Source organism: Platalea leucorodia (assembly GCF_965183815.1).
Source record: "Platalea leucorodia genome assembly, chromosome: 22".
NCBI classification, from domain to species: domain Eukaryota; kingdom Metazoa; phylum Chordata; class Aves; order Pelecaniformes; family Threskiornithidae; genus Platalea; species Platalea leucorodia.
The window spans coordinates 5,464,706-5,586,601 of record NC_138844.1 but is presented as its reverse complement, the minus strand read 5'-3'; the positions used below and the strand labels follow the sequence as shown (position 1 = coordinate 5,586,601).

General features: G+C 54.6%; 6 protein-coding genes across 31 annotated transcripts; 3 read left to right on the top strand and 3 right to left on the bottom strand.

Moving 5' to 3' along the window:
* Positions 1-2,661: 2,661 nt before the first annotated feature.
* CWC25 (CWC25 spliceosome associated protein homolog) lies at positions 2,662-18,906 on the top strand. 11 transcript variants are annotated; one of them, XM_082332004.1, is made up of 13 exons: positions 2,663-2,758; positions 3,120-3,253; positions 4,077-4,832; positions 5,660-12,010; positions 12,372-12,544; positions 12,772-13,008; positions 13,723-13,792; positions 14,325-14,452; positions 14,701-14,770; positions 15,249-15,439; positions 16,014-16,100; positions 16,695-16,856; positions 18,100-18,906. In XM_082332004.1, the coding sequence occupies exons 4-13, from the start codon at positions 11,993-11,995 to the stop codon at positions 18,212-18,214; spliced, it is 1,251 nt and encodes a 416-aa protein (XP_082188130.1). In that variant the 5' UTR covers positions 2,663-2,758; positions 3,120-3,253; positions 4,077-4,832; positions 5,660-11,992; the 3' UTR covers positions 18,215-18,906. The 11 variants fall into 11 exon arrangements, with proteins under 11 accessions (XP_082188123.1, XP_082188130.1, XP_082188131.1 ...); XM_082332005.1 differs by having other exon boundaries at positions 3,120-3,287; XM_082331999.1 differs by having other exon boundaries at positions 3,120-3,496.
* A 767-nt stretch (positions 18,907-19,673) lies between these two features.
* On the top strand, positions 19,674-46,580 carry PIP4K2B (phosphatidylinositol-5-phosphate 4-kinase type 2 beta). 13 transcript variants are annotated; one of them, XR_014230385.1, is made up of 13 exons: positions 19,674-19,993; positions 29,400-29,497; positions 31,700-31,796; positions 35,814-35,966; positions 36,740-36,886; positions 37,243-37,281; positions 38,657-38,770; positions 39,024-39,282; positions 39,683-39,786; positions 40,493-42,204; positions 42,739-42,775; positions 43,632-45,417; positions 46,496-46,580. XR_014230385.1 is itself a non-coding variant. In XM_082331855.1 (10 exons), exons 1-10 carry the CDS (start codon positions 19,817-19,819, stop codon positions 40,571-40,573), a joined length of 1,269 nt encoding a protein of 422 aa, XP_082187981.1. In that variant the 5' UTR covers positions 19,674-19,816; the 3' UTR covers positions 40,574-45,634. The 13 variants fall into 13 exon arrangements, 1 of the variants encoding a protein (XP_082187981.1); XR_014230387.1 differs by having other exon boundaries at positions 40,493-42,553; XR_014230382.1 differs by having other exon boundaries at positions 40,493-40,673; positions 41,064-45,417.
* On the bottom strand, positions 45,759-48,574 carry PSMB3 (proteasome 20S subunit beta 3). The gene is made up of 6 exons (XM_082331860.1): positions 48,502-48,574; positions 47,904-48,088; positions 47,419-47,526; positions 46,859-47,036; positions 46,516-46,610; positions 45,759-45,884 (listed from the first exon to the last, which is right to left on the bottom strand). Exons 1-6 carry the CDS (start codon positions 48,502-48,504, stop codon positions 45,836-45,838), a joined length of 618 nt encoding a protein of 205 aa, XP_082187986.1. The 5' UTR covers positions 48,505-48,574; the 3' UTR covers positions 45,759-45,835.
* Positions 48,025-61,971, top strand: PCGF2 (polycomb group ring finger 2). Of its 3 annotated transcripts, none has more exons than XM_082331859.1 (10): positions 48,025-48,110; positions 56,012-56,151; positions 56,417-56,513; positions 58,788-58,843; positions 59,434-59,484; positions 59,569-59,677; positions 60,273-60,321; positions 60,508-60,603; positions 60,984-61,064; positions 61,510-61,971. In XM_082331859.1, exons 2-10 carry the CDS (start codon positions 56,040-56,042, stop codon positions 61,846-61,848), a joined length of 990 nt encoding a protein of 329 aa, XP_082187985.1. In that variant the 5' UTR covers positions 48,025-48,110; positions 56,012-56,039; the 3' UTR covers positions 61,849-61,971. The 3 variants fall into 3 exon arrangements, with proteins under 3 accessions (XP_082187985.1, XP_082187983.1, XP_082187984.1); XM_082331857.1 differs by having other exon boundaries at positions 60,505-60,603; XM_082331858.1 differs by lacking the exon at positions 48,025-48,110 and adding an exon at positions 52,557-52,673 and having other exon boundaries at positions 60,505-60,603.
* Positions 61,972-63,749: 1,778 nt separating this feature from the next.
* On the bottom strand, positions 63,750-65,315 carry CISD3 (CDGSH iron sulfur domain 3; the record flags this gene model as incomplete). Its single annotated transcript, XM_082332229.1, is given in 3 exon segments — positions 63,750-64,703; positions 65,066-65,266; positions 65,268-65,315. Coding segments are annotated over 3 exon segments (429 nt in total). The 3' UTR covers positions 63,750-64,523.
* Positions 65,316-70,933: 5,618 nt separating this feature from the next.
* MLLT6 (MLLT6, PHD finger containing) lies at positions 70,934-118,393 on the bottom strand. Of its 2 annotated transcripts, none has more exons than XM_082331766.1 (20): positions 118,279-118,393; positions 114,707-114,786; positions 109,814-109,868; positions 108,147-108,256; positions 107,584-107,687; positions 106,777-106,870; positions 105,425-105,532; positions 95,280-95,378; positions 87,353-87,527; positions 85,952-86,542; positions 84,337-84,518; positions 83,461-83,578; positions 79,546-79,612; positions 79,026-79,168; positions 78,557-78,745; positions 78,268-78,356; positions 77,496-77,851; positions 77,251-77,359; positions 75,366-75,743; positions 70,934-74,528 (listed from the first exon to the last, which is right to left on the bottom strand). In XM_082331766.1, the coding sequence occupies exons 1-20, from the start codon at positions 118,385-118,387 to the stop codon at positions 74,484-74,486; spliced, it is 3,201 nt and encodes a 1,066-aa protein (XP_082187892.1). In that variant the 5' UTR covers positions 118,388-118,393; the 3' UTR covers positions 70,934-74,483. The 2 variants fall into 2 exon arrangements, with proteins under 2 accessions (XP_082187892.1, XP_082187893.1); XM_082331767.1 differs by having other exon boundaries at positions 105,425-105,529.
* Positions 118,394-121,896: the final 3,503 nt, after the last annotated feature.

The following is a 121,896-nucleotide window of genomic DNA, read 5'->3' as shown; positions in this document are numbered from 1 at the left end:
AGAAGGCAGATGGAGAGATCCCCTTGGGTCTCGTGAGCTTGTGCTGTGCAGTGAAGGCTGCTTTTGGAGCTCTGTTATTCCAGGTACCGAGGCTCTGAGTCTTGGGAACCTGCAGGGGTTGTGCACTGTGTGAGTAACTTGTCACTGCCTGTGTGTGTGTGTGCTTGAGTCTGTTCTTTAATTCTCTGTAGTAATCATATTTATGGTAATTTATCATATTAAACTCCATCTACCCCCTTTGGTGGGCACATGAGGTTGCACAGAGGGCTCTCAACTAAAGAAATCTAATCAGCTGACATAAAAAATTGTGTCTCTCTAGAAATGTTTTTAAAATGTCCTTGGGAAAGGTGCCCCACCGGGGGGTATAGCTCAGTGGGAGAGCATTTGACTGCAGATCAAGAGGTCCCTGGTTCAACTCCAGGTGCCCCCTCCCTTTTTTTCTTCCCCTTCAAGCTTCCTTTTGCCAAAGTTCATCCCAGAAGGAAGATGGAGAGATCCCCTTGGGTCTCGTGAGCTTGTGCTGTGCAGTTAACGTTGGTTTCTGAGCTCCATTATTCCAGGTGCTGAGGCCCCGAGTCTTGGGAACCTGCAGGGGTTGTGCACTGTGTGAGTAACTTGTCACCGCCTGTGTGTGCTTGACTCTGTTCTTGATTCTCTGTGGTAATTGTCTGTCTGTTCGTCAGCAGGCACGTTAAGGTGCAGAGGGGGCTGTCAAGTCAAAGAGTCTAACCAGTGGACGTAAGAACTTGTCTCTCTTCTGGAAATGTTTTTAAAATGTCCTTGGGAAAGGTGGCCCACTGGGGGGTATAGCTCAGTGGGAGAGCATTTGACTGCAGATCAAGAGGTCCCTGGTTCAACTCCAGGTGCCCCCTTTGAGCTGAGCTTTTTCCAAGAAAAAGAACGAGGAGCGTCCATCAGTTTTAGCTCTGCTGTGCCTCTGCTGCGCACAGCAGGCAGGTCTCTGAAGGCCAATAGTCCCGATCCTGAGCACTCAACTAAACGCTTCCTGTGACAACTGAGCTCCGTGTCAGTGACACACAAAGACGTCACGTTCGTTGCTTGGCCCCAGGAGTCGTCGTTTTGATCAACGAGGAAACTGCTGGGGATCTGGGTTCTGTGTGTAATTAGGCCCTGTCTGCGTGTATTTGTCACCAGATCGTCTGCAGTAACTTTCCGTGCACCATTTTGCTTGTACTCTAGCATGCAAGGGCAGGTGTTCTCACATAGCATGATCTACCCAGCGGACATAAAACCTGAGCTATATATGGAGTTTTTTATTGCTCCTTATAGGAGTGCAAAGCCAGGGGGTATAGCTCAGTGGTAGAGCATTTGACTGCAGATCAAGAGGTCCCTGGTTCAACTCCAGGTGCCCCCTCCCTTTTTTCTTCCCCTTCAACCTTCCTTTTGCCAAAGTTCATCCCAGAAGGAAGATGGAGAGATCCCCTTGGGTCTCGTGAGCTTGTGCTGTGCAGTTAACGTTGGTTTCTGAGCTCCATTATTCCAGGTGCTGAGGCCCTGAGTCTTGGGAACCTGCAAGGGGTTGTGCACTGTGTGAGTAACTCCTCACTGTGTGTCTGTGTGCTTGTCTCTGTTCTTGATTCTCTGTAGTAATCATATTTATGATAAGTTATGATATTTAACTCTGTGTACCCCCTTTGGCGAGCAGATTAAGGTGCACAGAGGGCTCTCGAATAAAGAAATATAATGAGTGGACATAAAAAATTGTCTCTAAATGTTTTTAAAATGTCCTTGGGAAAGGTGCCACGCCGGGGGTATAGCTCAGTGGGAGAGCATTTGACTGCAGATCAAGAGGTCCCTGGTTCAACTCCAGGTGCCCCCTCCTCCTCAGCTGCTTTGTCAGCCTTTCTTCTTCCAGAATCTGGTCCCACACAGCGTAATGCAGAGCCTTTCTCACCCCTCTGGGGTCTTGGAAATGACTTGGAGATGTTTTGGGAAGCCATTTATCCCCTCGGGATGCTGCACATACACACCACAGAGAAGCTGGCTCACCAACAGAAGCGCTGCTGGTCTGGTTTATCCCGTCTGCATCATTGGCGTGAATTGGAGCAGCAAAGGCTGTTTGTGATGGAAGGGGGATCTCTGCCGCAGGGTTTCCCCTGAAGGCAGGTGGGGCTGTGACTCCTCAGCCCGCGGCCTCGTTGCCCGGGCCCGCCGGGCCCGAACCGGGAGGCTCTGTGGCCGCGGGCGGCCGCTCTGCCCCTGAGCTGCGGCCCCGGCGCTGGGCGGGCAGCGCTGGCTCGGGGGCACGGCGCGGGCGCCGGGAGGGCGCCGGTTCCGAGCCCCGCCCCGGGGGCAGCGGAACCCCATCGCGCTCTTCACAAACGCGACCGTGTCACTGCGGGGCCCCCCGAGCCGGAGCTGCGCCCTCGGGGTATCGGGGCCGGGGGGGGAAGGAAGGAACCCGGCCCGCTCACCGCGACACCGGGCCGTGTCCCGACGGGACCGGCGGCGCCCGGGGGCAGGGGAGCCCCGGGAGCCCCGCGCCGCTCAGCCCGCGCCCTTGCCGGGGAGCTCACGCTGGTGCTTTCGGCCGTCGCCTTTTTCGGCACCGGGAGGCGGCGCGGGGCGCCGGGGCCGGGCCCGGCTCCGCTCGGCCGCCTTCGGCCGCCATCTTGGCGGCTGCCGTCAGCGCCGCGGCGGAAGTGACGCCTGCGAGGCGCGCCGTGCTGACGCACGCGCAGGCCCGGGAGCCGCGGGGAAGCGCTCGGCCGACGCCGCCATGGGGGGAGGCGACCTGGTGAGGAGGGGCCCGGGCCCGGGGGGAGCCGGGCCGGGCCGAGCGGGGCTGGGAGCGTGTCCCGGGGCTGCGGGTACCGGCCTGGGCTGGGGCTCGCTGGCGGGCGGGCAGCGGACCCGGAGGCCGCGGGGTCGGCGGGGCCTGCGGGGCCTGCGGCCGTTCCCCGCCGCTGTCAGCGGGGCCGTGGGTGCGGGCGGGTCGGGGTGTTGTGGGGAGCAGCGCGTCCCGTTGTCCGGGCCTCGCCGCCGTGGTGGGAGGGCCGTGAGCGATCGCGGCTGAGAGCGGGCCCTGCCCCGTGGCCCCCGGCGAGGGCAGGCGGCCCTTTGTTAACGGTCCCGGTCCGGTGTGCGCCCTCCTGCAGAACCTGAAGAAGAGCTGGCACCCCCAGACCCTGCGCGACGCGGAGAAGGTGTGGAAAGCCGAGCAGAAGCACGAAGCCAAGCGGGGGAAGATGGAGGAGCTGCAGCGACGCGGCGGGGACCCGGGTGCCGTCCGGTGAGGAGCTGCGGGCACTCCCGGTGCCCCCGAGGTTGGCCGCTGTCTGCACAAGGCCGTTGCTTTGCTGTGTCCGGAGGCGGCTGGGCGTGGGGAAGCCTTCTTTCAACTGGCCCGGGGCTTTGTGTGTAACTGCGGTGGCTCCGCTGCTAACGGAGCGCAGACTGTCATTAGCCAGTCAGGCCCGCGGCAGCCTTTGTGAAGAGGAGGCTTGTAATTTAGTTCTTCCTCTGCTTCATGAAGGTAAATATTAGCTGTGTTTTTCTGCAGCTGTGACACATAACTTCACCTTAAAAAAAAAAAATTCTCTTACCCGGGGCGAAGAGTTGAATGTCTCTGATGGTAAAACGCTTGCATTTGTATGGAAATGTGCGTTTGATGTTTCTCACCTTCGCAGGCCAGTGCTTTCAGCTCCATAACGCTTTGCAAGTCTGTGATAGAAAATCAAATGCCCTTGTTTGCAATAGGAGAAGAGAAGTTGGGGTGAGTGTGCCAGGGATTATAAAGCGTAGTTGTCCTGCAAGGTTGAATGATTCCTGTCTCCACATCCTTACTTCCTCCTTTGCTGCTGCTGAAGATGCTTGTCGGGAAGCAGGATCTGCACTGCTGGGCACGCCAGAAATCAAGAATCAGCTTTCAGGCTTATTTCTCCGTGCACCCCTGTTCCAAACGGCTTTAGAACACAAGAGTTTGCAGTGGGCACAAAGCTCTGCCTCTCCTCAAAACTACGCCCTGTTCCTCCTGCTCCTGCGTGATTTCTCCGATCCCCGTTACTGAAGCCTGTTTCAGTCCTCCATTTTTGTTGTTCCTGTCTTTCTCGCAGCGCTGTGGTCGCCCACGCAGGAGGGCTGGACAGCGGATCCATTCGGTAGCGGTGAGGCGGAGCAGAGGGGCCTGAGCAGGGCTTTGGGAGGTGCAGGTACGTGTCCTCCCCGCAGCTCGTCAGATGGGGGTGTCTGGAGTCACGAGCTTTGAAGTGAGTGTTTTGAAGCGTTCTGTTTTCTTGTGCGTGCTGGGCCGCTGTAGAGGAAAAGAAGTGTGGGTGGACGATGTTGGGCCGCAGGAGTCTGTCTGGAAGAGCGTGGAGAGGCGTGGGGTGGAGGTGGTGAAAGGAGGGGTGAGGCGAGGTCCGTGTGTGGGAGAGGCGTTGGTGCAGGTGCGGTGAGCGCAGGCAGTGGAATGCAGCGGAGCCGCCCCGGCAGTGGCCAGAGGGAGCCGTAGGTGGCCAGTGCAGGCAGGTGGGGGTATAGCTCAGGGGCAGAGCATTTGACTGCAGATCAAGAGGTCCCCGGTTCAAATCCGGGTGCCCCCTCCCTTTTCCTTCTTTTCCTGGGGGAAAAAGTTGGCTTGGAGCTCTTCATTCCAACGCTTTTGCCCTAAACTGTCTGCAGGCCCCATGCCGCGCTTGATGGGCGCTGGGGAGAGGGAAAGAAGCGGATTCCCACAAGAGAGGAGGCCCACGAGTGGGCTGTTTGTGAGGCGAGAGATGATTATTTCCCGAGCGGCTGCTTTTCCTCCTGGGAGCGATTTCCAGAGCTTTGCTGTGCCGGTGATGAACGGGGCGATTTCTGGGGCTCAGGTGTGTGGCAGGTGGGGGTATAGCTCAGTGGGAGAGCATTTGACTGCAGATCAAGAGGTCCCTGGTTCAACTCCAGGTGCCCCCTCAGAATCCATTTTTTCTTGGGGTTTTGGGGGTTTGTTCACTGGAAGGGGAACTGATGCGATCGCTCAGCTTCCCCTCCTGATAATTCAGGCCGTGAGTGGGCCAAGGTCGCCTGGTAAATGAAGTAGAGAGGCAGGGTGCGTCTCCTGCGTGGGAGTGCAGGGAGTCGATGTCTGTGCTGCTGTCGCATTTCAGTCTTGCATTTTCTGCAGCAGGATCCAATTCTTATGGAACAGAGCGGTCAAAGATTGGGGAAGCACATCCTTTAACTGTGTTTTTTTTGGTGCACTGACAGGTGCACAGGTGGGGGGTATAGCTCAGTGGGAGAGCATTTGACTGCAGATCAAGAGGTCCCTGGTTCAACTCCAGGTGCCCCCTCCCTTTTTTTCTTCCCCTTCAAGCTTCCTTTTGCCAAAGTTCATCCCAGAAGGAAGATGGAGAGATCCCCTTGGGTCTCGTGAGCTTGTGCTGTGCAGTTAACGTTGGTTTCTGAGCTCCATTATTCCAGGTTGTTGTGGTTTAACCCCAGCCAGCAACTAAGCACCACGCAGCCGCTCGCTCACTCCCCACCAGTGGGATGGGGGAGAGAATCAGAAGGGTAAAAGGGAGGAAACTCGTGGGTTGAGATAAGAACAGTTTAATAATTGAAGTAAAATAAATTAGAACAGTTAAATAGGCAAAGCAAAAACCGTGCACGCAAACAAAACAGAACAAGGAATTCATTCACTACTTCCCATCGGCAGGCAGGTGTTCAGCCATCCCCAGGAAAGCACGGCTCCATCACGCGTAATGGTTACTTGGGAAGACAAACACCATCATACCCAATGTTCCCCCTTCCTTCTTCTTCCCCCAGCTTATATACTGAGCATGACGTCATATGGTATGGAATAGCCCTTGGGCCAGTCTGGGTCAGCACTCCCCCCGGCTGTGCCCCCTCCCAGCTTCTTGTGCCCCCGGCAGAGCAGGGGAAGCTGAAAAGTCCTTGACCAGTGTGAGCGCCACTTAGCACCTATTCAGAGACAGCTTAGCACTACTTAGCAAGAACCAAAGCATCAGTGTATCATCGACATTGTTCTCATCCTAAACCCAAAACACAGCCCCATACCGGCTACCAAGAAGAAAATTAACTCTATCCCAGCTGAAACCAGGACACAGGTGCTGAGGCCCGGAGTCTTGGGAACCTGCAGGGGTTGTGCACTGTGTGAGTAACTCGTCACTGCCTGTGTGTGCTTGTCTCTGTTCTTGATGCTCTGTGGTAATTGTCTGTCTGTTCGTCAGCAGGCACGTTAAGGTGCAGAGGGGGCTGTTGAGTAAAGGAATCTCATCAGTGGATGTAAAAACTTGTCTCTCTTCTGGAAATGTTTTTAAAATGTCCTTGGGAAAGGTGCCCCACCGGGGGGTATAGCTCAGTGGGAGAGCATTTGACTGCAGATCAAGAGGTCCCTGGTTCAACTCCAGGTGCCCCCTCCCTTTTTTCTTCCCCTTCAAGCTTCCTTTTGCCAAAGTTCATCCCAGAAGGCAGATGGAGAGATCCCCTTGGGTCTCGTGAGCTTGTGCTGTGCAGTTAACGTTGGTTTCTGAGCTCCATTATTCCAGGTGCTGAGGCCCGGAGTCTTGGGAACCTGCAAGGGGTTGTGCACTGTGTGAGTAAGTCCTCACTGTGTGTGTGTGCGCTTGTCTCTGTTCTGGATTCTCTGTGGTAATTGTCTGTCTGTTCGTCAGCAGGCACATTAAGGTGCAGAGGGGGCTGTTGAGTAAAGGAATCTCATCAGTGGACGTAAAAACTTGTCTCTCTTCTGGAAATGTTTTTAAAACGTCCTTGGGAAAGGTGTTGCTGCAGGGGGTATAGCTCAGTGGGAGAGCATTTGACTGCAGATCAAGAGGTCCCTGGTTCAACTCCAGGTGCCCCCTCCCTTTTTTTCTTCCCCTTCAAGCTTCCTTTTGCCAAAGTTCATCCCAGAAGGAAGATGGAGAGATCCCCTTGGGTCTCGTGAGCTTGTGCTGTGCAGTGAAGGCTGCTTTCGGAGCTCTGTTATTCAAAGTACCGAGGCTCTGAGTCTTGGGAACCTGCAGGGGTTGTGCACTGTGTGAGTAACTTGTCACCGCCTGTGTGAGCTTGTCTCTGTTCTTGATGCTCTGTGGTAATTGTCTGTCTGTTCGTCAGCAGGCACGTTAAGGTGCAGAGGGGGCTGTTGAGTAAAGGAATCTCATCAGTGGACGTAAAAACTTGTCTCTCTTCTGGAAATGTTTTTAAAATGTCCTTGGGAAAGGTGCCATGCCAGGGGGTATAGCTCAGTGGGAGAGCATTTGACTGCAGATCAAGAGGTCCCTGGTTCAACTCCAGGTGCCCCCTCCCTCTTTTCTCCTCCTTCAAGCTTCCTTTTGCCAAAATTAATCCCAGAAGGAAGATGGAGAGATCCCCTTGGGTCCTGTGAGCTTGTGCTGTGCAGTGAAGGCTGCTTTCGGAGCTCTGTTATTCCAGGTACCAAGGCTCTGAGTCTTGGGAACTGCAGGGGTTATGCACTGTGTGAGTAACTCCTCACTGTGTGTGTGTGTGCTTGAGTCTGTTCTTAATTTTCTGTAGTAATCATATTTATGGTAATTTATCATATTGAACTCCGTGTACCCCCTTTGGTGGGCACATTAAGTTGCACAGAGGGCTCTCAACTAAAGAAATCTAATCCGCAGACATAAGAAATTGTGTCTCTCTAGAAATATTTTCAAAGTGTCCTTGGGAAATGTGCCCCACTGGGGGGTATAGCTCAGTGGGAGAGCATTTGACTGCAGATCAAGAGGTCCCCGGTTCAAATCCGGGTGCCCCCTCCCTTTTCCTTCTTTTCCTGGGGAAAAAGTTGGCTTGGAGCTCTTCATTCCAACGCTTTTGCCCTAAACTGTCTGCAGGCCCCATGCCGCGCTTGATGGGCGCTGGGGAGAGGGAAAGAAGCGGATTCCCACAAGAGAGGAGGCCCACGAGTGGGCTGTTTGTGAGGCGAGAGATGATTATTTCCCGAGCGGCTGCTTTTCCTCCTGGGAGCGATTTCCAGAGCTTTGCTGTGCCGGTGATGAACGGGGCGATTTCTGGGGCTCAGGTGCGTGGCAGGTGGGGGTATAGCTCAGTGGGAGAGCATTTGACTGCAGATCAAGAGGTCCCTGGTTCAACTCCAGGTGCCCCCTCAGAATCCATTTTTTCTTGGGATTTTGGGGGTTTGTTCACTGGAAGGGGAACTGATGCGATCGCTCAGCTTCCCCTCCTGATAATTCAGGCCGTGAGTGGGCCAAGGTCGCCTGGGAAATGAAGTAGAGAGGCAGGGTGCGTCTCCTGCGTGGGAGTGCAGGGAGTCGATGTCTGTGCTGCTGTCGCATTTCAGTCTTGCATTTTCTGCAGCAGGATCCGATTCTCATGGAACAGAGCAGTCAAAGATTGGGGAAGCACATCCTTTAACTGTGGTTTTTTTGGTGCATTGACAGGTGCACAGGTGGGGGGTATAGCTCAGTGGGAGAGCATTTGACTGCAGATCAAGAGGTCCCTGGTTCAACTCCAGGTGCCCCCTCCCTTTTTTCTTCCCCTTCAAGCTTCCTTTTGCCAAAATTCATCCCAGAAGGAAGATGCAGAGATCCCCTTGGGTCTCGTGAGCTTGTGCTGTGCAGTTAACGTTGGTTTCTGAGCTCCATTATTCCAGGTGCTGAGGCCCTGAGTCTTGGGAAACTGCAGGGGTTGTGCACTGTGTGAGTAACTCCTCACTGTGTGTGTGTGTGCTTGTCTCTGTTCTGGATTCTCTGTGGTAATTGTCTGTCTGTTCGTCAGCACGTTAAGGTGCAGAGGGGGCTGTTGAGTAAAGGAATCTCATCAGTGGACATAAAAACTTGTCTCTCTTCTGGAAATGTTTTTAAAACATCCTTGTGAAAGGTGTTGCTGCAGGGGGTATAGCTCAGTGGGAGAGCATTTGACTGCAGATCAAGAGGTCCCTGGTTCAACTCCAGGTGCCCCCTCCCTTTTTTCTTCCCCTTCAAGCTTCCTTTTGCTAAAGTTCATCCCAGAAGGCAGATGGAGAGATCCCCTTGGGTCTCGTGAGCTTGTGCTGTGCAGTGAAGGCTGCTTTCGGAGCTCTGTTATTCAAAGTACCGAGGCTCTGAGTCTTGGGAACCTGCAAGGGGTTGTGCACTGTGTGAGTAACTTGTCACCGCCTGTGTGAGCTTGACTCTGTTCTTGATTCTCTGTGGTAATTGTCTGTCTGTTCGTCAGCACGTTAAGGTGCAGAGGGGGCTGTTGAGTAAAGGAATCTCATCAGTGGACGTAAAAACTTGTCTCTCTTCTGGAAATGTTTTTAAAACGTCCTTGTGAAATGTGGTGTTGCTGCAGGGGGTATAGCTCAGTGGGAGAGCATTTGACTGCAGATCAAGAGGTCCCCGGTTCAAATCCGGGTGCCCCCTCAGAATCCATTTTTTCTTGGGATTTTGGGGGTTTGTTCACTGGAAGGGGAACTGCTGCGATCGCTCAGCTTCCCCTCCTGATAAATCAGGCCGTGAGTGGGCCAAGGTCGCCTGGTAAATGAAGTAGAGAGGCAGGGTGCGTCTCCTGCGTGGGAGTGCAGGGAGTCGATGTCTGTGCTGCTGTCGCATTTCAGTCTTGCATTTTCTGCAGCAGGATCCGATTCTTATGGAACAGAGCGGTCAAAGATTGGGGAAGCACATCCTTTAACTGTGTTTTTTTTGGTGCATTGACAGGTGCGCAGGTGGGGGGTATAGCTCAGTGGGAGAGCATTTGACTGCAGATCAAGAGGTCCCTGGTTCAACTCCAGGTGCCCCCTCCCTTTTTTTCTTCCCCTTCAAGCTTCCTTTTGCCAAAATTCATCCCAGAAGGCAGATGGAGAGATCCCCTTGGGTCTCGTGAGCTTGTGCTGTGCAGTGAAGGCTGCTTTCGGAGCTCTGTTATTCCAGGTACCGAGCCTCTGAGTCTTGGGAAACTGCAGGGGTTGTGCACTGTGTGAGTAACTCGTCACTGCCTGTGTGTGCTTGTCTCTGTTCTTGATGCTCTGTGGTAATTGTCTGTCTGTTCGTCAGCAGGCACGTTAAGGTGCAGAGGGGGCTGTTGAGTAAAGGAATCTCATCAGTGGACGTAAAAACTTGTCTCTCTTCTGGAAATGTTTTTAAAATGTCCTTGGGAAAGGTGCCATGCCAGGGGGTATAGCTCAGTGGGAGAGCATTTGACTGCAGATCAAGAGGTCCCTGGTTCAACTCCAGGTGCCCCCTCCCTTTTTTCTTCCCCTTCAAGCTTCCTTTTGCCAAAGTTCATCCCAGAAGGAAGATGGAGAGATCCCCTTGGGTCTCGTGAGCTTGTGCTGTGCAGTTAACGTTGGTTTCTGAGCTCCATTATTCCAGGTGCTGAGGCCCTGAGTCTTGGGAACCTGCAAGGGGTTGTGCACTGTGTGAGTAACTCGTCACTGCCTGTGTGTGCTTGTCTCTGTTCTTGATTCTCTGTAGTAATCATATTTATGATAAGTTATGATATTTAACTCTGTGTACCCCCTTTGGCGAGCAGATTAAGGTGCACAGAGGGCTCTCGAATAAAGAAATATAATGAGTGGACATAAAAAATTGTCTCTAAATGTTTTTAAAATGTCCTTGGGAAAGGTGCCACGCCGGGGGTATAGCTCAGTGGGAGAGCATTTGACTGCAGATCAAGAGGTCCCTGGTTCAACTCCAGGTGCCCCCTCCCTTTTTTCTTCCCCTTCAAGCTTCCTTTTGCCAAAGTTCATCCCAGAAGGAAGATGCAGAGATCCCCTTGGGTCTCGTGAGCTTGTGCTGTGCAGTTAACGTTGGTTTCTGAGCTCCATTATTCCAGGTGCTGAGGCCCTGAGTCTTGGGAACCTGCAAGGGGTTGTGCACTGTGTGAGTAACTCGTCACTGCCTGTGTGTGCTTGTCTCTGTTCTTGATTCTCTGTAGTAATCATATTTATGATAATTTATGATATTTAACTCTGTGTACCCCCTTTGGCGAGCAGATTAAGGTGCACAGAGGGCTCTCGAATAAAGAAATATAATGAGTGGACATAAAAAATTGTCTCTAAATGTTTTTAAAATGTCCTTGGGAAAGGTGCCATGCCGGGGGTATAGCTCAGTGGGAGAGCATTTGACTGCAGATCAAGAGGTCCCTGGTTCAACTCCAGGTGCCCCCTCCTCCTCAGCTGCTTTGTCAGCCTTTCTTCTTCCAGAATCTGGTCCCACACAGCGTAATGCAGAGACTTTCTCACCCCTCTGGGGTCTTGGAAATGACTTGGAGATGTTTTGGGAAGCCATTTATCCCCTCGGGATGCTGCACATACACACCACAGAGAAGCTGGCTCACCAACAGAAGCGCTGCTGGTCTGGTTTATCCCGTCTGCATCATTGGCGTGAATTGGAGCAGCAAAGGCTGTTTGTGATGGAAGGGGGATCTCTGCCGCAGGGTTTCCCCTGAAGGCAGGTGGGGCTGTGACTCCTCAGCCCGCGGCCTCGTTGCCCGGGCCCGCCGGGCCCGAACCGGGAGGCTCTGTGGCCGCGGGCGGCCGCTCTGCCCCTGAGCTGCGGCCCCGGCGCTGGGCGGGCAGCGCTGGCTCGGGGGCACGGCGCGGGCGCCGGGAGGGCGCCGGTTCCGAGCCCCGCCCCGGGGGCAGCGGAACCCCATCGCGCTCTTCACAAACGCGACCGTGTCACTGCGGGGCCCCCCGAGCCGGAGCTGCGCCCTCGGGGTATCGGGGCCGGGGGGGGAAGGAAGGAACCCGGCCCGCTCACCGCGACACCGGGCCGTGTCCCGACGGGACCGGCGGCGCCCGGGGGCAGGGGAGCCCCGGGAGCCCCGCGCCGCTCAGCCCGCGCCCTTGCCGGGGAGCTCACGCTGGTGCTTTCGGCCGTCGCCTTTTTCGGCACCGGGAGGCGGCGCGGGGCGCCGGGGCCGGGCCCGGCTCCGCTCGGCCGCCTTCGGCCGCCATCTTGGCGGCTGCCGTCAGCGCCGCGGCGGAAGTGACGCCTGCGAGGCGCGCCGTGCTGACGCACGCGCAGGCCCGGGAGCCGCGGGGAAGCGCTCGGCCGACGCCGCCATGGGGGGAGGCGACCTGGTGAGGAGGGGCCCGGGCCCGGGGGGAGCCGGGCCGGGCCGAGCGGGGCTGGGAGCGTGTCCCGGGGCTGCGGGTACCGGCCTGGGCTGGGGCTCGCTGGCGGGCGGGCAGCGGACCCGGAGGCCGCGGGGTCGGCGGGGCCTGCGGGGCCTGCGGCCGTTCCCCGCCGCTGTCAGCGGGGCCGTGGGTGCGGGCGGGTCGGGGTGTTGTGGGGAGCAGCGCGTCCCGTTGTCCGGGCCTCGCCGCCGTGGTGGGAGGGCCGTGAGCGATCGCGGCTGAGAGCGGGCCCTGCCCCGTGGCCCCCGGCGAGGGCAGGCGGCCCTTTGTTAACGGTCCCGGTCCGGTGTGCGCCCTCCTGCAGAACCTGAAGAAGAGCTGGCACCCCCAGACCCTGCGCAATGTGGAGAAGGTGTGGAAAGCCGAGCAGAAGCATGAAGCGGAACGGAAGAAGATTGAGGAGCTGCAGCGGGAGCTGCAGGAGGAGCGAGCGCGTGAGGAGATGCAGCGCTACGCTGAGGACATGGGCACCGTCAGGTGAGGTGGGACCGGTGCTTTCCAGACCGGTGGTTACCAGCCCTTGCAGTCCTCTGGGGGCGAGCATTGTCTGGTGAGGTGGTATTGGTGCTCTCAGTGCCCCTGAGAGAACCGGGGGTTTAAAGTTTTGGATAACAAAATGTTTACAGTCACATTCATAAGCCAATGCCTTAAAATGTAACTTTAGAACTGTGAGAAGGCTAAGTAAGAGGTCTTGTTTGCAACAGGAAAAGAGAAGAGAAGTTGGAGTGGATGTACCAGGGTCCTGGAGGCATGGTGAACAGAGAGGAATATCTTATGGGTCGCCCTGTGGACAAATACGTCTTTGAGAAGACAGAAGACAAGGATGCAGGCTGTTCCAATGAGACAGGACTTCTCCCAGGCTCCATTTTTGCCAAGACGGGTGCCAATTCTGTCCTAGATATGGCAAACAAAATCCGGGAGGATCCACTTTTCATGATAAGGTACTAAATGGGGAGCTAAAAGCAGTAGTAGATGAGGCAAAGCATCAGTCTTAGCAATTCGCTAAGAGCTGTCTTATTTATCTTTGCAAAGACTGCCATTGTGTCTGTTCCTTAAAGCTGTGTCTGCCTGTTTGTGAGCTCTAGGCTGTAGGTGGCAGTCCTGGCCGCAGACCGGTCACCAGCCGCTTATGTGACTAGTAGGATTTTGGTTGTGTGTTCTAGACACAGTAACATAAGGTCAGATAACATATTTGAGTCAGTTTGCTGCTTTTGGGTAATTTTGCTGACTTGATTTCAAATCTCAGATTTCGTGATCTGAACGAGCTGATGATCATCATCTAGATCATCTAGCTGCAAGCTGGTAGATACATATAAATGCAAAGATTGTTATTCCACACTGATTCGTCTCTACCAGCTTAGCTCACCCTGTTACGTGTATGTGAATATATCCGGTCTGCTCCGAGAGTTCAGGCATTTATTAGCATTGTAGGCAGCTTGATGGTAACAGAACACATTTTTGTTTACCCTACTAGTCTTAAGCAGAGGAGAAAAGGTCAGACTCCTCCTGAGTTGGATCTGTTTTGCTGAATGTACAAAACTTGCCTGTTTTCCTGTTTTTTACATGTTTTTAGAGCTTGCACTTGATTGGTTTCTTTCCTGAAAATATGATGTTTTTCCGTTGTTTGAAAAGACTATTTTTTTTTTCTGCTTTAGAAAGAAGGAGGAGGAAAAGAAGAGAGAAGTTTTGAATAATCCTGTTAAAATGAAGAAAATCAAAGAATTGGTAGGTCTATCTCACTACTCCTTTACATACTCAAAGCACAGAATACACTGAACCCAGGAGAGCATCATAGGTCAAAATTAGTATCGTTTAGGATAAGGAGCTGAGTTCCGTTTCCTGACTCTTCACAGAAAAACAGAATAAATTCAGCTTTTTATAATCCTGATATAATAGAACAAGGTTCTGTATGGCTCTCTCAGCAGGAATTAATTTCTCTTTCTTTCAAGTTCAGTGTTATTTTACTCTGCTTGCTCTTCTGGTGTGCTTTTTTTTTTTTAGCTAGTGATTAATTGTTGTGCTCTGTGTTGTACTATAGAATGACTGCAGACGTAGGATTTGACATGCACTAATACCAAACTGACACTAGGGAAGACTCCATTAAGGTCTTTAGTTTTGAGAGAGGACCTTGTTAAATGGTTTAGGTTCTGTTCCAGGAGCCTTTCCACGGTGAACTCTGTTACTTTGCCTTGTGATACTGACTGCTCAAGTGTAGAGACAGTAACTATTACTAACAAAACTGTGTCTTGCTTTATAGCTGCAAAACAGTTTAGATAAAAAGGAGAAAAAGAAGAAGAAAGAGAAGAAGAAGAAGCACAAGAAACATCGACATCGCAGTTCTAGCAGTGAAAGCGACAGCAGTGATGAGGAGCGAAGCAGAAATAAGTATGTTTTGAGGTTTTGTAGTAAAAATACCATGTTTCCTGGTTAATTTGTTTGTTTTTTCATGTCTTTTTGTAATCCCCTCTGAGTTTAATCTTTGTAATTAATGCTCTTAATTTGCCTAAATGATTCTGTATGTTACTTCATTGGTTTTGCATCATTAAATTATTTTTATGATGTTTTACTGTTAAAAAAATATTGTATTCCTGAATTTCATCTGCTTCAAAAGTACTATTCTGTTTTCTCTGTAGGTCTCAGAAGAGGATGAACAGTTCCTCCTGGAAACCTGCTCCTTCCAAAGTCCCAGGATATGGCTTACAAGTAAGTACGTGTGTTTTGCACAGCTCTTTCAGCAGCAAGTACCCTGAGGCAGGGAAGAATGAGAGTTTTGGCAGTTTGTTGCAAGACTGCCTCACCGGCCAGAAGAAGATTATGAGGGGGACATGATATAATAAAGTTCATATTCAAGTTGGAGCCACCTAAGCCTTGAAACTGAAGTTGTTCAGACTTGTGTCTGCTCTGAATTCAAGTTAAGTTTTATTCAGTTTCTCTTCAGAATCACGCATCTGTTTAAATACTCAGCTTGACTGTCTTGGCAGTGTAGTTTACTGAATGTGATACAGAAATAATCTTTTTAGACACAGATGTTAATAAGAACCTAGGAAGTGGGATAAGCAAACGCAAGCCACAATGTACACTCCTTCCTGCGCTTAGCACAGTCTGAGGCCTCCTGTACGGCCTTACCTTGTTGTTGTGCTCTTGCAAGACGTCTCTCCTGAAAGACACTTTTGAATTCCAGGTTAGAGACTCTGACCAGAGCCACAGGTCTCGGAGCTCCCCAGCTGCCGGCCAGGAGAGGGCCCCCCACAAGCACCGGGATCGCTCCAGGTCCAGGAGCCAGTCCCGCTCTCCTCAGAGACGCTCTAGCAAGAAGAATTCAGAACAATCTGGATGCAGGGGGTCAAGATCTCCTTCTAGACACAGTAAACAGTGAGTGTGGCTAACCTGGGTAATGTAAACCTAGGGCTGCTGGTGGGGGAGTTCCCTAGAATCAAATTCCCTCTTATTCAGTCTCCTTCTACCATTTCGGTGTCCTGGCCACATTATTGCTCAGTTCTGGGTGTGAAGGCGGGAGCTGTGCAGTTGTGCGAGAGTGCAGAAGCACGCAGGTTAGCTCCTGGAGGGGACGTGCTGTCTGCAATTGCGCTCTTCCCTTGGGACACCCTCTTTCTGGCTACAGCCTTTAGGTATTGCTTGTGACTGTGCTTTATTTGGGCTACCGATTCTCTTTAAAATGTGTTTATAATTGTTGAATTATCTTTACTAAATGCTGATAAAATCACGTACCCGGTATTTATTGTTTGCTGATGAAATAATTAAAACTGAGTAAAAATAGATGGAAATTTGTAGTATATTAGGAGTCATTAGAATGTGTTTTCAAAGCGGACAGGCGGCAGTCCTGCAGACATCTTGGTTTCAGAATGTATACAAAAAATCCGGGGAGAGTTTAGAGGTGTGATAGTGTATGTTCGTCTGTCCTCATAAGGGTATTTCTGGCTTACAGACATAGCAATCGGGAGGAGAAAGGGAGAGCTAGAAGCCCTTCCCCTAAAAAGAGCTATCGACGACAGCATGCTCCGGGCTACACAAGGTAAGCAAGGTCTTGTCCCTGTGCTTTCGGATGGAAGTTGCTCTGGTGATTGTGGAAGAGCTGGGTGTAAACGGTGAACCAAATTTTATTCTGTTAACTAAAATAGATTGGATCGGGTGTCCAGAAAGTCAGACAGAGTCCTAAAGCGCTCAGTTTGGTGCTCTTGAGCTTGATTGTTAGTTAACACCTTGGACAGCTTCCCAAACCAATTCACATGGTTGCTAGTTCTCCATGTGTCTCGCATCACTGTGTAAGGCAGTAATGTGAAGTCAGTCTTTGTCCTGTGGACTGTTAATTAGAAGCATTCTGTTTCACTGTCATCAGGAAAATATGACCTTGACAGCATCATCTTACCAGTCAATTAAAAACAAGAAGGCTGAAAAGAGGGAGAAAACAGACCCTTGCTGGGGGCGTGGTAAAGCAGAACATTTAGATGTGTACTTACAAGCTTTGCTGATTGGCTACCAAAGAAAAAAAAACAATTAAACACCCCTAATTTGGGGATTGTAAATCATCTTAAAGAATGGAAAGCAAGAGGGGGGTGAGGCCCAGCGTGCTATTGATTCACAGCAGTGGTGTGTTTTACACAAACAGAAAGATCTCTCCAGAGGAGCTAGAGCGCAAACGCCAGGAAATGATGGAAAACGCCAAGTGGCGGGAAGAGGAGAGAGCAAACAACCTCAGGAAACACCGAAAGGAGGAGGAGCTGGAGCGAGAACTGGAGAAACTTGACTCCCGCGATGGGAAGTTCTTCAAGTGAGTGTCTTTTATTATCTGCTTTTTCATTCAAGGGAAATACAGGCTACAGCTTCTGAGGAGTGAGTCACGGCCTCAACGTTTGAGATGTGTCAGATTGTGGTATAAGATCCGTCTCTACTGGGTTGTACCGTAGAACTAGTGACATCTACTGTTCCCAAATTCTCTTCTTAACCCAAAAGATAGCTGTTTCTGTGATGGCCTCGGTAGTCAGACTTGGAAACCGGTAATCAGTTATTTTTTGCCATCCTGTAGGAATGCCTGGTAGTATTTCACATGCAGATATTAAAACGTTCTCTGTTTTTAGGAGCTTGCAACAGTTTTAGGCCTGCAAGTCCACTGGGAGTCTGTGTGCTGAGAGCTTGTGGGATACCTGTGCTTGACAAGAAATGAAACCATTTCTAAACACAGGTGGTAACTTACACAGGGCAGGCAAAGGAAATCGGAGTGGCACAAGGCCTTCCAGAAAGTGCAGTGCTGTGTAAGATGGATCCTATGGCAATGTTAGGTGTTTTGGGCTTGCTGCAGCATAGTATTCTCCAGGCTCTATAAGTTAATCCGAGGAGAACGTATACTTAATTCCTGAAGCTGCCCAGAGCTGGGATCACATAAGGGTGGCTTAAAATCACAATAGATTTTCTCCATGAGCAACCTCTCTTGTGGAGAGAGGTGTTTGTGTGTTTCCCTGTGCGGAAGCAACTGGTTGAGCTAACAAACTTTGTGTTTGTTGGTGTGGTGTTTGAAGAGGGAGATGGGCTCGAGGGGATCATTCAGAAGAGCACAGCAGTGTGATCTGAAAAAGATCTAGTAAAAGAGAGCGAGTGGTCGCAAGGATTCCCTCTCTCTCCTGTAGCTAACGTGGTCATTTACAGCACGAGCTCTGGCATTCGGGCTCCCAGAGGACCACATCGCTTTCCCCTTGTTTGCTTCACAGAAAGCGCCCAAGTCCCCCATGACGGATGCGTTTGTCATTGACGGTTAGTTATATTGGGAAGACGGAGGAGACTTGAGAGCTACTGAAAATACATTTCTGAGCACTGACCTTAAATAAGGCCTCGAATCTGTTACAAGCCAAACTAAAAGCTATCCAGTTCTTTCAGTGCAGACTTTAATGGGAAATAATTTGCTGTTTTCCATGTTAGATTAATTTAGGTGGATGACCTGGGGACAGTGAATCCTGCTAGAAATGGTGTAATGTTTGGAAAGAGATTCTAATATCTTTCTTTGGTTCAATTTTCTGCAGTCGCTTAAAACTAGAGAGTGCATCTACTTCCACCCTAGAAGATCGGGTGAAACGCAATATCCACTCCCTTCAGAGAACTCCCGCTGCCTTGGAAAAAAACTTTATGCAGAGATGAAACTGGTTCTTCCTCTGCTCCTGTGCAGAAGTTAACCGGACACTTATTCCCGAAGGTGAGACCTCCGGCACAGACTCGCTGCTCTCTACAGGAGCAGTTACCATCTCCCACAGAGGCGCTGGATTTCTCCGCTGCAGCCCACAGCGAGTTCGGGACTTCTGGCGTTGTGAATACGTTTGTAATGAGTAGGACCTTGCAAGCAAACCTTTGCTAGGGAACTTGTGAGCCCTTGTATTCTATTTTTAAAGCCAGATCTTTTCCCTCTCTCTCCACCTTGACTGTTATCACTTTTGTATATTGTTATTACCAGATTATGCCAGGTGGTAACTGCTTTCTACATCGGGCAGATTGTCCGAGCTCTTTATATGCCAGAGCAAAAGACCTATTTTTGTTAGTCCTTAAAAATCGGAGCAGAACAAATTCGCACGAGGGTTAATTTAATGGAATTCGATACAGCTACATGCGTGGTAGACAGAATCCTGCTCGGTACTGTCAGCGTCTGAGGTGTGGGTTTGGAGCGGGACGTTAGGCGAGCCTGCGAAATGGCTGCGGCCGTTATTTAATTGCTCACGGATTTGGTGTTTGACCCGAAGGGAGCTGCTTGGAAGGGAAGGGAAACGAGCAGAGCATAGCTGACGCAGCGGATGTTTCTCTGGGATTTTGTAATGTAAGTAATGTGTATATGTACAGCAGCGTAGAGCTTTTTTTTTTTAAAAAAAAAAAAAAATTAAGAAACTTTACTGTCCTTCCTAAGTGTTCTTTGTGGCCTTTGGGGGCGGGGGAGCCCCTCGCCGCCTCGGGGTGGGGGTGGGAGGGCGCGGGAGGCCGTCACTGCCCGTAGCGGCCCCTCGCCGGGTTTATCCCAGCGCCTGACTCGCTCCGGCCCGCAGGACCCGGCCCCGCCGCCGCCGGTGCCGCCGCCGGTGCCGCCGCCACGCCGGGCCCCGCTCCTCGCCCTGTGAAGGGCGGCCTGTGACGTGCGTGGCAGCCCATTCATAATTCCAGGCGCCTTGCTGCTTATTGGCCCGTTCGGAACGGGGCGGGGACGTCACGCCAACTGGGCCAGACCATCTCCGGGGAGAGGAGGAGGGAAGGACGCTTTCTTTCCCCTCTCCTTCTTCCTCCACAGTCCTTTCCGTTGTTCCCTCTCTCGGCCCAAGCCCTGCTGCGCTTCTCCCCGCTCCTGCCGCGGGTTGAGTCGGGAAGGGCCAGCGCCCCGCTCCTTGCCATCCGAGGCTCCCCCTCCTCGGCCAGGCCGTGGTACCTCCCGCTCCCCGCCTCCTCAGCCCTCCGCCATCTTGGCGCCTCCTCAGAGCGGGGCCGGAGCGCGCTCCGCCGGCCGGAGCGAACCACCGCGGGGGCGGGGTGGGGGGGGCGGGGACGGAACCACTGCGGCAGGGACTGGGGGGGGACGGCGAGGGGGAAGCCAGCGGGTCGGGCCGGACCAACGGGCAGGGGCTGACAGGGGCGGGCGGTACCACTGGGGAAGGGGAGGGGGGCGTGTGCCGGGCCGGGCGCAACCATGCGGAGGCGCTGGTAGGGGGGAGGCCGGGGGAGGGGGTTCGGTCCGGCTCCCGGTGCCGCTGCCGGTCGGGGTCCGCCATGGCCTCGAACTGCGCGGGGGGTTCCTCGGCGGGGGGCGTCGGGGCGGCGTTGGGTTCGGCCCTCAGCGCCAGCAAGACCAAGACCAAGAAGAAACACTTCGTTTGCCAGAAGGTGAAGCTGTTCCGGGCCTCGGAGCCGCTGCTCAGCGTCCTCATGTGGGGGGCCAACCACACGGTGAGCGCGGCCCGCAGCGGGCCCTCCCCGCCCCCTCCGCCGCGGCCCTCCTCCCCCGGGACGGGGCCCTCGCCAGCCCCTCGGGACGGGGCCTTCATCCCCCTCACCCCCCTCACGCCGGGCCTTTCCCCTCAGCGAGCGCCCCCGTCCCGGATCGGGCCCTTCCCCTCTCTCCCTCAGGCAGGGCCTTTTCCCGCCCCCCCCCCCCTCAGACCAGGGCCCTCGCTCCCCGGATCGGGCCCTGCCTCCCACACCCACTTTTCCCCCCTCAGATCGCAGCCTTCCCTCCCCCTGGCATCCGTTCCCTAATCCGGGTCCTTCCCTGGATTCCCACTCCCAGGGCACCCCGGTGTCCCCCTGGCCTGGGGGGTGCCCGCCCTGCGAGGAGGCTGCCCCTGGGGGCTGCTCCTTCCCGCCCGTGTCCCTGTCCCTGGGGCTGGGGCTCCTTCCCCAGAGCATCCCCGTCTCTGGCCAGTTTGGGTCCCCCCCTGGAGCCGGGTGTCCCTCCCAGACATCGCCTTCCTCATGCCCTGAGTGGCTTTAGGCTTTCCTGCTGCTGGAGACTTCTCTTGGCCAGAGCATGGCTGCCCCCTCACACCCACCCGTCTGCCTGTGTCCTCTTCCCCAGCACCCTCCCCTCTCTTTCCCAGGACTTGGGGGGGGGGGTGGTGGTGATGCCATTTTGGTTTGCATCCCTTCGTCTAGGGTGCTGTTGCCCTGGCACACCCCCTCCCTGGCACCGGAGGCCCTGAGGACGCTCAGACACCCACGGCGCTGTCCCCTGTCACAACCCCTGGCGTTCTCGCTCAGGGCAATCCCTATGGCCCCATAATGGCGAGGGGACTCCCACATGTCACGACCCAGAGGTCCCACGCGCCCGGTGACAATCCTGTTCCTCGGTTGGCTGTATGAGGAGAATTACACGTGTTTCTCTTCTCCGTCCCAAAATATAAAAAGGTCTTTTTGGCCCCATGTGTCCAACCTTGTCTCCCTCTGACTTTAGGCTTCAGCTACCAGAACTCAGGCCACGTATGTCCCCCGGCCTCTCGGCCTCAGTTTCCCTGGGTTGGCATGAGTCTATAGGAGGGAGCTGGGAGAGGGTCCCTTGGAAATGTCAGTGAAGGCTCAGCTCTTTGATCCACCTCCTTTGACCATCTTTATATTTTTCTCTTGAAAATTCTCCCTCGTCTGTGATGGCAGGCGCAAATCTCATACTGGAATTGATTTGCCACTGCTCTCTGGATGCTGTTCTGGAAGAATATTTATGTGGTCAAAGAATTCGGAAACCTCATCCCTTCCTAAATTAATACGCTTTCAGAGCTTAGACACCTATTTCTCCAGTGGATTAATGGGTGTTTCCTAGAGAGTGAAAGGGATTTAGGTTTAACTTTTGCAGAAACAAATAACACACACAAAAAATTAGAATTGTATTTCTAGCTTGCCTGATGATGGAGTGAAAGCTTCCAAATGTAGTTCAACACAGCGCTGTCTTTCTGAGTCAAAGGATGTTCCAAGTCTTGCTGCTCAGAGCCTTGCCCAGGAAGCAGAATAATGAATTTAATTGGGCTTTGCTCAGTGGTGCTATTAGGAGCCCTGAAGAAATGGAAATTGGTGGGATTCTTCTGATTTTCATTTGTGGCCTCTTGGGGACAGTTGTTGCTTGGTGGCAATTAGCCTTTTTTTTTGTAGCTGTCTGGGTACTAGGAATCTGGCAACTTTTTTAGGCACTGAATCAGGACAATGTAAGTTTAGGAGTACTTGGCTGTGAAATATTTAGGGAAAGGGAGGAAGGCAAGCTGACAGTTCTGTATGAACACTGAGCTAGTAATGAGATTATGTTGGATGCACGTTATGAAGAAATTGCTTCCAGAAAGGAGGACGGTATCCTGAGGGGCTGGGAAGGGGTTTAGAAAATTTCAGCTGTGACCTCCTCACCCTTGGAGAGGCATCCAGGATTTCCTAACAAATTCTTGCCGGTTCATTTTCCTCCACCTCTCTGCCACCGATCTCAGTCTGCGTTTGGGTGAGCCTTGGGAGTGCCTCGGCGGGCCGGTGGCTGGTGTGGCCATGCTGCAGAGCGGGCTGCGAGCTGAGGTGGCTTTATTGACTCAACACATGAGCAGCTGCTCCTCCTGCTCTGCCTTTGGGAGATGATGTTGGTGCCCTGGTTATGTGGGAAGTGGAATTGCTTATGTGCTTCCAGCAGATGGGTCTGGACAGTTTCGAAATATTTTCAGGGGTATCTTTGGGCTTTGTTAGAAGATCTTCTGGGGGGTTGTTTAATGTTTGGCTTCTGAACCATGGTTTTACAAGGAGGGATGAATCCTGCATCTGTGGAGCCCTGCCTTGGGATCCCTGCAGTAGGAGGGGGAGAAAACTGCTATCAGCACAAACCATGAGGCTGTGCCAGGAAGATTCTGTCAAAAATACTTGCATTAGAGATGAACTTTTTCATGGACAAATCAAACAAACAACCATTTTATGCAATCCACCATTTCTGTTGACTGAAGAAATTCCCTGGGGTCCATTAACGGAGTCTGGCAACAGTTCGGCCCTGCCTTGTATTTAATCGAGCTTGTTAGCAGCTGGTGTGAATACAGGCAGCGATGGGTCTGGAGAGGATCAGGAGCAATGGTGTTCGCACACCAAGAACAGGAACTGGTTTCTGGAACGCTAGTTCTAAGCATTTCTGTTTAAATAGCGAGCTGGGTCTTGGCTGTCCTGGTGGTCCCCAGCCAGCGTTTCAGCCGAGTGAGTCGGGATCGGGGTGGGGCTGTGGCTGGTGTAAGCCAAACGTGGGTGGTATTAGTCCGACAGCTAAATTTTGAACTAGAAAACCATGGAGGGGAGAACTCGTGCAGATAGGAGAAGAAAGTGGAGTCGCAGAGGCTGACCCTTGATTTCTGAGTTATCTGTAAGGCAATGTAAAATTCGGCAAACGTGGAGATGGTTCCTGGGGAAGCTTTGCTTGCGACTGCTGTTGTCATGGCATTGGAAGGGGAGATGCAGCTCCTCGGCGTTGGTTATGTGCATGGTGCTCCATACGCGCTCTCCGCGCCCTGGCTGGAGTTCCCCGGGCACGGGAGCTCGCCAGCGGCGGAGGGAAAGTTGTGATGGTTCTGGAAGGGAGAAGCCATCTCGCACTGAACAGCAAGATGAACACGGCAGTGTTGTGTGATGCTCTGGAAACCATAGAAACGGTTGTAAGGTGCTGATTATACAAGGCACTGGGATCCCAGTGAGTTCGGGGGTTGTTGGAGAAGTGACTCTTGTTTCTGTTCGTGAAATGAACGGGCGAGTTCATACCGGCCGTGATGATGCCTCTCTGGGTGGCAGTTCATCAACTGGAAATGATCCCTGGAGCTCTGTGGATGTTGGCAGGGACAGGGGGTAGGCATAAACAAATCGCATTTTTGTTGAAATGGGTAGATCTCTTCTGCTGGCGGTGTGGATCTTGCCCGAGGCAGCCTCCAGCTCTCCAGAGGCTCCAATACTGGCTGAAGCACCAGCCGATCTCCTAGGACCTTTAGGAGTGGTGCCAGCCAGTACACAACATAGCTATTTAGTATTCAAGTGAAATAGCAAAATTGGGATTTGCAGCACGCTTCTCCCTTCTCTGCAGTGTTGTTTTTGGTGTTGCCATGTTAATTCTAGCCAGAGCAGCATCTGCCACATATCAAATGTTGAAGTCCTATAAATTGGTACTGGCACAGGGTAAACAGCATGTATTTGTCCTTTCCAACACTCGCTGTCTGCTGTGGCTCTAATTGACCTCTGGAGAGTGCAGCATATGGCGATGGCCATGATAGCCCCTGTTAATGATCGAGGCTGGTGGCTCTGAACTTCTTATCCTGGGATCTCCTGTTAAAATAGAGATTCCAGGAGCCCTTTTCCTTCCTGGGGTATGGAGGGAAAAGATTTTCCTGGGTAGTTCAGTGAGGAAAACGGGGCTCGGTTGCCTGCTCTGCCACTGCCTCGTGGCCGTGGGTAGGTCGTTTAACCTTTCCATTCCTCAGCTCTTGTTTGAACCAAGGGAGGCGATAGCTCTGCCTGCCTGCAAGCGGACGGGGAGGACGGATGCTTTCCAGTGGTCCTGAGGCCGTGCAGACGCGATGGGTGACAGGCTGCCCTGCGCTGGCGGGGCAGCAGGGTAGCACTGACTGATCCCTCTGCCTGTGACGCAGCGTTGTGCTGCAGCTCCATCGGGACACGGGAGTGCTTTCCAGCAGGCTCCAAAGTACTTTGTTCAGGGAGAGGTGGGTTCGCTGTCACTAGGGGATGCTTTTTTTTCCTCTTAAAGCATGCTGGTGTCCCTAGAGCGCCGATAGAAATTATTGACTACAAGATTCATGCTTCCATAGCATTGCATGGGGGTTTTGTGAGCTTGGATACTGATTAATCATGCTCTAATTCATGGAAAATCCTATTTTTTTTTTCTCAAACCGTTGCCCAGTTGCTGTACTGTGTTAAGCAGCAGTAAAGTTTTGCTGCAGATGTGGGTTTGTCTTCATGCTAGTTAAAGTGATTTTGCAATGTGTCTTTTACCTACTTCCCTGGAGTATTATAAAGTTTAACTAATGCTCACGAAGTACTTTGAGATGCCTGACTGAAAGGCTTTGAGAGGAACAAAGTATTTTTATTTTCCTGAGCAAATTCCTGTTGTAAAGAATCCTAGAGAGTAGACTCACACACTCCATCATCTGGATCTTGTTAGTAAACAAATTGCATTTTCCCATCAATTTACTAATGGTAATTGCCACTTTGAGGCTACAGTCAGGTTTTGAAACAAAATTATGCCTGGCCCATTCGTTCTAACAGCTGTCCCTGAATGACACAGAATATTGATGTGTCTTTTATTGAAAAAGGAATTGGCTTTGGTGGGGAAGACAAATTATCAACTACAGATAAACCCAGAATCGTACCGACTGGTGTTGCTCAAGAATTCAAGTGACCAGGAAACACAAGCTGAACAGACGGAGGGGAGGTGGTATTTTTCCAGCCCTGTAAGGCCAGGGGTGGCTGTAGACTTCTCAGCGGCGTAGGCAAAAATGAAATCTGCTGACTGAGGGTGAAGGGCCTGGCCACTCCTGCGGGGGGAAGGGGGAGCTGCTGGCTGGGAAGCTGGAGAAACAGCGGAGCTGAGCTTGCTCTTCCTCTGGCTGCTGGGCAAATAGAGGAGGAAGGTGGTAGTTGCAGCTTTGGGGAGATGAAGGTCTTCTCTCCGTCACCTACTGCTGATGCCCCAAGCCCTGGTCCCTCCTTCAGTGGCATCAGGCTGCCTTTTCCTCCCGGGCTCTGGCTGGGATCGTGGCTGTTTTGACACACCAGGCAACCTGCTGCCTTACCTCTCTCCTTGCTGGGGTGACCTCCGGCCACACCAGGCTGCTTGCCTTGCTTGGGAAATTGCTCCTTTGTTCTCAGAATATGGTGAAACCAGCAGAAAAATGTGAAGCATCTCTTTCTTAGTGCCCCTGCTGTTGTCTAGTGAAGATGTCAATTGGTTTGTCTAAAATATGTCTTGGTTTTAAATCCTCTGAGCTCCAGCGAGATCCTACGAGCCTGGTGCGTGTCTGAGTCTTTTGTCAGGCTGACGGGCTTGTGCCATTCACGCCGTCTGTGGCCTGGGGAGGGGCAGGACCAGTGTCTTATGTCTTTCTGCAATATGCAGGTGACAGTGGCAAAATGCACTTCTTAATGGTGCTTTCAGCCTGGACTGGTCCCTGTCGGGTTGTCCGTGTTTTCTACCCAGTGCGGGAATAGAAAACTCCTGGCATAAGAGGACTGTGCAAAAACATGGGCTTATTTTCAAGAGGATTCAAAGGCAGATTAGGTCTAAAAAGCTGGATGACTTACAGAAAACCAGCATCATGCTGGGTCTGGAGACAGATCCCTGGTCTGAAGAGCTTGCGCTCTAAATTAGCCATTCTTAACTTTTTCCGCTTTGGGAACCTCTAAAGCCTTTGTAGTGGAGATGTGGAAATACCCAAGGCGCAGACTGCTGCACAGCACGGACCTGCTCTTCGCAGTTGCCGTGCTTCTCAAAATAGCCGTGACCCCTGCGGTGAGGGACCGAGGTGTGCGGCTGCGGTGCTGTCTGCTGCTGCACCTCTGCTCTCTGCAGCTGCCTCTTCCACAACAAAGAACCAAGCCCAAGATCTCGCTGTCCATCTTGTGGCCAGCACCAGCCCCAGAGATCTCCAAAGCTCCAGGTACAGGCAAACTTTCTACAGCTGGGTGACATCTCTTTGTGGGAGACAGGCAGGTCAGACCCGTGGGCACGGGCTCCCCAGGAGCCAGGGTTTGCTGGGCACCTCGTTGCGATGCACCTTGCTGTGACCTTGCCTTCTGTAGCATAAATACACAGAGACACGCACTCTGCTATATATAATCTCCTGCTACACGCCTCTCCCTGGGGAGAAGGCGAGAGAGCAAACATGTGCCAGGCGTTAGTCACGTTGCTCTCGGAGGCTGCTCAGATTCCACCATGATAAGCACAGGAGAGGATCCCTATAGCGCGGTGCTGGCTGCTGCTTTCGTTTGGGCAAGGTCTCCTAGTGTTTCACTTGGCACCGTGCTGCAGGACCTGGCCCGATAAGCCTTAGGAAGGGGCACTGGGTGCTGAGGATTGTACTACGAGAAGGGAAAGGTTGGGATATCCCTTTTCCAAGGCAGTGTGGGGTTTTCCATTCCTCTCCCTTTGGGATCCTGAGGAAAGTGTCAAGCGTGGGTGTTACTGAGGGACCAGAGAGTGCACGTCCCTCTTGCTTAAAAAGCAAACAAACAAACCAACAACAAAACAAACACACAAACAAAAACCCCTAACCAAACCCGGATTTGCTTTCAGACTGGTGTCAGGAGCAAAGGCCCAGTAGCCATCTGACCAAGAGCTGCCTTGAGCGATGAAGGGCAAGCTGTCAGTACTGGGACTAGAAACAGCCAGTTCAGCTTTTTGGCAGCGATTCTAGTCCCCAGCACAAATCCCTTCCTTCTCCCATCTCCTCCAGAGCCAGAATCCCGAAGCATCCAGAAAGCTCTGCTGTACGCAGCTGGAAGGGGGAAAAGGCTTCTGCAGGGGGGATTTTTTTGGCTGTCGTCAGGCTGTTACATCTTGGGAAGAGTGGGGGCATCTTTTAAATGAGACGAGGTATCCCGGCGCACCATTTCTGCCAGTCAGGAGACTTGCAACAGGTACAACGTTTGCTTTGAGGTTTCTGCTTTGGCAGAAATGAGGACATCCAGAGACGTCTTGACATCTCACTTTGCTAACATTTGTGTCTGAATTTCTGGCAGGGAGGAGACAATCTCCAAATCGCTGTTCCCTCTCAGCCGTCAGCACCCTTCCTCCGCTCTGGAACAAGCTGATAATAGCTTGTTTGTGCCTTACCCACCGCCGAGAAGAGGGCTGAGAACAGGCGTGTCTAAGTAGCTGTGCTGTCGGGCTTCCCCTCCCGTTAGACAGCAATAATTAGTGGCTGGAGGCAGCGCCTCTTTCTTGATGCAGAATTAGCTGTTTTCTCTTCCCCCCTTCACCCTGAGGGGAAATCACTGCGTGGGGCTCTCTGATACAGCTCCCTGCAGCAACTGGGAGCTGGACACCAGGATCTGGGAGATCCCTTCCTCGCCTGCGGTCCTCTTGCCTTTCCTCTCTCCTAGCAGCGGCTCGAGGAGCGGCTCAGTGCAGGATGGAGCCTTTAGCTTAAGCCGGGGGGTGTTGGCCTCCCTGCTCCATTGTGATTACAAATGATGGGAGGCGTATGACATTATTTATTCATTCATCTGTGCAGCATTCTCCATACATCCCAAAGCACTTTATGGGAGTGCTTAATGCTCCTCAGTGCTGCTATAAAGTAAATACAGGGAAGGGCTTTAAAGAGCACCTTCTCTGCTCTTAACAGAGCGGTGGCCGGTTTACTTTCCGCTTATCTGTTGTGTGGGATGACTGTCTCTGAAAATAGTCATCTTTTCTCTTTGCAGTGTGTATGTGTCTTTCTTTCCAGTCTGACGTTCGTTAAATCTGGTCTGTTTTTTCATTGGTAATGATGGAGAAGGGATGTGAAAAATACGTACCTCATCAAAGGCTTGCTCATATAATTAGACAGCTCACTGCACATCTCCAGAGCTGGGACCTCCTTGGTGCTTGCGGAGTTGAACTGTGCCACAGATCCTGCTGCGGAATGGCTCCCTCACGCCTCCTTTCATCTCCGCCTCCTTGGAGGAGATGTGCTAGCAGCTATTTGGACAGTATTGTGTGTCCTGTTGCACGCAAGGAGCGGGGAATCCCAGAACTGGAGTCCATTTCCTTAGGCTGACGGCTTGGACCCTGTTCCCAGTCAGCGGGGAAGTGCTGCGTGCTTTCCAAGCGTGCTGGAAGTCACTTGACCTGCCTACGGTTTTGGTGTTGGGAACAGACCCCAGGCCTGACGCCTAGCCAAACCCCGCTGTTGCCAGTGTTGCCTGCTTCTCTCCAGCATTACCTGCTTGGCACGGTAATTATGGGAATGGAGTTGTAGTGAAACTGCTTCCTAAATCCAGCGTGTTAAGAGCAGCTCAATTAGATGGGATTCCTGTGAAGTCCGTGTGAATGAGTGACACTGGGGCCATCCTCAGAAGAGGCAGCTCAGAAACGTGTGCCTCTTGACCTGCTCTTGAACGCTGGCACGTCCTTGTCAGTGCATGGTCTTGTCTGGAGCAGGGTACCAGATACAGTCCAGAGGTGGATTTTTTCTTTTTTTTTTTGGTTACTATTGATGCTTTCGCTGCTGGGTGCTGTAGCATGAGCCTGTCTGTACAATAGTAGCTGAACGTTCATTCTTCTCCTTCCTTGTATTCCTGTGGCTGCCACACATGACTAAGGAGCAAAAACAATCTAGTGGAGTGACTCATCCCTTTAGAGAAGGTGGGATAAGAGCAACAAGAGACAGCAAGCACAGAACAGCATCCTGCTGTACTGCACCAAAGCTACCCAGGGTCTGTTCTGGCTGGCCACGTTGAAGCCTTTGGTCAGCCGTGATTTGTAACAGTGAGAACTAATGAGAAATTGGCCGATGCAACATTTCCTAAATAAAGGCAAAGGTGATTTGTTTAAAACATAAAATCTGCTATTTCTTGGTCTGTAGGTTTGTCTCAGTTCTAAGCTGTCGCTTGTCTGATCAGTGGAAGGTGAACAGATGAAAGAGCCGCGGCTGGCTCGGGAGTGCTCACCACAGGATTGAATGAGATGCTTCTGTGGCTTGTGACCACAGTGTTCTCCCGGTTGCTTCGGCACAGCCAGTTGCTCTGAAAGTCTAATGAGTTATATTGCTTCAAAAGCAGCTTCTGGGGTATTGGGCATCCCCCTAAGCCCATTGACGGTAACTGCAGGGCGGTGGAACTTGGGTTTTGAGTCTCCCTTTCCTTTCTCTTTTAGATCAACGAACTCAGCAATGTTCCCGTCCCTGTCATGTTAATGCCCGATGACTTTAAAGCCTACAGTAAGATTAAGGTGGACAATCATCTATTCAACAAGTAAGTAGGTGCTTCCCAACAACTTGTTTGTCTCTATAATTAGAGCTCTTTGCTGTGAGGGAAACTGGCATGCTGAAGGCCTTCTGGTTTGTTCCCTGTTGTAATGCCAAGAGGATCTGGGGCGGCTGGGCACATGCCTGAGTCTGTGCCCTGCCCAGACCACTCGGCAGGACACGGCGAGGGGTCAGTCTGTCACTGGGATGCTGTCTTGTGGTTTGGTTTATATCCTTCGAGTGCTGAGAAGTCTGGTAAGGCCAGGCTCAGAAGTGGCACTACTTAAAAACAAAGCTAGTTACACGTAGATATTCACTCGACTGGGTAGAAGACAATTAATATTTTAGCGTTCACAAACTGTAACTTGTCCAAAGTCCTAGGGCTGGAGTTTGCTGCACATCTTGGTTATTGTCCTGGTTTCAGCTGGGATAGAGTTAATTTTCTTCCTAGTAGCTGGTATAGTGCTGTGGTTTGGATTTAGTATGAGAATAATGTTGATAACACACTGATGTTTTAGTTGTTGCTAAGTAGTGCTTAGAGTAGCCAAGGACTTTCCAGCTTCCCATGCTCTGCCCGGTGCACAAGAGGCTGGGAGGGGGCACAGCCAGGGCGGCTGGCCCAGACTGGCCCAAGGGCTAGTCCATACCATGTGACGTCATGCCCAGTATATAAACTGGGGGGAGCTGGCCAGAGGGCAGCGACTGCTGCTCAGGAACTGGCTGGGCATCGGTCGGCAGGTGGTGAGCAATTGCATTGTGCATCACTTATTTGTATATTCTTTTATCATTGTTATTATTATTTTCCCTTCCTTTTCTGTCCTATTAAACCGTCTTTCTCTCAACCCACGAATTTTACTTTTTTCCCCCAATTCTCTCCCCCATCCCATTACGGGGGGTAAGTGAGCAAACGGCTGGGTGGTGTTTAGCTGCCTGCCGGGTTAAACCACAACAGTTAGGCACAAAACTGATGCAGGGCTGTCTCCTGACTCCTGCCGCGCCCTGCCTGGGTGTCCCGTCCTGACCAGCGGAACCCAAATCCCAAGACCATGCAGGAGAAGGCAGGAGTTCGCTGTCCGTGGCCTGCTACGTTCCCTGTCTCTTTGAGACTGTTCGCAGGAGACAGCCCTGCAGCTGTGTTATACCCTGACCCGTGGGGTTTGTATGGAGTTGCCCCCTTCTCCTTTTCCCAAAAGATCAATTTTTGGAAGCTCTTTTAAAGCCGTGGTTGTGACTGGTGCTCAGGGCTGTGTTCTCCAGCCTGGCTCTGTGTGCGTGCAGGTCTGCGGTGCTCCCTGATTAATGCTTCATTTCCACTAAGTTTCACAGGGATCAGCTTTTGAGAGTGGGAGTGTGATTCAAAAGTTTGTCTTCTCTGGCACCTACAATTTGCAGTATCTGCTCTTCCCTCTTCTCCTACATAGATTTTCGTTTCCCACATATTGGTGCAAGGGATTCTCATTGAGAATGAGCTAACGAAATCTCCCACTGTGTCCAAGCAGGACCATGCTCTCTGCTTCTTCCCTCTGGGCAGAATAAGAGCTCTGGTAGGGAGTAGCTGCAGCATCCCTCAGCGACGGGGAGCGTTATCTGTTGTTGATGGTACTGTGCTCTGGGGAGGCCCTGTTCCCGGCTGGCGAGGCCTGGCAGCAAAGCTCGCTCTGTAACAGTTGGGACTGGTCTGGAACGTGCCAGACTGGACCTGAGTCATCCCCTCTCCTCTGCGTTCCGGGTGAGATGGTTTGTCTTGTGTTGACCTTTCTTTTGACGCACGAGTGATCCGATCTGATCTGAAATCAGAGCCCCCCCCACCCCATTCCTCCAGCTTTTCATCTTAAACAGTAACAGTGTGTTGCAGGGGGCAGCTGTGTTACTGAACGGAACAAAGCGACAAAGGAGGAGGAAAGAGAGAAATTATTCTGTCAAATCTGTGCTTGTGACGGGGGAAATTGTTCTGTAAGACAGACATCCTCATCCAAAGAGCCTGTTAGTCAAAAGCTGGATCCTGCAAGCGTTTCTGTGAACAGATGACTTTTGTTGGCATCCAAAGAAACAAGCTACCCTAACGAGGGTAAACACTTGCAGAGTAGGGCCCTTGTAGATAGGAGGGGGCTTGGATATCCTGGGGGGTTAGCAGCGAAGTGGGGGAAGAATTGAGTTTGGTTTCACAAGCTGATCATTGCACAAGAATCTCTTTTCTGCTTTGCCCTAGGGAAAACTTGCCAAGTCGCTTTAAATTTAAGGAGTATTGTCCACTGGTGTTCCGAAACCTCCGAGAAAGATTTGGGATTGACGATCAAGACTACCAGGTACCGTCTCTTCTCTCCCTGCCCTCCTAACACCTTTCCCTAGGACAAAATAACCAACCTGGCAGAGAAACTACGATATCAACATTCTTGTGTGGTCAGTTTTTATGGGCTTATAATCATGGTTTGAATGGTTTTGCCATAACCCTAAGGGCCACCAGCAATGGAGGAGATCTTGCTGTGCCAGGCACTGGGCAACTGCAGAATGAAAAGATGGTCCCTGCTCCAGAGCGCTTGGAGTCTAGGCATAAAATAAGAGGCAGCAGATGGCTGCAGACAGGCGGGAGCTTGAGGATAACAATGATCTAGTGCAGAACATCTGCAAGGAAAATGAGTCTGTCGTGTTTTTACAGATTCGGGTGCTGCTTTAACCGAGTGTGTGTGCCAAGCATTGGTGCTGTTGAATTGGATTTATCAAGCTGGCCGCTGCTTTAGGACGCGGCCCCTAAGGCCAGAGGCTCAGACTTGCCTTGGAGGGGAGAGACATTTTCTTGTATTAATACTGCTGGGCTTAAATCCAGTGAAAGAGAGATGTCGCAACTCTCGCTGCTACAGCAGGGCCACCCTTCCACGCGCAGCTCTTAGTCTTTCGCACGCAGGAGATGTGTAGTAGCAGGCTGCATAGAGACCTCTTAAATGAGGGAAAAACCAGTGCAGAAAAAGAGGGTGGCTTTGATAGCTGCGTGGCCTTTAGCAGGCTGAGTGTTAGGTAATTAAACCCGGTATCTTTGGCACTCCGCTGCAGTTGATAAAGGCTGGCAATGCGCCAGCACTGGCTGGTCGAGGGCTTCATCTAAAATATTCACTGGAATCCACCAGCCCAGAGCGGCACGTTAGCGCTGGAGCGGCGGCTGAGTGGTGCAAGCTTCTTGCTCTCTCCCTTCTTTGCTTCATGTACAAGCCCAGCCACGCTCCCTGCTGCCTGTGTTGTGGGGAGAGGAGATGGGAGCAGAGCTGTTCCTGCTAATCCCACCAAACTGCTTCCTCTGGCAGTGTGTGTGTGTGCCCACGTCCACATACATCTCTGTATGCGCCCTCCCCAGGTGTGTCAGAATTCTCCATGATTGTATCTGGATTATTGCCTGATCTCCCCCTGTTTCAAGGTTAATATAATGAAGAGATCTGTTTTCTTACTCCAGCTGCATGGCTCATTGTACTGGTGAGACACTGGATCTACTCGATCCAGTTTCTAGTCTCATGTGGTATGGGGCAAGGAGCAGATGTGTAGCACCTGCATTCCATCCTCTGCCCCGCGTTCCCAGACCAAGGCGGGAGCGTGCTGCTCCCTCCGTGAGAAGGGGTGACCTCTGAGGGCACCGGGATCGGTGTTTGGGGCTTTTTGCTTCTTTGTGTAACTGTGTCTCAGTTGCCTCTCTCCTGGCTGCCAGGGCCCATCCTACTCTGCTGCCTGTTCTCAGGCATGCTGGGCACTCTGAGGGTGTTTGCTCAAAGTGAGACACGTTTTTTGAGCAGAACTGACAGTCGTCTTTGCTTTTCTTCTGCAAGGAGCCGGCCATCCCCAGGAGGAAGAGTAAATGCTGGCTGCTGCCTCGTGGCTGCCTGTCGCGGCCCTGGTCTGGGTGACTGCCCGTCTGCTGACGGAGACAGAGCTGAGCCCGGCGTTAGGAGGCAGGTGCCGCTCTTTGTGCCTGTGTGCGCTCAGTGCCTTGTAATTACCTGCGAGCCACGAGCTGCGCACACGGATCTCTTCTGCTTGTGATGGAAGATCTGTCTTGTTTTCAGGACACGGCTGCTCAGTCCATGCTTTTCTTGAGCACGTGCCTGTTTGTTAGATTATTAATTTTATTTTTTCCCTCCTACCATCAGGCCTGCTCACTAGGCAGCGATGGCGTTTTGCCAGGACAAGCAGTGCCATTGCCTCCTGCTCTGTTGACAGTAGTTCATGCCAGGCTGTGTCTGGCTCTTGAGGAGGCTGCTTGGCCAGCGACACCCTGCCCCTGGGGCTGGCTGTACCAGGGAATCCAGGGAATTACTTTGTGTGCTGGCTTCCTCCGTACCCTTCAACTGTACTTGCATGCAGTGAAGTCATTAGCTCCCAATTATTTTTTCTCCCAGTCCATCCGCTGTAGTATATTTTAGAATTTTTTTTCTCAGTTTCTTTTAAGAAATGATCAGAACCATGTGAAGGAACTTACACAGAAGCACCCACAATCTTGTTGGTTCTCAATACCTGGTTTATCATTTATGCTTTACCTGTTGCTCTGAAGAAGGACTTCTCCCATCTCGGGGGTAGAGCAGCTTGGCTCTTTAAAAGTGTCCAGCTAGAACAGAAAGCAGAAAACATTCATTAAGCTAAATTCAGGTGGGTAAAATGTGATGGCTTGAGTGGGAATTGAGCCAGGATGCTAAATATAACACCCGAGCTGTGGAAGAGGTGGGAGTGACAGGAAGGGAACAAAGTAAACCTAAGGGCTATGAATTTGGTAATGTCCATATGTGGTCACGATTTCTGCTTCCCATCTCCTCTAGAAGAAAAGCTCTGTGGTTTTGAGGTGAGGGGTGATTAAACTGTGTAGCACAGACTCATTTGCAAATGTCAGCAAGAAGCAAGGGGGTTTTTTGTTTGCCTTTATTTTCCTGACGGTTTTTAAAGCCATTGGCAGGAGTAGAGTTTTTCCCCTGCTTCATTAAAGTTTTAAAAGCTTTAAATGCTTCATTCTGAAAGGAAACCTCTCGGCTCACTTGCAGCGTGACACGGTAAATCCCTCTTTCGCAGCAGGCTCTGCTTGCCTGCGTGTCTGCGTCTGCAGAAGAGCAGGCTCCCTCTGCTGTCTGCTCTTCAGAGAGCTGAGGGAAGAAGAGAACAGTATAACTAGCAGCTAAAAAAATACATCATGAAACACATTGTCCAGCCCTGAGATCCTGAAAGCCACATCTACCTTGAGCTAAAGACCACTATCCAGGTGTCGGTACCACTGTTTCAGAGCACCGCTCTCCCCATATGCCTGCGCCAGTGGCAAGGAAACGCTAGTGAGAGCCTGTGCTGTTGGTTGACAAAATGGCTTCTGAGCAGACGCTGGCGACTGGGGTGGTGGAGTTGGAAGGCAGTTGCTGAGAAGTGGTGGAGGAGACAAGCAGGAGACTGGTGACCTGCTTGGGTCCGTCAGGAAGGTGTGAAGAGCAGTGGCTCTAACAGCAGGATGAGGCTCACAGCAAGTCCCCCTACCTGGGGAGAAGGATCGGAACAAAGAGCTCATGTGGCTCAGGGAACACGGTTCTGCAGTTTGGATGGGATGTTCCAATTGTGCTGCAAGTATGAAAAGAAGCTGCAATGTTTCGTTGCTAAGGGTGGAGACAGGGATATAAAGACAGATGCTGCTGGTTGTCGGAAGAACAACCAAGCTATTTATACTCGCAATCTTTTTTGTCCAATTGTAAGAATAGCAGAGGCTGAGGGTGGCTTTTGGTGTCAGGGTGACCTGTAAAGAATTCGCAAACAATGAGACTTTTGCCAGTTTAGACTGCCTTTTGGTGGAAAAGAAGGCAGGCCATTTCATTCATTTTGTTCTGTTTTTCCTTAAGTCTTGGAAATACCCTGACAGTTCTCAGATTCCAGGAGGAAATGCTAAGAAGTCTTGGTCTGTGTATATTGCCTCCTTAACAACTCATTAGTAAAAAGCATTTTCAAAAATGCATGCCAGGTGTTGGAGTAAAACAGGTAAACACATAGAAGGCCCAGATGAAAGCTCTAAACTCCATGTCCAGGCTTCTAAACAGTGGGGTTAACCTCAGTAGTGCTGAACACTCAAGGATGCTTGCTTATTAACGGTCACAGTTGGAGTGTGTCTGCAAGCGTGCTCTGAAGCTTGGCCAGGACGCTGTCACTGTCAGAAAGGTGGAGCACAAAGTCTCTGCGATGTCTGTTGTTCCACAGCCAGGTTGTGGAGCTGGCCCTGGTCACCCATGTCTCATCTGCTTTCCAAGACTGCTCTTCTTTATTCTCCAGGGAGGTGGCAGCTCCTGCCTCTCCTCCCCACTTTTTTGTTCTGGTTCCCTCAGAACTCGGTGACACGAAGCGCCCCAGTGAACAGTGACAGCCAGGGCCGATGTGGGGCCCGGTTCCTCACCACCTACGACAGGAGGTTTGTCATTAAGGCAGTGTCGAGCGAGGATGTAGCAGAGATGCACAACATCTTAAAGAAGTACCATCAGGTACGGTGAGTCTGGAACCCTGGGAGGGGAGGTGGCAAACACCTTGGGGAGCATCTTGTGATTTGCTGGGGAGCTGGAGCTTGGATTCACAGTGTGCAACCTGGCAGAGCTTGCAAATAGCTTTTGCAAAAGAAAACAGTGCTCCTTAGCATCTGAGAGCCGGTTATGGCACAGCTGCCTGCTTCTTCACGGTGCTGAGCCCCTTCACAGCTCGCCCTGTTCCTTACATCAACGAATTATGGATTGCTGGTACCTGAGATCTGTAAACATGCTCCTAATTCAGTCCTTTGAATCAGGCTTTCCAGACGGACCGGGGGGAGACAGTTACCTGCAGCAGGGAAGGGGAGACAAAGTGGGACAGCTGGAAATGTTCTACCCCGGTCCACGTTATCTGCCGGTCCATCTGCTCTTTACTTTCAGATACACTCACGTAACCACAAGAAGTGAAGTTAGCCAGTGCCAACAACAGGCTCGCCCCGCTGAGGCTGAGTGATGGACATGCACGCCTAGCCTGTTACAGCAGGCTGGACATGCACACGCAATGGGATGCTCTGCCTCAGCTCAGGGCTGGAAGATTCTTACAATGCCCTAACTTGCTTTTCTTGAGACCCTAGGAGCCATTTGCAAACCTCCTTTCCTTTCACATCGGTGTCAGATGGCTGGAACTCGAGGCTTCGCTATCAGCTTCTTGCTGAGCTTGTGTTCTGTCAAGAGATCGGTTTTGTGTGACAGTACCGTCTTTCTCTGCCCTTCCCTTCCCCGCTCTCCTCCAGTTCATAGTGGAGTGTCATGGGAACACCCTCCTGCCCCAGTTCCTTGGCATGTACCGGCTTACCGTGGACGGAGTGGAAACGTACATGGTGGTTACCAGGAACGTATTTAGTCACAGGCTGACTGTGCACCGGAAATACGACCTGAAGGTGAGTGTTTGGAGGGCAGTCACGGGGCTGAGAGCTCCTTTTCCGGGAGGGTGGGAGTTGGTCTCTCTGACACCTATTGGACAAGGTCCTGGGCTTTGCTTTTTGTTCAGGGGCTTGGGGGGCTCTGGACGGGGCTTCACTTGAGGCTCAAATGTTGTTCCATTCCCCCCTCCCAAGTGGCCTACGCTATACTGGGGAGTTCTGTAAGTCTATCTCAGGCATGAAAAAGGGCTTGAGCACTGATTTTAAAAATACTTTCATTATTTTTCTGCATAAAGGAATTAAATGTTGTCAATGAATTCTTCGGGAATATTACACACAGTGCAGCAATGCTCTTTTCTTTATTCTTTTATCAGGGCTCAACAGTATCCAGGGAAGCAAGCGATAAAGAGAAGGTATGGACCGTTCCTGGCCAGCCTTTCCTTCCTCCTGGTGGCTGGAAGCAGATGGGATCCAACTGACTTCCCTTTTCCAAAGGGGTATTGAGCAGGGGATATTAAATGGGCCCTGAGTGATAACCTGCTACTGTCCCACCTTTCAGGCTGTGCCCAGTAACTGCTCAGGAAGAGCTGGTGCAGATCTGGTGCTGCCCTGCCCTGCTCTGTTATGTTGACACTACCAGGAGCGAGGGGAACTTCTTGGGGGGCAATCCCGCAAGTACCAACACCCACATTAGTGCAATGGTGTCTTTATGGAAGGATTTCTTCATAGCGCTCCCTGTGTCCCAAACCGAGTCAGGTCAGCAGCTAGCTTTTGCAATAGATAATTTTATAAGCCAGACCAGCTCCTCTCAGATTCTTGGCATATCTCAGCATGTTTGTAAGTTTGGTTTTTGGTGCCGTTAGGGGAACTTAGGACTAAGAGTCCTGCCCCTGCAAAACCTTGGCTGTGATGCTGCCATGAAAAGTCCCGTTGAAATCACAGCAGTAACTCATGGCACTGCACGTTTTGCACATGCACATGGGATTTTCACGTTTGGGAGCACAGAGTAAGTCTACGCCAGCCTGCCCTAAAATTAGATCTCTGGCATGAGCCAAGGAACTCCCATTTATACCGAATGCTCTGGCGTCAAGGCACGGCTTCATCGTGCCCAAGTGTCCCCAGCTTGCTGGCTGTTTACTCTCTGGTTTTTCTGCTTATGCGGTTTGTCTCAGACCATTCATAGTGATCTATATAAAGCCACCACGCACTCATATGTCATTCTAAGAACAAAATCATTTAATTCCCAGTTGCACAAAGGGGTTGTATGTTCTTCCATATCCCTGAGAATCCTCAGGGCCTGCTGCAAGCAGATTCCTCAAAAAGCAGTGGTTTTAATTTTTTCCTCAAGTGTTCAGGGAGAGAAGCATTTTTTTTTCCAAGCCCTCACCCCTTCCGCCCAATCTGAAGCCAACAAAACGCGTTTCTTTTCTATTCTGGGAGCTGGTTGGACCGTCGCTGGCTGGAGCCCAGCTGTCAAGCTTTCAGCCTGCAGCACATCTTTCCGGCAGTCTTTAAAGTTGAGTTGCTCTCTGTGTCTCCCTTCGGTTTCCCCCTAGGTACAGCTCAGCACATGGATTCATTGACAAATACTGTGCTCTGCCTGATGCCATTTTCATCCTTAGCGGGCAGGATGAGCCACTTCACCTTAGAAACAGGCAAAAGATCCTGGTGTAACCCCCCACTCGATCAGAGTCTCTGTGCAGTCAACATATTGCTAACGGATCAGCGTACCAGCCCTCCCCCAAGAAGCAGGGGTTTGGAGAATTTGACGCAGGCTTTTTGTTGCAGGCCAAGGATCTACCAACGTTCAAGGACAACGATTTCTTGAATGAGGGTCAGAAGCTGCATGTTGGAGAAGAGAGTAAAAAGAACTTCCTTGAAAAGCTGAAGCGGGATGTGGAGGTAGAGTTTCCTGGGGGACAGCTTTCACTCCCATAACTGGATCCTCGCTGTGGCCTCTGGCTGAAGGGGTGCAGCAGTGCCTGAAAAGCAAGTCATTCCTAGATCAGTCAAGCAGTTACAGTCAGGGTTATGCTGAGAGCGGTGGGCATACGAGCTCACTACAGGCCTTTCTTAGGGAGATATTGGCAGGGTAGGACTGAGGATTTCTGCTTCCACGTGGATGCTGTTGTTCTCACTCATCTCTTTCTCCCAGTTTTTAGCTCAGCTGAAGATTATGGACTACAGCTTGCTGGTTGGGATCCACGATGTTGACCGAGCAGAGCAGGAGGAGATGGAAGTGGAGGATCGGGCAGAGGATGAGGAGTGTGAGAACGATGGTCTCGGAGGCAACCCCATTTCCTCCTATGGCACACCCCCTGACAGCCCTGGCAATCTCCTCAACTACCCTCGCTTCTTTGGGCCTGGAGAGTTCGATCCTTCTGTCGACGTCTACGCCATGAAAAGCCACGAAAGTGAGTATCATGGAATATTGCCCTGAAGAAGGTCTGGAGGGCAGAGGTGTCCTGTGGTCTGGCTGGGCTAAATGGAGCGGGAGGACTGTCCCCAGGGAGAGAGAGAGAGAGACCCTGCCCCGCGTCTCAGGATCCTTTGCTGTGCAGTCCCTCGTTGCGGATGGTGTGAGTTGGAATGGGTAGAAGTGATGCTTGGAGAGTAGTGGCGTGTTCAGAGAGCGTGTGGGCCTCTGGTGTGCTGTTTCCAGTCATTCTTCTCTGCCCTTCTACAGCCTCCAGCTGCCTTGCTTTCTCTGCTAGTTGCATCAAACCAGATCTGCCGTATATTTCTGAAGGAGGGGGGTGCAGCTGGGCTTTGCTCACAGCTCAGGGTGTGCTAGCGACTCTCTTGCCTTGCTAGGTGCCCCCAAGAAGGAAGTGTACTTCATGGCCATTATAGACATTCTTACGCCATACGATGCGAAGAAGAAAGCTGCACATGCTGCCAAAACAGTGAAACATGGGGTAAGCAGCCTGCCACCCGCAGGGAGGATGGGCTTTGGGGCTTCTGCTTTGCCTGCATGCCTGCGTGCGTATGTGTGATGTCTCCTGACACTGATTTTTTCTACCAGTATGGAAATTCTCCAGTGATCCTGTGCCCAAGAACAGCTCTTCCCTCACTCACTGTGTCCTCAGACTGTCTTGGAAAGGCTTTCCCTCTGGTTGGTTGGAGATGACTTGCATTTACATCCCAGTTTGGGAGGCGCTCCATTTCCCTGGTGTGGCACCAACAGCCTCACAGAGCGGGAAGGGACCGGCTGCAGGGAGACATACTACCCTGCCCCCTTCCTGGGGCCAGTCCTCTTCCCTGGCAGCAATCCTGAACTCCCCAAAAGGGCTTGAAAAAAGCCCAGGTTAGCGGGGACATGGAGTTTTTCATGCTCCTTCCAAATCTCCTTTAAACCGTGAGGAAACAAATCCAATGCTTTGACTCGGTGCTCTGCAGAAGATCCAGCTGGAGCTAAAATCAGTTTCCTTGGGGATCTCTCTAGACCTCTCTGGATGTTGTTTTTTCCTAGAACTTGCACCTTGTTACGGGTCTTTCCCGGCAGGGACAGGCTGTGCTGACGTGATTGCTCCCTGCTCTCCTCCCTCCTCCACCCTTGGCGGTGCTGCAGGGTCTGCCCTTCGAGGAGGGTGTTGTGACTTCTCTCTCCTCTCTGCCTTGCAGGCTGGGGCAGAGATCTCCACCGTGAATCCAGAGCAGTACTCTAAACGCTTCAATGAATTTATCTCCAATATCCTGACATAGTCGTCTTCAGCCTTCAGCGAGAAATGAAGAGAAGAGGGGCTACTTCCAAACAGAGAATGCAGCCTGTGACACTAAAACAGACACTGTAGCAGCATGTGGGGTGTGCATGTGTGTGTGCGTGTGCAAGAGTGAGTGTGTGGCACTGTGTGACTTAAGAGAAAACTAATTCTAGGTGCACCCTCCAACAGTCCACTTGACCCAGGTGGAAAAGTGGGTTTTTATGTTACAGAAGTGCCCAGACATAGATTTGAGGGCTTTTTAAAACAAGAAAAGTGCATTGTTTCAGCACTGCTCTTTCTAATGACATTTTCTCCTCTCTGATCAAGAGAATCCCATAGGGATATGATACGTGGCACTGTATAAAAGGGGTCGCTCTAGATCACGTTCAGTGGGAGTGAAGCAGTGCCTGATTCCACAAACTACTACTTTTTTTTTATTGGACTGTCTTTACCAGAAAGACATACAAGCCCTTTTATTTCCCTCTTGGTAGGAATTGGAAGGAAAATAGCTCACCATTTCAAGGACGGAAAATATTACTCTGATAAGGAGGAGTCGCTGAACTTTAGGTAAATTCAGACTGGGACACTTTATATTTTTTGGTTAATTTAAGTAACAAAAAACTTTTTTTGTAACTGCACTTGATTTACACGAAAGCCGAGGGAAATGAACATCTACCAAAGATGATCGCTTAAAAAGGTATAACTCCTAGAACCGAAAAAAAAAAACCAGTGTGAGAAGTAGTAGAGGTATTGAACAACCTCAGATAATAATATGCTCGGACCCATTGTGCTTTAAATTGGCCAGCTATGAAGATTTCGTAAAAGAAAAAAAAAAGGCATTTTGTACCTGTAGATACGGGATAGTATTTGACTATCTGGAACGTTTCCCTGTCGCACCTCAGTCAGGAATTGCCGTGTCTCTTAGATTACAGCTTCACATCGCAGTTCTGCCAGTGTTAATCTAGCTAATGTTCAGTCTTCCTTACTTGCCCGATCCGCAACAGGTACTTGAATTTGTTTCCTGACAGAGGTTCTTTGGTTAGTCGGTTTATTTTTTAAATGGCAATGTGACTTGCACACGAAGGAATTGGACTCGCTACCAGTGGAGAGTGCTGGGAGCTGTGACTGTGGAGCAAGTTCCACTGCTCAAGAGGACTCAGGACTTGAGCTGTGATTGTTTTTACTCTTCTCTGCTCCATGCCCCTCTCTAGAGCGACAGTCAAGGAGTGGAAATGTTTGAACACTTGCGCCAGATTATTTTCCCCCCCTAAGGAATTGGAACTGATTTGCGTGACTGAATAACGTCCTGTTTTGTCTCCAGAATGCTTGTAATATTTTTCACAGCCAAGCTTGTCAGACTTGCTTTGGGTTTTGTTAGCTCTGCTGCACAACAGTTACAGATCTTTTGGTTCTTTTTTTAATTTTCTTTTTCTTTTTAAGCAGGATTTAGAGTTTTGAACAAACCTCTTGCAGTTGAAACATGTTGCTTATCTGCCTTGAAACTGTTTTCACATATGCCTTTGTTTCGGGAATAAGCTGTTTCGAATGTCTGTCCCGTGCTGTAACGCGTGCTACAGTTTGCTGTGTGGAGTTTGGTCCTTTTGAGAGATAACTGGTGCTCATCACATCCTGGTAATTTCCCTAGACTAACGCTAGCTCTGGTCTGGATTCTGAATGTGGGCTTGGGTTTTTTTGTCTTCATACCCACATTCGTGATGTGAATCCCACAGGTCTCAACTTTGAAGGGGACAAAAGGGGGCTAAAGTTTCAGCCCATAAGAGTGCACTGTAAATAGAGTCTTTAAGAAATCAAAAATTAATATTAGGGGTCATAATGGGATATGAATCTTTTTATTCATTCATGGGTCATTCCCTTTGACGTGGGACAAATTTCTTCTGCCGCTGTAGTCCGGTCCCTGTGCTGTGTGATGTGGGGGCTAACATACCGTTGTCTGGGAGGCCGAAGAGTCTCGCGTCTTAAGGTGTGTAGCTGGAAAAGCCACAAAACAAATGCAGCTATGAGAATACTTTAAAAAAGGGAGGACTTAGAGGGTATCATCAGCTTAGTTTTGTGGGCATTATATTGGTTGCTTTTCTCTTAAACAATAAGCACTTAAGTTTACTATCGGTTAGAAATTAAACACCAATCACTTTTTATTCTTGACAGTTTTAAAAATCTGCATTGAATCTGCAACTTTGGCCTGGTAAGTTTGCCATTCTCCTTTTGGGAAACTAGCTTGTACCTTCTAAACTGCTTATCTTTAAATCGCGTATTAAAAAAAAGAAGAGAAAAAGGGGGGAGGAAGAGAGGAGATCAGTGAACTGCAGACATCCTGCAATGAGACGCTACAAAACAAACAACCCAAAGAAAGTAGAAGAATGAAGCTTGCATAACTAGGAGCAACAGCCTCATTCACTGAATTTCCTAAACAGGAATGAAATTAAAATGCAGTTAGTTCCTGCAGCAGTCTTTGCAGAAGTCATGATACTAAGGGCTTAAGAGCAGTTAACTGTATTTTCTTATTCCACTCCAGAGAAACTCCTGCTAGAATTAAATTGGCTGTCTCTGGCTCAAGTGATATGAAAAGCCCCGTAAACTCTATTCACTTTAGCACTTCCCCAATTCTGCCACTTCTGTCAAGTTGCCATACTGTGTGTATTAAAGTAATTAAATGCAATTTTCTCACTTAATGATGTATTACCCAGGTATGTAACTTTGTTTAACATAAGCATTTTGTATATTGTTTACATTTTGAGAGGTAGCATTACGTTAAAAATGCTAATTTTTGTTTCTAGACAGTATTTTTATTACCAGAATAAGAAGTGAAGCTGCAAATATTTGATTTGTTTTTAAAAGGGACTTTTTCTTTTGTTTTTGTTTTTGTTGTTTTGTTTTGGGTTTTTTTTAATCTTGTTTTAGGTCACTTTTTTAACTCGAGTATTTAAAAGGAAAACCCAGCCCTTTCAATTCTGGTTTTACAACTGCTTGTGCTAGTTTGTTGTCTGTTTCTGGTGTGAATTTAGTTCTAGTTTGCTGAATGTAGATATTTCTGTCTGTAGCATGTACCCTGCGGAACACTTTACACTGAAGTGCATTTGACTGAAAACCACCCTCGGCTGAAAGAGCTGCAGTAGGTAGACGGATCGCTCAGATCCTGGTCAGAGTGCAGGATATTTCAAGAAACTGCAGTGCAATTCTTTGGTCAACTGGAGGTTCAGAAAGGAAAAAAAACCATGTAGTGTGCAGCGTCTCCAGTGCTCGAAGGCAGGGTGAGTCTGTGTGAGAAGCGAGCTGCAGGATCCGTAGTCCTGCCTGTACCGAGGGTCTCTCTCTTTCTGAACACGAGCCTAATCTGTCAAAATTTAACAACTAAAAACTGCTTTGAACCTAGAACTTAACATCTTCCCCGTTGAGATAGCGTAAGTAAGAGCGGGAGAGGGAAGGCAGAGTGCGGAGTCACAGTCTGGGTGCTGTTCTGCCCCAATAGTGCAATAAAAACCACTCGAGAACGTGTTGGGTCACCTTTAGTAGGACCCGCGTGTTCTGGAGGTACCAGGCAGCACCCGCGCTCCGTGTCGGCTTTGGTGGCAGCGCTAGAAGAGGGTATTTGCTGTACGTGAGAAGAATGTCAGCAGGAGTTCCCTTCTCACAGCAAGGAGCGGTGGGATCCTTCCCTCTGGTCTCACACATGCCTCTGATTGACCTGGTTTTCATTATAAAAGCCGCGATCGTGAAATTCATCGCAGGGAGAACTTCTGGGGTAGTAGGTGACTCCAGATTTCCTGCATAAATGAGGCTGTACTCCCACATCCGAGAATCCTCGTTTTGAATGGGATTATCATAATCAGCAAGAACGCTAAAACACTTGAGTCTTTCCTTTTCTGGGAGGAAACTCCCGCTTTCCCCTCCAGAGCGCTGCCACAGCTACCTTCAGTGGGGACGTCAGCTGGGCGCTCGCCTCTTAGCCCGAGAAAGGCGCAAAGCAAGGTTGTATTGTAGTTACGGGCGGTGTTTGGTAGGGGTTGTGTCTTGGCCTCGACGGACGGATGCCTCCCAGTCCTGTGACTACTATGCAGTCTTTATAAGATGCCTCCCTTCAAGCTGCACAGAGGTCAAAGCGTTGAACCTCGAGGTGGTACAAACCTTTCACAAGTCAGTGTGTGTGTCCTAAACTTGGTTCGCAACGCTGCGTAACCGATCTGAGACAGATCGTCCTTAAAATAGCTCCAAAATCAAAACAGGTATCCTCTCCCCGTCTGTGTCTTAACGCCCCGTTTCAGGTTCGCCTGGCAACTTCCCCTACTTCTGCAGAGCCATCCTCCGGTATCCGTATTAGCCACTACTGATTCTCCTTGCTCTTTGAACTGAATTCTTGTGTAATAGCGATGGCAAAGCTCGGGGAACCAACTGCTGGGCAGCCGTCGTTCTCAGCGGTTTCGGTTTTTACCACTCAGAAGTTGTGCCGGTCTTCGGCTGCACAATGCTCAGCGCAGCTGGCCCGAGGCATGTCGAGTGAGCGTATTACACACAGGTCACAAGGGTGGGCAGGGCTAATCAGTGCAACTGAAAAAATGTGAATAAATTAAGTTTAAAACTGAAAAAAAAAAAAAAAAAGAAAAAAGCATTCTAGGTTTTTTCACTGCTGTTTTTTAAATAGGAATTTTAAGTCCTCTGTGCTTGTCTGTTTGCTAGGAGCAGTTTGAGACACTGTTACTGTTTTGAAATGCATGCATGTTACAAGATGAGTCTCCAACCAGAGAAAAATAAAATTAAAACTTTGTGTACATCTGTTCCTTACTGCTGTCCTCTTTAAAGTGCTCTAACCATCACCTGTTGCTCCATGAGGTACGTGGTCATTTTCAGTCCTAGATTAACCACAATTGGAAAAGTCTTTTTATACATGCCTGTAAAATGGGGGGGTTAAGTAAGAACTGATTTTACCAAGTCCTGGATATGAGAACAAATTGGATTTGACAGGAAAAGTTAACACTGCCATAGTGTCTGAGGCTGCTGACTCCCTAGGGTGCAGCTGAAGCTCATCACTCACACATGGGTGTACTGAGGGAGATTAGCACGGGTGGCTCAGGGAGAAAGGAAAGCTCTGCTGCCGTGTAAAACCCAGGCTCCTTCTGAGAGCTTCCGAGACGAGCACTTAATCCTAGCGTTCAGACGCAAGAAAAGGAAAATTCACTACAATAGAGAGTTTTATTTAAAAAAGTTCCAAGCAGACTGGGGTGTGAAACACGCGAGCAGACGTGCTGGGCTAGTCCAGGCGAGCTTTCAGGGTCCTGGTGGTGATCTTGTCTTTTTCACTAGAGGGGGAAGAGAGAAGACTATTAGTAAATGCGCGTTTAACTCCTGCGTACAGATCGTCCCTTCCTTAGGGAGCTGCAGTGTGCATAGGTAGGTTGTTTGCTAGCGCAGGCAGGGTCATCTGAACCCGAAGGTGAGCAGACCCCATCCTCCTGCCGCTTCAGCCCAGGGGAGCTCCCATGGGTTCGGTACGCAGCAGCGCCTGGGGCACCGCAGGGCAACGGCACCGCGAGCGAAATAAGCTGCTTCAGAAGTCAGCCTGATGGCAGAGTCTGGACGTTAACGTCCCAGCCAGCTGTGGCAAAAAGCATCCTCTTGGCCAGCGCTACCCCTATGTGAGCAGTCACACTCCTAAATACGGATGGGAATGCAGCTAGGGAATCCCTATGCAGCAGGAGTCTAACTCTAGGATTAGCTTCCCATGGCTCCTGCAGTTCTAGCAACAGCCACAAACTGCAACAGAGAGCAGCCGCGAGAAATAAAACACTTAAAATGGACAAAGCATTACTAAGGATACTGCTGGAAGGGAGCAGGATTAGGGATACCCTGGAAGCCAATGCCTTAACCGACTTTAACACGCCGCTTGTTGAATTCTGCCTCTGTTCCGCAGGGGAAGGGAGCAGCACTTACATGATGTGTACTACCACGCCCATTCCAGATAAGGCATCTCTGTCCACTGCATTCAACATGGCCTGCGAGATCGTTTCAAAGAGGTGATCGGGTTCCTGAGGAACAGAAGCTCTTTTAGTTGGTGTAAAAACTGAATGTTGAGTCATCGGATTTTATTCAAAACCCAAAGTATCATCTAAGATGCTGCAAGAGTTTTCCTGCAAGCTACAGCCTCTTTGTTCTCCTGAGCTCCTTCGGGAAGTACCAAAGGACAGAGCTTCATCCAACCCGCATATCAGCTTCTCCAGTTACCAGCAGGAGGCTGAACCCACGGATCAGAGCTGAGCCCGGCCACCTCACTCACCATGTCGGGCTCCCAGAGGGACTCGCACATGCCGTACATCTGCTCGGAGCAGGTGCCGCTGACCACAAAGTCATCGGTTATCATCGGGCAGCCGATCAGGTCTAGAGAGCAGATGAAAGGTTCGTGTGTTACGGGGTCCAGCCCGGCAATGACTGGTTCTGTGTAGTAAGGGCCAAACCTGCGAAGAACAAGACGGCATAGAGCAGTCCAACCACCTCGACGCAGTCCCACACCCCACGTCAACATCCCTGCAAGGAGAACATCCCGCAGACGCTTTTGGGGGGGACCTTTCAGGTCAACCTAGAAGCGCCCCGCAATGGTTTTAGCATGGCAAACAGAACAAACTTGTACTGCTACAGGATTATTTTAACGATACTCGATATTCTTTTGCAAGGAGGTTGAAGATAACATTGTCGCTAGATTAAAGTCTCCTTTTGCCATACCACAAGTGGTCTTTACGGGAGCCCTCCTCAGCCTCCAACCTCTCTAGAATCAGATCAACCCCAACAACCACAGCCTTCACTGACATGCAAACAGTGACTCCGCTGTTTGACAGTTACCGTCTCTCATAGAGCAGATTGGAAACCATGCTCATAAAAGTCTGAGGTTTGATCTGCCTCCCTTCCTTCAGCTCGTAGAGATTCAGCCTGAACTTCAGTCTCTGGGCACTGCAAGAGATGAGAATCAGCATTAAAGCAGAAGCAGGTTCCTTTTTCTTTCATCTGCACCCAGGTCTGTACTGCACGCTGACAGATACCAGCTCCTGACGCACGCCTGAGCCAGGTAGGTATTCCAGATGCAGCTCCTTTTATACCTGAAGTTATTAAGTCTTAGTAGTGACGTGATCTTAAATCACATGCAGTTTCATTTAAAAAACTCCCACTGAAGGGAGACCAAGGAGTGCTGGCACCCAGCTATTATACCCTCCCCCACGAATAAACACAGACATTTATGCTCAGCATAAGCTGCCGCTTAGTATTTATGGTAAATATGCCTCTTAGAGGCTCAATATGGGGACGCACGGGCGGGCGGGAATCTCACTTACACCGTCTGCACGTCGGTGGCCAGTCCTGCCAATCCAATATACAGTCTTTCTCCCATAGGGAAAATCTTCTGGAAGTCTGTGGTCACCATCTGCGCTTGAATCCCAAACCGCCGGTCCGCAGCAATGGCCACGCAGTTCTTCCCCTTCATGGCCATTACGGCCCCGCCGTTATAGGACATAATAGACTGGAAGAGAGAAGGACGGCAGGTACCGCCGGGGCTGCGGGCAGCGCTTCGGGGTGCGCCGGTTCCTTGGCGAGGCCGGAGGGGCCTCCGGTGCCTCGGGTACCCGCCTCCGCCGGGCCTGGCCCCGCGTCCCCAGCCCGGGGGCGGCGGGGGGGAGCCGGCACCGCTCTCGCTCGCGGTTTTAGCTTTAATGTTTCCATCGCTGGGGGCCGCCCCACAGCGGGCTGCTCACGGCCGCTGCTTCCCGCCACGGCCCGGCCTGAGGGAAGGCCGGCGGGGATACACCCCCGCGGCGACGGGGAAGGCCTCCAGCCCACCCGCCTCCCCCGGGCACCCGCGGGCCTCGTCCTGCCGGGCCCCGCTCCTCCCCCGGGCCCCCCCCGGGCCGCCCCCGGCCCCGTCCCGGCGCTCACCATGGCGCCGGCTGCACAGACACCGCCAGGCCCCGCACCGCTGCTCCGGCCGCACCGCGCCCCGCCCCGCCCCGCCCCGCCCCGCCGCGCCGCTTGCTCCCGCCTCCCGCCTCTTCCCATTGGCTGCCTCCGCGGCCTCCCGGCGAAACGCCGCTCGCTATTGGTGGTTCCACCCGCCGCGGGGCGGAGCTGGTTGGTTGCGACGGCGGTGAGGGAGGGGGAGAAAAATGAAGAGTCATAGTGAGCGGGGCATGCCGGGACGGTGGAGGACTGCGCGGGCGGGGCGGGGCGGGTGCGCGGCCGGAGGGGGGGGCTCGCACAGCTGGATCCATCGGGGTGCGCAGCTGGATGTGCAGGCAGGGGCATGGCGCGGCTGGAGGGACACGCAGGGCATGGCACAGCTGGATACGCCCCTGGGGGCATGGCACAGCTGGAGGGATGCGCAGGGCATAGCACGGCACAGCTGGATACGCCCCTGGGGGCATGGCACAGCTGGAGGGATGCGCAGGGCATAGCACGGCACAGCTGGATACGCCCCTGGGGGCATGGCACAGCTGGAGGGATGCGCAGGGCATGGCATCGCATGGCACAGCTGGAGCGATAGGCAGGGCATGGCACAGCTGGATATTCCTGTGGGGGCATGGCACAGCTGGAGGGACATGCAGGGCATGGCATGGCACAGCTGGATATGCCCATGAGGGCATGGCACAGCTGGAGGGACACGCAGGGCATGGCACAGCTGGATATGCCCATGAGGGCATGGCACAGCTGGAGGGACACGCAGGGCATGGCACAGCTGGATATGCCCATGAGGGCATGGCCCAGCTGTTGGGATACACAGGGGCACCGCAGAGGTGGCGGGTGGGTACGGCCATCCCATCACTCAGCGGCGCTGGGGGGTCCCCGAGGCTGCGGCCCCTGTGCCTGCCCTGTGTGGCACCCGCGTGCCTGTCCCCTGCCTGCCTGGCCGGGCTGGGACCTGCCCAGTGGCATCTCCCCCCAGCTCGGCCCTGTGCAGCCCTGGCACCTTCTGTTGTGCACTGGGAGAAGTTGGCCAAACCCGGCCAAATTTAACCAGAAACTCCAGGAAACCCAGCCCACGCCACTCCACCGTGCAGAGCCCTGGCGTGTGTCAGGCCTCGCACGCCCACCCTCCGCTTTTGCACCTCTGGGACCCAGGGGCAAGACCCTAAACACCCTGTGGGGCCAGGGACAGCGGGTCTCCTCAGAGGGAAAAAAAATCTCTTTGGAAAGTGCTGGCGTAATAAAGTCACTCTGTAAAGTCAGTCGGTGAAGCAGCGCGTCACGGCGCATCCCGGGGAGGGGAAGGGGCCTGGCAAGTGGCTGCGAGGTTATTTTTTTATTCAGAGAGCAATTGAAAGAAAGGGGGATTTGCGCTCTGCAGAGTATTGGATTTCCTTCCCCATCCCCGCTCGCCAGCTCTCCTCTCTCCTGGAGGAGACAGGATTAAATGTTTAATTTAGGGGAGTGATGTTGTGCCAAAGGGAAAGAGATCCATGTGTTTGGAAACACTCTCAAATGCACAACAGATCAGCCCGCCTGGTTTCAATGAAAACCTCCGGCCCGTGCAGGGGCTCTTCATCCGCCCCGGGACCGAGCCCCTCCGGCGCAGCCCGTCCCGTGGCAGTTGTATTTTTAAAGCGTTTTCCATTGTAAAAGGTTTCTTGCAGAAATGAAGTCAGAGGCCACATTCGGTCTGGTGGGAACACCCCGTGCGCCGAGGAGGGGAGCAGCAGAGCCAGACGGGAATAGCTCTACGGCAGATTTTGGCAGCGCTGGCTGCCTTGGGTGGCAGCAGGGAGGTGATCCCCTCTGGGCACCGCTTCTCTCTTCGCTTTCGCATCGGGCTTGTGCTCTCAGATCGGGGAGGCAGCAGCAATCCCCCTCCCTGGCCCGGAGAGCCCCAGTGCTTCCCCAGCTCCGGCACCGCTGGGCTCTGCTGTGGGAGCATTTTGTGGCTCTGGGCTTTTGAAACAACAGGGATCTTCCTGGCACAGCTTTATGCCTTGCATTAAAACATTAACTTCATTATTTCTGGTATGACAATAAAATCAGGGCAAGCAGGGAACATAAATAGATTTTACAAGACTTTGTAAGAGAAGGGAACTTGCAATGCAGATTTTGGACCCCCTTCAGCTTATTTTTGAGGCAAAATGTGGGCTCTGGATGGAAACAGGCTTTCAAGTCTGCTCCGTTTTTAATGTCCCAACACGTCCTTTTGCTTATGGGAGAACCCGTGGTGTAGAGGGGCCCACAGGCTGAGCAGAAACGTTTTTGTTCGCACTGGGGGCTGGTTTCCCCCTTGCCCAGCGCCTTGGAGAGGGCTGTGAGCCTGCGGGGAGCACCAGGGCCGCATCCTGCCCGTTCGCACCTTCTCCCCGTCCAGCTCAGCCCTGAGGGCAAGGACACCCCGAGGGAGCGGGGAAAGTCCCACCAAGCCCCTGCGCAGCGAAAAAACCACCCTCCCCGTTCCACGGGGGACCGGGAGCAGCCGCCTCCTCGCCGTGTCCATCCTCGGCTTCGCCCTGGAAAAAAGGGAGGGAAAAAAGGGAACAGCGATGTAAAACGGGTGGCGGCGTCCCTGGGTGGGCTCGAACCACCAACCTTTCGGTTAACAGCCGAACGCGCTAACCGATTGCGCCACAGAGACCGCGGTGATGCAAACTGCTGCAGCCGCCGCACTCAGCCGGGGCATCCCCGGGAGCGGGGCTGCGCCACCGGCACCGGGACACCGGGCACCGGGGCACCGGGCACCTGGCACCGGGCACCGGGCACCGGGCGGGGAATTAAATGTAAATTAAATGCCGCAACCGTGTGGGCCGAAGGGAAACGCGCGTGGGCGCTGCGCCCCGCCGAGTAACCGGTGCACCGGGTAGCACCCTCGGTCGCACCGAGCCCGGGCCGGAGCCACGCGGGAGCCGCGGACACGCGCGGGGCCGTCTGGGGTTTTCCCCTGCGCTGGAGCGGGGCTGGGAGGCGTCGGGAGTGAGCGGCCGCCGACACGCGTGGGCGCCCCGGCTGCCCGCACCCCCCCAAATCCCCCGTGACCCCCTGCAGGGTGCCCCCTTCCCCCGGAGCGGGGCCGGGCCCGCCGGGACGGAGCCCGCCCGGCCGCGGGACCGGCCCCGCGGGGGAGAACGGCGCCGTGAGCCCGCCCGCCCGCTCCCCTTCCTTCCCCTTCCCCCCCCGTTTAGTTCTTTCCCGCTTTTTCCCCTCTCCTTCCTTTTTCCCTGCCTTTTTTCTTTTCCTCTCTCCTTTCCCTTTTTCTTTCCTTCCTTGTTTTCCTTTCCTCCTATTCCTGTTTTTTCTTTTCTTCCCTCCTTTTCCATTTTTCCCTTTCTTTCTCTATTTTCCCTCTATTTTTGTCCCCTTCCTTTTTATCCCCTTCCCTTTGCTTTCACCCCCCGCCGCGGGTCCCGCGGGCCGTGCCCCGCACCGGCCCCCGCCCGAGGGGCCCGGGGAAGGTCCCGCGGGGCCCGGGATGCTCCGCATCGCCTCCCGGGTGGGAATTCCCCCCTATTTGGGGCCGAAACCAGCCGCAGCGCTGGTCGGGGGGCGGGGGGGTCCCGGGGCACCACCCGAGCGGTGCCGCGGCGATGGGGGAACACGGGGACCCGGTAGCGGGGAGCGGAGCGGGGCTCCCCCCGCTCCGGCTCGGATTTTGGGTCCATTCCAGCGGCTTTTGGGGCGCTCTCCTTTCCTCCCTGAGCACAACGGGGGGGGGGGCGGCAGCAGCGGGGCCCTCTGCAAGCACCGGGGCACCGGCGGGGGGGGGGGGGGAGCCGTGTCCCGGCGGGGCGGGGCGGCGGTGGGAGGGGGGGGGCCCCCCCCAATCTCGGCCCCTCACTCCCCTCCTCCGCAACACCCCAAAGGAATGAGGTCACGTGAGGTGGGGCGGGGCCTGGCGGCGGCTGGAGGAGGGAAAAAAATTAAAAAAAAAAAGGGAGGAAAAAAAAATTAAAAAAAAAAAAAAGAGGAGGAAGGAGGGAAAAAAAAAAAAAAAAGAAAAGGGAGGAAAAAAAAAAAAAAAAAAAAAACGAGCGAGAGAAAAAAGGGCCCCGGCCGCAGCGCCGCCGCCGAGCCGAGCCGCGCCGCGCCGACCGGCGGGAGCGGAGGGGCGGCCCCGGGGCCGCCGCTGCCGCCGCCACCAGGTAGGGACGCGGCCCCGGCCCCCCCCCCCCGCCCCGCTCCCCGCCGCCGCCGGGCCCCGCCGCCGGGTCCGTGTCCCCCCCCCCCCCCCCGCGCCCTTTTCTCTCCGCGTTCAAGATGGCCGATGGCCGCCGCCTCCCCCCGCTTTGTGCCGCGGTCCTGCCCGGGGGGGGCCGTGACCACCCCCTGCCCACGGCGGGCACCGCCGAGGGGCTACGGAGCCCTGACAGCACCGGTTCCCCGCCGCCGCCGCCGCCCCCCCCCCCGCCCCGGTCGTACCGCACTGCCCCGCTCCACGCCGCGGCGCGGCGTGGAGCGGGGCAGTGCGGTACGACCGGGGCTTGGGGGGGCGGTGGGACCCCCCCCCCCCGCCGGGTCACAGCGCCGGGCCACGCGTGTCCGTGTCCACCCCGTGTCCGTGCCAGGCGGGTGTCACGCACGGTGCGCGTCCCGCCGCGGGGGACGGGGATGCGTGCGTGTCCTTGTGCATACACGGGTGTGCGGACACGCGTGTCCGTGCCCTCCCCGCGGTGTTTCCTCCCCACCTTCCCGCTGTTCCGCTCCTCGGTAGCGACCGGTGCCCGAGGCCCGGGAAGGGGGGGTGGGGGGGGGTCCCGTCGGGGCGGTGGGCGCTGTCGGGGACCGTGGGTTCACGCTCCGGCGCCTTTTTGTCGTGCGTGGGGACCCGTGGGCGCCGTGCGAGCGAGCGGGCAGGACCGGGGGGAGCCGTCCCGGTTTATTCCCCGGGCTCGCCGCCACCGGTGGGTCCCGACGGGGAAGGGGGGCAGCCGGTGGGGTCCAAGTTACCGGTGACTTTGAAACGTCCTTCCCCACCCGTGCCTGGTCCGGGGGGATTTTGGGGAAGGCGGGGGGGCACCGTGCCGGGCCACCGCCCAGGGAGACAAAAGACCCCGAAAGTCGGGGCCGGGGATGCGGGAGAACCGGCTGCAGGCGGCGGGACCGGGGCAGCGGGCGCCGGTGGTGGGACGGGGCGGCCCCGGGGGCTCCGGTGCTGCGGCCGGCTGCGGGGCGGGCCGGGGTCCGGGGGGGTCCGGGGCTTTGTTCGCCCCCTCGGCAGGAAATCGCGGTTGTTATCACCCGGTTTATTAGAACCGGTTTGCGCCGGTGGCTCAGGCTCCCCCCCTCCCGCGGAGACCCGGGCCGCCATTGGCGGCTGCGAGCACCAAAAGCAGCAAAATCCACCCAAAATGCAACCGTGGGTCCTGAGGCCCGGTGCGGGCAGCCGGTGCCCGGCGGAGCTGCCCGGTGCCCCGGTGGGTGTCGGTGCGGGAGCCCGGGGCTGGGAACCGCGGCCCCCCCGGGTGTTCTCCTGGCCGGGGGGAGCCTGGCAGTGGCCCCCCATCACCTGTGGGCTGCCGAGGGCGGAGGGCACCTGCCCGGGGCAGCAAGGTGCGGGGCACCCCGGTGTGCCCGCCCGGGGGTGCCCAGGGCTGAGAGCTGAGCCCGCGGGACCTGGGGCTTCCTAAACCCCCTGGTGCCCCCTGGCCCCCTCTCTGCAAGGAGCCCCTGGGGCTCAGCTTGGCGCCTGCCCCTCCAGCCCAGGGGTGTCACCCTCATCCCCGCAGCATCTCCATCCCCAGGGTGTCCCCATCCCCGCAGCATCTCCGTCCCCATCCCCAGGGTGTCCCCATCCCCGCAGCATCTCCGTCCCCATCCCCAGGGTGTCCCCATCCCCGCAGCATCTCCATCCCCAGGGTGTCCCCATCCCCGCAGCATCTCTGTCCCCATCCCCAGGGTGTCCCCATCCTCGCAGCATCTCCGTCCCCATCCCCAGGGTGTCCCCATCCCCGCAGCATCTCCGTCCTCATCCCCAGGGTGTCCCCATCCCCGCAGCATCTCTGTCCCCATCCCCAGGGTGTCCCCATCCCTGCAGCATCTCTGTCCCTGTCCCTGTGGTGTCCCCATCCCTGCACGCCTGCCTCCGGGGACTCCACGGCGGCTGAATGAGGTGAGGGACCCAGGCGGGAGCCCGGGAGAGGCACCGCAGGGAGCGAGCGGGAGCGCGGGGCGGCTTCCCCAGGGCAGGCGCCTGGCACAGGCCCGGTGTTGTACAAACACACCGGCACGCACCGCTCCACGCACAGCCCCGAGCGCACAACCCTGCAGACACGCACACAAAACCACAGCCTTGCACACACAGCCCTGCGCTTGCACACGCACGCGCACCCCGTTTGCTCCCGGGGTGCGGGGTTCACCCTGTTCCTCGCCCGGTCGCGGTGCCCGCACCGCAGCCATTTGTGCCTTCAGTGGTTGTCTCGGCTGTTGTCTGGTTGTCGGCTGTCAGGTGTCTGCGAAGGGCCTGGCCCCGTGTCAGGCGGCCGGTGACACCGCTCCACGCCTGGCCCTGTGCGGGCGCCTGTACCGCAGGGGTGCAGGTGTATGCGTGTGTACCTCTGCCTGTGCGCATGGAGGGGACGATGTGCGTGTACGTGTAGTGTGTGTGTACGCACACGTGTGTGTGTCTCCCTGGGTGGGGGTGGGGGTGTGGGTGCGTATGGGTGTTGCTGTCGGTGCACCCTGGTGCTGCCATCGCGCCCACGCTCATTTACACAAACCCAGGGTTTCTTCTCCCCTCTCCCCTCGCCTCGGATGGTTGTAATAATATTCTGGCTCCCCTCCAAGTATCGGGGTTGCCATGGAAACAATAAAACTGCAGCGATTTCAGGCTCCGGCTCCGCCGTCTCCCATTGTAAACGTGGAAGTGCCGGAGCGGGCAGGCAGCGATTCCCCCGCGTCTGCGCCCCGCGCCGGGGGCCGCTGCCCGTGCCCCGTGTGCACACCCGGCCATGCACACCCACAGGCGCAGGTGCTGCGGGTGCTCCTGCCCGCGGGCAGGTGGCCAACACCGGACCCGGGAGTTTCTATAGAAACCGCGAGGCGGTGACTGAAAATGCCTTTTCCATCCAACAAAACAAAAATACGCTGGTGTGTGTGTGTGTGTGCGCACAGCCCAGGGAGCTGCAGGCAAGGGGCTGGCTAACGGGGGTTATTTGTCCCAATCAGAGGCATCTCGGCATGGTGGGGACCCACTTGGGGACCTCCAGGAAGATGCAAACATGAGGCAGAGGGAGCTGGGCAGTGCCCAGGGCCGGGGGCTGCATGGGGAGGTGGGTGGGTGCTGCTTGTGCACCCCTGGGGCTGGCAGGGTGCGGGGCTGGGGCTGCCCCCGTGCTCCCGGGGCCGAGCGTGGCACATCACGGGGAGCACCAGGCACCCCCACCTGCCCTGGGTTGGTTTGTTAAAGGCTGAAGTGGGTCCCGCAGGTCCCGTCCTTGGCACAAAGCGGCCATTAAGGGTGGCCCTGGGTGTTTCCCTGCAGGGAGGATCTGCCACGGCGCTGCTCCAAAATGCACAGGACCACCAGGATAAAGATCACCGAGCTCAACCCCCACCTGATGTGCGCCTTGTGCGGCGGCTACTTCATAGACGCCACCACCATCGTGGAGTGTCTGCACTCCTGTGAGTGTCCCCGAGCCCCGGGAAGGGTGGCCGTGCCGCACCGAGACCCTCCCGCCGCGCCCAAACCCGTCCTGCGTCGGGCGTTGTTGCTGCATGGAGCTGCGGGGTTGGTCCCATGCCGTGTGGATGGGGCTGGCCAAGGCGGGCAAGCAGGGGTCCCGGCCCTGAGCCGGTGCAGGGGTGTGGGGTGCTTTGCCAGGCTGGGACAGGGGCTCTGCCCCCTCGTCCGTCCGTCCGTCTGCTCACGCTGAGTCTCTCCCTACAGTCTGCAAAACCTGCATCGTTCGCTACCTGGAGACGAACAAGTACTGCCCCATGTGTGATGTCCAAGTGCACAAAACCAGACCCCTCCTCAGCATCAGGTGAGCTTTGGGGGCTCCCTGCACGCTGTGCCCCTGCGTCGCGCCGAGCCCCGGCCCCATCTTGGTGCAGCCTGCGGCTGCTCTGGGGTGCAGCCCTGAGCACCCCGGGACGGGGAGCGGGGCTCTGCAGCCAGCAGCGTGGTGCTGCAGCCGAGCCGGGACCATTGCATCTCTTGCAGCATGAAACCTCTCTGCTCCTGACCCCGCACCCCACAGCAGTGGGGATTTTGGGTGCTCTCCGGGTGGAAGGGGAACAGGGATGGTGGGAAATGCCACCGCGGAGGGGACAGGACCCAGGGACATCGCCTCTGTGGCAGCAGGAGGAGGCTGGGGCGGCTGCCAGCCGGAGCAGGGGCTGCCCTGTGCCTGTCCCTGCGCATCCCAGACCACAGACATCCATCCGTCCATCCCCGCAGCCCCACCGGGCGCAGTTTAACCTGGGACCGCCTGTGCTTTCTGACTCCCTGCTCTGTCCCCCGTGGGGACGCTGCTGTGTCCCTCTGGGGATGCTGGGGTGGCAGCGCCGGGGTGGGCTCGCAGCGGCGCAGGTGAAAGGGTGCCCGGCCGCGGTGGCAGTGGCTTCGCGCCGGCTCTGCCCCGGCCCTGCGTCTGGCTGGGGAAAGCCAGACACGTCCCGTCAGTTGTGGAATTGGCTCTGCAGGTGGTTGGCATAGAAACCATGAAAGGCTGCAATACATCACTCGGCTTTTTTTTTCCCTCCTTTTTTTAGCCTCTTCCATGTAAATCCGTTTCTGTAGTAACACTTTTTCCGCCTTCTTTTTTTTTTTTTTTCATTCTGGTTCACTATGAAATATTTACACTCTGGCTCCCACGGCTCCCTCGCCGAAACATCCCTGCCTGCATGCAGAGACGGATACGCAGCCGCCCGCGCCGCAGACGGGCACCACGCACGCGAACAGCGCTGTGCCGGCGGCCCCGAGCCCCGGCTGTCGTGGCGGCGCGGTGCCTTCGCGTCCCGTTTGGTCACGGCGGGGGAAATATGGGACACGCGTGGGCAGAGGTGCTGCTGCGGGTGACAGGGGCCTGATCCAGATGTGGTCCCATAGAAAACTCTCCGCACTGACGAGGGGCTTGCTTTCCCCTTTGCTTCCCAAACCGGTACCGCGGCAGCACCGAAACACCCGCGCCCCGGGCGTGATGCTGCGTGGTGCCGAGGGTGCTGCCCACGCGTGGCCACCGCATCCCCCGTGGCACCCCGGCCCCCACCCAGCGCCACCGTGCTGGGCTGAATGGGGTTGACTCATGCAAGAGCAGCGACCGGCTGGTAATTAAGCTGCCAATCAAGCGGCTGAGGTTGCTTTTTCATCAGCTTGCTGTAAATTATAAAGCAAATTCTCTGGGTATGTATTATAAATAAAATCACAGCGGGGCCTCGTGAACCAGAGTGACATCACCGAGGAATTAGGGATGAAAGACATGGCTAGGCTAAAAATAATATAGGGTACAGTCATTTGTTTTTCTTTAACATAAAGGCCTTATTATTAAAATGGAAATAATTGCAGATATAATTTACTTTTCGCCAGTCCCACTGCTCTTGCTTTGAGATTTTTTTTAATCGGCGGAGCTGCTGCTTTTCAGTTGTGCCTGCAGGGTCCCGAGCCCAAGCCTTCCAGCAAAATCCCATTCCCGGCTCTGTGCTGAGGATGGGACTTGAGCTCCCCCAGTTCCTCGAGTGCTTTAGGAGCTCCTGCCTTGAGAGGTTCACGTTTTAGGGAATCCGCTTTGCTTTCCTGTATAACGACCTGACAGTGGGCGCTGGCCTGCCATCCTTACAGCAGAGAGAAATCAAAGGCTGAGCCCTGAACTGCAGCCGAGTCCAAAAATAAAATTAGATGCAAATTAAAACTTGCAGAAACATTTGCTGATCTTAAATATTTTTTTTGTAAGTAAGTTCTCGGTGTGTTTTTATAATCATTTTGACTACTGAAACGGATCCTGGCCCCAAAATCCTGCTGTCATCTTCCCTAGCAATTACAAGGATTTTTGAAATGGTTTTCTTTCTTTTTCCAGAGTTAACCCTTTGCGGTGAGCGCGAGGGCGGACGGGTTTGCCTGCGAGACAGGGTTGGGGCATCGCCATGGGACGGGGAGCTGGGGCTTTGTGCCGGGAGTTTCCCAGGGGGGAGATGGGCAGAGGCGGCGTTCGGGCTGGCCGGGGCACGCGTGGCGCAGGGCAGCTTTCGGCAGCCCGGGGAAGCCAGCCGCTCCCATCCAGCTGATTTCTCTCTCTTTTCCTATTTCTTTTTCCCCCCAGGTCGGACAAAACCCTACAGGACATAGTGTACAAACTGGTCCCGGGGCTTTTCAAAGGTACAGCCATGGACAGCGATAACTGTGTGGGTTTGGGGTTGTTTGTAACTCACTCCCACCCACTGGTGAAACTGGTCCCCCGGATTTTGCGCTGCCCACGCGCGCCCCTGCCCCTGTAACGGGGACAGCAGGAAAATGCATGGTGTGAACGGACAGGGATGGGTCCGTCCGGATAGTGCCCATCCCGCGCTCCGGCAGCCCGGGGGCTGCTGCTGGGGGGAACCACGAAAAGCAAAGCTGGGAGCAGGAGCCGCGGATTTGCTCTCCCAAGTGCCTGCCCGTCCCCGGGGGAAAAAGTGTGGGGGTCTGCAGGTGTGGAAAGACTGAGGACAGTCGAGCCGCCATAAAGGCATTCTCACAGCAGCGGATTTGCAGCCGCTCCGAGGGTTTTACTGGTACGACTTGATTGCTCTTGCTAAAGCGACTGCTCTCCTACGGGTCCGTCTGCACCAGGCGGCTCGTGCTTGAGCTGCCAGCGGGGAGCGGGCGCTCGGCAGTCCGGGGCTTCCTCTTGCTCCCCTCTCTTTGCACCCATCTCCCCCTTGGTGTGATTTTTTTCCTCCTCACCTTCCTCCTCCCTTCTCCCACAGATGAGATGAAGAGACGGCGTGACTTCTACGCAGCCTACCCCATGGCAGAGGGTGAGTGTCGGCCCTGGGGACCCCCCCTCGCCCCGGCTGTGCCCCCCACAACGACTCAGCCTCTCCCTCCCTCTGCTCCCGCAGTTCCCAACGGGTCCAACGAAGATCGTGGGGAAGTCTCCGAACAGGACAAGGGGAACCTGACGGACGACGAGATCGTCAGCCTGTCCATAGAGTTTTATGAAGGGTCCAGGTATCGTTTTCTGGCTGCTGCTAAGCCTCTGCTTGGGTTTGGGGGTTGGGAATAAACTCTCACCCTCTCTTCCCACTCGAGATGGAGCTGAGATGCCAAGCAGTGATGGCTGACAGCCCCTGCTTGGGGCTCGGCATCTCCCGGGGTGCTTGAACGGGCAGAGGAGCACCCAAAACCCATCTGCCCTGGTCCCCCATCCTGCATCCTCTGTGGGTGCTTGCTGTGGCAGCGGGGTCCCCGCGTCGCCGCTCCCCGGGCAGGCAGGGGAAGGCTCCTTCCCAGGCAGCAGAGCCCAAGGGCTGCCGCGTCCCCAGTGCTGATGGTGGCCCCTGAGGATGTCACTGGCATCCGGAGCAGTGGTTCGGAGGGAGGCAGGGAAGGCGGCAGCCTGGGCAGTGGTTGCAGTGCGCCGGATTGGAAATGCAGCAACTTGGGCATGTATGTGGTTAGGGATGTGAAGCCAGAGCTTGGCTGGAGGTCACTGGGTGTTTCCCCCGTAGCCCCTCCATGGACAGCCCTTCTGGTGGGTTATTTTTTCTCTCCACCTTTTTATTCCTCCATAAACTTTGTCCTGTGTTTGCTTTCCTCCCCCCAGAGAGGAGAAGAACGGGACCGTCGAGAACGGGGACCTGGAGAAGGAGAAGGTGAGTGCGGCGGGACCATGGCACGGAGACCTCTGTGCCCAGCTGCCTCCCGGGCTTTTGGGGGGTGGGGGGACAGGAGGGCACCCCAAACCGCCCGCTGAAGGAGGTGGGAACTGCCCATTAATTGCACGGCGGACTCTCAGCAACGCCTCTCCCCCCGGCCCCTTCCCGCTGCGTCCCCAGAAGAACGGGGTGCGGTTCCTGCGCTGTCCCGCCGCGATGACCGTCATGCACCTGGCCAAGTTCCTCCGCAACAAGATGGACGTTCCCAGCAAGTACAAGGTGAGTGCGTGCCCGGGGTCCGCTCGCTGCCCGGCTTTCGGTGCGCTCCGGTGGGCTCGGAGGGGCCGATGCCATTTCGGCCATCCCGTGTTGCATCCCCTGCTGCAAATAGGCTGCGCTTTGCCAGCTCCCAAATATCGCGGCAGCCCAGGCTTTGCCTCGGCGGGTGGGCACTGGGGCAGGATCCGTCCCTTACGGCGCGTTGCGTGTAAACTGGGAACTTGCTCCGGCTTCTGGCAAGGGCAGTGCCGGGAGCCCCGCGGCCCCGGCTCTGGGAGAGGCACAGGGACGGCAAAGTCCCGGTGCCGCACGAGCGGCTCTGGGGGGCTGGGGGTGCCTCTGCCCCCGTGCCGGGGGGCTGACGCTGTCCCCTGCGCCAGGTGGAAGTCCTCTACGAAGATGAGCCCCTGAAGGAGTATTACACCCTGATGGACATCGCCTACATCTACCCCTGGAGGAGGGTAAGCGGAGCTGCCTCCTTCCACACCATGGGCACCGGTGCTGGGGCTTGTCTTGGAGAAAAGCTGGGAAAAGCGGTCCTTTAGGGGAAGGCTGAAGGCACTAAAAAGCTTAAAAACTGAAAAACTTAAAAATTGAAGAACTTAAAATTGAAGAACTTAAGAATTGGAAATATTAAGCTTAAAAATTGGAGCACTTCAACAAATAAACCCCAGATGCCCCCTCCTGATACAGGTGTTTGCTCCAGGTGTGATTTTTAGGAGACCGGGGGGCTGCACGTGCTTTTCTCCCCCTTTTCCAGGGCAGGCGGGAGGGCTGGTGGCCAGCACCTGGCCATGCCGCCAGCGTGGGCGGCCGGTGACACGGTGCACCCCGGGGCTGCCGCGGGGTGCCGCGGGGTGCCGCAGGGTGCCGGGTGCCATGCGTCTGCCCCTCTCCCGCTTGCAGAACGGGCCCCTGCCGCTGAAATACCGCGTCCAACCCGCCTGCAAGCGGCTCAAGCTGTCCCAGCCGGCCACCTCCGAGTGCATCAACACCAGCGGCGCCTCCGAGTGCGAGTCGGTCAGCGACAAAGCCCACAGCCCCGCCACGCTGCCCGCCACCTCCTCCTCCCTGCCCAGCCCCGGCACCCCGTCCCACGGCTCGCCCAGCTCCACCGCCGGCAGCGGCCCCGCCGGCACCGGCACCGCGCTCAACGGCACCTCGAACTGCCACCCGCTGCCGCCCGCCGCCAGCCGGTGCCGCAAAACGACTGTCAACGGCAGCACGGCCTCCGCCTTGACCTAAGCGACGACAAAACAGGGACTCCTGGCTGGGTTTTATATATCTATATATATTATATATATACATATATAAATATATATGTGTACATAGGGAGAAAAAAAAATTATACATACTTATTTTCTATTGATTGACCAGATTAATTTAAAATGCAAATAAGACACATAAATGTGGTTGAATATTTTTAAATGTTTTTTTTTTTTTTTTTAATTTTAACTTATGTAAGCTGCATGCCGGAGCTGGGAGCCACGCAGGCGCTGCCGCCTTCCTTGCTCGTTTTCTCTAACGCTTTTCACTCTCCTCCCCATCCCTCTCCCCTCGCGCCTGCTTGGAGCAAGACGGGGCCGTGAGCGGGGACTCCCGGCTGCACAGGTAAGGGCCAAGCACAGGTAAGGGCCAAGCACAGAAGCCAAAAACTGCCCCCCAGCCCTGCCGTGCCCTGGGTTTTTTTGCTTTTTTGTGTTTATTTGGGGGGTTTTTTTTTTGGCACCAGGTTTGATAACGTGGTGCCTGTGGCCCGCTGGGACCAGTGGTCCATTTGTTGGCGTCCAGCATCGCTCGCTGGCGTTGCCCCCCGGCTTTGCCTTGCCGTGCGCGTTGCTGTTCCTTGTTTGCTTTCCCTGTGTGGTCCCTGGACGGCGTTCCAGGCGCTGATCTCGCAAAGCCTCACACAGACGCTTCCCTTTATGCACAGTAAGTAGGTTCTTTTTTTTTTTTCCCCCCCAGCTTAAAAAATTTATGCTTGCAACTTGGCGGCGCAGGGCCAGCCGTGCCGGGGCAGGAGCACCAGCCCCGCTGAAACTGGGTTTTCCGTTCGAAGGGAGCTGCCGCCTCTGCTGGGTGCCGACGGCTCCGGGCACCACCGGCAAATTTTGGCTGGGGGCATCTAAACCGTCGGGGGCTGCTTTGGCAGCGCTGGGTGAGTCTGCGTGGGACCAGGGGGTCAAATGCGGCTGCTCTGCCCGAGCGCACGGTGGGTGCAGCGCCCGCTCGGGGGCTGCGGGACCCCCATGCTGCCGGCTCCCTCCTCACCTCCATGGCTTCAATGCCACATTTCAGAGCATTTATTTTTGTCCTCCCCCCGCCCCGTCCTTCCCACCCTCTCCTCCTGCCCCCACATTGGGTTTTTAAAAAAATAAAATAAAAAAAATAAGACTACAGTGCCTTTAGCCAGGAGGCTTCGGTGAGGGGCGAGCGTGGGAAGGTGCTGCCGTGTTTCGGGCGGGAGCGGAGCGGCACCGGCTGCCCGCGCGCTCCGGGGAAGGGACCAACTTTCTACATTGACAAAAAAAGCACACGAGCCCCGGGGAGCGCAGACCCCGGGGGTTCCTCTCCATCCCTTTCTCGGGAGGGGGACGAATGACAAAAAATAAGCAAGTGCCTGCAGCACCCGGACGGCACCCCACGGTCGGGCAGCGGCTGCGGCCGCCCGCGACGGCACGGTGAGAACCAAAGGAAAGCGGCACGGGAATTGTATGAACAGCCCGACTCCAAAGGTCAGGAAACATGGGATGTTGTTATTGTATTTTTTAATTTTTTTTAATGATTTTTTTTAAAGTACTGCACCCCCATCACGGACTCGACAGCGGCACCTTTGCTATAGCACAGCCCCGGGCTCCGCTGCCCTCCGGGCGCTGGGGACAGGGCCCGGGCAGGGTCCCGGCGGGGCCCCTTTTGGTTCCCTCCCCCCACCCCCGGGCTGGGGCTGGGCGAGGGGCTCGAAGCGGGGGGGGGGGCTCCATTCGTCTCGACTTTGACACCCCTTTTCTCCTTGTAAATAGGCCAAAATGGACTGAGGGAGGCAGCTGAAGTGCCTCGGTCTGGGGTTTGTGGGGGGCTCTTGGGGGGTTGTTTTGTTTTCTGTTTTTTCCTATATGGTACAAACCAAATTGCTCTGTATGTTTGCATCCTGTACGACGTTTTAATGTCTTGTAAGATATTCTGATATTCATATATCGTTATTGGTTAAACATTTGTATAACTATACAGCTTTGTAAATGTAATAAATGCTGCAGACTGTCCTTCCCTTCGCCTGCGTGTGCAGATGCAGCTGCCCGGGTCCCTCCGTCCCGCATCCCGACGGGCACCCGCAGCTCCGGCCGTGCGAAACCACTCCCGAAAGTCCCGTTTTCCAGTGGATTATTTTATTCCCCAGCCACTGCTGAGCCTTCCTTGTCCCTGGCAGGGCCCCGGTGGGGCAGAAGGCAAAACTGCTGCCCCCGTGGTGGGGTGAGGCTGGTTTTCTGCAGCTGGTGGCAGCCCTCAGGGCTCAGTAATTAAGGTTAATTGGGGTGGGAGCTGGGTATCGCCTCCCCACTCCCTCCAGTACCCGAGAGAGCTGAATGTCCCTGCGGTCCCGAGCGCCCGTGGGCTCCATCCCTGCGGTCCCGAGCTCCCGCAGGCTCCGTGGGCTCCATCCCTGCGGTCCCGAGCTCCCGCGGGCTCCATCCCTGCGGTCCCGAGCTCCCGCGGGCTCCGTGGGCTCCATCCCTGCGGTCCCGAGCTCCCACGGGCTCCGTGGGCTCCATCCCTGCGGTCCCGAGCTCCCGTGGGCTCCATCCCTGCGGTCCCGAGCTCCCGCGGGCTCCGTGGGCTCCATCCCTGCGGTCCCGAGCTCCCACGGGCTCCGTGGGCTCCATCCCTGCGGTCCCGAGCGCCCGCGGGCTCCATCCCTGCGGAGGTCAGGGTTGCGGGGCGAGCTGGGCGCTCTGCACGGCCTCCTCCTTGTGGGTGCCGTCGCAGTACGGGGGGGAGCGGGTGCGCTTGCAGCCGCAGAGCCAGGCCGTCTTGTCCTCCTCCGGGGTGAAGCGCAGCGGGGAGACCCCCGGCGCCGCTTTCTTGTGGGTGCCGTCGCAGAAGGGCTGCAAAGCAGAGAGGAGGGAAAGGCGGGGGTTTGGGGGGGCCTGGCCCGGGGGCTGCGCTGTCGTCCCCCCCCCCCCCCCGCTCTGGGCACAAAGTGGGGGGACCGCGGCCCCTCCGCCCCCCCCGGCTGCCCCCCCCGCCCGGGGCCCAGCGCATCCCGCAGGAATCGGGGTGCTGCGGGAGCACCCGGGGGGGTGACGGCACCTCCGCCCCCCCCGAGCCCTCCCCGGGACCGGGGGGGTCCCCGTGGGGCCGGTCCTGCCCCGGCCCCGGCCGCATCCCCGCGCAGCCCGGCTGGGGGGGCGCAGCCCCCCGGCCCCGCAGCCCCCCGGCCCCGCAGCCCCCCGGCCCCGGTCCCGACCTGCCTCTCGCTGTGCCCGCAGGCGCACCAGGCGTACTTCTTCCCCGCCTTCAGCTCCACCGGGAACGGCTGCTTGGCGGCGACCCGCGGCTGCGGGGGCACCGAGCACCGCCGCACCGGGGGCGCGGCGGAGGGCGGGGGGATGCGCGCAGCCCCCGGGGGGCCCCGCGGCCGGCGGACGCCGTCCCCCCCCCCGCCGCCCCGCGGCTCTCATCAGTGTCACAAGCGCAGCCGGGCTCAGCCGCACCATGGCCCAGCGCCCCGCTCCGCGCCGCCCGCCGCCGGGTCACCTTCCCCGGGCGCGGCTCCTCCTCCCGGCGCCGCCGGAAGAGCGGGGCCGGGCGGGCTCGGCCGGAGCTCGGCTGCTCGCTGCAGAAAGGTTCCCCCCTTTCGCGGCTGCTGGAGCGGATCCTTGCAGCCCCCGGCCCCTTGCACCGGCTCCGCCATCCCCCCCCCGGGCCCGGTGCGCGGCCCCTTGCACCGCCCCGCTCGCACCGGGCTCTGCAGGGCCCTTTGGTGCCGACCCCCATCCACCCCCCCCCCCCCGGGGTTTGGGGGTTCGCCCCGGGCCCCCCCGGGTTGCTGCGGGCGGGGGGGTCCCTCTGCTCGCCAAACGCGGCTCCGCCGCTTCCCTGGAAACTCAGCTTTTAAGGATCAAAGGTTTGGACTCCCCCCGCCCCCCCGTTTCTCTTTTTAAACATTTCACTACTGGGAAAAATTGGCTCTTTTGGCAGCTGAGATGCTGTAGCTCTGCAGGGGGCCACAGCCAGAGGGGAGCCCCCACTCGGCCCCCGCCATCCCAGCATCCCGGCGCGACGGGGGCGAGGGTCCGATCCAGGCACCCGGTGCCTCGCCCGGGGGAGCTGGGGAGCCCAATGGCCAACCCAAGGCCATTTAATTTTCCCTTCTGGAGTGCCCCCGGCCGGGGGCTCGTCCCCAGCGCTGCCGTCCCCAGGGCCGGGGTACAAAACTCCCCTCCGGGCAGCGACTCCCAGACCTCGAGCCCCAGGGTCAGCGCCTCCGCTCACGCCATCCCTTGGGGACATCCGAACCTCCACCTCTGCGCATTTTTAACCGAGGAGGTTGTAAATTCTGTTTAATATCGCGCCGCAGCCCAGCTGCGGGCCATGGGCTGGGCTTTGCGGGTTAGCGGTGGTCCGCAAGTCGCTGGGGAGCTGCTGCGCTCCAGTAACCTCCAGTAACCTCGCTCCTCCGTGGCACGGGGAGCACGCCCCGAGAAAACGAGCAGACGCGGCAGCCGATCTTTTCAGCCTACTTTTTATTTTTCTGAAAACATTCTTTTAATAAAAAGAACAAGGACCGTGGCAATTCCTCAGTCGTACAAATACATGAAGGACACAAAGACGTTATTTGCGTTACGCACAGCAGAGAGAAAATGAGGCTGGCTGGCCTCCTTCCCCGCCGCAGGCAGAAGGAGGGTAAACGGGAGCAGCGCTCTGTCCAAGGCATCCCGCCGCCCCTCGCACCCGCCGCCCCTCGCACCCGCCGCCCCTCGCACCCGCCTTGGTTTTTGTCCTTAGGAAGAAATTAAAACGGAAAGCGTCCTCCCCGCGAGCCTCCCGCAGCGAGCGCGGAAGATGCCGACACGCGGCCGTTGTACAAGTATGTAAGTACGTACGTACATTCCCGGCTACAAATCTGCCCGTGTAGCTTTCAAATACAAAACTTTTCTTAGGAAAAAAAAAAACCAAACCAACCAGACAAACAACTGCTTATAGGTTTATGTTCTTGTATTTGCAACTCGCCGCTTCTCTCCCCGCTGTCTTTTCATGCTCGTCCCTTTTCCGCGGGCCTCTTTGGCCGCCCGAGCCCTGGGGAGCCCTCCTGGCTCTGAGGATGCGCTCAGATCCCTGGGGGGATCCCTGGGGGGATCCCTGGGATCCCCAGGGGCTGCCCTGAACGGGCACCGACCTCCGCATCGCCTCCGCTTCCCCACGCAGCGGGACCAAGCAGCTACGAGGGGCAGGAGCGCCGCAGGCCGGGGCTACGCAGGACCTGGCTGCAGCCGAGCGTTTCACTCGGTCCCCCGCCGCCTGGAGCACGGCCCCTCCTGCTCACGGCGGCCTTTAGGTCTGCAAGTACCACTCGAGTAAAGCCTCTCGCCCAGGCTACAGCCACGGCTGGCCGTCGGCGGAGGCTCCCGGCAGCCCAGGCAGGTGCTAAAACTTTGCATTTGCTGCTTAAATTAAAAATACAAACCAGGCCCTGGAGGGGTCTTCTGCACTTTACCCTTGGGCTGCGATGTCACGCGTAATTTGGAGCGCAGGCACAGATCGGCGCTGCTGGGCAGGATACCGCTGACTTTGCAAAGTTAAAGCGGTAATTGTTAACTCAACAGAGTTTTTCCATTTTCCTACTTTTTAAACATCAGTAGCACAAACCGATTTCTCCAAATTCTGATAATTTTTGAAGTATCAGTTAAAAACAAACCCCACACCAAGCGTGTGTTCCCCCCCCCAGGCCGGACGCGTCTCCGGTTTGCGGCAGGGAGCTGGGAGCCAGGGAGGGAAGGGACAAACGGGGGCCTGGGATTCCGCCAGCCCGAACCAAACCCTTCCTCTGAGCACAACCTCGCCAAAGATCTCGCCAGCAAAAAGAAAAAATCCTTTCCTTGCAGCGCCGCTGCTCCCACCCAGCTACCCCCCGTCCGTCCTCCGCAGCTCCCACCGCAGCGATGCCCCAGGTCTGGTGTCCGGCAGCGGTGGGTCGGGGGGGGATTTCACGCAAACCCCACGGAGCCGAAGGAAAGGCTCCACGCAGCAGCCATTGCCCTGACGGCCACGGCGAGTCACGGCCGGCGCCGGGCCGTGCCCGTTCCCCGCTGCTCTAAAGACCAGAAGGGCCGGCAGCTGCACAAACTTGCAGGGCTGCCTCTGCATCCCATCCTCCCAAGAAGCTTCCCCGCAGGACTGAGGCCGCGCGGGACGCCCAGGGGCCCACGCTTCCCGCCGGCGGGTCCCACAGAGCCGCGGCCCCTTTTCTGGGCAGAGCAAAGCGCGGGAGACCTGGCGGCTGAGCAAAGCCCTCCCCTCTGCCTCTGCTTCCCCATCTGGGCAATGGGAGACGAGGGGACACCTCCGAATTGCAGTTTCAGACCTGCTGCTGCAAAGTTACTATTAAAATTATTGCTACTTCGCCCTTTCCTGCAAAGGTGACATCCACAGCCTTTATGACAACTCCATTTCTTAGACTAAATGCACAAAGGCGAGGCACCGGGGACCCATTCAACTCCCTGCCTCAAGGCTTTTTCGATCACAGGCACTTGATTATTTTTACTTATGTGGGCTTAAGAAACCGCACAGCACAGCATATACCAAGGGCAAGGGTAAATAACGGAGCAGCCGGAGCTGCCAGCTCTGCCGGACCGGCTGGGCTGGAAGAGAGCCCTTGGAAACCCGCTCTGGGCACGGGGCTGCCTGCTCGGCCCAGCCGGGCTGGGACCCGCCAGATGATGGAGGTGGCCATAAGGGCAACCACGAAGCAGAGCAAAGCCCTCATCACCAGCTGGCTGGGGCGACGCGTGCACCCGAGAGGGCTGTGCAAACCAACCAGCCTTTAACCTGAAAGCTTTTTGGGGCGACGGGCGCTGCTGCTGCGTACGGCTGGCCCCTGGGGCAAGCCGTGGCCGCGCCGTCCTTCAGCGAGGGCTCGGGGACAGGCAGGACACTTTAGCTCGAGGGATGGACTGGCCCTGAAGAGAGAAGCCCCCAGGCAGATGTCCCTTGCTCCAGCTCTGCTCTGCAGCAGGAAAGCTGCTGTGCCAAGAAGAGGCAACCCGCCGGTCACGCCAAACAACCGCAGCCTGTTGGGAGCTCCCGAGGGAGCCGCTCCGCCACCGCAGCGGGCTGGAGCCCCGCTCGCTTCAGACGTGGTCACCTCTCGCCCTGCCAACTAGCCTGACCATTTCACCCCAGTGAGTATGACACCATCTGCTTGGTATGTCTCCTCCAGAGTCTTCTCCTGAGCACGTGAGAAGACCTCATCTATGTCCATATTGTCTTTGGTACAGAGCCAAGGGGCTCCAGCCATCTGCATCCATGAGTCGGCGGGGACGGTGCCGGAATCTGAACCGGCCCCGTCCCACTGGGGCAGCCGGCTCGCGGCGCGAGCGCGCGTGCCAGCGTGGAAGCGGAGGGAAAAGCAGGGGTTTGCAGAGCGCAGCGGGTGCCAGGGCTGAGCGAGCCCCCGTTCAGCCAAGAGCTACGTCCAGGTGACGCTGGGGACCGGTTGGGAGAGACCTGGAGCGGAGCACGTAGGAGCTAAGGCTTGTGGAAGAGAGGGGCTCTGCGCAGGATTGCTCGGACAGCCGCCTTTCATGCACCTGCTATAGCTGCATTTCTCCCGTTATCCTGGTCCAAGAAGATGCCCTGACCTGCTCGTCGGGCACAAACGCACTGAATGTGGCTCAGTACCTTCCTCTCCTGCCTCTCCAGTCCCCATCCATGCAAAACAGGAACAGAAATGCTACCGAGAGCCAAGCAGTGGAAAGAGGAGAACCACGCCAGGAACAAGCCAACAGAACTCCGTGGAAACATTCAGCTGCTTTTTCATATTTCAGGGCTCCAAGAAAGGCAGCAGAACTGGACCCAGGGCCCTGGTGCCCCACAGGCATCCCCTGCTTCCCGCTCCCAGCCTGCACCCAGCACCAACCACCAGCAGGCACAGAGGCTTCGCAGCTGCCAGCTGCTGCGGAGAGCACCCGAGTCCTCAGAACCAGACACCAAACCTCCTCTTCCCTTCAGAAAACAGCTGGAAGCTTCCTATAACAACCCAGGGCGTTTGGGGACCCGCCTGCAACACCAGCCTTCGCGTGCCAGGCGCTGCTTCCTCCGGCTGACCCTCTGAACGCCCACAACCACTCTTAAAGATAAAACTATCAGCTCCCGTGTCGCCGGCTCACTCTGTGCTCCTTTCCCGACAGCTCTTGGGCTGTCTGGAGAAGCCGGGGCCCCCAGCTCCCCCCCACGCCGCGGCAATGCTGCCTGCTGGTCAACAAGGGAGGGAAAAGCGCCGCAGGAGTCGGCTGCGGGGGGAGAACGTCTCCCGCGCCTTTTCAAGGAGCCCCGTGAGCCCAGGAAGCAAGCAGCGTCCACCGCGCCGATGGGACGCGGGCACACGTGGCTGGGGAAAAACAGAAGGTCAATAAAACCAGTTTCTGATTTAAAAGCAGAAGGAGAAGGCAGGAGCACGGAGCCTGTGGGCTACGGGAGAGAAAAGCACGCAGCTTTGCAGCATGACCCATGAAAGTGCCAAGCCAGATCTAAGAGCTGAGCACGGGAGAGGAGGACATGTCTCCCAACCGTATTTTGAAGAGACCTCATCACCCAGCTATGCAGGGCCGTTTGGGGGAAACCCAGAACAAAGCAGAAGGAGCACGAGCCCGTCCCTTTGGTGCTTCGGAGAAACAAACTCTCGGAGAGGGGAGGACCGAGGAGCCGGCTGGAAAGCCTACGAAGTCAGTGAGTTTGGGTTTGGGCATCGCTACCGCTGAGCGCGGGCTACCGCTCCTCTTTTGGGGGAACCTTCTCGCTAATGACTGCTCCTCTCGCCCCGGTCTCCCTTCGCTCCCGGGGCGCGAAGCCGGGACGGCGCCGGGCTGGGGACCCTCCCGGGGCCTCGCTCCTGCCTCCCCGAGAGCATCGCTTGCTCGGGACAGCGCTGAGCCCCCGGCACCGCCGCACACACGCTGCCAGTGAACCACACAGACCCTCTTCTCATTGCAATTTCGAAACCCTAGCTGTATTAAAAAAGTCTTTGATATTAATATTAATATTATTTATTATAATAAAGAACAGTCAAGCAGCGTGAAAAAAATATATCTTAGCTACATTACCTTAAATTGCCAAAAATATACACATTTTTCTCTTTTATTTAATAAAAAAACCAAATCAAAACAAAAAAAGACACATGCAACATACTAAATGAGACATTAGCATCAAAACGGGTAAAGAAATGTACCCCAGTGCAACTGAAACACAGATAATCTTTAGCTTTTATTTTTTCTTCCCCCTGCTCTCCCTCTTTTTCACAGAGATCCAAATGTTTAATGTCGACCTTTGGGCACTGCCCCCTTCTTCTCCCCTCAAGCTGCCCACGGGGCCTTTGGCTCTGGGACAGGTTGAGGCGATCAGACAAGGAGCACGCTTCGAAGGGACCGGGCGCCTTTGGAAGAGGTCAGAGCAACGTCTAAGTGCTGCACGTCCCCTCCCCGACTCGTCCTCTCCAGCCCCGCAGAGCGGAGAGGCTTCGTACTCAAACCGCTGCCACCGCCACCAAAAACGGGTGGCGCGGCCGGGGGAACCGGGGGTGCTGCGTAGCTCGGCCCTCCCTAACAGCGATCCTGCCTCCAAAACCGATTCCTCGAATTCAGTCCTTGATTTCCAACCTCTTTCTCACGCGTGGGCTCCCAAACGCTTTCCCAGGAGCGGTGCAGAGCCCTGTCCAGCACCTTTCAGCCTCCGGACCGCAAGCTCACCCTTCAGCCCCTCTCACCGACCTCCTGCCACGTCTCTGGTGGTGCCCAGGGATTTGGGCACCGACCCACCGACCAGAACAAGTTTTTTGGTTGTGCCGGGAGACCACGCGCGTTGTCCCGCGGCTCGCTACACAAGGGATAGATGCGAACCGGCCTTCCCGTCCCCGCTCTTCCTCCTCCTGGCTTGTTTCTAATTCCAGGGCGTGAAATGTGGTTAAATGTTGGAAGAATTTCACCGGGTCCGGGCACGGTGCCAGACCCTCGCGGTTACCGACTGGTCTGAAGGCCGTGCTGATGGTCAGCATGCCAGCAAAACAGGTGGCGATGCAAATTTGGGACCTTAGAGTAAAAAAAAAGTAAAAAATAAAACAAAAATCAAACCCCAGACAAGTGCAGCTGGGCAAGCAGCTGGCAGAGACCACATTTGCACGTTTAACAGCCACCGTTTCAGCCCTAGCACTTCTGTCCATCACCTTGCCGACCCAAACCAAGGAAGGTCTGTCCCCAAAGCCCAAGGACCTGTTGCGTGCCAACGGCTGGCAGGGACAGCCTTCCCGTGCAGGCAGCCATCGCGGGCACAAACAGGGCACCGCAGGGCTGAATTGAGGACGGCAGCCCTGAGACGGCCGTGCCGCCTGCTGCCTTCCAGCCCGAGACGCCTCGGGCACGGCGGGGCGGCAAGGCCAGGCCCCCGCCGCCGAGCCGGCTCCTGCGCCGAGCAGAGGGCCTGCGTGGCGGGGCGGGATGGGGGCACCTCTGCTGGCGGAGGGCAGGGGGAACAACACGGCTTGGGAGGGGGGAGAAAAAGAAATTTAAAAAAAAGTGCAAGCACACAATTGTGCCAGAGCAGTTTTGGAGGCCAGGGAGCCAAAATTAAGAGTCAAACCATTCGCAACTGAATGTTTCGGAAGGAGCGGGCGGAGGGGAGGCGGCAGAGCTCAGCCCGCCGCTGGCTGGGGCGGCGGCTGGGGAGGGGACGGTGCCAGCAAGGGCACCCTGCTCCTCTCCACGGCTGTGCTGCAGAGACCGCAAGGAAGGGAGACTTTTTTTTTGTTTTCCTGCATTTTCGCTTTTAGCTGCCATCTCCATCTTTCCAATAGCTTCTGAACCTTGTTAAAACATTAGCTTTTCTTTATAAAAAAAATTATATATATATATAATATATATATATTTCTGAGCAGACAGCAGTGTTCTGCCCAGTTCACAGAACTGGAGGCTGAGATCAGAAAGGTATTTTCTCTCCTTTTAGCCTTATTCAACCATTGTGGTGACAATCTTCCAAACAAACAAACAAACAAACAAACAAAATAAAATAAAATAAAATAAAATAAAATAAAAAGGAAGAAAGATACTTAGCAGATGAGTTTCGCCTATAACAAGCTTTTCTAGTACTATCAGCACAGCCCCACTGCTGACAAATTTGAATAGTGCAAACTAGTTAGGGGCAGTGGGAATGTGCTGAAAAATATCCATTAAGGTCTGACAACTTGGGGTTTTTTCTTTTTTTTTTTGTTTTTGTTTTTGTTTTTAAGACCCTCAGAGTTCCTGTTAGCTGGAGTCTTCCCGCCTGCCCCCCGGAGATCTGGATTTAACCAGGGGATGAGGAAAAGAAGGGGCATTTGTACGTTTGACGCCGATGTTCCCCTTCCCCCAGAGCTGCCCCACCTGTCCTTCAGTCAATCCATCGCATCCAGGCTCAGAGGAAGCCGATTTCTGTGCCGAGGTTCCAGGCTGCGAGCCGGAGTTAAGGTCAAAAGGTGGAGAACAACGAAGGGTCCGATGTCCTAGCTCAGGAGACTGGAAATTGTCCCGTTGCTTGGAGATCCCTTTTCTGAAGTGCCCAAGACCAGTGGAAGAACGTGTTTTTGCCAGACCGGAGCGATTTGTGGTGGGTAAGAAAGAACAGCTACTGGATTTGGGACTCTCTCTTCCCCACACACATTTCTATCTCCCAGCTTAGGCCTGGGAAACAACTGCCAGGTTCAAACGCACCTTCTTAAGTTGGCTACGACAGGGGTAATACTGGCTACAGCCCCTTTTGCGAGCTGAAATTTTAGCCTTTGGAAATCTTGGAAGGAAAGAGTGAGAGACGGCACAAGGAGCAGGAGCGTGCTTTTCCCATGAAAAGCACAGCACCGAACCGACAGCAGCTGGTAGAGCAGATGTGGCAATGTCCTTTAAAGAAGTAGGTGGCCTTCACCTCCTCCCCAAGCACCAGTCCTTACCCATCGCTCCACCGCTTGTGTCTTTTCAGGCTGGGTTTGGATCCAGCTGAGGTGTCGGGGCTTCACATGATGGCTATAGAGAGAAGAGCATCCTAAGAGCCCAGCAGATGAAAAGCAGGTGAGAAATCTCAGCTACAGAACTTCTTCTTAACCTCCCCATCTGGGCGAAGCAGACCACGTAGGCACTGCCACCAGGTCCCACTTCCCCAGCTGCGTCACATCCAGTGCCGCCTCTGCGGGCACTGCCAGGTTCCTCTGCACTGTGCAGAACGGAGTCCTCAGCAGAGGGGCCTCCCTCCACCAAGGTCACGGCCAAGGATGCTCGATGCTTTCTAGTGCCTTGGCCTGGGGGCTACACGCCCGTGAACACACGCTTGCACTCACGGCAGGGAGGAGACTGGCAGGCATCGGCTGTTAACTCTCTCCTCCACTCTGCGTGGGAACACAGCTTCACTTTGAGCATGTGTGGCATGGACCAGGGCGGCAGGCAGCCCCCCACCTTCGCTCCTCCCGATACCGGGGCTTGGTCAGAGACGTGCTGTCTTCCAAAGCACCTCTTGGCATTGCCCAGCGGCAGGAAATGCTTCTTGGAAGCCTTGTGCTCATTGCTCTAACAGTATCAAAGTTGACTGTGGAAAGCCACATTCCCCTGGCTGAGAGGAGTTGGCTGCTGGTTTGTTCGGGGTGAGGGGGGAGCTTAGCCCTTGTCCTGGGTAAGAGGAGCTCCCTTTTCATTCATGCTCTTTAAAAACAAACAGAAAAAGAGACGCAGAGGAGACAGGTATCAGTACCGGACGGGCAGCAACACGAGGGGGCAGAAGCAGAGAGCCCTGCTGCGCTGCAGACCTGGCCCTGCTCACCGCGACCTCTCGGGCTCCTCCGAGATCAACGGGGACACGGGAGCCCCGGGTTTCCCCTCTGCCCAGTTCAGGCCGAACTGGCCCCTCGACCCTGGCCTTTGGCTCCTAAGTGTCTCCAACCAGGACTGGACCTTCTGGGTACGGGTATAGGCCAGGGGAGGGACGGAGGGAAGATGAAAGTATCACACCATCACTCCCTAGACACTGGTGGTCCAGTACAAGGCTGCTTTACAGAGAGGCTGTACACCTCTTCACAACCTCTCCTCTTGGGTGCAAGACTCCTTCTAAACCCTGGGTTTCAACATGCAGTCACCTTCGTATTTCATCACGAGGCTCCAACAGGGCCAGCACTTGCCAGGGGCACATTGTCCCATCCAAGTCTTAGGGTTAACGGAGACAAATCTACGGCCTGTCTCTGCCTTGCTTCTGCAGCAGGTCTGGCGTGCGTCTGCACACACCCACGGAAGGGCACCTGGGGAGCCTCTGTGCCTACCCGCGCCCCTGCCTGGGCCCTACAGAAGTCCTTGGAGGTAGGATCAGGACGTGACACTGGCTAGTCAGGGGTGCAGCAAAGCCAGCGGAGCATTCTGGCTCTGTCGCCTAAGCAGTGCCCTTGCTCCCCCAAGTTAACTGTAGCGCAGTCTGTCTCTCCCCGGGTCTGTACAGCACCTAGCACCACGAGCTCAGTGGGGTTAGGGTAGTGCTAGCAGCATACGCACCGTTCCTTTCGGGGTGTTGCCATCAGCCTGCAGGTTGAGAAACGGGTTAGTCTGTGCTGTAAGGACGGGTGGGATGCCTGTCCCCGAAGCCAGGAGGCTGTTCCCAGGAGTGCTGAGCGGTGGGGTGGCCTGGGGGGCCAGGAGGGCATTGCTAGGGTTGAGCTGCTGGGGGGAGAGGGAGGCCAGGAGGGAGCTGCTGCTGGGGGGCGGCTGAGGGGCCGAGGTCATCAGGGCGCTGGTGCTGGAGTGCAGGGGGGCGGAGGTGGCTGCCAGGAGGCTGGTCATGGACAGCTGGGACGAGCTGGTCATCTGCAGCCGCTGCAGCTCCCTCTTCTGCTGGATTTGCTGCATCATCTGGAACACCAGGGCCTGCTGCTCCTGCGGGGAAGGGCGAGGAAGAGAAGTCAAAGGAGGGACAAAGGGCTCGGGAAGAGCTGACGCCTAATCCAAAGGAGCCCCATCGGCACGCTCCATCCCAGGCAATGCTACTGGGGACAGGGAGAAAGTCCTCCTGATCACATCTCTACAGGTCGAGAGGGGAACGGTCTGCCCTGTGTTCATTAACAGCCTGCGCTTACGACCTTTCCAACCCCGTTGTTTCCTGAAGCGTAGGATTAGCTAACCCTCCCTAAGACACCCGCAGGCACACAAAGCTACTCGGCTCTTTCCAGTCAACCCACCCATGGATTTTAAGCCTGTGGCAGTCACTCTCCTGCATTTCTAGACTGGCTGCTAATCTCCTTCCCCAGCCCGTCCCGCTTCACAGCTCAGCCCTGACCCCGCGGTGGGTGTAGGTGAGCCGGACCCAGGGGGGATGAGGGCCACGGCTCACCTGCACCCGGAGGGACGCCCTCGAATCCAACCAAACTGCGGAAATCACTATAGCAACCATCGACCAATGCGGCAGGCTGAGAGCTGACATTGTTCCCCTACCCACAGGGATGCAGCTGATGACACGGTGACATCAGCTGCTGTAAAGAGAAGCCCTTTGAAATTTGCTTTTCCCGGGTTATAAATAGCCTGACCCAGAAAGCTATCCAAAGCAACCGGGCCAAGTTCATGGGAGATATAAATGAGCGCAGCTTCATTGACAGGAACTGTTAGCACGCCCGTGCAACTCCACCGCAGGGGAGGGACACCGCAGAGGTTTCTGCAGGGCAAGGGAACGCGGTTCTTACACACTCAGGAGCTTGTTTACCATCTATCTGTGCAGCCATTCCCACAACAGCCGGGGACGGGGCTGCTGTTTCACCCAAGAGGATGCAGGCAGAGAGCCAAGATCCTCAGAACAGCTGCCTGATCCTGTTTCCGACCCCGAAGTCCTCAGCCACCTACACAGTCCCCCTGGCATCTCCAGTTCTCCATGTCAGTGTGCCCAGACACGGCTCACCCACCTCAGGACTAAGCGATTTGGTGCTTATCTCTTTCTAAACTCAAGTAGTGTCCTCAAGCGAGTTCCTCTTCTCCTGTGGGCCTCAGCACATCTGCAAGCCCAGAGAGCAGCGTGCTCGTGGCAGCAGGAGCAGACACAATTTGCATTCAAAGATGGCTGGGGGAGGTAACAGCACTCCTCATTTTACGGTGGCTTAGCGCTACCATGTTCTCACACCCTCAGGATGTGGGAAACCCAGATTAAATTTTTTCCTTTGTATGAAAAAGTTCAAATCCCCATCTCCCTCCCTCAGGAGGTGCCGCACCTTCCTGCCTAAAGCTTTTCTCCTCGCTCCGCCCTCAGCAGCCTGGAGCCAAGGAAAAGGCACATGACTCTTGCAGCCCTGTGGGCAGGGGATTCACGTGAAGGAGGGAGCCCTAAGTTTTTCCCTCTGCTCCGAGGTTTTCCCATTAAAGAGCTCCTCAGCTAAAAGGTGCCAGCAGGCACGCTTACCGGATTAAGCGGCTGGGAAGTCAGGAGCTGCTGAAGCTGCTGGAGCTGTTGTTCGTGTTGGTGCAAGACGTGCCGCTGCTGCTCTGTCAGGGGACTCAGGCTGGGCATGCTGCAAGGGGAGCAGGGCAGGGAATGTCAGCGCAGCCCGTCTTGGTCCTGCATACGTAGGGCCTCCCTCCCTCCCTCCCGGTGCTAAGCTTCTGCTGGAGAGGGCAGGGCTGTCCCCGCGAGCTCCCCATCCTCACCTGCTCAGGCTGGTGGAGAGCTGCAAGGTCGGAGGCCCGCTCGCCTGCGTCAGCGCGCTCGGAGGCTGGGCGGCCTGAGCTCCATTCAGATTCCCCAGGATCCCGTTGATGGGCATCTGCTGGCCTCCTGCCAGGGTCCCCATCAGGCCGTCCACCATGGGCACCGTGGAGAGGCTGTGGCTGGCCGTGGTGCCTCCCCCCAGCCCGCTGCCTGCCACCCTGGCCAGGCCATTCACCTGCTGCACCCCGGGCAGGGGTAGCGAGGCAGGACTCTGCTGCAGCATGGGCAGGGGCGGAGGAGTGCTGTGGAAGGACAGGGAAGAGCTGCTCCTGCTGGGGCAACCTGAATGAGGGTCCTGGGGGAGAAACGGACATAAGAGCATCGGACTGGGGCAGCTTGTGAAAGGTCAGCTCAGCTCCAAGGGTGCTTTGGGCAGGAGCCGGAGGTGGGAAGGGGGCTGTGAGTGTGAGTGCAGGTGTGTGCTCAGAGGGGTCCCAGAACTCAGACATGCTTTGCTGGATCTCTAGAAGTGCGGCCAGAATAACCTAGAAGCATTCTCACCTCACGCTCCCAGCCTCAGCTACCCTACTCCGACCCTCAGCACTGAGATGAACTGAAGAACGGGCACTCCAGAGAAAGAAACCTGATTTCTGGGCCTGGACTAGAAGGCTTTGTGAGCTGGATATCAAGTCAGAGTACCGGGACCGCACTGCTCTGTTCCCTCCCCAAGTCCCCTCCCCAGCCGGCTGGCGGGTGCGGTGGCCAGCGTACCTCAGAGGAAGTGGAGAGCGAGTTCTCGATCCCAAAGCTGTTCTTGCATGGGGGGCTCTTGCTGATGCTCAAGGAATCGTTGTTGCAGACTGTAGGGAGAAAAGAAGTGAGGATGCAGAGTCAGGGGTGGAGCCTGACGTTGCCACAGCAATAGCAAGGGACGGTGCGTACTGCCAGTGGCTACAGAGAGATAAACGGGTCAGATCTGCCCCACCGTGACCCCCTCCTGCCCACCCCAGGGCACCGCTATGAAGGGGCACAGGGCGATGCATCCCACCGGTCCCCTCACCGTTAGGAGGCAGGATGTACTGGGCCTGGCTGCCTGGGCCGTTGCTGCTGGTCACCACGGGGAAAGGGACGGAGAGCTGGACGTTGAGGAGCTGCAAACGCTCCTTCTTGGCCGTCAGCGTCATGATCTGCTCCTGGAGCCGCTGGTTCTCCTTCTGCAGCGAGTGCAGGGCTTTGAGCATTTCTACAACTGCAGGGAACGGGAAGGGGAAGGGGGACAGGGTCAGGGGAGAGAACGGGGGACGGAGGAAAGAGGAGAAGGGGATCCACAGGAGGTACCGCAATTAGACCACACTGGGGGAGGAGACTGGCCCCAGATCACAGTCCCACTGCCAACTACTCCCCCACGGCACAGACTAGCGCTTTGTCCCCCACCCGGCTCCTTTGCCTGTGGGCAAAATCCCAGCTGGCTCCCACACAAACACGCACAAGGACCTCTCCTCCCACAGCCCGTGTCCTGAGTGACTCACTGTTTACGCCGGCTTCCCCGTTGCCCTGCTTCTCCAGGAGCTGCTCGATGTTTGGGGTAGCCTGGGGAACATTCTCCAGCTGCCCGCTGCTGCTACAGGACACTGTCTGGTCGAAGAGGGTCGGCAGGCTGCTGATGGGGGACCTGGGGAAGGGTCGGGGAGATGGCAGAGATGCTTCCCCAGTCCGCACCCGCGCTCCTCTGCTCCCTTTTCCCCGCATCTCCTCTGCCTCACGCTGGGAGCGGCTGCATCCCTCCCAGCCTCAGTCTCCCCTGCTCCACTTCAGGAGAGCCCTCCGCTCCCGTGAGCCCCGGCTCGTACTGGAAACGCAAACCTGCCTCCTCCCCTCCCATCCCACCCCACTCCCACCCCAAGGAGGAGGGAAGGAGCTGCCTCTACTTCCCTCAGTCCCTTTCCCTTTCCTTGCTGTGTCATCCCACGGCTTCCCGGGGTACGGCCGTGCGGCTGCGGAGGCACCCCCGAGCCCGGCGGCAGGGGAGGACTCCTGAAGGACACTCACATGGAAGAGAGACTCTCCTGGGGCGACGTCCCTCGGCAGCCAAAACTGCAGTCTTCCAGGTCAGGCTCTGGGCGGGAGAGGGAGGGAGAGGCACAGTGTTCACAGAGCATCCAGCCCTCGCAGGTGCCCGGGTTTCTCACCCGAGGGCGGCGAGCGCCGGTCCCCGCTAGATGGGAGCACCGAGCAGCGCCGGGCCCCGGCCTTGCGTAACGGCCCCGCCCGCCCGCGCCTCCCGCCGCCCGCGGGGGGGCTGCGGGGCCGGGGCCTGCGGGGCCCGGTCGGTGCGGGGCCGGGGGCTGCGGGGCCCGGGGGGCTGCGGGGCCGGGGGGCTGCGGGGCCGGGGGGCTGCGGGGCCGGGGGGCTGCGTGTCACCCGCTGTCACCCCGGGAAGGTGCCCGACGCGACCCCCTTCCCCACGGCAGCGGCCGGGCGGTGCCGGCGCCGCAGCCCGGAGCCGCGGGGAGCTGAGCAGCGCCGGAGCCGGCCCCTGCCCCAGCCCCGCTCCCTCCCCGGCCGCCGAAAGCGGCAGGGATGGGCAGAAAGCGGCTTTTCCTTTAGCTGTAAAGCTGCTGCGGGGGGAGACGCTTTGCTCAGCCTGCGAGGATGAATCAATCCCGTGCAAAGCCCCACTCAGCTCTAAGTGCCACTGCAGCCCTCTGCCGCCAGGATCCCTTCCCCAAACCCAGCTGGGGTCCTCCAAAGTTTCCAGATGCTCAGCTCCTTTCTAAAGAGCTTACAAAAGTGCTTCAGTGTCCAGAAGCCACCCCCAGACCCATCCCTCTGTCCCAGGGAGCTGGGACACGGCAGTGCTGGGGACGGAGCCGCTGTGCATGTGCACATGTGCAGGGTATCTCCCATCCAAAGAGTAATCAAGAAGTGAAGTATATTTATCTGCCATTTGCTTTCCATCCCCAGAGCCTGCCAGCCCGTAACACACGCTCCCCTCGCTCTGGGACGTGTCAGATGTTGTGAGTACAGCCTGCACCAGCTGGCTGCCTTGCCCCTCCTCTTCTTCACACAATAAGAGACATTTCTTATGTGCAAGAATCCAGGAAGTCTCCTGCAGGGAACACTGTGATTTACAGTGTAATGCCCTGAGCGGGGCATTAGTTATTGGCAGTATTTTCTACTGCTGAGAACAAGCAAACGCAGCTGTTGTTCAGCAGCTCTTACAGACAGGTACGAGTGGGATCCTGACTCCTCCATCCCCACGGGAATGTCTTCCTGCCCATCAATAACAGCTGGTCCAGCCTTCCAGGGAGCAGCCACTGCTTTCTGGAGGTGACCAGCAGTTGCCAGTCAACAGCAGTCTCCCAGCATAAGACATCACATGGAGACAACTCTTGATTTTGGGGACACCGCCAGGCATGAAATCTTCCCAAGTTCTCCAACCCAGGACCAGCTACCAGACGGCTGGGAACAGTCAGAGCACAGCAGTGCTCCTCAGTATTGTTTCCATCCAAGGACCACCTAAACCCTTTGAAAAATATCCACAGCCCACTGTGTGCAGCTTTGCCGCAACCGTTTTAACTTGCAACCGAATAAACATTCAGCTAAGCTCTGCCTGCCTGCTTGTTACCGTCACGTTGTTTGCTTGCAGCCCAGGGAGGCTGCGTGTGTACATACACACACATACACACAGCATCACACGCAATTCTGGTTTTCTGAAACAGTAGCGGGCTCCATATTCAATTATCTCCTGGCCAACACTACCCTCTTGTCTACGGAACGAGGAGACGACTGAGTTATCACACCGAGACAGCACTTTCCAAGGCAGCAAGTACGAAAAAGAGGCTTGAAGACAACTAGAGAAGATAAATACATTTGGCCTGTCATCATAATGAGGCAGGATCCAGGACAAGCCGTGGGAGGAAGAACTAGACAGTAGCTAAGGGAGTGGGAAGATAAGGATCAGACTTTTTGTACTGCCAAAGGCACCCTGGCATCAACCTGCATCAATGACAACAGTTTCTCAGTTCCCCCCATCTGTAAGACAGGGTAACACCATTTCCCTTCATCACATTAAAATTGTGAAGAGCTCAAATATTACTGCAATGAAAGCTACATCTCCGTGGGACCTGTCTACACACACGCTCTCAGGAAAGGTAATCTGAATTAAAGACAAGGCAGGATTACTTAAAACTTCACAACTACCCTGTTAACGACTTGGGATTAAAGCAGGCACCACACTTTTAAGTGAAAATGGCCCCACTCAGGAGGCTTAATGCATGTTAATTAATCCCCCTGGAAAAAAAAAGTGAATTTGGCTTAACAGCCTCTGGGTCACTAGCTCCAGCAGGAGGAGATAGCGATGGACAAACCTCAAAGGTGACAAAACCCAGGAGCTGTTCCGAAGGCTGCCTGGAACTGGAAGAAACACATCCCGAAGCCTGTAAGATCCCGGTCAAACAAAAAGAGCAATCTTGGAAATGGAAACTAAGGATCGGGTTTTTTTGAGCACTTGTATGTTGGATTTTGCCTCCATGATTCATTCATTAGTAGCCGCAGGGCTGGAACAGAACCCAGGCTGCCGAGCCTCCGAGTTGTGCCTGAACCACGGGGCTATTCCTGACTGTTGACTCGCTTCCTTCTCCTGTCAGCACCTTGCCAAAATAACAGCGAAGGGGAAGTGGCAGTGGGTCACCTCTCTCTTGTCGATCGCCGCGAGGGAAGAATAACTCTCTGAATCATCCCGTTCTTTCCTTAATTCCAGGTGACTGAATCACGCCTGACTCACGGCTCCCGTGCAATGGCCCCGACTCCCACTGGAGTCGGCCGCGCAGTTACCGTCCCGTCGCGCTCAAGCAGATGCAAGCTGCCGGCGGGGGCATACGGACAAAATGCTGCCAGTGACACACGGACAGACAGACAGGCACCTTCCACGGGCTTGCGAAGGTCATAAGTAAGCATACGTGTTCATTCATGCTTTACATGCAGGCATGCACACTTGTTAAGGCAAATAAGGGCAGAGTGGTGTCAGATTATCCGGAGAACTCAGAGCCACCTCTAACCAGGACCGCGCGCTTTAAAGCGCTTGCCACTCAGCGTGACACTGGGCAGAGTTTTACCTCCCAGGAGTTCAGCATCCAGCATGCCGAGCTGCCAACATTTCTGGGCTAGGGGAGCATGAGACAGTTGCACCACTAACTGCAACATCTGAAAATCAGGAGGGTGCTTTTGTTTAACTACTGGTGCAAAACAAAAATCAGGCCCACTCTGTTTGGGGAAAAAAGCAATCTTATGATGCTTCAAGTTTCCTGCTTATTAACCAGGCAATTTTCCAAGAAAAATGAATTTGCCTTGGTGGGAAAAAATGAGCAGTTGTAAGTAATTCAGTGTTGGCACGTTCATGTTTGGAAGTTGAAAACAGTGGATTTTGTTGCATTCATGACAAAGCCAAAGGGGAAGGGCAGAAAGTAATTCAAAACAGAAATGGAAGATGAAAATTAAAGAGTGAGAGATCTCTCTCATTAAAAAAAAAACAAACCCAAACCGAAAAAACAGAAAACAAACCTCCAACAAAAACTTTTAACTTATTTTGAGCAAGCAAAAGCTGACAGTAGTTTTCGCTAGGTTTGCACAGCTTTAGCGCGTAAAAAGACAACAAATTCCTGCAGGGAAGGACTTACATTCTTGCACTTTTCTAGCACGTGTCCAGGGACACACAAGATCCAGTGGACACGCCAGCAGATACGCTTTCACAGGACTGCAGGCCAGCGCTTCGCTAAGGCAAACACAAGCACCCCCTGCCCTGGGGAAAAAGCCACTGTCCCTCTCTCCTAGCCCCTGGCTCTCACACGCACGGGACGGGAGCAAGCAGGGAGGGCAGCTGGAGAACTACGGATGCAGTTGTCTCGACTCTTCCAGGGAGACCCCTTTGGAAGTCCAAACTCACATACCTTCTGATTCACGTACCTGCCCGGCTGCTTTCCGACTGATTTAAGAGTGGGTTGATTGATAGCCCGGATGCGAGGGGGCTTCCAAAAATATGCGAGGAAGGGAGACTAAACGTTGAACCTGCCAGTGAGAACACCTACACGGCAAAACAAGGAGGGGGAGAGAGAGAGAAATGACTCCTCAAAAATGCAAGAGGAAAATAACTTCATTATTCCATCTCCTCCTGACTCTTGAACCCAGCTAGCTCATGAGAGAGAGCGTTAAAAATATCTCCTTGGAAGTCTCGCTAGACAGTTGAAATCTTCCCAGCCCCGTCTCAGAGCCAAGAGGTCTGAATGAGCCGTGTTAACACTGAGGCTGTAAAACTAACTCTCTCCTCCCTGTAAAGCACCTCTCCCAGTGAGCTCCCGACAAAGGACAAGGCTCTGTCTCCTGGCACATGCGCAGCCCACCCAGCTGGGACGTGCGAGCCCTCCCACCGCGTTATCTGTGCTGCAGAGCGAAGGTAGGGCTGGCACTGGTGGCAGGATCCAGCCGAGCAGCAGGGGACGAACAGCATGGGACACGGCACACGCCGACAGCCAGGCCTCCGCCACCTGAGCGCTGTCTGTGCTCCCCGTCTACTCAACGGAAAGCAATGCGTCCTTTTAGGTTGCCATTCCTCCCACCCCGAAACAGGCTGCGTGGGCTGTGACGCAAAACTGCCTCCATCTTTCTATTGACTCTAAGGGAAGCTGCAGTTGGCAGCTCTCCTCCAAACTGAAGGAAGAGTAGCTGTTCCCAAGTGGAAAAAGCAACTCCTCTGTGCCCACAGACTGGCCCTGCTCTGCCAGTGACTGCTCTGTCCAACGCTCTCCTGAACAACAGTCGCTCTCCTGGTCCTCGTGTTCTTACCTGCGTGGTGGAGACCGAGGAGGAGGAAGCTGGGATGGTGCTAGCAAAGGGAGACCGGTTGAGCTGTGGGAGAGACGACGTACCCTGGTGTGCCAGCAGGCTGGAAGAGAGGGGTGTACTGCACACAGCTCGGAGCACTCCGCCCCCGTGGGAAATAGGGTCCTTGTTACTGGTGTAGATCCCTGCAAGGGGAGGAGACGTGTTAGAGAGCCGCGCTCCCCTCCGATGGCCTGGAAGCAGCTGGTTTTCTGCAGGGCTTGAGCTCAGAAAGGGAGGGTGGCACCAACGCACAAGACCAAGCGTAACACGCGCTGCAGCATCTCATGGCCTGGCACGCAGTGAGGGTGGTCAAAGCCCACAATCCTTCTATCAAAAGGTATCGCAAACTTTTCCAGCCTTGCCCCTGCCCCCCTCTTGTTTGCTCCTCACACCCCGATACAATCCGATAGAGAAACCGCAGCATGAAGTGACTCACCGAAGGCACAAGTCAGCGGCAGAAGGGGGCAGAGGACTCAGAGAGTCCCGCTCTCTGATGCCCGTGCTAGTCAAGAGACCGCACTCTTGCTGAGCTAACCTGTCCCCTGCTGCGATGCCCGGGGACCACGGTGGGGCACGGACAGATAAATGAGGAAGAAAGGGTGAGGAAAGAGCTGCTGCCGAGAGAGGGGACCCTTCTGACTTCCCCTTGGCTCAGGCGTGCAGCAGAGGCACTGCCCAAAGCCGGGTCCTTCAGAGCCCTGCCAACACCTCTCCGCAAGAGAAGAATGGGAGAACAAGCAGGCAGGAGAGCGGGGTCTGGCAGCCTCCTCCTCTTTGAAACATCCCTTTGCTGTTCCAGGGGGGAGGCAAAAAAAAAAAAAATTGGCCTAAGGTTATGATTATGGAAGTTGCATCAATTCTTGCAGCTCCTCTCCTCTCTCAGGCAGTGCAGGCAAATGGGCCAGGGCTCCCAGGCGCACAGAACAAAATTATACCCCCCCCTTGCAATCTGACCTAAATTGGAGCATCTGCAAACAACCCACAATAGGCTGATGACAAGTTCTGCTGCCAGAACAGTGTCAAACCTCAGCCCTGAGCAGCAGGCCCCTCCTCTGCCTGCTGCCTTAACCCCTTCCTGCCACACGTCCCGGCTGCCCTCATCCCTGCCAGGCCAGGGAAGGGGACTCAGGCTGGGGACAGCTGGATGTGGTAAGACCAGGATGAGAGGTTTTGCTTTTAAAGGAGAGGTTAAACTTAAACCACTTATGAGAGTCCCTCATTTGGGGTCAGATTGTGGTTGTTGCCGTTTGGCCTGTGAATATCCCTGTCTATCGCTTCGGAAATTCAGCTCTGGCTAGCTGAGGTGTTCCAGCACTTGAGCAAAAAGGGTTTGAAATGCCCCCCAGCTCAGCTCTGCAGCCCAGCTCCAGCGACAGAGAAGCTGACCCGGAGGAGATTCTAGGATGAAGGCCAAGATGGGAAGGGGAGACCCAGATGTGGATTTTTATAGCTCCTGGGACCGAATGAAAGGGACTTGACTCTGTGCAGACAGGTCCAGACACCAGCCAAATGTGACGAAGAAGGCAGCAGGGCTGGGAGGAACTGTGCACACCTGGAGCCCTGAGGGGGAACATACCTGAACCCAGCAGCGGGGACTCCATGCTGAGGCTGGGCAGATTCCCCGTGTGGCTGAAGGACCGTGAAGAATTGCCGATGCTGGAGCTAACAAGAGAGCCCCCGGAGAAGGGTGACGAGGAAGTAGACGTGGACCCAGCCAGCTGGGCACCCAAAATCTCTTTGCTTTTGCCCCCTTTTGGCCTGCCAGGCCCATGTTTGTTCTTCTTGCTACCCTTGTGCTTCTTTTCCTTCAGCACCTCTCCCTCCTCCATACTGAGGGACGGCATGCGCTTGTGGCTGCTGCTGCTACCGCTGGCCCCGCTGCTCCCCACCGAAGGGCCGCTGACAGGGTTCGAGGCTTTGTAGTCCACAGGGGAAGCATCACGGCCTCTCTGCTGGCTCACTGCGGAGGTGGAGAAGCGCATGATGGACCCAAAGCCTGAGAAGATCACCTTCTGCTCAAAGATGTCCCCTTTCTGGCCTTCATACAGAGGGGAGCAGTGGGAAGAAGAAGAGGAAGAGACAGGCTTCCGGTACTTCTCGTCGTCCTGCTCAAGCTTGGGGAATGTCACAAAGTCCTGGGAGCACTGCAAGTTGCTGCAGGAGGTACCTGGGGGAAAGCAGAGGGGAAGCAAATAAGGGAAGGCTCGTGGTGGCAGTAACTCAGCCCATAAGGCAACAGGAGCACGGCCACAGCGCAGGTCCTCCGGCACAGGCCAGTTACCGAGCTGAAGGACATCTTTGTCATCCTCCAGCCCTGCTCCCCCCCTGCTGCTTTGATGCTCTCTAGCAAGCACGAGAGGTGCACGCCAGCAGCTTCATCCCATCCAAACGTGCACGTGTCTGCTCCCCCCGGCCCTGCATCACCACTGTCCCTCCAGCCCCGATGAGGGTCCCAGGAGATGAACCATGCCAGCCCTTACGACAACAGCTCAAAAAAGAAGGGAGCGAGGTCAGAGCAGATGGGAGCCCTGCAAAGGCTTTGACTCAAAGCTCAGGGGAGCCTGGCTATCGGGTTTTGGCTCGGGTCTCTCCACTAGTACTCCTTAAAACACTGCTGCAGACAGTACCACCTACGGAGCAGAGGGCAGGTGCTGCCCATATTGCCTGTGCACAGCATCCCTTCCCTCCTCCCCCCACTCAGACATCTGGATCTGTTTTTCCTTGCAGTGCAGCAGGCCTGCACAGGAGGGGAGCTGTAACACTCATCTGCCTCAGTTCTTCCCTCTGTGCATGGAGTTAGTAGCAATAAGATTTTTTCCCTTTCTCTTCAAGGGGTTAAAGAAATAGCCATCAGCGACGTTTCACAGCACTAGCTGGTGAGCGGGTATCTTCACAGATACAGAGATATCAAAGAGGAGCAGAGCAAAACATCACCCCCATTCTCCCCTCCTCTCTTGCTTCTCCCGTCACCCCTTACCTGCAGGCTGGAAGGTCCCGCTGGATGAAGCTGAGCTGAAGCCAACCGAGCTTTTCCCGCTTCCCGTCTTTTTCCCCTTGTGGCTGCTGCCATGGCTCGAGGATTTCTTGCCTTTCACCTCCGACCTGCCGACCTCCGAGGCCTCTTTGCTCCCCTCATGGTGGCTGGTGGAGCCCTGGCAGCAGCAAACGCAGAGGTGACTCACTCAGGCCAGATGTGGCCACAGCAGGGGCTCTTTTTACCAATTTCCCCTTAAGAGAAGTAATTGCCCCCTCTGCCCACAAAGTGATGGTCAGGTCGTGTTACTCAGGAGAGAAAAGCAACATTCCCCTCTACTGCTGCTGGTGGCACCCAGCTTTATACTCCTAGGGATTACGCTCATCCCATCTAACTGCAGGAAATTAAACAGGGCACTGGCAATCAGGGCACAGACATCAGATTCCCCGCATCGTCAGCAGAGGGGAGTATCTCAGAGGGTTATTCAGCCCAAATAAAATCTGAATTTGGCTGTGGTTCAAGCATATATTTCAGCTGCATCTCTCAGGTGTGCTATTCTCAGCAAGGTCATCCCACCTGGGGGAATTGCTCGTCCTTGTGCTGTGATGGGAGTTTCCCTGGGTTCCCTAAAGCACCCCCTGAAGCACCTCCGCTGCCAGCCCAGGGCTTTCCAAATCTGCTGCAGCAAATAATTCACAGTGACGTTGTTAGAGCAGCATCAGAGCCTGCAGCAACAGATGCTATCCAAACCCCCTATAAGCCTGCAGGAGACGTGGAAGCAAGGGGGATGAAGAGCCTGGCCAGATGCTAGGAAATCCAGGAGCTTGGGATGAGAGAGAGAAGTGTGGGAGTTTAGCAGGGGGAGAGTGGAATGAACCAAAAACCAGATCCACCCGGGGCACCCACGCTAGGATATGAAACCTTCACCTTCAAGTCACTTCAAAGCCAAACTAACAGCGTTCAAAGATCGCTTCTTGCAAGATATTACTGCAACCAATCAATATTATAGATATAGTTCTAATGTGATGGCTACAGCCCAAAATATAACACCTGTACGTTAGTGCAAACACCTTTTTTTTCTTACTGAGCAGATACGAGGAAGACACGGAGAAGCACAATACCTTTCTTACATTCCACTATCCCTGACTCCAGATGACCTCTTCTCGGGGAGAGCTAAAGAAAAAAGGGCTTGTAATGCAGACTCATGAATGCCCAGATAAAAATCTTTCCCCATTCCTCCCACATGGTTTAATCACTCTGCACAATGCAACAGCTGGCAGCCTAACACACACCAGATGTGCCGGGAATATGAAAGACAGGAGGAAGGGAGTGGTGGAAATTAGGGGGGAGAGGAGGGGGAATCTGTATTTTCTCATCACAGACTCCTGGATGTAGGAGATTAAGCCTTCCTGATTTATGAGCTCAGAGGGAGCATGAAAATCTTTCCGACTTCCCACATCTGCCTGGGGAGGGAAAGGAGAGCAGCGTCTGGGGGCTGTGGGAAGTCCTGAGACTGCTCACGAAGTCGCAGGAATGCGATGGCTCATGTCTCAGCAGAAATGCAAAGCCCCAAATTTTCCCCCCATAAATTCACCTCTTTGGAGCTCCGCACAAGGTGCACGAGGCCACAGAAGGGCAGGGGGAAACCACATGAGAAGACATGTTCTAAATCCAGAGTGTCAGGAAGGGAGTGCAGGGCAAGTAATGAATTAGTGCAGGGTGGAAGGGGGAAATCTGAGCTGGGAAATAAATCTTAATTGCAAAATTAAAGGAGAAAAAAAAAAAAAAAAGAGGGTAAGAGAGGTTGAGCTGGCTCAGCTGAAGGCGGCGAATGGACAGACACTCACCTGCAGGGCTGATCTGACCTCACAGCACTCCCTGAGAGACTCCCAGAGATTTCAGGGGCAGGATTTTCCCACCTCTCGCCAAATGCTATCCTAGACATTGTTTGCCAAACAGGTCACGGCAGGCAGATCCGTGCGGTACTACCGCAAGCCCTCCTCATCACAAAGGGCCCTTCTCCAGCAGCCCTTCCAGAGAGCCTGAATTTGGGGCGAGGGCCCAAGCGTTGCAGCGAGAGGGAAACTGAAACCACCCTAAATCACTTCCCCTCTCAGTGCCTCTATTTCTTTCCCACTTTGCTCCGGGGAGCCTGCAAGCTCTGTATGGCAGCGGAGCCTTCCAGGAGACACACGTGGACTGCCAAGCACAACACGGCCTTGATCTGAAGGGGAGGGGTCTGCTACCATAATGCCAATATCAATAACAGTAACGAGGGCTGCAGTCCCATCGCCTCCCTAACGAAGGCGATCCTCCAGCTCAGGGCTGCTGCCTAGAGGGAGCAGGACCGGAGAAACCCGCGTGCCTGCTGCTTGCCTTGCGCATAAACAGAGGTCTCAATCTCTGGATCATCGGCTTTTCTCCGGCATGGAAATCCGTGCGCGTGTGTGCGGAACCACCAGTGTTTCACGTGTTGCAAACAGGTGGGGGGGGGAGGGCACGCCGCAGCGGAAAAAAATAGGGAAGCACTGAGGAAGTGAGAGCTCTCTTTCAAAATGAGGCAGCAGCTACATTTTGAAGGTCTATTTAAAGCCACCAAGTGAAAAAATGTCACCAGAACAAACCTGCTGCCCCAGCGGGAGGCGACAGTCTGATGGGGAAACTCCTGCCTCAAGCCAGGAGAAGCCAGACGAAGTCCAAGGGCACCCGAGCAGAGGCATGCACGCACCTCCTCCCCCCGGCGCTCGCTGTCCCCCCAGGGGCTGTACCCGGTCCCTGGCCTCCCTGTGACACTGTGCAGCACCCAAGCTCTTCACTCATTAATTTATCGATGGGAAATCAGAAGAGCATCGCTTTCCCTCCTGATTGGCGGGAGGAGCTCCTAGAGGGAACCACTGACGAAATACAGAAAGGGTGGGGGAGGCTGGCGCCGCGTCGGAAACACAGAGCGGCTTTGCCCTGGATTAAACTACTGGCGAGGGGAAGCAGGGAGGACACGAAGGAGGAACGATGCGGCGAGAGCAGGAGCTCCTCCAGCCCACGCACCGCAGGGCGATGTGCTGAAGCAGCCTCCCGGGCATCGGCTGCCTTTCCGCGCGGGATCGCTAGGCAGAGGCCGGACGAGTCTCCGCCAGGAGCTCTGGGCCAAAGCGCTTGCACAAGCTACGGCACCGCTGGGTCCGAGCCACTCGCAACCTTCACCACGTCCTTCCCTCAACCCCGAGACCAGGCAGCACCGTGCTGCTGTTCTTTGTAGGTGGGGAGAGGAGACGCGGATGGGCTGAAGACCATATTTTTAAGTCCACTGGCAAATTCCTGCTCGTGTCAGGACAAGGGGTGCTAAAGGCTCAGGGATTCTTACTGCAAACATCCGTGCTGAGGCATGCTTTGATTAGCGGGGTAATCGTCAGCCTTCCCCCACAAACCCCTACCCCATCACAGCGACTGTGAATCTGCCTGAGCCAGGCGCAGTGCGGAGGTTCCCAGGATCTGTCAGCTCCAGGCCGGTCCTGGGTAGATGCCGAGAGCTCAAATAACAGTGGGAAACCTGGAAAGTCTCCCTGCCTCCGGTGGCATCTGCAATCCCGCGCTCTTCGCCCTGCTGTGCTCCCTCTCCAGCACCTGACCGGGAGAGGGTGGGTGCGGGGAGGCCTTGGCATCCACGGCTTAGATTACAAAACCCAGAGCAAGCCAGATGTTGCAGCCCAAAACACGTAGCATGTGTGAGTGTGTGTCAACAAGTGATCATGATGTCTGCAGCTGGCAGAAGAAGGCAGCTGGGGTGGTTTGCAATCCTGCAGATTTACTGCAAGTGCAAGAGAGAGCAGCAGGACGGCTCCCCAGGGGCGTTTGCAGGGGGAAGGGAGAGGCAGGCTGCTCGCTAACCCCCATCGCCGGGCACCAGCTACACGGAGAGATCCGGAGCACAGAAACCACCTCCTGAATTCGGCTGGCGGCATGTGACTACAGAGACGGAGCAGCCCTGGCTGCCAGGACTTACTGGTGAGACTCATTGCTCCTCCCCTGGCGAGAAGCCCTCCTCTGCCCCAGGCCCGGTCCATGAACGCCATCTTTCCAACAGGCCGTTCAAAAGCGCTACTAGTTGGCAGCATTTTGGTGTTTTTGGACAGACCACGCGAAACAGCCAGAAACCAGTATAGCCAGAAACTATTACCCAGAGGGGAAGTCTTCTGCCTCCTTCCCACTCCCCCAAAAGTCTGTAGGAGCTCCAAGCAGCCAGCGCGACAACGAATGAGAGCCTATACCCAGCCCAAATTCACTCTCTGCAATCCCCCCCAACCCAGCCAAAGGCCCCAGCCCTGCAGCACCACCGGGGGATGCTCAGCGGGTCGGCCGCTCTGCGCGCTCTCTGGAAGGGACGCTCCTGTGCCCCACGGGCCAGGACTCCTGCCCCTCTGTGAGAGCAATGAAAATCGCATCGCCCTAAGGCACTTTTCAGGGGCAGGAGGAGAGCTCGGAAGAGGTGTTATGAAGAGTCGTTTGCATGCTGTGAATTCACACCCCAGTTTCACTTTCCGGTGTAGATGAGAGCTGAGGCCACCACTGTGTTTCAGTATATTTATCCCCCGAACCAGGTGAGTGAGCAGTGAGAGCTTGTCACTGCACAGACAGGACACAGGAGGCCTGGCAGAGTCCCAGTGTCAGATATTAACGGTATTTAGATTCCTAGAACACACGGGGAAGCACTTGGTGAGATGTTCAAAAATCTGGCAGAAGTCAGAGGTCTAGCACAATTGAAGAGGAAGACTGAAACCACATCAAAGGACCTTCTTCATAACTAAATGGTTCAAGAGGGGAGCACAGGGTGGACGACATATTATGTGAAAATTGGAACTGAAAAATTAAATCTGCGTTGCAAAATTAAAGAAAAATGTGAACGCAGCCAGGCTGCCTGAGGGAACAAGTGGGGTATGCCACTGTTCCTCCAAAGCAACGAAACATAGTGCCACTGCTGTCAGCCTAACCTGAAGTAGCTTGAAAAGTCCTACTGATTTTCTATATAGCCCTGAAAATCCATTATTAAAGGGTTGCTGAAAGTTTCAAAGGACTTTGGTAGCAACATCACACGCTGGGGCACAGATGTCTGTTGCTCCAGGCTCCTTTTAGGCTGAGCAAACTGGGAGCAGACTGGAGCATGGCTTCAAGTACCAGTAACACCCCTCCATGGCCTGGTGGCTGGTGCCACACTGCAGTCTGCCCGCAGTCCCGGTGCCCAAGGAGCAAGCGGTGCCAGGGCCCTTCTGCCGATTTGTCTGACTGATGCTCCTGCTCCAAAACACTGGTGATGCTCAGTGCCCCCAGTCCAAGCCCTGCTCCAGCACAGCCCGCGCGCCGGGACGGGAGCCTGGGACTCACTGTATGTGGTGCCACTTTGGCTACGGTGCGAGCAGCGTGGCGAGCTGGCAGCATGGGTCTGGCGTGGACAGCAAGGGCCGCACCAGCCTCCCACAGCTCCGCACGGCTGCGCTGGGCCAGCGTCCTTCTCCCGGGAGCCTGGACACGACCATCTGCGCTCACTGCTGCAGGTCATTGAGATCTGCTCTCACCCAGCTGCTCCCCACGAAAGACTGGGGGCTGTGCCACCTGCAGGGATTATCCCTGGGGAGTTTATGCTCTGGTTCATTGGGTGACTTGGAGAAGACCACGGAGGAGATAGATAAATTATTTGCCCAAGACCATGCAAGTGGTAAGGAGAGGAAAAGACCCCAGCTCTCTTCAGACTCTAACCATGGCACAGCAGGGATTAGCAACGCTCTTCTGCGTAGTCACACCATGAACATCAACTTTCGGTTTGCTGCATCTACCCTGCCCGCTCCCCAGTACACGCTGCTGGGATGAGCTATGCTAATCTAAGACCCAGAAAGGACAAAGATGGTTTTGGCTTCCAAGAGGAAACCTGTTTGGACATGCTACACTACTGCATCTCAAGGTTTTACATCAGCCTAACCTGTGCAACGTTACGCTGGTGTAACTATCCAGAAAGCCTCAGACAACCACCCCCGAGGGGTTTGCGCGGGGTTGTAGCAGGCTGCCGAGCAGCTCTTACATTTGATTTGGAGTGAGTACCTTTGGTAATGGAGTTTGAACAATACTTTGGGATCTACGCACAGAAAAGCAAGGGAAATACACTCTCTGTTATGCGGATTAATAATAACTCCCTAGGGAAACACTAAAACCTTGTCACTCAAGTACAGCTACAGTAATTAGGATCTCCTGAATTTTAGCTTACAAAGAGTTGAAAGCTGCCTGTAAAACTGAATTGCACCCTTCCCTCCTTATTTATAAAGGTCTGGCAGGGCTTTGGAGGAGACAGTGGGTAATTGTCTAACAACTGCTCTAGCTGGCCAAGAGTCAGGTTTTGAGTTTCAGTTCAGCTTGAAAATAATCTTCTTAGGCCATCAGTTCCTGACAGCTCTGTTAACTGGGTGAATCTGCTGTTCCCAAAAGCCAGAACTGAGCTGCCCTAACATGAGCACAGGTAAACCAAGAGCGATTGCAGCTCAGAGGCTGGTCCTCCACGCTGTCCCGCTGTAACTTTCTGCTTCTCCCAGCCTGAGAACCATGAGACCAGCTTTGCCATTTCAGCTCTGACCTACATCTACTCCCTGCTTCCAGGCTTGGCCTCGCACAGAACATGGAAAATCCCCTTCAGTCCTAACCCAAAGCAACCCTGTGCTGACTGGCAGGAGCTTTCGCTCTTCCAGACTGCCCCTGCAGTGCTTGTCACATATGCAGACACTGCTAGCCTGTGAATTTTCATTTTCACAAGGCAGTCCTGCCACGTAAAGGACACCCAAGCCTTTCCAAGTAGCATTTCTGTGCACAAAAGGACATTCCTGGGACATGTTGTTTATTTGTTCTAGCAGGAGCTTGGCCCTAGTCCTACTCTCACTTACACCAGAACAGCCCTGCTAAGGAGCTGCATTCATTTACATCCCCACTACAGAGAGGAGAGCACAACTCCAAAGGTCCAGGCGCTGGAGCAACCTCGCTTGTTCCCTCACCCCGAACAACTGCAAACGTGGCCTTCACCTTGTTGCATGCAAGCTCGAGGCAAGTTCCTCTGCGTCTATTCTGCATTACTGGAGCTGGCACGAATGACAGAAAGCTCAGGGCCATCCTGATTTACAGCCAGGTGCAAGAGTCCACGTCAGCAGCACGATTTCAGCAGCAAACAGCAGAAATACCCTGACATCCCGACTGTGCCCCGCCAGCCCCGGGCACTGAGAGGACAAACCCACACCAGCGACATCTTCCCAGCAGGGAACCGGCCTCCCTCTACACCTCAGGAGCAAAGCAGGCCACCACGCTGTGCCCCTCTGCCTGAATTTCCCCAAAATGGAGGAACTAAATAGAAACCAACCTCCCATTGTCTCACACAGAAAAGCTACCTCTATTATGCACTCTAAAGATCTTATGTGCTTCTAAGATTGTCTGGGGTTTTTTTCCCCTCAGCTACATCAGTTTGTCTAATAAAGGATAACACCTCCTCCCAGAAGCCTTGCCTTGCTTATCCACCTGCCTGCGCTGTTTACAATGTGGCAGCAGAAAAGGCCAAAGCAGGGATATTTATCTATTCCGCGAGAGCTTCAAATCTGAACATCTGCTGCAAAACAGGCTGGCGCTTACAGCTCAATCACTTGGGAGTTTAGCTCCATGATTGTGTCGTCAGTGCTGACAGAAATCAAGACAGCTGCTGTGTTAAATTCCCAAGGTGGGCGTCGAGGTGGGGAGTCAGGCAGAGAGAGCGAGAACGTGATGAATCAGGAATCAAAATAAATGGACAAAAGCCCCTTCTCTGCTCTTCTGCCCCGTCCTCCCCACTTGCTAGGAAAGGCAGCGTCGAGGGTTCCCCCTGCCCTCCCTCCCCACCCTGCATTCACACGCTCGCATCCCGTGGGTTTGGTACCTTCTCTGCAGCGACGGGCACCGAGGATGGGGTAAGGCTGGTGGGAGACTCCGGACGTTTTTTGTGCTTCTGTTTAGGTCTTTCTTTGTCCTTCCGACTCTGCAAAAGAAATCAGAGAGTACTGGAAAGGCTAACTTTTCCTCTGCTGAGAATAGCAGTTGTAAGGGAAAAGAAAGGAGGGTGTGTAGGGGTGGGTTTACAACCATACATTCATATTCCTCTTTCCTTCTCCACCCATCCACACGAGCCCAGTATCCCTTCCCCCACATCCCAGCTTCTGGGTGGGTGCGTCCCACTATCTCTACCCCAGCTGCAGCCAACATCTGGAGCGCAGAATATCAACAGAAGCCCCCAAATCAGTTTATGGTAAGATGATAGGGAAGGACTTAACAAGCTCTGGCTGATTTCAAGAAACCTGAGCTTTCCTCTTGCGATTTCCCCAAAGGGGCTCTGTGCCCCCTTACCCTCGCGCTCTACCTTCTTCAAGGGTTTCTCAGATCCACCCTGTACAGACAACGGGAGAATCTTGATTTCAGCACGTTTGCACGTGCACAGGTAAAGAGATCGGTCAGTGGAGATCTCGGAGCCTTGGCTTGAACCCAACCTAGAGATCCCCCACATCTCCCCTCCCAACAGAGACAGCTGGTCTGGGTCCATCTCTGCTAACAGGAGACAGACTATTTAGTTTGATTTCTTCATCCTGTTTTTCCTCGCACTAAAACCCCAGAAAAATGGGATTCTGCAAATTGCAAAGCAAGGAAAAATCATGGCCTGAGAAACACTGAGTCCTGCCCGCCCTGATTTTGTATTCTCTTGAGGAACGGACTGTAACCGAGGAGGCTGTTCTTATATAGTGCTATCTGGATGTTCGTGCTAGAACCGAGATGGTTTCAGTGAAAGGACTGAAAGCGTAGGTCTGTGTGACCTCAAGCCAGAGGGGCCCGAGGACGCGCAGGCCAGCTGGCACACAGGGTGGGTGGACAGAGGAGCATGCTCCATCACACGCTCCTCCTTCCTCCCGGTCTTCCTCAGCTGCACGCTCCCATGGGAACACTCAGCTGACTCCAGGAGCTTTTCCGTGCTACTGATGTCAGCTAAAGATGCGGCCTTTACTGAAGCTGCAGAAACTTTTGGGCTGAGTTCCAAACTTCCCAGTGCGGTCACTGGTGTGTGGACCAGGAGACCTGCTGTCAGATAAGCACCTGCATGAGATGCAGGGATTAGAAAAATCCATCCTCTTGTCTCTGAGACTTTTTGTGGGAAAGGATGCCTATTCTGGTACAACTCCCTCACACGGGCGTTTTATTCCAGAAGCTGAAGTCCTCAGGCTGGACCAAAGGTGCGCTCAGAACAGAAGAGCGACATAGAAATTCATTGACTCTCCAGAAAGACGCCGACTGCTTCCGCGCGCAGGCAAAGCCCCGAGGCTACAGCGGCCAGCACGTGCCACAGGCGGGATGCTGTCAGGGGAAGATGCAATTGCAGCAAATACATGAGCTCCACTGTGTGTTTTTGGGAGGGAGAGAAGAGAGTGGAATAATTAGCTCAGGAAACAATACACTAAATGGGGAAAAAAAGGGGCTGGAGGAGGGAGAGGGCGGGAGCAAAAGGCTGGGGAAGGCAGGCATGAAGTGAAGCGGAGGTGAAGCAAAAGCGCTCCAAAAATCGGCACCTTCCAGCGTGGGTTTGGCTGAATTTTCAACGCACTCGAAAAGGAGGCCCACGCTGCAGCCACCAGCGACCCTGCCAGCGTCAGCCTGCCATGACGCCGCGGAAGCTTTCACCGGGATGAGCCGGTGAAAAAAGGAGGCAAATCCAGCCTAGAGCTTTGCTGCGCTTGCCGAGTGCCCAGCCAACGCTGCCAATACCCATCACTTTATCACAAGGCTCCCGGCGTTTGGCATATCTGTTAAAGCCTCTGTTCCTAGAGCTACAGCATTTTACCAGAATCTCCGTCTTCTTCCCTTTCTTTAACACACATTTCCAGCTTTGGCAGTGAACAAGGAAAGCTTGAAAATGTGATTTCTACAGACTAAGTGCCGAAAGACAAATTAAAATTAAATCTTCACTAAATCTCATAATGTTCGGGGCTTCTCATGCTATAAACTCTCAGTCTCATGGGTCTTCTAGGACAGAAGATGGGGAAACTGCAGCCCAGTTAGTCAGGCAGCTTGTCACAGACCACGGGCACATCAGTGTTCATTACTCCAGCAGCAGTAACAATTTGCACTCACTTAATAGCACACAGCAGAGAGTTTCAACGACCTGCAGAGAGGTTTTTAATATCTACATCTCATTTTCCAAATGGGGAAACCAGGGCACATGGGATGAGAGAACTTGCTAAGATTTCACAGAAAGTCATCCAAAAAATTCAGAACAAAAAGTCCGGGATCCCCAGCCCTGGACACACGCTCGCCTACTTGCAGATGCTGCCGGTGCCGCTCACGGAAGCCAGAAATGGGAAAGAGGAGCCAGATATCTCATTACAATACATTTTGCCAAATAACTGCACAAACCCTGGTCCTTAAACTTTCTGAATATCACTTTCTGAATATTCTGAAAGCTTATTCTCTCATTTTCAGACCCTGAATCCCAAATGCATTTCAATCATGAAGTTGCAACAGGAGGGAATAAGATACAACGCTGCGAACGCCAGCGAGACAGCACTGTAATGATTTAATTTCACGTATCGTGGTCAAGATGAGACAAGGCAGAGCCAAGCCATTTTGGCTAGTGACAATGAACCTACACACCTACATACACACACCTACACACGTGCACATGCGAGGGGAAAGGCAGAAATGTCCTGACTGTCACCACCGTGAACCAGAAAACCTCCCACAGTTTCATTGTGATGGCAACCATCAAACTCGCATCCTCCGGCTTCAAAATCCTGGCTGTCTCCTGTCTGAAACATCTCCCTTCGCCGTCGGCAGCGCAGAGGCTACAACAGCCAACTGAGCAGTCCCCTGGTTCTATGTAGGAGTGCGTACATATGTACATATTCAGCAGGAACCCAGCCTGCACAATAGGGACCAGATTTCTGGAATGCCTCGACTCCCATTTAGATGCTTGAATAAATGATCAGGTTTTCCAAAAAGCTAAACGCTGGATATTGAGCTCTTTTGAAGATCTGGCCCCGACTACATGTGCTCAGCAACTGCACTCAAAACTATTTAGAAAATCTGTCCCGCAGAGACCAGTCTCCGTGCTCTGCTCAAAGGACTGCACTGAAACCAGAACCACCGCAGCCTGAGGAAGAGCTCCACGGCACTTCTGCTGGGTGTCCCTGCACGCAGCCCCAGGCCGTGCCCGCAGGAGCACCTTGCTCCTCTGTCCTGCTGACCGAGCACTTCTCCCTCTCCCACACCGCCTCCTCTCCAGCCTCCTCTCCCACACCACCTCCTCTCCAGGCCCCTCTCCCACACCGCCTCCTCTGCAGCCTCCTCTGCAGCCTCCTCTGCAGCCTCCTCTCCAGCCTCCTCTCCCACACCGCCTCCTCTGCAGCCTCCTCTCCAGCCTCCTCTCCCACACCACCTCCTCTCCAGCCTCCTCTCCCACACCGCCTCCTCTGCAGCCTCCTCTCCAGCCTCCTCTCCAGCCTCCTCTCCCACACCACCTCCTCTCCAGCCTCCTCTCCTACATCGCCTCCTCTCCCACACCACCTCCTCTCCAGGCTCCTCTCCCGCCTCCTCTCCAGCCTCCTCTCCCACACCACCTCCTCTCCAGCCTCCTCTCCCACACCACCTCCTCTCCAGCCTCCTCTCCCACACCGCCTCCTCTCCAGCCTCCTCTCCTACATCGCCTCCTCTCCCACACCACCTCCTCTCCAGGCTCCTCTCCCGCCTCCTCTCCAGCCTCCTCTCCCACACCACCTCCTCTCCAGGCTCCTCTCCAGGCTCCTCTCCAGGCTCCTCTCCCACACCACCTCCTCTCCAGGCTCCTCTCCAGGCTCCTCTCCCACACCACCTCCTCTCCAGGCTCCTCTCCAGGCCCCTCTCCCACACCACCTCCTCTCCAGGCTCCTCTCCAGGCTCCTCTCCCACACCACCTCCTCTCCAGCCTCCTCTCCCACACCACCTCCTCTCCAGCCTCCTCTCCCACACCACCTCCTCTCCAGCCTCCTCTCCCACACCACCTCCTCTCCAGGCTCCTCTCCCACACCACCTCCTCTCCAGCCTCCTCTCCAGGCTCCTCTCCCACACCACCTCCTCTCCAGCCTCCTCTCCAGGCTCCTCTCCCACACCGGCTCCTCTCCATGCTCTCTGTGTCACTCCTGCTCGGGCAGAGCAGAACCCCCAGGACCGGGTACCCAGCAGCTCTCTGGGCTGCAGCCAGCAGCCCTAAAGCTTTGCAGAGCTGGGGTGCCCACTGCCTTTGCACACCCAGTAGCACCCATCTCCCACCTCCAGTTACTCTCTAATACTTTTGGGTACTCAGAAGGGCAACAGGATCTGACACCTTCAATACTACTGGAGAAATGCAGTGCCCTGTGTTAAATGGGCAGGACAATTAACTCCGTTACCCCACGGACATTTTGCAGAGGGGCCAGGCTGCCCCCAGACCAAGGCACTGGTGGGAAGGTTACTTCGGCTGCCCGCAGAGACCACGGCACCGAGACGGTCAGGGTGCTCAGTCACTCCTGGCTACCTTGCCTGTGTTGACAGGCCCTCAGACAACCCGGGGCGTTCCCCAGCTTGCACCCGCAGCTTTTAAACGTGTGGGTTCTCTCCAGGAACAGGAAGGCTCCAAATGCTTCCTGCAAGAGCCGCAGGGTGCAAAGGGAGGGGAGGGCAAGGGGACGGGGGAAGCAGCGCTCTGCCCTGCCTCTCAAGTGCCCTCTCCCCACCTCGTTTTCCTGCGTCCCTGGCACGCAGGCTCGCTCCTCTGCGAACCCTCCTTCCAGGAAACTTTGCAGACAACACAGCCACCGCCAACAGCCCAGCCTGCCCACGGAGACCTGCCTGGCTGTGCCATGAAGCAGGAGTCAGGGGAGGAGGAGGAGGAGGAGGGAGGGAGGATGCACTGCCAGAGCAGGAAACCTTTCAACACCCCCATCCCATCTTTGCAAGCAAAAGCCGAGCCCTACCTTGCAGCCGCTCGGTGCTCCCTGCGGCAGGCTGGCTGGCTGGGCGAGCTGCGGTCTGCAGGGAACGGGAACCTGCCCCCAGCAACAAACTTCATGGAAAACAAACTCTCCCCGTGCAGGACTGAGCAGCTGGGGCTTGGCATGTGGGCACGGAGCAGGCCAGGCCTGCGGCGGGGGGAGCGCGGCTGCATCGGGGGCGTGCCGGCGACACAATCTCCCTTCGAGCTCCCCAGCGCAGGAGGAACCAAGCAGGATCTCTCGCTGCCAAAAAGGGTTGTGCACAGCTCCTCTTGCTCCCCCCACCGCCGTCTCCCCTTCCCCGAGCCCCCTCTTCTAATCTGCTGGACACCAGCAATTGGATCATTAAAAGTAGATTGAGCAGGGGAAGGAGGGAGGGAAGAGCTGGGAAGAGCCAAGCGGGCTCTGCTGCTCCCTCCCTCTTTCCCAGGCTCTCTGAACTCCCTCACCCGCAGGAGGAGGCCTGGCTCTGGGCTGCAGCCATGGCAGCCGCAGCGAGGAGGAAGGCAGCACCGGGCAGAGGGACACCAAGCCCCTGCCTGCAACCTCACACCAGGGGATTTCACGGGTCTGCCTGCAGACACGCCGAGCGCACGAGAGGTTTTACACAAGGACTCACGGCCAGCCCTCGCCGGGCTTTGCGTGCTCGCAATTATTGCTGCACCCCCTGCTAATGGAAGGATTTGCTGGGGGCGGTTAAACACCCATATAACAAGAGGTCACAGAAAGCCGGTCAAGGATGCTATAAAACAAGGCTACTACAGCTAGATCAAAGTAGATTTAGATTCAGTACTCCTTCCCAAAAAAACTGTGCTGGTCTCGCAGGCAGCTGCCTGCATCTCACTTGAAAAAAACGTCCACTTTGCCCTTTGGTGCCTGGGTGGACACAAAACTCCAAGAGGCAGACCCCCGTCACCAACTCGATGCAAACACAAAGCCCCTCACAGACCCACCGGGTTGAGATTTCAGCCCAGTACAACTTCTCCAGTGTGCTAAATCTGCCAGGCCGGGTCCTTGGCTCCTTTCCTCCACTGGCATCGGGTCTAGACAGACAGGCAATGGCAGCGGGGAGGCAGGCTCTGCCATGCATCTGCTCAGACGCCGCGGGACCGGGCGCTCGTGCACTGCTCTGGCTGGTGCTAAAGGGATAAGGGGGGCAGGACAGAGACAGTGCCTGTACCCCCAAAAAGTGCCCCCCGCCGTGGCTAGGGAAGCGGTTCAGGAGCTAAAGGTGCGTTATGATTGCGGAGAACTGGCTCCATACCCAGACCGGAGGAACAACTGCAGGTGGGCTTATTTGCTCCGAGCGCCTGCCTCTCTTTCCTATGGCACTGGGCAGGGACCGTTCCTCTCATAACAATGTCCCATATCCACATTAAAAGTTCCCTGATTTTGCTTATGGGTTCCAGGTGTTCACTAAGAATAACACTGGACGAGTGTCTCCCTCCATGGGGTATACGCCTAAAAACGTCGTAGCGCGCGTGCTCCCGTCTGCTCCTGGTGTGACAAATTTCATTCCACGGAACATGGTAATTTTTTTCTGCGCGTTTCAAGCAGACAATATAGGTGACAGAACATCTGTACTTCATTCAACCCCTGTGCGTCATCCAGCATTTTCTTGGTATTTAGCTATTGTTTTCTTTCTTTCTTTCTTCTTTCTTTTTTTTAAAAACAAACAAACCCTGCAAAGGCTCCCACAGGGTAGAGCACACACATTGCAATACCAACCCCAAAGAAATAAGTGGGGCTGGTTTTGCTAAGGCCTGGTATGTTCCGAGGAAAACCCAAAGCTTGGAGCTTTCCCGTTTTCAGGACAGCACAGAAGGAAATGCTTGGGCTGGTATCATTTGTGCCTGCAAGAGGCGGGGGCTGCCGACGCTGGCTTGCAGCCCCACATCACAATTGTCCCTTGTTCCGCAGAGAACAAGACTCTTCACAAATGCTGAACTGTTTTACAGCAGGGCTTAGGAGTCCAAATCCCGAGTGTCTGCTGTCTTACTGAAGCCACTGGGTTAAATCCTGTGCCCCTCACTTAGTCATTAACTCAGCCCGAGTTCTCCTCCGTAAAGCCTAAGCAAACAGGCACAGCCCTGCGCTGGGAGGGAGCCGTCAGGCACGGAGCTCCTGGAGCAGAGAGCCACGAGCACCTGCAGCCCGGGGACTCGGGCGCTCCGGTCTGCCGCTGAGCCACCAGCTCCCCTGCAACGCCTCCCGCTCCGGGAGGACGGGACCAGCCGGCTGCACAGCTGGACAGGCTCAAGAAAAAGCTGTTCTACTTCAGGTCAGCACAGCAGCACGTCCAGTTCCCCTGAAACACGCGCAATTAGATCATGCACTGCTAGTCACGTACTCCAAAACCATGTGGGAACTAACGGCTCACCCCCCTCTTCGGGTACCCCTTCGAAAGGTCTCTGTTCCCACACCGCCTCACACCCAGTCCTTCCCCCCTGCACCCCAGAACCGCTCCCAGACCTGTAAAGTGCCCGACCCCCCTGGAAGCCAAGGGTGCCTCCCTTACCCTGCCCATCTCGGCTGCTCTGCACACCCTGTCCCCCTTTCCGTGCTGACTCCCCCTCGCTAAGTGGAAGGAGCGGGTTTTGCACGTGGGCTGTGGCCCCGCCAAGCGCTGCCGGCCCTGGAAGGGGCCTCCATCGGATCCGCTGCTCGCAAACCCGACGAGCCATCAGGAGGGGAGAGCGGCGAGGCAGCAGCGAGACGGAGTCTCTGCACCTTTGCGAGGAACCCAGAGGCTAACAATAGTGGCAAGCGCCGCTGAGAAGCCTATAAATAAATCCATATTCCTCCCGTTTTCGCTCTCCCCCTGGCGCTGACCTGCTTTCCAACCAAAGCCGGGAAGCAGCACCTCCCCTGCTCCTACCTGCCAGGCACGTGATTGCGCTCCCACCCCCGCCACCAGAAGCCGTGCAAATATAGAAACCCTCGTACGGTCCCCAGCCTTGGACTGGCCCGGTCTGTCCGTTATAATTACCGCTGAGCTCTCCAAAGCCGCCGTCAATCACCCCGATCCTGCCCTCTCTCCCACCCCCTCTGCCTGCTTGTTGCCTAAAAATAGCGCGTTCCAGCGCAGCCCTTCACCTTGTGCCAAGCGCTCGCTCCCCGTCCGTGGCACAGATGCTCCTTCTCCCTCCCTCCCGCCTCCTCCTCCTCCTCCTCCTCTCCTCGCAGCAGCTGAACACACAAGAGGAGCAAACACTCCCCATACGCTTCAGCCTCCTCGGCAGCAGGAAAGCTCCTGACTCGGCGTCGGCAGCGGGGCAGGCGCCACTTCGCAAGCGAGGTTTGCCTTGTTTGCCCATGTATCAGGTACGGTTTGGGCAAGCTTCCCAAACACGTAATGGACATGGTGGGCAGCGTTTCAAGCTGGATGTTGCGGGATAACCTCTGTAAATAAAGAAGGAGATGGCTTTCCTGCCCACAGAATTTATGGACTCTCAGCTGGGCATCCCAGGAGGGCGTCAGTCAGTATTAACGGATGGCCGCGCTGCTTTTGAAAGCCTGGATGCCCTTGTCCCCTGGAGAGACTGGGCTGAGATCCATCAGACTTCGGCCACATAACCCACCCGAGCGTCATCGGGCTGTTTCTGGATGTGGGTCACTATCATTACCATTCAAAATCATTTACGCATTGTGAGGATGCCTACTGCAACAAGACAAAAACAAACAAAAAAGAAGTAAACAGCCAGACAGCTATGGCAGGACTTAAAAGATTCACACTGCAATTTGCAGGGGTATCACCAATTGTGTTTATACAACAAGGTAAATTTGGCTTTTGACTATAGTGGAATATATCCAGAGGTTGCTTGGTAGAGTAATTCTGGATTTCTGCTAACAAAACCGAGGATATGGCCCATAAAGTATTAAAAACCATCTGACCATACCGCCAGCATCCCCGTGTAAGTTATTTCTGCTTCACGTCCTACCCCGCTGCTTCGGACAGACGGGGTGCAAAGGAGGGCGGCAGGCTACGTTGTGGATTCTTGATATTGCAAAAGCTGTATCCAGGGGTAGGGAAGATTTCTTATTCTGCTGCCACTCGCCTTAGAACCTGAATCCTCCAAAAACCGCGGGTCCTGCCTTTTAGGGCTATTTACTGGTATAAATAACAAATACCCCACAAGCCTCTGGCCCCCTCATTTCTTCTGCTACAGACCCTTCCACACGGGAACCTCCACCCCGTCAGAACCCAGGCGTCTGCTGGGATTCTGCCTTACACATTCACTGCTGCTTTTCCTTGAAATATGAGCATTTGTCACGTGAGTCAGTTGGTTAATTATGAACCTTGGTGTGCTGTTAACATGTCCTGTAACACCGCAGCAGTTTTGATGAGTATGTCTTAACCAGCAGAGTTAAATAACTAACTATTGTACCAGTCAGACCTGGCATGCGATGTTCTTCTAAATAATTGTTTAATGAAGATAAACTATTTCCACGGGTAGACTTGAGGCACGCGGAATCCCTGTGACTGCCTTATCTAACTAACAAAATACTACCTAGTTTATACTAATTATTGTTCTTGCCTACAATTAACCTGCTGGCCACGACACAGATCGGTATCTTTTTGTCCTTTAAAACTTGGACTCTGGGATCTGAGAGCAACGACCTCCAATTTTCTGTTCTCCAGCTGCTGCACTTAAAACCACAGCCCAAATGACTTCCACACAGATCAACTCGGTAGCCAGAAGCCATAGCACGATGCCATCCTCAAAGTGGACTTGCCCGGCGACAGACAGGGGAAGGCTGCGCGTTTCAGAGGCGTGTTCTGCCAGGACCGCCGGCATCATCGGAACGTGCAAACTGGGCCTCGCGTTCCCCGTGGCTGTGCTGCTCTACTTGCATACACATTTCTAGAGGCCTGTTTCAAAAGGCAGCCGCTCTTCAGATCTCTGACCGCGAAACTCTGTAGAGAGTCAGGGCTCGTCTGAGGAGCCATCGGTGCTCTCGGCACACTCTTCCCCTTCTCGCCTCCATCCCACACGCCTGCGCCGCTCTGGATCGACAAACTCTGTGCGGATCTTACCTTCTTTGGCCTTTCGTGGTGGGATACATGCTTCTCTTGAGCAGGGGACGTGGATCGACTCCTTCGTCCAGCAATGAAGGAGCTACCTCCAGAGTGACGTGAGGTCTTCTGAGGTAAGCGGGGAAGGGGAGTAGGCGGTGGAGAACAGGAGCAAAAAGAGAGAGCGAGGAAACTGTTATAGAGCCCAGCTTCCACCGCTACCGTGAGCAAAGTTACGGTAAATGGCTTGTCTACCCCATGCAGGACCAAACTCTTTTTGTACCAGATGCCCAGCCTGGTTCCTAAGACGGGGACCCAGTGGATACCCTACTAGGGGCTTACAAACAGCAGGTAGATCCGACTCCCCAGAGCTTTGGTTCTCGGTGGCCCATGCACGCTGACACTTTTAAGAAGAAAGGCACGGCTGCTAAGAGACCATTCTGTAAGCAACGAGATAAATGGTAGCAGCAGCGTTGCTCAGAGAAGCCAGTCCTCCTGAGCGGCAGCGTCCAGCTTTCCGTCTTGAGTGGGGCGTGGGGGCGTGCGTGGAAGGATGATGCCCTGTTCGCAGACTCCAGGCGCTAGCAGAAGTCCTGCTATCTATCTCAGCATCAGTGAACTCGATCCAGAGCTACACTCGTGTCAGATACCGAGGGTACCTGAAGGGCAGGGAAGGTGTCCTCGGGTTTGACTTTGAGGGGATGCTCAAGACATCAGTCACTGTGTGTGACAGCACTGATAAGCAGGAAGGAAAGTGGGAAAGGCCAGCAACAAAGGAGCCACTGAGACATAAAGCTGTAGGGAGAGGATCAAGTTTCCTTTTTGCTGGAGGGGGGAGAGCAGGTGTCTACTAATTATGCAGACCAGCAAAAGGGTTCCTCTCTTTCCTCTTGGTACTGTAATTAATAGGGGGAAGTCCTTTGCCCCAGATATCCCTCCAACAGTGAATGACTCCATGTCTCCTCCGGGCCGTCTCTGTCCTCAGGCAGAAGTTCTGGCTGTTCTGCGTTACACCCTCCTGCCCAGGGTGCCTGAGCTAAACCCCCAGCTCCCTGGAGCATCAAACATCATGCCTGCTCTCCTTTCTTGGGACTTCTCTTCCAGCCATAGTGGGTCAGGGAAGCCAAAACAGATGGGAAGAATTCAACCCCTAGTTCTGAAAATGGGTTTAAAGATGCTATAGAAATGCAAAATATAATTTAATCTTTATTCCTAAGTGACTCCGACTGAACGGCTGAGAAGGGAAGCAGGCTGCAGACCTTGTTTCTGTGTTCTTGGCATTTCTTACTGCTCTGAGCACAGATACAATCTAGGATGAAGACGATGCCTTACATGTGACAAAAACACTCCATCGCGGGGATGAAGAAACTCACCATTTTATTGAAGTGGTACTTGCAGTAGCCACAATATTTGACATTGTCGACTTCTAGGACTTCCTCTTCACATAAAAGGCCAGCCATCTGGGCACTGAAATACATGCAATTAGGAGGAGGATAAAGCAAATTGTACAACCAGATCACATATCCCATCAAAGGGCAAAGAATAGCTCAGGATACTCAGGCAGGGTCTTGAAGTCTCCTCTTCTGCTTGGCAAATGCTATGCAAGGAGGGGGAAAAAAGTTCAGACTACTTTTAATTCATATTAAGATCTTCAAAATTGTCGGTACTTTTCTACCAGACTGTCTTGCAAGTTTTGTTTTTCTTGAGGGAGGCCTGGGAGACCAGTAACGATTCCAACGAAAGACATATCATGAGCAAGGAATCCGTGTAAAGCTGGGAATCTCCCTGTTCTGCTGATAGGCAATGCTGTTTTCAGGCTGCCAGGGTACATGAGGATACCAGCCCTTAAAATCACATCATCTAGATGATACTCTTGCATGTGGTCTGCTGGAGAAGGAACATTCCTGGCTTGTGACTCATCTCATCTCTTCTTGGATTCCACACAGTCTTAGGGAAATCCCCAGCCTTCGTTCTCAGCAGGGAAGGCTCACTGCTGAAACCTCAGCCTTCCTGGGGAAGTTCCCCTCACAAACTGATCAAGGACGAGATACCCCTCGCACAAAATAAAGCCAGGGTGATTAGCCCAACTCCCCACACCACCCATCTGGTGCGGCCTCAAAGCCATAGCAGCAAAGCCAAAAGCCGGGGCTACTCTTGGGGCGATGCTGTGGGGAACTCACCAGGTGACGTGGAAAGCTTGCCGGCAGCCGTGGCGGTTACAGGCCATGCATGCTCCAGAGGCTGCTTTGCTCTCCCTGCCCTGCTCTTCACAGATGTAGCAGGTCTGGAAAAAAAAAAAGAAAGGAAAAGTGCTCACTCACAGAGGCAGAGAAAGTGTCTGCTCCACTCTCACTGGTCACCAGGAGGCAAAGCCTTCAAGAACTCCTAACTCTGTGCCTTCTGTGACAACAGCTCGGGGTTATTTCTCAGTGGCATGCGCAAAACTCGCGCGTTTTCTTTTTCCCCCCCAAATAACAACTGTGTCGGATCAAAATGTGGAGTAACCAACACGCAACTCCAAGGCGGAGATTGCTCAAGTTGCAAGGAGTTGGGGACGAGAGAAATGGAGGAACAAAAAGTTATTTGCAGGAATGGGGATTTTCTTTGTTCGTTATTTTTAAAGGAATCTGAGTACCTGGAAATTAAAATAAATTGGACAGGAGAAGTGGCAGAATAAGATGACCCCAAAAAGGCAAGGCGGGGCTACTTGCCTTGGGGCAGCAGGAGAAAGAGCTGGCCTTACCTTGTTGAAGCGGTCGTGGGGGACATACTGCAGGACAATCGGCTCCATGGTGAGGACGTTGGCAAACTGCACCTCTGGGATGTACAAAGCACAGACGACATGGGCCCACCCTGGGGAAGCGCACAAGAGAGAGAGCGGAGGTTCAGTGGGGCAACCCAGAAGAGTCTTAAACTCAGACAGGGCTGCAGACAAGCATGGGAGGGCGAGAAGGAAGGGAGCCAACGTAAGTTAGATGTTAGATTTGAAATACTGCTTGTTGTAACTTGGTTAGGAATAAAACCCTTTGTGGATGAAAGCTAGACAGATACCACCTCTAGATTAAATAAGAAAGCAGAGATTTCTCTGGGAAAAGAAATGTGCAGCGCTCATCGTTCTTAAAAGCAGCCTCTCAGGACTTGGGACCCAGAGTTGAAGACCTAACCAAACCCAGGAAAAGCATCCAAGCAGTAAATGATGCTGAAGGGACAGGTTTGACGTGTAGTCCCATGCCGCTGGAAACAAAGCTCCCTTTATTGGCTGTTATCAATGGCTAAAGGCGGCTCTTTTTCAGCAAGCCAAGTTAGATTAAAATCTAAATCCACCAAGACACTTCCCAAATCAGATCTGTAAGTTGAAATTCCATCTGGTCAGGAGAGAACTGAGAAAGTTTGAAGGTCAGGAGCCTTTGGGGGCTGACCCATACCGGTACGGCTACTGCACTGGAAGGATTTAGCTAGAATTGGAATGGATTCACCTGGGCAGGCAGAAACAAACTCCGTGATTACAGAACCATACAGCACTGTCAGTACTTGGGCTGTGTAATTCTGTACAGTGACATGGTCGTGCCTGTCTACACAGACCTGACCAAACCACGTAACAACATGTTCGGAAGAAGACGCTATGTTGTTATAAGACAATCCCCCAACACGATACTTGTGCTATTGCACTAAGGCTCTTGGCACTTATGACCAGCTCTAGCAGATGCTTCTACAAAATATCCTGGACTTAGGGCTCCTTCTCTAAGTATGGGATCTATCGGAATAAAGACCTCCTTGCCTAATTTAACTCTTTGTGTATTAAGGTAAGTGGCAGGTAGGTAGAGGAGCATTTCTGAAAAATAAGGTTTGGAGAAAAATTAAGTTTGATCTACACAGCCAGCAGCATGAATAGCTACAGGCTCTGACAACTGAAATCAGACCCCACAGTGCTTCACCGCACCAGAGCCTGAGAAGCATCACTGATGAGCAGACAAGTCCTGCAGAGAAAAACAGCTTTACTGCGTCCCGGTCCCTGCTCCGGGATGGGGACTCAGGGCTGAGGCTCTGATAACCTGAGGATCACACCACTGCTGTGCAAGCGTGCAGCAAATAACTCTGCGGCTTCCACATTTCTGTAAACGATGCCAGATCGCGCACCGATTCCTGCGAGGTTAAACCAAGAAGCTGCACATTTCAGGGGCTGTGCTTCGGTGCCAGCCAGAGGTCAGGCAGGGAAAGGCCTTCTCACCGCGGAGGCTTCAGAAAGTGAAGTTTTGTAAGAAAAAGGCAGAGTGTTTTCATTCCTCTGCAGCCTCCAGCCTTCCCTTTCTGGTGACATAGGCTCAGAAATTAATTATTTTGTGCCCGGGACAGCTGCCGAGTCCCCGGAGGCTCCGCACGACGAACCCGGCTCTGCGCAGAGGTACTCACCTCCGTTGTCGGTCCGCTTCAGCGCTCCATCTTTGTGGGGACACAGTTCACATCTCTTGAAATTAAGCAGAAACAACAAGTTTAATCTAACTCCCAGAGGCGCGGGGCCAGAAAAGAGATGATTCATTTACAGCATGGTTATGAAAGATGGGGCTGCTTTCAAAGAGGGGAAGTGGAAGAAGGGCTGAGAGCGGTTTGGGTGCAAAAAGATACTCTGACACAGCTCGATATCGTCCTGTCTGACGGGGAGGTATTTAAAGCGTCAGCCCAAGAGCCACGGGGCTACAAGCGAACCTTGACTTTCACGGGGCTTTTTAAAAAAAAAGTTTTAGTCTTTGCGGTTGGGGAGTAAAACTGAAAACCATGACTCAGAGAGCAGAAGGCAAATAAAGAGAAGCCATTATCTATCTTTGCCTCTTTCCTTCCTTCCTTCTCTCTTTCTCTTGCGATATTTTTTCCAGTCTCATGAGAGGTGGGTGAGGCTGTCGTGACATTTTTGCCGACGGGGTGTGGGGGGCCATGGCGAGCCCGGCCCCAGTGGCTGGGACTGGTGGGTGGGCACCCTGCTTGCCCCCCAAAGCTGGCCCCGGGGAGGGCTGAGGTGGGACGGGGAGGGCGTGAGGGGAGCGGCGGCACCGGAGAGTCCTCGCCATCCATGAGGGTGGAGGAAGCTCCTTCAGCGCTGCCATGCTGGGTGGGGGGCTGCAGGCCCGCCGCCACGACAGGCCGCGAGGGACGGGAGCGACTCTGCGCCCCTCTCCATGCCCGGTCACTAATGGCTGCTTTTGGGGAAGACCGTGAGGGGGACGGGAAGGGTCCAGCCAGGCAGGATGGCGAGAGCCAGGGAAACCCAGCGCCACGGCCCTCGGCGCCATTCCTCGCCTTGCGGCCGACAGCGAGGCCCTGCGCTCGTTTTTCCTCCCTCCCTAATTTCAGCCCTGCCAGGCCGACATGGGCCTCCACGTCGGCTGATCACTATACGAGGGCTCTCCCCCGGCCGTGACGCCCTTTCGAAGCGTTGGTGGGAGGCGAGGCGGTTTTGGGGCGCGCTGCCACGCATGGGGGAACACGCTCCTGGCCCCGAGGGCTCCTCCCAGGCTGAGCCACCCGAAAACGGTCGTTGTCTTCTCACAGCATCACTCAGGGAACATTTCTATGTGCTTTTTGTTTTGTTTGACCTAAAAAAAGGCCCCAAAACCTGCAAGGTGCAACTCTTTTCCTTCCCTAGCGGAAACGTCTGATTTGTTAAAAAACAAAACAAAACAAAACAAAAAAAACCCTGTTTTTCTGTGAAAAAAAAAAAAAAAAAGTGCTTCATCAGAAAGTTTTGAAATGAGGTGCCTGGTGTGGAAGCGAGATGGCGGGCTGGGCCGCTATGAGTGTGCGGGACCCGGCGCTCTCGCCTGCCTGCGCTTCCCTGTGATCGCTCGGCTCCGGCGAGCGGAACGGGGCAGGTGCTCCACGCCCCAAAAAACACCAACGTATTGAGCAATAACTGGCCGCGAGCAAAAGCCTCTGCCACCGAGTAGTCCCCGAGGACCTTCCACAAAGATGGTTTTCCTCAAGCAAGCTCAAGATTTCCTCTGATGAAGTTTTACCTCCTGGACAGACGGGCACAATAAATAGGATTGCAACGCTATGGGCAGCAGGGAGGCTCACCCCGATCCTCCAACGCTTTTATGGGAGTCAAGTGTGGAGGGCTGCCAAACAGGCACCTTTGGCAAGCACGAAATCCCTGTGATAACGTATAAATAAGAGACGAGGGGACAAAGACGGGTGCCGTCGTCGGCAGCCCGTCCCGCTTTGCCGGCAACTTAGTTTGAAATATGGATGGATGACCACAGGAGGTGTTCCTCACCGCTCCTGCTTAGGTCCGGGCTGCCAGAGGGCTGGAGAGCTGCTCTCACAATTACTATGGAAAGCCCGGCAGAGCCAAGACAGAAAAAGAACTGGGTTAACTGAGACACTGTAATAAGAAATTTGCACTTGAAAAGGCCCCTCCGCTCTTCCCTCCACCCCTCAGATCAAAGCGGCTCTCCCACCACGCGATTAGCAAAGCTCTGATTGTAACAAGAGGGGTTAACAGCTCCATCGGCCCCACACAAGACTTTTAATAGCCCTGCCTCGAAATGACAGCTAAAGCCTGCACATGATCCCTCACATGAGTGCCCTCTGGCCATTGCAGCTCACCGGGCTTCCCAGACAATTTGATTACAAAGTGGATGGGCTTTCGGTTGCTTACTGTAAGCACAACAGCGTCCACAGCATCCTTTAGGGACCCGAGCATCTGAGGAGGGGTTATGGGCAGGGATTAGCGGTACCTCTTCCTTTTAGTCAACCTGCATAGGCCAAGGCAGTCTCCGGGGTTTTTAGTTCAACTCTGGGAAAAGAGCAGAGCTTGGCTGATTTAAACCGGGTTGTGATGGGTAAGGCTGGAGCTCCTGACCCCCTGGGGCTCCTAACTCCGGGATCCCCCACCAAGTGGCTGCGCTTGCCTGAAGTCGGGGCTCCCGAGCTCTCTTTCCAGAGCTGAAGAGGGGATGGAGTCCATCCCTCCAAAGCAGAGATACAGAAAGCAGGAGGCCGATGTTTTAAAAAAAATCAGAGGAGTGCGATATTCTCCATGCCTCCGTATCTCATTTTGAAAGCAAAAGTATCAATATTTAGCCGATAAATACGTTTGTTATGGACAAAACTTGTAAACTGCTTTAAGATTCTTCTATGAAGGCAGATGTGGGAAGAAAAGCATTGTTGTTTTTCAAAGGAGTTTGCCACACAGTCATTACGAAAGAAATACGAATATCAATTCACCCTGCTGCTGTTGTCAGTGCATTTAGCGCTCAAGTAGCAGCATCCCTCGGTCAAGATCCAGGGCCTGCAGGCGGATGATGCCCCTTTTACAGCAAGGCAGGCACAGAGAGGGGCAGGGAAAGCCAAGGGCAGCGGGCGAACCGCACCCTCCAGCCTCGCTGGACCACGGAGCACGAATTCAAAGTGGTTTAGTAACAGGGGCAGGCACAGATCTCAGAAGACCTGACTCATTTCCCTTACTCTGATCATGCTGTTCTCTACATCAAAGAACTAGATTCTTTTTAAGTATTTACCCATCTGCGTGTCTGTTGCTATGACTGCTGGTGTTTAACTGAAAAGGTGAGGGATTTAGATAGGAAATCATCCCCAGCTCTGCTTAGGAAGGGAGATTATCGCTCTTCAGTTATTAGAGTAGCGGGGCTGAATGCCGCAGGACTGAATGGCATGACTGAAGCCCACCACGCGTTGTCCAACAGATTTCACTGAGGAGGAGTTAAATCAGGAGCCACCTGCGGGGGTATTGTTTTCTTGATACCTCGGAGGCAGTTTCAAGTGTATAATACGCAAGCGAAAAGCTACGGTCCTCGCAACGAGCACAGGTGAGGAGGACTTGTGTGTACATGCATTACTACAGCTTACACTGAATCGTAGCTAATGCTGAAGAGCTTCTCTCTGCCTACACGGCTGGGAGAGCGGGGGGAAGGAGGCCCATGAAATCCCAATTCCTTTCTTTGCTATGAAACTATCTGCAGGATGTAAACCCATTCAAAGACACATTTGATCTCCTTTACTGCAGCGCACATAAAAGCAGCATCTCACAACGGGAAAAGAGCTCAGGTCTGAAGGTCTGGTCTTGTTTACACTCCCACTTCCAATGAGGAATGAGTTAATGCGATGTAGAAAGCATGGTACGGATACCTAATTCCCCCATTCACTCATCTTCGCCAAGTTCTTCGCCCATCTGTGAAACAGATTAAACTTTTGTACTGCAGCAAGCAGAGAGCCCAGCTGAGATGGAGCACGCTATTTGCTCAGGCCTGCACAGATCCCCAGATTCAGAGGTCACCTCCATCAGCTTCGCTAGGTGTGTACTTCAGAAAAGATTTGGCTAAACCAGTTCAGAAGGCAGTGCAGGCATTAATAAACATCGTTTGTGCTGACTGAGGCCTTCTGTAGTTAAGGAAAGCCAAAGTTTAATTTAAATCCATCTTTAAGGAAGCGAAGGGGGGAAGCTATCTTGGATTTACGGTACGGCAAAAGCAGCATCCATGGCCTAACTTACAGGTTCGTTAGGTCTGCGCCCTGGCAGCCGGTCGGCGCAGCCGTGTCCGATCAGGGCGCACAGGGGAAGTTACTGCCGAGTAGCCCGCGTGCTATAAACTCGCAGCCCAGTTTACTGCGCAAACAACTTTGCCACATCGGCAGACCTAAGGGGCAGTCCTGGCCTGATTGCTTCCACTTTCCTGCCTCACCGGGAAATGCCAGAATTAATTAAGAACATTTGTAAAGTGTTCTGTACTGCTGAATTGCTGCTTAAGACAGAAACTAAGCCCTGATCCAGCTTCCCGTCATTTTCTCTGCTGTTTCACAAACTCAGAAGAGTTTATGCAGGAGACTGCTGCTGCGAGAGAGGAATGCCAATCCATCCCGTCAGTCGGTGTGATAACTCTGACAGCACAGCAGCATCGCAGGTGATGCCAGCTCCCCTCCGCTCCAAAGCTTCCTGGGGAGCCGAATAGAAAAAGCAGCAGGAAAACCACCTTTCAGAAGAATGCCATTATTTTTTAGAAGACTGAGGTCTCTAGACTCCAAAATTTTGTCACTGATAACTTGCTTAAAAGCATCTCTGGCAGCATTTTCATCAAGATGGCTAATGGCGTTGTATGAAACTGTTTGATGCGATTATGCCTATTGTATAAACAAGATAGAGCAGGTTACAGGTGGAGCGGGGATTACAACCACCGTAGTGCTGAAATGCCGGGCTCTGTCACCTTTGCCAGGGGACCACACTGCTTCCAGCAGAGACACAAAGGGCATCGAACCACCCTATTTCGTGTAAGGGCAAGCGCGCTTCGTACTCACCACCCTGGCGGCTCGCTCTTGAGATTCACATTTCCGACAGAACCAGGGTCCGGTAGGAACCTGGACAATTCCATAGCAAGCTGGAAGAAAAGCAAAGAGAGTTCATTAAACCATCTTGAAATCAACTGTTTAATTTCTCAGGTGCATATAAAAGTTTGCCAGAGCTGTTATCAGTCAGAGATAGGTGACAAACCCCAAAATTACATCTACGTAGCATTTTATTCCCCTTTCTAGTTTCCATATCCAGCAACACCAGACAGCCTTTTGCAAGAGGTCCAGTCTTCCACATCTATTCAAGTTTTCAAAGAAGCTCATGCCCAGTATGAAAAATTCCTATGAAAATCTGGCCTAAGTGGGAGTGAAGTGCTTCATAAACTGTGTCTAATTCTGGTCCAGCAAACACAAACAGGGCAATTCCTTACCCCTTAACTTTTCAAGTGCCACTAGTGATCTAAATATAAAATTATGGAATGGGTGGCTGTGAAGCATCTTAACCATAATTAGGACTAAGATAAAATCCCAGCGTCATGAAGGAAATCACCTCGGTGAGAACTCAGACAGACACCAAGCGAAACTCCCATTGACCCTGCACGCCCTCAAGTCTGAGCCAGATCCAGCGGCAGCCTTTCGCACCGTGCTTCCGAGACCGCTGAATTCAGGCTTTTCAGGACTGCTCCTGGGGACAGGTTCTGCGTTAACACAAATCTCCAGCTGACAACCCAACAAAATTGGTGTTCTTATCCGGCTATACCATGCGTCCCTCTTGCTTTCTACATCACTGCTGATGCTCTCAGGGTCCCCCTCCGCAAGCTGCAGCTCCCGCTTCTTCAAAATCAGCTCCCTTCTCTGATGGGGCAATGCTGCTTGAAGACCGTTCACCTTCTTTGGTGACCTTCTCCCTCTAACCATCCAAGGATGGTCTTTGTGAGTCCCAAAGGAAGCGTTTCTCACCCCGAAAGGGCTCTTAGCCATCACACACGTGGGTTTAAAGCAACAGAGGCTGGTAAAGATAGCGGGAAGAAGTAAGGCTACGCATCTCAGATGAGGGTATAGGAGTCTCCTGGGAAAGAACAAATTCTGTCTTCCTTATTCCACCTTCAAACGCGAGCTGGCGGTTGGAATGGAATCCCAGTCGCTCGAGACATTTGAAACTAGGTTGGACAAAGCATCTGAAAATATCCTGCTGGAAGCAACGCTGTGATGTTCCCTGGGGGACGGGCCAGACACGGCCCGCAAGAGGTCCCCTCCATCTCTCTAACGTCTCTTGTCCCACATCAGCCAGGAAAACGAACGCGATTGTAGAGTTAAACAGAAAGAGCTGAGTGCAAGATGAGCCAAGGCATACGCGGAAGAAAATAGAAACGACATGAAAGCACTGACGGAGGAGCCTGCCTTGGGTCCATCTTTAGCTGTGGGCTTAGGGCCAAAAGCAAGCACTCAGCTGGAGCCAGCGCGAGCTTCTGTGCCCGCTGCTTCAAAAAGGAAGAAAACAAGGAAGAAAACAAGGAACAATGCAGAACATAAGTAAGGCAGAGTTGAAAACACGATTTCTAAATGTTCTTAACTATCTTGTCAGAGGCTTCCCTTCCAATCAGATGGTTTTGTTACCATTTTTAATTTTTTCCTGGAAAGATAAGATTTCTAACCATTGTCAGAGAAATGCTAGGTATTTTTAAGAAACAGCCCTAAAGTGTAGCTATAATGTAAGTTTAAAAAAAACACAGGGTTCTTTATTTAACTGTACAATCATTTCAAAAGGTAACTTTGGTTTTGTGGATATTCAAGCAGCACAAAGAGATACCAAACCCAGTGTGCGATTGCACGGAATGAGACTAGATGACCCAGATGATCCCCTACAGCGGTTTGTTTCTATTTAAGAAATAAAAGCCTACCAAAACACCACACTACTGCTAGGTTTATGAGCAGGCTTTAAAAAGAGGGTTGAAGAACATCCACTACACACTGCTACGCTCCTTAGGAATTATTATATCCTGAAGGACTCTTACAAGACCTAAATAGACAGTTGCGTTTTCCAAACAAGCGGTGCCCTCTCCGAGACTTTTCTAAGACGATCCAGCCGTACCAAAACGAGCTTCCCACACAGCAAACACATCCAGCCTCTGTACCTGTGCGGGCCTAAAAACAGGCACCGTAAAAGAATAAAAGCATCGCACATTTGCAACCGTTCTTGCCCGTTTGCAACCGTTCTTGCCCGTTTGCAACCGTTCTTGCCAGCAAACAAAAGTGTTTATATTAATCTTGGGAGCGGGCGTAAGGATGCCAACGCCCTTTATCTCCCTCCAAAAAAGAAAGCGATGAAGAAACCTCTTCTCTAGCATGCGGTTTGATAAATAACGGGAGGAATGGAAGACTGACACCAGCGAAATGAAAACAGAAAGAAGCGCCCTTCCAGCGAGACCCTCGTCCCGCCGCGTCACTCAGAGGCACCCTGGAGAGGCTGCCTGATGACAGGAGACACCCGAGCATCGCCTCGCCTCCGAGCGAAGAGAAATCCCCTGCCAGCTTCACTTCCCCATTTCACCTCCCCTTCGGTCACCTGGTTGCGAGCGACTTCTTACCCGAGCCGTGAGCGCGGATACGCCAAACGTACGAAAAGCAAAAGGAAGGCCGCCCGCCGGCCCCGCAGCCTGACGGGGGGCAGAGGCAGAGCGGGACCCGTCCGCAGCTGGAGCCGGGCAGCGAGGCGCCGCGGGAGCGGTTGTACAGGAGGAGGCTGGAGATGTGCTGGTAGATGGATAGGATAATAATAGATGGGAAAACAGACATGCCAGATGAGACCAGAAACCTTCGCGTTATTCAAAACAAACCGACCAGGATAATCACCGTGCCTTTCTGCTGGATTCGAACGAAAGCAAATACATCTTTTTTTTAATTTTTTTTTGTTGTTGTTCGGAGACCTGAGGACAAACTTTCCAGTCCGGTACCCTGTGTTAGGGGCGTGCTCCGAGTCATTTAAAATGCAAATAGCCCCTCTCTGCGGGAGGAGAAGGGCTGCCTCCCTGCCTGCCCTTGGCGGCGGCAGCTCCGGGCCCCCCCGGGGGTTACCCGGGGCCATGCGCGGCAGCGGGCCCAGCCCAGGGCACCGGACCCCGGGGGCGGCTGCGGCCCGGCCCTCCCGGCCCGGGGCTCGGCAGCCCGCCCTTCCCGGGCCACCGGGGCCGGGGGGGGGGGACACAGACCCCCAGCTCCAGCTCCGCCGCCCCGGGCGATCCCCCCGCCCTCCGCGGAAGGAAGCCCCGCCGGGCTGCCGGTAACGAGCACCCCCAGCCCCGGGAGGTGCCTGCCCCCCCCCCCCGGGGCGCAGCTGATGGCCAACTCCGCTCCCCCCCCCCGCCGCCGCCACCCCGCGCTCCCCCCCCGCCTCCTCCGCCGAGCCAGGCCAGCGGCGACACCGTTATTTTGAACAATAGGGATAAAACAAAGCCCCCCCCCCCCCCCCCCCCGCCGCCCCCGCAACCCCCCCCCCGGCCTCCCCGGGGCGCCCGGCGGGGGAGGCGGCGGCGGCTCGGCGCTGCCCCGGTGCCGGCGGCGGGGCCGGGCCGGTGTCTTACCTTGGTGCACCGCCACATTGCAGCCGTGCCCGTCGCAGTACACCAGCGGGTTCTCCGCCCAGCCCCGCTCATCAGAACAGACACAGCAGCCTCCCACCATCTCCTTCATACTTCCATGAGGGTTTCCTTCCCCCCCCGCCTCCCTCTACGCACACACTCCTCCCTCCTCCCTCCCTCCCTCCCTCCCTCCTCCTCCTCCTCCTCCTCCTCCTCCTCCTCCTCCTCCTCCTCCTCTCCTCCCGCTGCTCCCCCCCCCCGCTCGCAGCCTGCCTTTCACACGGCCGCCCCAGGAGGGGCGCGGGGTGCCCGACCCCCGCAGGCGGCGGCGCGGAGCCGGGCGGTGCTCGGGGAGGGGGGGCGACGGGACCCGGGGGCGGCCGCGCCTCCGCCCCCCGCTCGCCCCGCGCCCATGCACACACGCACGGACACACGCACACGGACACACACACACGCACACACACACAACCCCCCCCCCCCCCCGCCTACACAATCATGGCTGCGCCGCCCGCATGCTCCTGTAAAATCTGCGGTTCAGGGATGGCGGGCTGGCTGGGTCGGGCGCGTTTCTCTGCGTGCCTCTGTGCGTGTGAGATTGATTTTTGGTTGTTGGGTTTTTGTGTCGTGTGTGTGTGTCCCCCCCCCCCCCCCCGGCCGCTGTATGTCGCTTCTTTATGTTGTTTTGCTCCCCCCCCCCCTTCCACCCCCGCCCTCTCCCGAGCAAACCGAGCAGGAATCCGAGTGTGCACCCGTGTGTGCAAACCGCTGGATGCGTGCCCGAGCCAGTCCCCATGGATCGCTCCGGAGGGATGAGTCGGGACCGCTCCGCAAATCCCATTATCCCTGCGATTCCTCGGCCGGATCGCGGCTCCGCGAGCGCCACCGCCCGTCCTGCTCCCGCCGAGGAGGTTTTAACCCCTTGGCACCTGTTTTGTTCTCTTTGCAAGGAAGGGGAAAAATGCACCCCGGGGAGGTTTAGGCCCAGCAGGACACGCGTCAGAAATCAGCTGGAAACCAGGAAAAAGAAATAATCCTCAAGTACAGTGAGGCTGTACGGGGTTGCACCTGCAGGTCCCGTAAATCCACACGGAAACCCCCGTATATCATGAGAAACAGCCCTTGCCTTGGACGCACCGTCCAGAACGGACAAGGAGAAACGAGGAAAACCCAAGCGCAGAGCACAAAAATAATTAAGTCTTAGAAAAGAGGCCTAGGAGGAACCCAAAGGATTCAGGTAACGCGCTCCTGCGCCTCCGGCTCTCCCCGAAATCCTCTGCCCAAGGACACGGAGCAGCTCTGAGGGCGCAGAGCCGGGGTCTCCGACCGCTGGTGTAGGTCCCTACCCCGCGACCACACTGTCCTCACAAATAAAGCAAGTGCCTGATGCCAGGCTGGGCAAAGAAACGGTAGAAAACGTAACAGTGAACAATTCCTTGCCTGCATTGATAAAGAAAAAGATGCCCTCTTAATATACTGTATAGTCCTGTTATAGCGGGGCTTTTTGTAGGGCTGATGGAGGAACGGTACACAGCAACTTCAATAAAAAAGGGCACATAAGGCTGCCTGATTTGCACTGCTACTTTTCAATTCTGTTCCTGTAAATCCTTGATGTTTTACAAAAGAAGTGGTGTGAATTAGATCGAAAGGAGAGAGTATTGTATCTTGCTGGGGAATACATGGGGTTCATGGAATCACTGAGCTACCTGAAAGCTTTTTTCCCTATTCTTTGTGGGTCGTGAGCACTGAAGAGAGGTGGTCGTGGTCGTGAAGGAGACATCAAGGAAAATAAAAATCAAAATATTTTCTCTCTGCTTCCAGGAGTAGGCACTTAAAATTGTTTTCAGACGCTGGCACGTACGTGAGCGGCCAGGAGGTCGTATCTTTACTCGAAAGTCAAAGCCATCGCCGTTTCGGCGGAATATGCCCTCCCTGGCACGCAGCCGCAGCAGTCCTGTTCTCCTGCCTGCAGGCGCATCGCTGCCGTGACTCCGCGGGAACCGGTCCTGATTTACAGCAGCTTAAATAAAACCAGAAACAGCGTTAATGTCTCTTAGACTGGCGGCCCTCCTCTTGCTCAAAGTGTTCCCCTTGCGACAGGTAGTCTTCGAAAGGTCGGCGCATCCCGTCAAAGAGTTGCTTTAAAAAAAATGTTCCCATCAGAGAGCAGCGAGGAAACCCGTTCCACCAGCCCAGTAATCACCAGTTTAGCATCCTTTCTACTGCACCTGTTGAAGCGTTACGTGAAGGGGCTGGAAGGCAGACGGCTCCCTGAGAAGCTGCCTGCTGGGTTGCTGTCTTCCTTTTATTGCGTTCCTTTGAGAGTCGCAGGGGCGGACAATACGCTCGCCACATTGCTGGAAGCTCACTCAGCCTTAGCTCACTTTTCTGGGAGGGTTTCCCCTCCTCTCCCCCTCTCTCTTTTTTTTTTTTTTTTCTTTTATCTATTGTGTTATGAACTTGTTTCAAAGAAAAGGGGGAAAATCTGGCTGGTTGCCTTTGTAACCTGAAGGAGATCCTTGCGGTTTAAGATTGTCTTAGACTACGGGACAAAACGCTAAACATCCGCCGTCCCCTGAGGGTCTTGGTTCCAGTTGGCCATGCTAGCAGACACTTGGACTTGAACTGCAAATTTGCCTTTAGGGGATTAAGTTCCAATTTACATAACTAATCCCTGTGGTGAGGGAAGGCTAGGCCAGGGAGGAAAGGGCACGGCGGATTCCTGAGAAAAATTTGGGGGAAAGTTACAACTGTGAAAGCTGAGACGTGGAGATATTTAATTTATATTGTTCATTTGTTATTTTGTCAGTCAGCGTTTTTAGCATGTGGCCATATGTAGGAAGCAGGCAAAATTAAAATGATATGTACCGACTCATGGGAACCACTATCCTTGTGTATCTCAGTCATGACTGCAGACCTAAGTTACAACAGTTGTTACTAAACTTAGTAATTTACTACTACTATACCTCGAAAACTGGGGCTGAGGGCACTGGCTTCTCCGCGGGCTCGTACACCAGGGCAGAGCTGTTGGCTTCACCTCTGTCCGCACGGTCCGTGTCACAGAGGAGCTTTCCTTTTCTGGGGGGACCTTGGCATTTACTTGATTAGTATTTAAAAATAACATCAACTTAGTGAGCATCTAAGCGCCTGACATGGAAATTCATGAGATATAATAAATAAAATACTCTTACTGGGGCGTAAGGCCATATCATTGCATCTTCCAGATTATTCATACTTTAGCTATTTCATCTATAAAATACCTACATCCTATATTAAAGAAAAGAACAACAACAAAAAAAAAAGCAAGAAAATTTATCTTTCTTATGATAACTCCACGTGCTCTTGGGAAATTTAAAGACCGATCTATATAGAGAAGCGCCTATGGCCTACGCAAAGGGTCGACGCAAGGAAGCACTGGGGTGTACGTACTCAATGGCTGGCAGTGATAGATTGCCTCTCCGCGCAGGATCCCAGCCTTTCCCAACAGCTTCCCCTGGGGATGAAGACTCTTCCTTCCTTCATTTACGGGGAAATTGTCACTTGAGGTTATCGTGGGTGAGGACTGTCATTTATCTGGGTCCAAGGAGGGCTAAAACTTGCCTCTTTGTGGCCAGGCAAATCCAC

Coding starts and splice junctions, on each gene's coding strand:
- PIP4K2B (XM_082331855.1), top strand. CDS start 19,817: ATGGCCTCGAACTGCGCGGGGGGTTCCTCGGCGGGGGGCGTCGGGGCG. Junction 31,797..35,813: donor TTGACGATCAAGACTACCAG/GTACCGTCTCTT, acceptor TGGTTCCCTCAG/AACTCGGTGACACGAAGCGC. Junction 39,283..39,682: donor CGCCATGAAAAGCCACGAAA/GTGAGTATCATG, acceptor TTGCCTTGCTAG/GTGCCCCCAAGAAGGAAGTG.
- PSMB3 (XM_082331860.1), bottom strand. Junction 46,611..46,858: donor CCCTCTGGGAGCCCGACATG/GTGAGTGAGGTG, acceptor TCTGTTCCTCAG/GAACCCGATCACCTCTTTGA. Junction 45,885..46,515: donor GGCGTGGTAGTACACATCAT/GTAAGTGCTGCT, acceptor TTCCCCCTCTAG/TGAAAAAGACAAGATCACCA.
- CWC25 (XM_082332004.1), top strand. Junction 15,440..16,013: donor CCTTCTAGACACAGTAAACA/GTGAGTGTGGCT, acceptor TCTGGCTTACAG/ACATAGCAATCGGGAGGAGA. Junction 16,857..18,099: donor CGCGATGGGAAGTTCTTCAA/GTGAGTGTCTTT, acceptor AATTTTCTGCAG/TCGCTTAAAACTAGAGAGTG.
- PCGF2 (XM_082331857.1), top strand. CDS start 56,040: ATGCACAGGACCACCAGGATAAAGATCACCGAGCTCAACCCCCACCTG. Junction 59,678..60,272: donor GAGTTTTATGAAGGGTCCAG/GTATCGTTTTCT, acceptor TCCTCCCCCCAG/AGAGGAGAAGAACGGGACCG. Junction 61,065..61,509: donor ACATCTACCCCTGGAGGAGG/GTAAGCGGAGCT, acceptor TCCCGCTTGCAG/AACGGGCCCCTGCCGCTGAA.
- MLLT6 (XM_082331766.1), bottom strand. CDS start 118,387: ATGAAGGAGATGGTGGGAGGCTGCTGTGTCTGTTCTGATGAGCGGGGC. Junction 106,871..107,583: donor CAAGCTTTCCACGTCACCTG/GTGAGTTCCCCA, acceptor CATGTATTTCAG/TGCCCAGATGGCTGGCCTTT. Junction 83,579..84,336: donor CCTCGGTCTCCACCACGCAG/GTAAGAACACGA, acceptor TTTGCCGTGTAG/GTGTTCTCACTGGCAGGTTC.